Source organism: Oncorhynchus mykiss, chromosome 3 (assembly GCF_057628025.1).
Source record: "Oncorhynchus mykiss isolate SJ-2025 chromosome 3, ASM5762802v1, whole genome shotgun sequence".
Classification (NCBI taxonomy): domain Eukaryota; kingdom Metazoa; phylum Chordata; class Actinopteri; order Salmoniformes; family Salmonidae; genus Oncorhynchus; species Oncorhynchus mykiss.
The window spans coordinates 11885001-12003297 of record NC_143024.1 but is presented as its reverse complement, the minus strand read 5'-3'; the positions used below and the strand labels follow the sequence as shown (position 1 = coordinate 12003297).

The 118297-nt window shown below is 44.8% G+C and overlaps 7 protein-coding genes across 15 annotated transcripts in view; all 7 read right to left on the bottom strand.

Moving 5' to 3' along the window:
* Nucleotides 1-925: 925 nt before the first annotated feature.
* Nucleotides 926-28366, bottom strand: stk31 (serine/threonine kinase 31). Its single transcript, XM_090220836.1, has 26 exons — nt 28229-28366; nt 27976-28023; nt 27826-27878; nt 27556-27654; nt 27393-27461; nt 23929-24087; nt 23604-23726; nt 23300-23511; nt 23047-23197; nt 22822-22947; nt 17521-17636; nt 17155-17311; nt 16812-16937; nt 16370-16552; nt 15917-16039; nt 15421-15540; nt 14209-14340; nt 8187-8288; nt 7358-7438; nt 6978-7103; nt 6474-6605; nt 5876-5962; nt 4000-4149; nt 2587-2718; nt 2193-2267; nt 926-2017 (listed from the first exon to the last, which is right to left on the bottom strand). The coding sequence occupies exons 2-26, from the start codon at nt 27992-27994 to the stop codon at nt 1916-1918; spliced, it is 2955 nt and encodes a 984-aa protein (XP_090076962.1). The 5' UTR covers nt 27995-28023; nt 28229-28366; the 3' UTR covers nt 926-1915.
* Nucleotides 28367-29420: 1054 nt separating this feature from the next.
* LOC110512304 (mitochondrial assembly of ribosomal large subunit protein 1) lies at nt 29421-32184 on the bottom strand. Its single transcript, XM_036936531.2, has 4 exons — nt 31738-32184; nt 31060-31238; nt 30714-30795; nt 29421-30064 (listed from the first exon to the last, which is right to left on the bottom strand). The coding sequence occupies exons 1-4, from the start codon at nt 32045-32047 to the stop codon at nt 29910-29912; spliced, it is 726 nt and encodes a 241-aa protein (XP_036792426.2). The 5' UTR covers nt 32048-32184; the 3' UTR covers nt 29421-29909.
* Nucleotides 32185-32464: 280 nt separating this feature from the next.
* Nucleotides 32465-41053, bottom strand: LOC149984358 (sphingomyelin phosphodiesterase 5-like). The gene is made up of 7 exons (XM_090230538.1): nt 40686-41053; nt 38540-39827; nt 37931-38102; nt 36363-36494; nt 34877-34940; nt 33710-33869; nt 32465-33199 (listed from the first exon to the last, which is right to left on the bottom strand). The coding sequence occupies exons 2-7, from the start codon at nt 39716-39718 to the stop codon at nt 33089-33091; spliced, it is 1818 nt and encodes a 605-aa protein (XP_090086664.1). The 5' UTR covers nt 39719-39827; nt 40686-41053; the 3' UTR covers nt 32465-33088.
* A 7380-nt stretch (nt 41054-48433) lies between these two features.
* Nucleotides 48434-53455, bottom strand: LOC118937417 (speriolin-like protein). The gene is made up of 5 exons (XM_090220823.1): nt 53185-53455; nt 52118-52318; nt 51586-51710; nt 50284-50489; nt 48434-48730 (listed from the first exon to the last, which is right to left on the bottom strand). The coding sequence occupies exons 1-5, from the start codon at nt 53348-53350 to the stop codon at nt 48604-48606; spliced, it is 825 nt and encodes a 274-aa protein (XP_090076949.1). The 5' UTR covers nt 53351-53455; the 3' UTR covers nt 48434-48603.
* A 395-nt stretch (nt 53456-53850) lies between these two features.
* Nucleotides 53851-66227, bottom strand: LOC149984357 (protein lifeguard 1-like). Of its 3 annotated transcripts, XM_090220813.1 has the most exons (8): nt 65683-66223; nt 63814-63986; nt 58569-59075; nt 58014-58129; nt 56897-57097; nt 56460-56588; nt 54993-55136; nt 53851-54502 (listed from the first exon to the last, which is right to left on the bottom strand). In XM_090220813.1, the coding sequence occupies exons 3-8, from the start codon at nt 58999-59001 to the stop codon at nt 54353-54355; spliced, it is 1173 nt and encodes a 390-aa protein (XP_090076939.1). In that variant the 5' UTR covers nt 59002-59075; nt 63814-63986; nt 65683-66223; the 3' UTR covers nt 53851-54352. The 3 variants fall into 3 exon arrangements, with proteins under 3 accessions (XP_090076939.1, XP_090076935.1, XP_090076941.1); XM_090220809.1 differs by lacking the exon at nt 63814-63986 and having other exon boundaries at nt 65683-66227; XM_090220815.1 differs by lacking the exon at nt 63814-63986 and having other exon boundaries at nt 65783-65943.
* Nucleotides 66228-72601: 6374 nt separating this feature from the next.
* LOC110506087 (RNA-binding protein 24-B) lies at nt 72602-87050 on the bottom strand. Of its 5 annotated transcripts, none has more exons than XM_036936433.2 (5): nt 86265-87050; nt 83670-83859; nt 83267-83321; nt 82682-82693; nt 72602-75480 (listed from the first exon to the last, which is right to left on the bottom strand). In XM_036936433.2, the coding sequence occupies exons 1-5, from the start codon at nt 86436-86438 to the stop codon at nt 75123-75125; spliced, it is 789 nt and encodes a 262-aa protein (XP_036792328.1). In that variant the 5' UTR covers nt 86439-87050; the 3' UTR covers nt 72602-75122. The 5 variants fall into 5 exon arrangements, 4 of the variants coding, with proteins under 4 accessions (XP_036792328.1, XP_036792343.1, XP_036792336.1 ...); XM_036936448.2 differs by having other exon boundaries at nt 83736-83859; XR_016491981.1 differs by having other exon boundaries at nt 74269-75480; nt 82563-82693.
* A 16150-nt stretch (nt 87051-103200) lies between these two features.
* Nucleotides 103201-118297, bottom strand: part of LOC149984356 (kinesin-like protein KIF13A) — a 170347-nt gene continuing 155250 nt past the window's right edge. Inside the window, exons 32-41 of one of the 3 annotated variants that reach the window (XM_090220756.1) lie at nt 118021-118197; nt 115870-115962; nt 111823-111975; nt 111521-111598; nt 110404-110454; nt 109065-109161; nt 108644-108810; nt 107128-107319; nt 104602-105838; nt 103201-104308 (exon numbers count right to left, since the gene is read on the bottom strand). In XM_090220756.1, the coding sequence (XP_090076882.1) occupies nt 104172-104308; nt 104602-105838; nt 107128-107319; nt 108644-108810; nt 109065-109161; nt 110404-110454; nt 111521-111598; nt 111823-111975; nt 115870-115962; nt 118021-118197 (2382 nt within the window). In that variant the 3' untranslated portion in view covers nt 103201-104171. Of the gene's footprint in view, nt 104309-104601; nt 105839-107127; nt 107320-108643; nt 108811-109064; nt 109162-110403; nt 110455-111520; nt 111599-111822; nt 111976-115869; nt 115963-116984; nt 117209-118020; nt 118198-118297 lie in introns of those variants that run through there. The other 2 variants (XM_090220758.1, XM_090220765.1) reach the window with 2 other exon arrangements.

The window sequence follows — 118297 nt, the reverse complement described above, 5'->3', positions numbered from 1 at the left end:
ACAATATGTCCCAGTGGTTCTGGTGTATGAGAATTTATTTCTGTTAGTTTAAAACACTAAAAGGGGACGAGAAGTGTATTTTAAAACAGGCAGACAAGTCCTAACAGTTAAAAGTGGTGTTTACCTGAACTGTCTGTTCATCTTCCTCCATCAGCCCTTCCTATTACAAAGTGAAGTTTATTAGAACGAAGCATCTTTCAGGGGGATAGTGCCTCTTCCAAACACTGAATCACAACAACGTCCTGAGACTCCAACATAAACCATCAGGGCAGCAGGTAGCCTAGCGGTTAAGAGCATTGGGCCAGTAACCCGAAAGATCGCTGGATTTCGAATCTCTAAGCAGACTAGGTGAAGAATCTGTCGATGTACCCTTGAGCAAGGGACTTAATCCTAATTGCTCTGGATAAGAGCATCTGCTAAACTGTAACAGCCATTACTTGGGACAAGTTCAAAGTTGACCATATGTAAAATAGCGACTTCTACCACATAAGATTCAAACAGCCACCCACTAGGCAAAAGGGAATCAAATTATAGTTAGGTAAGGTTTTGTAAAGAACCACTCCCAATGGACAGCCATTATTTCTCATGAATAATTTATCAATTTCAAGGCAAGTCTCCTCAAAGGATAGACCACCACCAGTCCTGAAGGAAAAGAAGACCTCTGGATAAATCTCTCACAAGCCCTAATGCAGACAGGTCATTCTCCAACCAGTGACACCACTCTTACAGATCCTCCCCAAATTGATGAGCCATTAACTGTCATGGAAAACCCTCCCAGACAGGCAGAAGATGGGAAGCAGTAGTCCTCTCTCATGGAAGCCTGATGTTCCACATCAGAACAACAAAGATTAAGGAAGTCATCCCCAGATAAGGACAAGCCCATATACACATCTGGCTCCATATGTAATGAGGCATTGAAGCAAAACATCTTTAGTATTTTTACTCCAGCAGTTTGGATATGAAATTAAATGATGAGGATATGAAATTAAATGATGAGGATATGAAATTAAATGATGAGAATGAGACAAAAATACAATATGAACATCGTGTTTTTACAGATGGAAAATAAACAACAAAAAAAGCCCAACTTCTAATGAATCTCTCCAAATCAAAGGACATTTAGAGAGTGCAAAACCATCAACCCGCAGTTCTGTAAAATAGGGGCACGTAGGGGGCACAAAAATCTGACCATAGTTTTCAACCAGTGAAGGGTGAGAAAACATGTAATGATAACAATTTTCTCAGGGGAGCGTTTTCCAAGGGATTTTCAGAGATTTTACAGTCGATTGATGCTGACAACATCCCGATCAGGCAAGTCAGGAGACAGTCAGCAACAGAGCACAGAACTAGTGTTAAAGAGTACACAGCAGCAAAAACTCTAACTTCTTAGAACCGAAAGCATTGTGCTGGTGGTGGTTCCCTTTGAGTTCTAAATGAGATCAGGTCCATACAGATCAGGTCCATACAGACCAGGTCCATACAGACCAGGTCCATACAGACCAGGTCCATACAGACCAGGTCCATACAGACCAGGTCCATACAGACCAGGTCCATACAGATCAGGTCCATACAGATCAGGTCCATCTCAGAACGTGTCTTTTATTTCCTCTAGAAAGTGACAACTGCAAGACAGGGTACTCCAACATCACCTAGTTACTGAACAGAACATTTAAAAACGGAAAATAATATACAGCTAAACAACATGATACTGTGCTTTTACATCAGCAGACTGACAAATATATTGTGCTTTTATATTGGGAGATCAACAAAACATTGTAGTATTGAAGTAGTCTGGGTACTGGTAAAGCATATTTGGTATGTCACGGAGTGGAATGTTAGCTAAACAGACGTTACCCAAGCTAGTATTAAAGTAAAACTGTCAACCAAACTATCCCAGTATGTACCAGTTGCCTGGTTACTGGTCAGACAGGAAGTAGTCATCAGCCAGGGTCTCAGCAGCAGTCAGTCTTCCAACACACACCAGCAGCTTAGACAGCAGGGCTTGAAGTTTGTCCTCCTGGACAAGAGGACACACAACATCCTTTAAGCACTTTGTGATTGTCTATCAATGGAAAGTGTGTTAAAAATGACATGTTTTATTCTCCTAATTAAAACTGACCTGTACTTTGGGAGCAAAAATAAAATGCATTCTAAATGAATTGAAACATGAAAAGGCCACCAGGGTTACTGACCAGTTTCACTCCGCTGATATCCAGGGCCAGTCTGCTGCCACTATCCAGATCCCCGTTGAACCCTGGGGCATGCAGCTGCAGACAGAGTTGTTGATGCCAAAAAATAAATGGTATGGACCCAACTGCTTACGGAGAGCTTCTTTTCAACAAGTCTATTGTTCACATCTCCTCGAGTCTCTCCGGATGAATATTCAATGTTATCAGTAACTTCTGCTAATGATTTCTCCTGTATGACATGTCAGAGTTCCCCTGAAACCCCTTAAAATATATATCAATTCCTGCTGTATTCCACTCTGTCCCAAAGCTGCTTGACCACGAGCTATAGAGCCATCCATCTTGTGTTATACAGAGACCTGGGCTGATCTACAGAGAGGGCAACATGAAGGCGTTTTACCCAGAACAGCAGGCAGCCGTAGGAGTACATGTCACAGGCTGGAGTAGGAGGTGTGCCTTGTGTCTGACGGAGCTCTGGGGCAACCAGGCTGATAGAGCCGGCCACCATCCCACTGTCCACTGCCCTCTGTACCTGGAACCGACATGGTACGTACAACCATGAAACAACCATACGTAGCGCTCATTCAGACACGTGTAAAAGAAACCAAGGTACATGAGATAGTGTATTTAAAATGGAGGGGGAAAACAGTTGTTTCTGTTTGATGAGAGAGATGTGGTAAATTAGGGTTGTGCGTCCATTCATGCTTTTTGTATGTTATTTTTTATACCAATGATCAGGCCACACCCGGCCATAATTACAGACACCTGTGTGTGTCCTTTGACACTATAGAAACTAGTCACCCCGCAGTGTCTGTCATTATACCCTGATGAAGACAGTTGTCTGTTGAAACGTTGGTTATTAAATTATTACATCTGAGCTCCTAGTGTGCAATTTTCCTTTAATTTGAAGTGTTCTACTCCGCTAGCCAGCACCTCTCCTAAACAGGTGTTCTACTCCGCTTAGCCAGCACCTCTCCTAAACAGGTGTTCTACTCCTCTAGCCAGCACCTCTCCTAAACAGGTGTTCTACTCCTCTATCCAGCACCTCTCCTAAACAGGTGTTCTACTCCGCTTAGCCAGCACCTCTCCTAAACAGGTGTTCTACTCCTCTAGCCAGCACCTCTCCTAAACAGGTGTTCTACTCCTCTAGCCAGCACCTCTTCTAAACAGGTGTTCTACTCCTCTAGCCAGCACCTCTCCTAAACAGGTGTTCTACTCCTCTAGCCAGCACCTCTCCTAAACAGGTGTTCTACTCCGCTTAGCCAGCACCTCTCCTAAACAGGTGTTCTACTCCTCTAGCCAGCACCTCTCCTAAACAGGTGTTCTACTCCTCTAGCCAGCACCTCTCCTAAACAGGTGTTCTACTCCTCTAGCCAGCACCTCTCCTAAACAGGTGTTCTACTCCTCTAGCCAGCACCTCTCCTAAACAGGTGTTCTACTCCACTAGCCAGCACCTCTCCTAAACAGGTGTTCTACTCCGCTTAGCCAGCACCTCTCCTAAACAGGTGTTCTACTCCTCTAGCCAGCACCTCTCCTAAACAGGTGTTCTACTCCTCTAGCCAGCACCTCTCCTAAACAGGTGTTCTACTCCTCTAGCCAGCACCTCTCCTAAACAGGTGTTCTACTCCACTAGCCAGCACCTCTCCTAAACAGGTGTTCTACTCCACTAGCCAGCACCTCTCCTAAACAGGTGTTCTACTCCTCTAGCCAGCACCTCTCCTAAACAGGTGTTCTACTCCCCTAGCCAGCACCTCTCCTAAACAGGTGTGCGTTTCTTTAGCCTCCACGTTAGGATGGAGGAAAGGCTACTCACAGGAGTCTTTATGAAGTCGTAGTCTCCCACCATGCCTTGGTGTCGGTGGAGGACGAAGACGTTGTTGGGGTTGAGGGAGGCATGGGTGACACCTGCAGCGTGGAGGGCCTGGAGGCCCCTGGCCACGCCTCTCATCACCTTCACAGTCTCCTGATGGGAGAGACAGGACAGTAGGTCAATGTGTTATACAGCCAGTCTCCTGATGGGAGAGACAGGACAGTAGGTCAATGTGTTACACTACCAGTCTCCTGATGGGAGAGACAGGACAGTAGGTCAATGTGTTACACTACCAGTCTCCTGATGGGAGAGACAGGACAGTAGGTCAATGTGTTATACAGCCAGTCTCCTGATGGGAGAGACAGGACAGTAGGTCAATGTGTTATACTACCAGTCTCCTGATGGGAGAGACAGGACAGTAGGTCAATGTGTTATACAGCCAGTCTCCTGATGGGAGAGACAGGACAGTAGGTCAATGTGTTACACTACCAGTCCCCTGATGGGAGAGACAGGACAGTAAGTCAATGTGTTATACTACCAGTCTCCTGATGGGAGAGACAGGACAGTAGGTCAATGTGTTATACACAGTCTCCTGATGGGAGAGACAGGACAGTAGGTCAATGTGTTATACTACCAGTCTCCTGATGAGAGAGACAGGACAGTAGGTCAATGTGTTATACAGCCAGTCTCCTGATGGGAGAGACAGGACAGTAGGTCAATGTGTTATACTACCAGTCTCCTGATGGGAGAGACAGGACAGTAGGTCAATGTGTTATACTACCAGTCTCCTGATGGGAGAGACAGGACAGTAGGTCAATGTGTTATACTACCAGTCTCCTGATGGGAGAGACAGGACAGTAGGTCAATGTGTTATACTACCAGTCTCCTGATGGGAGAGACAGGACAGTAGGTCAATGTGTTATACTACCAGTCTCCTGATGGGAGAGACAGGACAGTAGGTCAATGTGTTATACTACCAGTCTCCTGATGGGAGAGACAGGACAGTAGGTCAATGTGTTACACTACCAGTCTCCTGATGGGAGAGACAGGACAGTAGGTCAATATGTTATACTACCAGTCTCCTGATGGGAGAGACAGGACAGTAGGTCAATATGTTATACTACCAGTCTCCTGATGGGAGAGACAGGACAGTAGGTCAATATGTTATACTACCAGTCTCCTGATGGGAGAGACAGGACAGTAGGTCAATATGTTATACTACCAGTCTCCTGATGGGAGAGACAGGACAGTAGGTCAATATGTTATACTACCAGTCTCCTGATGGGAGAGACAGGACAGTAGGTCAATATGTTATACTACCAGTCTCCTGATGGGAGAGACAGGACAGTAGGTCAATATGTTATACTACCAGTCTCCTGATGGGAGAGACAGGACAGTAGGTCAATATGTTATACTACCAGTCTCCTGATGGGAGAGACAGGACAGTAGGTCAATGTGTTACACTACCAGTCTCCTGATGGGAGAGACAGGACAGTAGGTCAATATGTTATACTACCAGTCTCCTGATGGGAGAGACAGGACAGTAGGTCAATGTGTTACACTACCAGTCTCCTGATGGGAGAGACAGGACAGTAGGTCAATGTGTTACACTACCAGTCTCCTGATGGGAGAGACAGGACAGTAGGTCAATATGTTATACTACCAGTCTCCTGATGGGAGAGACAGGACAGTAGGTCAATGTGTTATACTACTACAAAACAAGGGCATGTGAATAAGGTTCCAAAACTGCCCGATTTCCCAGAAAACTATGTTGGAAGAAGGGGAATCCTCCAACTGAAATTTCTGGAAACCTGGGAATTTTGGGAGAGTTTTGTAACTCTAAACGTGAAATATGAGGAAGGTAGTTGAGAGAACTCACTGAGGTTGTTAGGGGTTTGGCAGCCTGAACAGCCCAGAGACTTCCATTGGGGAAGTATGGCACCATCACATAGGCAAGAGGGTCTGACTGGAAGAGAAGGGTTCATAGTGACATCATGACAAATGCAGAACACGACCTCTCTAAAATGTTCTGCCTGGTCAATCAGACATCTGAAGTGGTTGTACAACATTCACTACGATGTAGCCTCCACAGACTTCAGGGCTTTCATACTTCCCACGCTTAGGGGAGCAGAGCTGTTGTGAAGGAAGTGTGTGTGTTTACACAGGACGTTACGCCCCCACCTACTGTCAACCAATCATGTCAACGCAGAGCTAAACAGAGCCCTCTGCATTGTTACAAAATTTGGGAGGCTCACGGCGATGCGGTACAGAGCTCGACTTGGCCTCTGCACGCCTCATCAGGAGGCTCCGCAATTACATCACACCCTCCATACGAAGCCTCCGACCGCATTTTCAGATCATGCATAAACATGTCTTTAAGTCAAGTTCCTCAAATCATGAAACATGTGGCTTGTAAGACAGGAAGACATATGAAGCTTAGTGACTGGGTCGAGACAGGGAAGCTGAGTGAGCAGTACCTTGCCAAAGAACAGTGCCAGAAGAGGGAGTATTCCAGTGTCAGTCTGACTCTCCCGCTGAGTCCTGGTTCTGTGAAACTGGGTGGTTCTCTCTAACACTCTGGCCTCTGCCTCCTCATTCACAGTGTAACTCTGACAGGGAAACCAGACACAAACCACCAATAAGGATAACAGCTAAACCTCTGTCTAAAGACCGGGGTGTTTCAGTTGGCACTAAACCAGATCAAAACGTCTTTAAACAGGAACAGTAATACCTGAACATGTTCAAAAAGAACAATCATTCTGTTTCAAAATGTTTGCTCACATTTGGGCCTGACAGCCTTACAGGTTAAAAACATTGTGTAAATGTGGAACTCTAACTCCCATATGGCACCCTATTCCATATATAGTGCACTACTTTTAACCAGAGCGCTATGGGGGCCCTAGTCAAAAGTAGTGCACTATATAGAGAATAGGGTGCTATTTGGGACGTAGACCTAAAAAGGTGTGTGAAAAGGGGGTTACCTTGAGTATGACCCTCTGTCCCTGGAACTCAGTACAGACCAGAGGCCTGCGTCCACTCAGCTCCTTCATGGGCTCAGCGTCAAACATGTCCCTGTCCAGACTCTTCACCACCAGACCTCCAGAGCTCTGCACACACACACACACACACACACACACACGGTTGTGGTCATCATACTAACATCTGTGAAATACGTAGGTGCTGCTAATAATACATACATGATGAGAACATGGTAATTAGGAACACAGTGAAATAATACTGGACACATTCACAGATCTCCACTAGGAGACAGAACTGCAGCACAATGTGACCATGTCCTGGTTTCCATATGGTCTTGTACAGAGGTATAGTTGGATCAGTCAGGACTCAGGTTGTCTCTCACCATGTGGCTGTGGATGTCTGCCTCAGGGTAGAGCAGGGGGAGCTCAGGACAGCAGCCTTCAGCCAGAGCACTGAGCTTCATCTACAACACAAACATGACACAGCTATTAGGGAGGGGTGTGATGAGTGGAACTTACACATTGTGGAAGTGTTCCTGGACTTAGTTGGAACACAGAATTACAATGACAGAACATTTGACAGAACATATGACAGAATTAGAATGACAGAACATATGACAGAATTACAATGACAGAACATATGACAGAACATATGACAGAACATATGACAGAACATATGACAGAATTAGAATGATAGAACATATGACAGAATTAGAATGACAGAATTAGAATGACAGAACATATGACAGAACATATGACAGAATTAGAATGATAGAACATATGACCTAATTAGAATGACAGAACAGATGACAGAATTAGAATGACAGAACATATGACAGAATTAGAATGACAGAATTAGAATGACAGAATTAGAATGACAGAACAGATGACAGAATTAGAATGACAGAACATATGACAGAATTAGAATGACAGAATTAGAATGACAGAACAGATGACAGAATTAGAATGACAGAACATGACAGAATTAGAATGACAGAACATATGACAGAATTAGAATGACAGAATTAGAATGACAGAATTAGAATGACAGAATTAGAATGACAGAACATATGACAGAATTAGAATGACAGAACATATGACAGAATTAGAATGACAGCACATATGACAGAATTAGAATGACAGAATTAGAATGACAGAACATATAAATGACAGAATTAGAATGACAGAATGATGTTGGAACATGTAACATACATATTCTTTTCTTTCTTGACCGATTTCATGGAAAAGAGTGTTTCTGGTCTCAGCAATCTCTTCCTTCTTCTTCAGAATCTCCGTTAGGTCAAAGTCTTCAGCCTGACAGGAGAAACCATTAATAAACCTCCCTTTGCTATATTACCACTCTAATCACTACTGCATTCACAGGAAATCATTCTGCCATTATACCTATACAAATTGAGCAAATGAGCTGGGTATCCTCCGCAGACAAGCCAGCTGTTCTGGGACTGTGTTCCAGACGGCATCCTATAGGCTTGGCTGGTATACCGTATACCAGGGGATTTGGAAATGGCCAAAGATTGGTTTTTCAATACCGTTTGTAAAATATTTTGGGGAAGTTTTTCAATACAGAACTATTCTCCATGTCTCCACTTTCGTCATCTACAGCATGTTCAGCCATAGTATTAGTGCAGAGCAGGCCGGTCAGTCTGTGCTTTTGTACATATTTTAGTGATAGGATGATGTTAATACTGGAAGTTGAAGTGTTTCAATACATCTTTATATTTGTGGCTACTTAAGTAAAACCTGCAGTCAACTTGTGCAATTCGTTAGGAGAGGAAGATGATCGCATTGATCATTTCACCTGTCACATTATGAAGCTCACCGTAGTTCCCCAGAACAGTTGAGACAGTCACATTATGAAGCTCACCGTAGTTCCCCAGAACAGTTGAGACAGTCACATTATGAAGCTCACCGTAGTTCCCCAGAACAGTTGAGACAGTCACATTATGAAGCTCACCGTAGTTCCCCAGAACAGTTGAGACAGTCACATTATGAAGCTCACCGTAGTTCCCCAGAACAGTTGAGACAGTCACATTATGAAGCTCACCGTAGTTCCCCAGAACAGTTGAGACAGTCACATTATGAAGCTCACCGTAGTTCCCCAGAACAGTTGAGACAGTCACATTATGGAGCTCACCGTAGTTCCCCAGAACAGTTGAGACAGTCACATTATGAAGCTCACCGTAGTTCCCCAGAACAGTTGAGACAGTCACATTATGAAGCTCACCGTAGTTCCCCAGAACAGTTGAGCCTGTCACATTATGAAGCTCACCGTAGTTCCCCAGAACAGTTGAGACAGTCACATTATGAAGCTCACCGTAGTTCCCCAGAACAGTTGAGACAGTCACATTATGGAGCTCACCGTAGTTCCCCAGAACAGTTGAGACGGTCACATTATGAAGCTCACCGTAGTTCCCCAGAACAGTTGAGACAGTCACATTATGGAGCTCACCGTAGTTCCCCAGAACAGTTGAGACGGTCACATTATGAAGCTCACCGTAGTTCCCCAGAACAGTTGAGACAGTCACATTATGGAGCTCACCGTAGTTCCCCAGAACAGTTGAGACAGTCACATTATGAAGCTCACCGTAGTTCCCCAGAACAGTTGAGACAGTCACATTATGAAGCTCACCGTAGTTCCCCAGAACAGTTGAGACAGTCACATTACATTATGAAGCTCACCGTAGTTCCCCAGAACAGTTGAGCCTGTCACATTATGAAGCTCACCGTAGTTCCCCAGAACAGTTGAGCCTGTCACATTATGAAGCTCACCGTAGTTCCCCAGAACAGTTGAGACAGTCACATTATGAAGCTCACTGTAGTTCCCCAGAACAGTTGAGCCTGTCACATTATGAAGCTCACCGTAGTTTCCCAGAACAGTTGAGCCTGTCACATTATGAAGCTCACCGTAGTTCCCCAGAACAGTTGAGACAGTCACATTATGAAGCTCACCGTAGTTCCCCAGAACAGTTGAGACAGTCACATTATGAAGCTCACCGTAGTTCCCCAGAACAGTTGAGCCAGTCACATTATGAAGCTCACCGTAGTTCCCCAGAACAGTTGAGCCAGTCACATTATGAAGCTCACCGTAGTTCCCCAGAACAGTTGAGACAGTCACATTATGAAGCTCACCGTAGTTCCCCAGAACAGTTGAGCCTGTCACATTATGAAGCTCACCGTAGTTCCCCAGAACAGTTGAGCCAGTCACATTATGAAGCTCACCGTAGTTCCCCAGAACAGTTGAGACAGTCACATTATGAAGCTCACCGTAGTTCCCCAGAACAGTTGAGACAGTCACGTGTTTGTTTGTAAATGGCACAACAGGAGAAAACGGGAGCAGGTGAGTCCAGCTGTGTGTTGACATGAACCTGTTTTATATTGAAAGTCTTTGTTTGTTTTGCTTCAATAGTGATCAGGAGCATGCAACTAGTTTTCCTTCACAGAATACATTAGTACAACACCTTCATCAGACACTACATTAGTACAACACCTTCATCAGACACTACATTAGTAAAACACCTTCATCAGACACTACATTAGTAAAACACCTTCATCAGACACTACATTAGTACAACACCTTCAGACAATACATTAGTAAAACACCTTCATCAGACACTACATTAGTACAACACCTTCATCAGACACTACATTAGTACAACACCTTCATCAGACACTACATTAGTACAACACCTTCATCACACTACATTAGTACAACACCTTCATCAGACACTACATTAGTACAACACCTTCATCAGATACTACATTAGTACAACACCTTCATCAGACACTACATTAGTACAACACTTTCATCAGACACTACATTAGTACAACACCTTCATCAGACACTACATTAGTACAACACCTTCATCAGACACTACATTAGTACAACACCTTCATCAGACACTACATTAGTACAACACCTTCATCAGACACTACATTAGTACAACACCTTCATCAGACACTACATTAGTACAACACCTTCATCAGACACTACATTAGTACAACACCTTCATCAGACACTACATTAGTACAACACCTTCATCAGACACTACATTAGTACAACACCTTCATCAGACACTACATTAGTACAACACATTCATCAGACACTACATTAGTACAACACCTTCAGACACTACATTAGTACAACACCTTCATCAGACACTACATTAGTACAACACCTTCAGACACTACATTAGTACAACACATTCATCAGACACTACATTAGTACAACACCATCAGACACTACATTAGTACAACACCTTCAGACACTACATTAGTACAACACATTCAGACACTACATTAGTACAACACCTTCAGACACTACATTAGTACAACACCTTCATCAGACACTACATTAGTACAACACCATCAGACACTACATTAGTACAACACATTCATCAGACACTACATTAGTACAACACCTTCATCAGACACTACATTAGTACAACACATTCATCAGACAATAGCGTAATTTACAACAGAAGTGTAACACTATTTGGCTGGCAGACACACAAGTAAATGAGCTTTCAATGAAAAAGCTGATGGAGAACAGTAGCTACACATCAGTCAGAGTGCTGTCTGCTGATAGAATGATGGAGAACAGTAGCTACACATCAGTCAGAGTGCTGTCTGCTGATAGAATGATGGAGAACAGTAGCTACACATCAGTCAGTGCTGTCTGCTGATAGAATGATGGAGAACAGTAGCTACACATCAGTCAGTGCTGTCTGCTGATAGAATGATGGAGAACAGTAGCTCCACATCAGTCAGAGTGCTGTCTGCTGATAGAATGATGGAGAACAGTAGCTCCACATCAGTCAGAGTGCTGTCTGCTGATAGAATGATGGAGAACAGTAGCTACACATCAGTGAGAGTGCTGTCTGCTGATAGAATGATGGAGAACAGTAGCTCCACATCAGTCAGAGTGCTGTCTGCTGATAGAATGATGGAGAACAGTAGCTACACATCAGTCAGTGCTGTCTGCTGATAGAATGATGGAGAACAGTAGCTACACATCAGTCAGTGCTGTCTGCTGATAGAATGATGGAGAACAGTAGCTCCACATCAGTCAGAGTGCTGTCTGCTGATAGAATGATGGAGAACAGTAGCTACACATCAGTCAGTGCTGTCTGCTGATAGAATGATGGAGAACAGTAGCTCCACATCAGTCAGTGCTGTCTGCTGATAGAATGATGGAGAACAGTAGCTACACATCAGTCAGTGCTGTCTGCTGATAGAATGATGGAGAACAGTAGTGCTGTCTGCTGATAGAATGATGGAGAACAGTAGTGCGGTCTGCTGATAGAATGATGGAGAACAGTAGCTACACATCAGTCAGAGCGCTGTCTGCTGATAGAATGATGGAGAACAGTAGCTACACATCAGTCAGTGCTGTCTGCTGATAGAATGATGGAGAACAGTAGCTACACATCAGTCAGAGTGCTGTCTGCTGATAGAATGATGGAGAACAGTAGCTACACATCAGTCAGAGTGCTGTCTGCTGATAGAATGATGGAGAACAGTAGTGCTGTCTGCTGATAGAATGATGGAGAACAGTAGCTCCACATCAGTCAGTGCTGTCTGCTGATAGAATGATGGAGAACAGTAGCTCCACATCAGTCAGAGTGCTGTCTGCTGATAGAATGATGGAGAACAGTAGCTACATATCAGTCAGAGCGCTGTCTGCTGATAGAATGATGGAGAACAGTAGCTCCACATCAGTCAGAGTGCTGTCTGCTGATAGAATGATGGAGAACAGTAGCTACACATCAGTCAGTGCTGTCTGCTGATAGAATGATGGAGAACAGTAGCTACACATCAGTCAGAGTGCTGTCTGCTGATAGAATGATGGAGAACAGTAGCTCCACATCAGTCAGAGCGCTGTCTGCTGATAGAATGATGGAGAACAGTAGCTCCACATCAGTCAGAGTGCTGTCTGCTGATAGAATGATGGAGAACAGTAGCTACACATCAGTCAGTGCTGTCTGCTGATAGAATGATGGAGAACAGTAGCTACACATCAGTCTGTCTGCTGATAGAATGATGGAGAACAGTAGCTACACATCAGTCAGAGTGCTGTCTGCTGATAGAATGATGGAGAACAGTAGCTACACATCAGTCAGAGTGCTGTCTGCTGATAGAATGATGGAGAACAGTAGCTACACATCAGTCAGAGTGCTGTCTGCTGATAGAATGATGGAGAACAGTAGCTACACATCAGTCAGTGCTGTCTGCTGATAGAATGATGGAGAACAGTAGCTACACATCAGTCATAGTGCTGTCTGCTGATAGAATGATGGAGAACAGTAGCTACACATCAGTCAGAGTGCTGTCTGCTGATAGAATGATGGAGAACAGTAGCTACACATCAGTCAGAGTGCTGTCTGCTGATAGAATGATGGAGAACAGTAGCTACACATCAGTCAGTGCTGTCTGCTGATAGAATGATGGAGAACAGTAGTGCGGTCTGCTGATAGAATGATGGAGAACAGTAGCTACACATCAGTCAGAGTGCTGTCTGCTGATAGAATGATGGAGAACAGTAGCTACACATCAGTCAGAGTGCTGTCTGCTGATAGAATGATGGAGAACAGTAGCTCCACATCAGTCAGAGTGCTGTCTGCTGATAGAATGATGGAGAACAGTAGCTACACATCAGTCAGAGTGCTGTCTGCTGATAGAATGATGGAGAACAGTAGCTACACATCAGTCAGAGTGCTGTCTGCTGATAGAATGATGGAGAACAGTAGCTACACATCAGTCAGAGTGCTGTCTGCTGATAGAATGATGGAGAACAGTAGCTACACATCAGTCAGAGTGCTGTCTGCTGATAGAATGCCCGTTCCTGAATTCTCATCCGAGTGGAGAAGAGCAACTGAAGAACGAAATGAGTTTAATGCCGAACAGAAATTACAATAAGAAGCATTTTATATCTGCATTTACAAGACGCAGCAAGATATTTCTTATGAGATTTAAATGTATTTCCCTGTGTGAAAAGCATAGAATTCTGCATTAGGTTGACCCTTAAATTGAACTAGCTAGTTATCTAAGTAAATGGCTGAATTAATAAGGAAATGGGAAACATATCGTGTTCGCTTTCTGCCCTGTTTGACAAGTCAAAGCCCTTTGTATGAATGATCTGTACAACTAACACTGCAGCCTGATTTATGAGCCACGGTCAAAAGTAGGACACTAAATAGACTTCCTTGTCTCTCACCTCCTCCAGACTGGCCTCCTCCACCTGTCTCCACCTCAGCTGAGCCCTCAGGCTGCGGATACGTTTCTTCACAGAGAACAGAGAGTCTGGAGTCGGGCTAGTATTCTGCCACTGTAGCATCTCACCCTTAAACTGAATAGAACACAAACAGAATGCAACACAAACGGAATAGAACGCAAACGGAATAGAACGCAAACGGAATAGAACGCAAACGGAATAGAACGCAAACGGAATAGAACGCAAACGGAATAGAACACAAACTGAATAGAACACAAACTGAATAGAACACAAACTGAATAGAACACAAACTGAATAGATCACAAACTGAATAGAACACAAACGGAATAGAACACAAACGGAATAGAACACAAACGGAATAGAACACAAACTGAATAGAACACAAACTGAATAGAACACAAACTGAATAGAACGCAAACTGAATAGAACGCAAACTGAATAGAACACAAACTGAATGCAACACAAACGGAATAGAACGCAAACGGAATAGAACGCAAACGGAATAGAACGCAAACGGAATAGAACGCAAACGGAATAGAACGCAAACGGAATAGAACACAAACTGAATAGAACACAAACAGAATGCAACACAAACTGAATGCAACACAAACGGAATAGAACGCAAACGGAATAGAACGCAAACGGAATAGAACGCAAACGGAATAGAACGCAAACGGAATAGAACACAAACTGAATAGAACACAAACTGAATAGAACACAAACTGAATAGAACACAAACTGAATAGATCACAAACTGAATAGAACACAAACGGAATAGAACACAAACGGAATAGAACACAAACGGAATAGAACACAAACTGAATAGAACACAAACTGAATAGAACACAAACTGAATAGAACGCAAACTGAATAGAACGCAAACTGAATAGAACACAAACTGAATAGAACATCCTTGATAAAGGAGAAAACATCAGTTTGAGAGATAAGAGCACATCTCCAGACTGCTAGTGTTCTGACACAGCAGAAAGAGAAGCTATATGGTTAAAGACAAACAGCAATATCTACTCAGATTAGGGTCGCAGCATGAAGGGAAACTTTTAGGTTTTCTAGAAATCTTGGTTGGATGATTCCGGATTTCCTGCATATTCCCTCACAATTATGGGAATCTTCCAACCTTGATTTCTGGAAAATCTGGTAAGTAACCACTTTAAATATCGAAAACAACTCTCTCACCTTGGTGTTGAGCAGATATTTCTCCATAATGTCACTCAGCAGACTCTGCTCACTCTGAATGTGCTGCATGACTTTGTGGAAAGCGTTGGACACTGCCTTGGTCTCATGGTTGTTCTGCTCCTGTTGAGTAAACAAACAAGTCAACAACAAACAAACAGAGTAAAAAAACACGACGATGAGGTAATGCTGTGTTCAAAATAACAGAGAAATCTCAGACTTCAGTGTGTTTAAGACCACTGGGAACTCGGAGGGGGAGGGGGGCGTGCTAGTAGTTTTGAACGGTCATCCAACTCAGAATTCCAAGTCAGGAAACTCATCTTTCTAAAGCTCCAACTTTCCGCCCTGAAGATCCCTGACGTCATGTTTCCTAGTTGTCTTCAAAGCACCATAATACTCACTGACATGTAGCTGGACAGGTGAAATATGGGCCCTGGTCAAAAGTAGTGAACTATATAAAAAGGGAATAGGGTGCCATTTGGGACGCACGCAAACTCACCCCGACTGACAGGGGAGAGTCCAGCTCCTTGGCCACGTTGTTCTCTGCCTGCTTCAGCAGCTCATTCACTCCGTCCACGATGTCATTCACTCCCACCACTGTGTTAGCTGACAGGCAGAAAAACTGAAGGGACATTGTAGGATTAGGATTTCCCAGACAAGCCCAATGCTTAACTAAAAAAACCTTTTGAACATGAACATGTTTCTTAGTCCACGAGGCTTAATCTGTGTCCGGGAAACCGGCCCGCCAATACCCAGGAAGACCGCTGGAGAAGAATTACATGTCAAATCATGTTCCGTGGGCAAATCTTCAATCCCTTTAGTAAAGAGAACAGTTGTTTCCCCTTCCCACCCTTCACACAAAAGCTTGGGAGAAATAAACCCAGACTCTCTTTTTAAAAGTTTCTTCATCCTCAGTTCACCCAAACCAAAACGGTACCGGGTCATTCTGTACCTTGCCAACGTTCTCCGACCAGGTACACAGGGCCTGGAGGGCCTTGTCCGTCCCATCTCTGACAGAGCTGGTGAGCTGACTCCTCTGAGTCCTCCACTGGCAGTACTGCTCAAAGGCCTGCTCTCCAACATCACCCTCCATAGAGGCTGGACCAAACACTGCAGTCAGGGAGGAGCTCACCTCCTGTAACACAAGGGAACAACAGCTTGATCATAGCACGCGTCCCAAATAATACCCTATATAGAGCACTATGTAGGGAATAGGGTGCTATTTGTGCCACATCCTTAGGTGTTGATGCATCAGAGCACGTTCAGCTGATAGCCTTGATATAACCCCATTCCTGTAAAGTCATCTAGAAATAACAAACCCACTTCACATATTTGGAATGTTGAATGAAAAAAATATATTGAGATGACAGAATCCTAGTTTTCATTTTCAGTACCTCCAGTTTGTCCATGCGTTGTCTGACTGGCAAACACTCAGCCTCCTGAAGGAAGGACTCTACAGTGGCAGTCAGAACACCTCGCACCTTATTCCGGTTGTCTATCAGATCCCCAAGCTGCTCCTTCTGCAAAATGGACGCCAAAACATGGTCATTTCACTGATGAGAAACTGTATTCTGATCTGATGAGACACGTGTCTTTGTGTCCCAAATGGCAAACTATTCCCGATTTAGTGCACTACTTTCAACCAGACCACTATGGGCCCTGGTCTAAAGTAGTGCACTAAATAGGGAATAGGGTGCCATTTTGGATGCACACATTAATAGTAGGATGCAGACTGACCGTCTGACAGGCCTTGAGTTTCTCCTGAGCCAGGCTGTAATCTCTCCATGCCGACTCCAGCTTCTCCATGGCAACCGGGGCAGAGATGCTGTTGTTTATGACAATGTTGATAGACTCCGTAAGCCTGTCGCTATCCGTGTTACCTGGGTTTCTCTCTCTGTCCAGTAGAAATAAAACCACGATAATGCAAATCAATAGAAAGAGTTACTCAATGGGAAATGTTGAATTGTAAAAAAAAATAAAAAAATAAATTAAAAACAGGGGGGGGGGGGGTCAGAAAATGGTACCTCATTACCATATAGTGCACTACTTTCGACCAGAGTGCACTATATAGGGCGCTATTTGCCACCCAGACCATCACAGTACCTTAATCCTCTCAGAGAATCGACTCTCTCAGCCAGTCGACAGAACCGTTCAGCCACCGCTGAGTCCAGGAGCTTATCCACTTGCTTCTCCTTCTTCTTTAACTGTCCCCTCATAGCCTAAACACAGGGAGAAGCATTCAAAACACCAAAGACAGAGACACAGTAGCACAAATCAAATCGTATGTCACATGCTTTGGAAACAACAGCTGTAGATTGACAGTAGAATGCTTACTTTTCCAACAATAGAGTGTTAGATTTTTTTTTTTTATCTAAAAAAAAAAAAAAGTCAATGGTGACACGAGGAATACATGAGGACATTAGCCACATTATCTACCTTCACGTTCCTTCAGTCTTTCATAACATTCATTCTAACTATAACCCAGGGCCCGGCTTCCCGATAGCGTTGGAATTTAGGTTTACAAGTGTTTTAATTACTCATCTTTCCTGCAACAGCCGAAGATGTAACATGCGTTCCCCAAAACACCACGCAGAAAGAGCGTTCGCTAAGTGCGTTGGGAAACGCGTTGATACTGAAAGAAAAGGCAGCGCTGCTCTCGGCCCACTGGGCAAAATCTGGTTGAATCAACATCGTTTCCATGCCATTTCAACCCCAAAAATCTATGTGATGAAGTTAAATCAAAGTGGGAAACTGATTGAATTTGCAAAAACTCATCAATGTAAGGGCATTTTAGTGTTTTTTTCACCCAACTTTTATTAACCTAAATCCAATGACATGGTGACATTTGTCGTGGATTTCACGTTGAATTCACGGTTAGTTGACAACTCAACCAAATGCAAATCAAACTAGACTTTTAACTGACGTCTCTGCCCAGTGGGTGATCAGCTTTTCTCCATTCAAATCTGACCTTAACATTAGAATTATTCTACAATACTGACGACAGATCAGCTCCTAGATATATTATCAGCTAATGGCTGCAAGTATTGGAGGCGGCTTATTCCATAATGCACTCATTCATTGGCACACGTTGTTACACATGAAATATACTGAGGCAAAAATTGACAGACCGTGTAGCCTACAAACATTTTAAATAATGCAGTCATCTAGGTTCTCATTTTAAGCATATTTTTATATTTTTCTTGTTCAATTGTAAAGACCGAGGCAGACGAAAACAAAGTGAGTTTTGAAGTGCAACTTTACTAAAGATGGTTTGGGGAAACAGCTGGGATATTTAGCAATGTTCCTAGGAAGGTTCTATCGATGAACTTAGCATTAAGATGCTTTTGGGAAACCAGACCCAGGTCTATCCCCTTAAAACCTCATACCTGCACTACCATGTCCCTTCCACACTTACGACCCTGCCAAAAAAAAAAAAACATTGTTGAGGACAAAGCCAAACATTTGCATTATACACTGAACAAAAATATAAACGCAACATGTAAAGTGTTGGTCCCAAAAAGCTTATTTTTCTCAGATTTTGTGCACAAATGTGTTTACATCGCTGTTAGTCAGCATTTCTACTTTGCCAAAATAATCCATCCAACTGACAGGTGTGTACCTGACAGTGTATTAAACAGCATGATCATTATACAGGTGCACCTTGTGCTGGGGACAATAAAAAGCCACTCTAAAATGTGCAGTTTTGTCACACAACACAATGCCACCGTTGTCTCAAGTTTTGGGGGAGTGTGTAATTGGCATGCTGACTGCAGGAATGTCCACCAGAGCTGTTGCCAGAGAATTGAATGTTAATTCCTCTACCATAAGCTGCCTGCAACATAGTTTTAGAGAATTTGCAGTACGTCCAGCCACCCTCAAAACCACAAACCTTGTGTAACCCAGCCAGCCCAGGACCTCCACATCCAACTTCTTCATTTGATGAAACTGTGGGTTTGCACAACCGAAGAATTTCTCAGGGAAGCTCATCTGCGTGCTCGTCGTCCTCACCAGACTTGACCTGACCAGTTTGGTGTCGTAACCGACTTCAGTGGGTAAATACTCACCTTTGATGGCAACTGGCATGCTGGAGAAGTGTGCTCTTCACAAATGAATGTCCCATTACTTCCATTGCCTCATACTTGCCAGACATGTTACCAATTGAGCATGTGTGGGATGCTCTGGATCGACGTGTACGACAGCGTGTTCCAGTTCCCTCCAATATCCAGCAACTCCGCACAGCCATTAATGAGTGGGACAACATTCCACAGGCCAATCAACAGCCTGATCAACTCTATGCGAAGGAGATGTGTCACTCTGCATGAGGCAAATGGTGGTCACTCCAGATACTGACTGATTCTCTGATTCATCACGCCCCTACTTTTTTTTTTTTAACCTTTTCTGTTACCAACAGATGCATATCTGTATTTCCAGTCATGTGAAATCCTTAGATTAGGTGTGGTGAGGGTTGAATGTGCTGTGGTGAGGGTTGAATGTGCTGTGGTGAGGGTTGAATGTGCTGTGGTGAGGGTTGAATGTAGACTCGTTAATGTGCTGTGGTGAGGGTTGAATGTAGACTCGTTAATGTGCTGTGGTGAGGGTTGAATGTAGACTTGTTAATGTGATGTGGTGAGGGTTGAATGTAGACTCGTTAATGTGCTGTGGTGAGGGTTGAATGTGCTGTGGTGAGGGTTGAATGTGCTGTGGTGAGGATTGAATGTAGACTCGTTAATGTGATGTGGTGAGGGTTGAATGTAGACTCGTTAATGTGCTGTGGTGAGGGTTGAATGTGCTGTGGTGAGGGTTGAATGTAGACTCGTTAATGTGCTGTGGTGAGGGTTGAATGTAGACTTGTTAATGTGATGTGGTGAGGGTTGAATGTAGACTCGTTAATGTGCTGTGGTGAGGGTTGAATGTGCTGTGGTGAGGGTTGAATGTGCTGTGGTGAGGATTGAATGTAGACTCGTTAATGTGATGTGGTGAGGGTTGAATGTAGACTCGTTAATGTGCTGTGGTGAGGGTTGAATGTGCTGTGGTGAGGGTTGAATGTAGACTCGTTAATGTGCTGTGGTGAGGGTTGAATGTAGACTTGTTAATGTGATGTGGTGAGGGTTGAATGTAGACTCGTTAATGTGCTGTGGTGAGGGTTGAATGTGCTGTGGTGAGGGTTGAATGTGCTGTGGTGAGGGTTGAATGTAGACTCGTTAATGTGATGTGGTGAGGGTTGAATGTAGACTCGTTAATGTGCTGTGGTGAGGGTTGAATGTGCTGTGGTGAGGCTTGAATGTAGACTCGTTAATGTGCTGTGGTGAGGGTTGAATGTGCTGTGGTGAGGGTTGAATGTGCTGTGGTGAGGGTTGAATGTAGACTCGTTAATGTGCTGTGGTGAGGGTTGAATGTGCTGTGGTGAGGATTGAATGTGCTGTGGTGAGGGTTGAATGTGCTGTGGTGAGGGTTGAATGTAGACTCGTTAATGTGCTGTGGTGAGGGTTGAATGTGCTGTGGTGAGGGTTGAATGTGCTGTGGTGAGGGTTGAATGTAGACTCGTTAATGTGCTGTGGTGAGAGTTGAATGTAGACTCGTTAATGTGCTGTGGTGAGGGTTGAATGTGCTGTGGTGAGGATTGAATGTAGACTCGTTAATATGCTGTGGTGAGGGTTGAATGTAGACTCGTTAATGTGCTGTGGTGAGGGTTGAATGTGCTGTGGTGAGGGTTGAATGTAGACTCGTTAATGTGCTGTGGTGAGGGTTGAATGTGCTGTGGTGAGGGTTGAATGTAGACTCGTTAATGTGCTGTGGTGAGGGTTGAATGTGGACTCGTTAATGTGCTGTGGTGAGGGTTGAATGTAGACTCGTTAATGTGCTGTGGTGAGGGTTGAATGTGCTGTGGTGAGGGTTGAATGTGCTGTGGTGAGGGTTGAATGTAGACTCGTTAATGTGCTGTGGTGAGGGTTGAATGTAGACTTGTTAATGTGATGTGGTGAGGGTTGAATGTAGACTCGTTAATGTGCTGTGGTGAGGGTTGAATGTGCTGTGGTGAGGGTTGAATGTGCTGTGGTGAGGATTGAATGTAGACTCGTTAATGTGATGTGGTGAGGGTTGAATGTAGACTCGTTAATGTGCTGTGGTGAGGGTTGAATGTGCTGTGGTGAGGGTTGAATGTAGACTCGTTAATGTGCTGTGGTGAGGGTTGAATGTGCTGTGGTGAGGATTGAATGTAGACTCGTTAATGTGCTGTGGTGAGGGTTGAATGTGCTGTGGTGAGGGTTGAATGTGCTGTGGTGAGGGTTGAATGTAGACTCGTTAATGTGCTGTGGTGAGGGTTGAATGTGCTGTGGTGAGGATTGAATGTGCTGTGGTGAGGATTGAATGTGCTGTGGTGAGGGTTGAATGTAGACTTGTTAATGTGCTGTGGTGAGGGTTGAATGTGCTGTGGTGAGGGTTGAATGTGCTGTGGTGAGGGTTGAATGTAGACTCGTTAATGTGATGTGGTGAGGGTTGAATGTAGACTCGTTAATGTGCTGTGGTGAGGGTTGAATGTGCTGTGGTGAGGATTGAATGTAGACTCGTTAATGTGCTGTGGTGAGGGTTGAATGTGCTGTGGTGAGGGTTGAATGTGCTGTGGTGAGGGTTGAATGTAGACTCGTTAATGTGCTGTGGTGAGGGTTGAATGTGCTGTGGTGAGGATTGAATGTGCTGTGGTGAGGATTGAATGTGCTGTGGTGAGGGTTGAATGTAGACTTGTTAATGTGCTGTGGTGAGGGTTGAATGTGCTGTGGTGAGGGTTGAATGTGCTGTGGTGAGGGTTGAATGTAGACTCGTTAATGTGCTGTGGTGAGAGTTGAATGTAGACTCGTTAATGTGCTGTGGTGAGGGTTGAATGTGCTGTGGTGAGGGTTGAATGTAGACTCGTTAATGTGCTGTGGTGAGGGTTGAATGTGCTGTGGTGAGGGTTGAATGTAGACTCGTTAATGTGCTGTGGTGAGGGTTGAATGTGCTGTGGTGAGGGTTGAATGTAGACTCGTTAATGTGCTGTGGTGAGGGTTGAATGTGGACTCGTTAATGTGCTGTGGTGAGGGTTGAATGTAGACTTGTTAATGTGCTGTGGTGAGAATTGAATGTAGACTAGTTAATGTGCTGTGGTGAGGGTTGAATGTGCTGTGGTGAGGGTTGAATGTAGACTCGTTAATGTGCTGTGGTGAGGGTTGAATGTAGACTCGTTAATGTGCTGTGGTGAGGGTTGAATGTGCTGTGGGTTGAATGGTTGATGTGCTGAGGATTTAATGTTGACTTGTTAATGTGCTGTGGTGAGAATTGTATGTTGACTTCTTAATGCTATGTGTTCATGAGCAGGTGCTCAGGGACAAATGACTAGTAGAAATCTGCTCCATACGACACCAGTCTCACCTGCACTTCCTGTTTGGCAACTTGCAGGTGTTTCTCCAGCTGCTCTGTTTGGTTCTGGAGTGTGTTCCTCTCCACCTTCCATCTCTCTGCCTCTTCAGCATAATTAGCAGTCTCCTCTTTCAACTTCTGAAATGACAACACAAGACGATACTCATACATAACTAATGTCCTGGAAAGCTTGCTGTGTGAGTGTGTCAGTGTGTCTCTCCACTCTGTTTGTTCAACCTGGAGCTCTGAGAGGCTGTCTCTCAGCTGGTCCTCCCTGCGCTGGGTCTCTCGTTCTGCCTTCAGCCTCTGGTTCTCCTCCACCAGCTCCTGGTCCATCTTCTTCTTCATTAGGTTGGCAGCATGCTGGGCTGTGGCCTTGCTCTTCTCCCTGAGCAGGAGTTAAAACACACAGGCTGACAGAAAACACAGTCCTAGACAGACGGGTGTCTTACTTCATTATCCCAGAGGAACAAACAGACAGGTATCTTACTTAATTGAAAGGGGACTCTGGTCGGGGAAAGCAGGCCGTAGTTTGGGCATGCAGACTGTAGAGCCAGGCATGTCCCCATCCCCCTGGGGGCCAGGCCAATCCAACACCCGCTGAGGCCACGGGCAATGGGACTCCTGCAGGGCCCGCACAGACATGGGGCCCTCACGGTTACTCCCCGGGAGGGTGAACTTGGCAAACTTCATCTTCAAAACCTAAGAGAGCATTTTATTGTCAGTTTTCAAGATGTGCCTTGAGTCATAAAAACTCCTTACAGGACATAACAGACAGAGGTTTGTTTGAGGACCTCTTCACCGATGTCCAGGTTTCCCTGAAAGGCCTGGACCAGGACGGTCCCGTCCAAGCAGACAGACTTCTTCTGGATGCGGACCTTCTTCCCATAGATCAGATTCTGAAGGAAGGCCTTTCCCTAAAGTGCAAAACAAGACAATGCACATTTTGTTAGCAGAAGGACTCTACTGAAAATACATCACAATGTGTCAACCCATTCACACATATATGACACCAAATACTAAACACGAACCCTTAAGATAAGAATCCTATTTTACGAGGGAGACCTGCCATATTTCCACATAGACATTAATGACAGCACATGGAGAGGAACTGAGTACCTGCAGGAAATGTGCTGAGTCTTGGTCAGTGGACACATTGAAGCCCTGGAACTTGTACTTCTTGGCCAGACAAGGTGCCTGTAGATCCCCTGGCAGCTCCACCAGAGCTGACCGACTGACTAACTCTGTGTTCCCATAGTCAATGTAGGACACGTGAAACTGGACACAAGGTGGAGATTGGAATGTCAGTCTGCATCCCAAATGACATCCTATTCCCTATATAGTGCACTACTTTTGACCAGGGCCTATAGGGATAAGTAGTGCACTATAGGGAATAGGGTGCCATTTGGAAACAATGTTTCTTTTAAAGACAAGTTGGATACATAATCAGTCAGCACCACAGCCAGCCTCCTCACGCCAGTCAGCACCACAGCCAGCCTCCTCACGCCAGTCAGCACCACAGCCAGCCTCCTCACGCCAGTCATCACAACAGCCAGCCTCCTCACGCCAGTCAGCACCACAGCCAGCCTCCTCAGGTCAGTCAGCACCACAGCCAGCCTCCTCACGCCAGTCAGCACCAGATCCAGCCTCCTCACGCCAGTCAGCACCACAGCCAGCCTCCTCACGCCAGTCAGCACAACAGCCAGCCTCCTCACGTCAGTCAGCACCACAGCCTCCTCACGTCAGTCATCACCACCACAGCCTCCTCACGTCAGTCATCACCACAGCCAGCCTCCTCACACCAGTCATCCCCACAGCCTCCTCACGTCAGTCATCACCACAGCCTCCTCAGGTCAGTCAGCACCACAGCCAGCCTCCTCACGCCAGTCAGCACCAGAGCCAGCCTCCTCACGCCAGTCAGCACAACAGCCAGCCTCCTCACGCCAGTCAGCACAACAGCCAGCCTCCTCACGTCAGTCAGCACCACAGCCTCCTCGCGTCAGTCATCACCACAGCCAGCCTCCTCACGTCAGTCATCCCCACAACATCCTCACGTCAGTCATCACCACAGCCTCCTCACGTCAGTCATCACCACAGCCTCCTCACGTCACTCATCACCACAGCCTCCTCACGTCAGTCATCACCACAGCCTCCTCACGTCAGTCATCACCACAGCCTCCTCACGTCAGTCATCACCACCACAGCCTCCTCACGTCAGTCATCACCACAGCCAGCCTCCTCACACCAGTCATCCCCACAGCCTCCTCACGTCAGTCATCACCACAGCCTCCTCAGGTCAGTCAGCACCACAGCCAGCCTCCTCACGCCAGTCAGCACCAGAGCCAGCCTCCTCACGCCAGTCAGCACAACAGCCAGCCTCCTCACGTCAGTCAGCACCACAGCCTCCTCGCGTCAGTCATCACCACAGCCAGCCTCCTCACGTCAGTCATCCCCACAACATCCTCACGTCAGTCATCACCACAGCCTCCTCACGTCAGTCATCACCACAGCCTCCTCACGTCACTCATCACCACAGCCTCCTCACGTCAGTCATCACCACAGCCTCCTCACGTCAGTCATCACCACAGCCTCCTCACGTCAGTCATCACCACAGCCTCCTCACGTCAGCCATCACCACAGCCTCCTCACGTCAGCCATCACCACAGCCTCCTCAAGTCAGCCATCACCACAGCCTCCTCAAGTCAGCCATCACCACAGCCTCCTCAAGTCAGCCATCACCACAGCCTCCTCAAGTCAGCCATCACCACAGCCTCCTCAGGTCAGTCAGCACCACAGCCTCCTCAGGTCAGTCAGCACCACAGCCAGCCTCCTCACGCCAGTCAGCACCACAGCCAGCCTCCTCACGCCAGTCAGCACAACAGCCAGCCTCCTCACGTCAGTCAGCACCACAGCCTCCTCGCGTCAGTCATCACCACAGCCAGCCTCCTCACGTCAGTCATCCCCACAACATCCTCACGTCAGTCATCACCACAGCCTCCTCACGTCAGTCATCACCACAGCCTCCTCACGTCAGTCATCACCACAGCCTCCTCACGTCACTCATCACCACAGCCTCCTCACGTCAGTCATCACCACAGCCTCCTCACGTCAGTCATCACCACAGCCTCCTCACGTCAGTCATCACCACAGCCTCCTCACGTCAGCCATCACCACAGCCTCCTCAAGTCAGCCATCACCACAGCCTCCTCAAGTCAGCCATCACCACAGCCTCCTCAAGTCAGCCATCACCACAGCCTCCTCAAGTCAGCCATCACCACAGCCTCCTCAAGTCAGCCATCACCACAGCCTCCTCAAGTCAGGCATCACCACAGCCTCCTCAAGTCAGGCATCACCACAGCCTCCTCAAGTCAGTCATCACCACAGCCTCCTCAGGTCAGTCATCACCACAGCCTCCTCACGTCAGTCATTACCACAGCCTCCTCACGTCAGTCATCACCACAGCCTCCTCACGTCAGTCATCACCACAGCCTCCTCACGTCAGTCATCACCACAGCCTCCTCACGTCAGTCATCACCACAGCCAGCCTCCTGTCAGTCATCACCACAGCCTCCTCACACCGGTCATCACCACAGCCTCCTCACACCGGTCATCACCACAACCTCCTCACACCGGTCATCACCACAGCCTCCTCACGCCAGTCATCACCACAGCCTCCTCACACCAGTCATCACCACAGCCTCCTCACACCAGTCATCACCACAGCCTCCTCACACTAGTCATCACCACAGCCTCCTCACACCAGTCATCACCACAGCCTCCTCACACCAGTCATCACCACAGCCTCCTCACACCAGTCATCACCACAGCCTCCTCACACCAGTCATCACCACAGCCTCCTCACACCAGTCATCACCACAGCCTCCTCACACCAGTCATCACCACAGCCTCCTCACACCAGTCATCACCACAGCCTCCTCACACCAGTCATCACCACAGCCTCCTCACACCAGTCATCACCACAGCCTCCTCACACCAGTCATCACCACAGCCTCCTCACACCAGTCATCACCACAGCCTCCTCACGTCAGTTAGCACTACATCATCCCGAGATAAACTAAACAACAGCCTGCAGTGTTATGTCCCAGGGGGGGTTTACACACCAGCTGCAATTCCAAATCTGTCTAAATCTATTACATGTCTAACCACTTAACTTCCATACCAGGATCTCATCAGCACAGCCTCAGATCATACCAGGATCTCATCAGCACAGCCTCAGATCATGCTTGTGTCAGAATGACATCAGCACAGCCTCAGATCATGCTTGTGTCAGAATGACATCAGCACAGCCTCAGATCATGCTCGTGTCAGAATGACATCAGCACAGCCTCAGATCATGCTTGTGTCAGAATGACATCACCACAGCCTCAGATCATGCTTGTGTCAGAATGAAGATATGAACCACAATGATACATTGATAAGCACCCTCACATCACCCTCACGCTTTTCCAGACTGCGAGATGGTCAGCGTGTCCCAAATTACCCATAGGGCTCTGGTCAAAAGTAGTGCACTTTATAGAGAATATGGTGCCATGTGGGTAGTATCCAGACACTCATCGACTCACATTATCAGTCTGCTGCAGGACCTTGCACCTGTACCAACAGCTGTCCTCAGAGAAGACTGCCCCATAAATCTAGATGCAAACACAAGATAGATGCAGTATGAATCCAATGATAATGGTTTCTCTCTTCTCCATCACTCCAAGTCTAGGTTCTACCTTTCTTTACCTTCTGAGGATTGGGACTTCCAAGTACCCTTGGGGCTGTTGGGCATTTGTCTGCCAAGGCTTTTCTTATGTTTTCAATGGCTTGATCGTCCTTGACATTCTACAACACATAACAAACAAACAGAATGGGAGTTTACTGTGTACATGTTTGGGTTACATTTCTTTGGTGTTCTTGTGTAAATCAAACGGATCAATCAACAGGTGAAATGTTCAACCAAAGTTCAAACGTTAATTAATTCAATAGTGGTATGTGCTACGTGTAGTTAACTACCTGCGCCCAAAACGTGATGGCGTCCAAAACGTGTGTTACACCAACAAGCTCCACTAAAATGAAATTAAACCAGTATTAATACGCGAAGGATATTTTTCATAATTAAGTGGATAGTTATAGAAATATTTAGACGACAGAAAGAATACTCACTATTCTCACCGTCCATCATTCATTGGTCTATGTTTATAGGTTGATTGGCTGTGATGTAAAATACACAACATGATAATGCGCTAGAATGCATGGCTACGGCTCCCTGGCTAGGCCAACGTGAAATCTATCCATTTATAAATTCAAGTTTTGGGAGAAATAATTTGTTCTAAAAAACAGATGTTGTCCATGAAGTTACCGTGGAAACAGACAAACATATATTTTTAATTACAGTAGGTCAACCTAATAATCTCACCTGTTTGGATCTTGATATGAGTCTTCTGTAAACGAAAGAAATGTATACACTTGACCTCATGCTGAGGTCAAGCGGTTCATGGAAAAACCGGCCCCCGAAGACACATTTTTTTCTGTGATACTCTACAGTGGGTCTCTTAGCAGGTGTAAATAATGTGTAGTACATATTAAAGCAATAAGGCACGAGGGGTGTGGTCTATTGCCAATATACCACGGCCAAGGGCTGTTCTTAAACCTGACGCAACGCAGAGTGCCTGGATACAGCCCGTAGCCGTGGTATAGTAGCCATATACAACAAACTCCCGAGGTGCCTTATTGCTATTATAAACTGGTTACCAACGTAATTAGAGCAGTAAAAACACATGTTTTGTCATACCCATGGTATAGGGTCTGATATACCACGGCTGTCAGCCAATCTGGATTCAGGGCTCAAACAACCCAGTTTATAATAGTTGAATATTGAATACATCATACTGTGTAAATAAAGGTACGTTTGTTATTCAACATGATAGTTGTTTTTTGTGGTGTAAAGTACTTAAGTAAAAATACTTGAAAGTACTACTTAAGTTGTTTTTTAGGGGGGTATCTTTACTTTACTAATGATAATTTTGACAACTTTTACCTCCCTACATTCCTAAAGAAAATGTACTTTTTACTCCATACATTTTCCATGACACCCAAAAGTACTCATTACGTTTTGAATGCTTAGCAGGACAGGAAAAGTGTCTAATTCTCACACTTATCAAGAGAACATCCCTGGTCATCCCTACTGCCTCTGATCTGGAGGACTCACTAAACACATGCTTCGTTTGTAAATAATGTCTGAGTGTTGGACCAAGCCCCTGGCTTTCCGTAAATTAAAACAAGAAAATGCTTTATATAAGAAATGTAATTATTTATATTTGTACTCAAGTAGTATTTTACTGGGTGACTAACTTTTATTTGAGTAATTTTTTCTTACGGTATCCTTACTCTTACAAGTTTGAAAATTGGGTACTTTTTCCATTACTGATGGAAACTTAAGTTACAAGAAGCTGCACAAGACCATATTTTGTTTAGCTTAATACACCGACTATAGCCAACAAACAACTGTTCTGTTGTTTATATACCAACTCTGCACCAGATGTCACTGTTACCATCTACTGAATGTAATAATGTGTGGCTAGGCAGGAGTCATCATGAACAACACAATATCTTATGAAAAGGATTTTATTAAATTAATTCTTTAATAAAATTCAGTCTTCTGATGCCCAAACAACCATTGTCACTGAATCCCCCTCCCCATCGCATCAATACATCTCAAAACACACAAAAACACCCTAAACCCCTAGCTACATTCCAGTGCAAACACTAACAACCATGATTGTAAGACACTTCTTGTGTCATCTAGTCTGCATAGCAGACTGGTTTATAATGGTAACAAAGATCAAAGCTTAGAGGACAACTTCAATTTACAGGCTGAATTCAACCAGTAATGGCAGTTTTCAACATTTGGAATCAGCCCCAAATGGTACACTGCTTTTCTCTACATAGTGCACTACTTTTGACCAGGACCCATAGGACTCCGGTCAAAAGTAGTGCACTATAAAGGGAATAGGGTGCCATTTAGGAAGCAGACTCCAGAAGTGTCTCTTCTTTTCAATAAATAACACTCCAGTTTCAACAGTTCTTTAATTGTTGAGTCACTTGGTGACATCGGCTCCATATATGAAGTCCTCTGGGAGCGTCTCAACAGGGATGGAGCTCAACTGTTCATCAAGAGAACGTAGTGTCCACAGCTTCTCCAGTTCATACACCTCTCTGGTCTCTGGTAGCATGAAGTGGACCACCATCCTTCCTACAGGGAGGAAAGGAGAGAGAGAGAAGGGAGAGAGAGAGAGGGGAGACAGAGAGAGAAGGGAGACAGAGAGAGAAGGGAGACAGAGAGAGAGAGAGAGAAGGGGGACAGAGAGAGAGGGGAGAGAGAAGGGGGACAGAGAGAGAGGGGAGAGAGAAGGGGGACAGAGAGGAGACAGAGACAGAGAGAGAGAAGGGAGAGAGAGAGAGAGGGGAGAGAGAAGGGGGACAGAGAGAGGAGACAGAGACAGAGACGACAGCAATGGGATTAGCAAGTAAGAAATGTACATTTTCACCTTATTACCCACGTGTATAGCTTCCATCCCTCTCCTCACCCCTACCTGGGCTCTGCACACAGACAACAACAGTCACCCACGAAGCATCGTTACCCATTGCGCCACAGAAGCCACGGCCCTTGCAGAGCAAGGGAAACAACTACTTCAAGGCCTCAGAGCGAGTGACGTCACCGATTGAAACGCTATTAGCGCGCACCACCGCTAACTAGCTAGCCATTTCACATCGGTTACACACATATCCTGAGAAAATATATCAGTGTAATATTTCTAGAGACCATCAGTGTGTTGTTTCGGTAAATGATTCTAATCGTCATGCACTATAATCCACAGCCAGGAGCAGATCATCAAACATACCAAAGTCAATGCACATCCAGTCTTCTGCATCCTTTCCCTCAATCTTGGCATGTGGGTCCCGGTCTTTCTTCATATATTTGTACTGACAAAATATAACATGTATTACAACACAGTGGTGCCAAATGTACATGGCGTTTTCTGCACAGCTTTGACCAGCAGCACCATTATTCACATGTTCCATTAATACAGTTGCAAAATTTCAGTAACTCGTCCGGAAATTCCCAGGTTTCCTGCTTATCCCTTCGGATTCTGTGATTCTTCCTACTAGGATTTCTGGAAAACCTGGTAATTTGGGGAATGTTACCGGAATTTTGCAAACCTACAATTGATCCAATAAAGGAATTACCACTTTAATGGCGTAGAGGGCCATGGCACGGAGGTGTCTTGAGGAGGAGCCGCTGACAACGATGAAGTAGTCTGTGTACTTGATGTCCTCAGGCACCTTGATGACACAGATGTCTGCTGCATTCTCCTGGCGGAGCAGGGACACCAACACGTCGAGGTTAAAGTCCTCCTGTGGGTTTCCTACAGCAAGGGGAGAGGGAGGATCATCACACTAAACAGTCCTTCAGTATGTTCATTCGTAATACACTAGCCTGGGTGTATTGTATCAGTAACAAAGTAAAGGAAGTTTCGTTTAAAATGTTACATAGAATCTATCCTGTGAAACATGTTTTGGAAGGATTCAAGCTAAATATTGACTATAACTGATTTCTGTGGAATGGAAAAGGAGATGCATTTGTGCATTTATTTTTTGCCGGTATTTATAGTAGAATGTTTTGGAGGTGAGTAAACTCCGACAGTTATCCCTATATGAAGCTTTATAATTGGTCTACAGAAAAGTGTCATGCACAAGCCTGTAATTTCGAAAAAAATACGTAACGAATTTTAACACGAAGAGGCAGGTATGGCGCTTAGCTAGATCAGATAGTGTGACTTTGTAATTGAATTGGGTGCCTTGTAACCATGTAACGTTACTCACACTACTAACGTTAGCTAGCTAGTTGATTTTAGTTCTACTTACTTTGGCTTGAGTCACTCTGCATCTCATATTCATCTTGTTGTGCCAGAAGCTTGCCAGGGGTGTCCGACTTTAAAACATTCTCTTCAGCATGTAAATCGGCGTAATATCGTCTAATACCGTTGTAAAATGCAGAGAGATGTGGATGCAATTGCTGAGAGGCAAGAAATGTATAACGTCGATACAAGAATGTTGTGCTGCGTCGCGCTTTTGAAATTAAACACGCACCTCTAACCACACCAGTATACCCTAGAAGAACATTATGTGAAAGTATCTGAGAGACAAATTGCCTAGAACAATGTAGTACATACATGATTTAGCTATCGTGTCATTGCCATTAAAACGCAAGTAATTTTGGTTTGTTTTTCAAAGGGCTGTCTAGAAAGAGGAAGTGTTTCTGATTCCAGGACTCTGATTGGTTGAGGTGGTTTCTTCGCTGTTTACTCCTCCTGGATGCGCTTTACCGCCGCCTAATGTACAGGAGTAAGACTTTGTGAAGAAGCGAAACAAATAATATTGCGCTCGTTTCAGCTATAAAACATATTTAAATCGCTCTCTAAAGCCATACAATCAACTTCTTGTAAAGGTTTCAGAATGCATCCATATTTATCAAACTGTGTTACTGTTTTTGGTTTAATCTGTTTCACCTCCCCATCCACACAGCAAATATTCTTCAAATATGTTTTTACCACCCTTGTAATCAGTAAGAGACTCAAACATTTGGTGCATTTCAGTGAGATCGTTTATTTTCCACAGGCATCATCGTGAAATCAGAGTGAAAAAATATAAAATATTTTCAGTACCAACAACTTACCAAAAGTAAGATTGACTGTATAAAAGTGAGTTACCAATGCCCCTGACCTGAAAAGGCCCACATATTACACATATGAGTCATGTCATTATTCAGCTTAGATTTGGTCTCTGTATGCAGCACGAGCAAATCAATATCGTTTTTAATCCAGCAGCCACCAGACAATGGTATTGTCCAAAACTGTACCGTATTCCCCATAGGGCTCTGACAAATGTAGTGCACTATATAGGGAGTCATTTGGGATGCCTTACCATCTCTAGATAGGGAATAGGGTGCCATTTGGGATGCCCATTCCATCTATCTGACTGAGGATACAGGCCAGCTCACCCGCAACATAACCCCTTGGCATTTTTCATTGGTCTGTTTACTTTGTAATTGTTGTACCCGTGTGGTGTGTGTGGTGCATAGTAGATGCCTGCATCCCAAATGGCACCAATAGGACTTTGGTCAAAAGTAGTGCACTATATAGGGAATAGTGTGCCATTTGGAATGAAGTACATATCTTTCCCTTCTCCCCAAATGGATTCAGGCTTGGGTTGTCACTCATTCGGACTGGGCAGTGTCTGAGTCCAGGAACACATTGAGCCTCAGGCCCACTGGAATGTGGTCGGTGAGGCCAGCAAGCTGGGTCACAAAGGTGAACTCCTCAATTTCCTATAGGAGAGAAAGAAAAGGATGCAATAACACCAGAATTAATAATAGACCCACACGCTGTTGTGACGCATGCAGCCAGCCAGCCAGACCCACGCTGTTGTGACGCCTGCAGCCAGCCAGCCAGACCCACGCTGTTGTGACGCCTGCAGCCAGCCAGCCAGACCCACGCTGTTGTGACGCCTGCAGCCAGCCAGCCAGACCCACGCTGTTGTGACGCCTGCAGCCAGCCAGCCAGACCCACACGCTGTTGTGACGCCTGCAGCCAGCCAGCCAGACCCACGCTGTTGTGACGCCTGCAGCCAGCCAGCCAGACACACACTGTTGTCTTTCCTAGAACACATCCTCGTGGTGTTCCAAGCAATCATTTCAATAACACAGGTGGAGGTCAGGAGTGTGGAGAGGAGAACATGAAGGAAGTGGACTCTTCTATACAGCTGAATGAGATGGCAGGTATCTGATAGCTAGCTCATGCTAGCGAACCAGAGAGGGGAAAAGTATGGAAACACCTACAGTTCGGCAGTGCTTGGAGATGGAGCTCTCTCTGTAGAGGATGTAGTCGATGCGGCGCCCCACCCAAGGCTGACCCAACTCAGGGTAGACCATGGGACAGCCTTCCAGGGCCACAGGAGAGGAGATGTACTGTTTCCTCAACTCCTCTCTCTCCAGGGTCCTAGAGACAGGGAAGGGATCAGGGGAACGTAGGACATGTCCCAAATGACACCTTATTCCATATCAAATCAGATTTTATTGGTCACATACGCGTGTTTAGCAGATGTTATTGCGGGTGTAGCGAAATGCTTGTGTTTCTAGCTCCAACAGTGCAGTAATATCTAACATACACAAAGTAAAGGAATTAAAAATATATATAGTTGGACGAGCAATGTCAGAGCGGCAGACTAAGATACAGTAGAATAGGATAGAATACAGTATATAAAAAAATATGTAAACATTATTAAAGTGGCTAGTGGTTTCAATGATTAAAGTGACTAGTGGTTTCAATGATTAAAGTGGCTAGTGGTTTCAATGATTAAAGTGGCTAGTGGTTTCAATGATTAAAGTGGCCAGTGGTTTCAATGATTAAAGTGGCCAGTGGTTTCAATGATTAAAGTGGCCAGTGGTTTCAATGATTAAAGTGACTAGTGGTTTCAATGATTAAAGTGGCTAGTGGTTTCAATGATTAAAGTGGCTAGTGGTTTCAATGATTAAAGTGGCTAGTGGTTTCAATGATTAAAGTGACTAGTGGTTTCAATGATTAAAGTGGCCAGTGGTTTCAATGATTAAAGTGGCCAGTGGTTTCAATGATTAAAGTGGCCAGTGGTTTCAATGATTAAAGTGGCCAGTGGTTTCAATGATTAAAGTGGCCAGTGGTTTCAATGATTAAAGTGGCCAGTGGTTTCAATGATTAAAGTGACTAGTGGTTTCAATGATTAAAGTGGCCAGTGGTTTCAATGATTAAAGTGACTAGTGGTTTCAATGATTAAAGTGGCCAGTGGTTTCAATGATTAAAGTGGCCAGTGGTTTCAATGATTAAAGTGGCCAGTGGTTTCAATGATTAAAGTGGCCAGTGGTTTCAATGATTAAAGTGGCCAGTGGTTTCAATGTGTTGTAGTGCACTACGTTGTTTTGACCAGGGCCCATTGACTACATCCAGTGAATGCAGTCTGAGAGATAGCATACCTTTGAAGATTCTCTGGGGTCCTTACATCCTCATGATACAGAGTAGGCTGTTCCAGCAAAGTGCCTGAACGATATAACATAAGAAAAAGTTCTCAATTTCTCAATGTGCCTTGTTAAAAAAAAAAATCAAATAAACTCCTTACAAGACATAAAACAACAGACAATATAGTTAAACATGGGCTGGGGCCTGTAGAGGAGACTGACTATACAAGAGGTTCAAAACATTATTCATGTCACAATATAGTTAAACATGGGCTGGGGCCTGTACAGGAGACTGACTATACAAGAGGTTCAACACATTATTCATGTCACAATATAGTTAAACATGGAGCTGGGGCCTGTACAGGAGACTGACTATACAAGAGGTTCAACACATTATTCATGTCACAATATAGTTAAACATGGGCTGGGGCCTGTACAGGAGACTGACTATACAAGAGGTTCAACACATTATTCATGTCACAATATAGTTAAACATGGAGCTGGGGCCTGTACACGAGACTGACTATACAAGAGGTTCAACACATTATTCATGTCACAATATAGTTAAACATGGGCTGGGGCCTGTACAGGAGACTGACTATACAAGAGGTTCAACACATTATTCATGTCACAATATAGTTAAACATGGGCTGGGGCCTGTACAGGAGACTGACTATACAAGAGGTTCAAAACATTATTCATGTCACAATATGGGCTGGGGCCTGTACAGGAGACTGACTATACAAGAGGTTCAACACATTATTCATGTCACAATATAGTTAAACATGGAGCTGGGGCCTGTACAGGAGACTGACTATACAAGAGGTTCAACACATTATTCATGTCACAATATAGTTAAACATGGGCTGGGGCCTGTACAGGAGACTGACTATACAAGAGGTTCAACACATTATTCATGTCACAATATAGTTAAACATGGAGCTGGGGCCTGTACAGGAGACTGACTATACAAGAGGTTCAACACATTATTCATGTCACAATATAGTTAAACATGGGCTGGGGCCTGTACAGGAGACTGACTATACAAGAGGTTCAACACATTATTCATGTCACAATATAGTTAAACATGGAGCTGGGGCCTGTACACGAGACTGACTATACAAGAGGTTCAACACATTATTCATGTCACAATATAGTTAAACATGGGCTGGGGCCTGTACAGGAGACTGACTATACAAGAGGTTCAACACATTATTCATGTCACAATATAGTTAAACATGGGCTGGGGCCTGTACAGGAGACTGACTATACAAGAGGTTCAAAACATTATTCATGTCACATAAATGTGCACAAGACATCAACAAATGTTTGATTGTTCCTAATGACTTGTAGGCCTGTCTGTCGGCTATGTATCCCAAATGGCACCCAATTTCTAAATAGTACACTACTTACCTATGGGCCCTGGTCAAATGTAGTACCACTGTATAGGGAATAGGATGCCATTTGGGGAGCAGTATAAAGATAGTGCAACAGTCCAACTCACCAATGACCCAGGGCTTCTCCTGGCCCGGCCCGGCCCTGCAGGGGTCTCTGTACTCCTCAAACAGACTGTGCTTCTGTTCTAGACTGTCATCTGACCAAGGACAAACACGCAGAAACATGGAACAATGTGGAGCTGACATCAAGCCTTGTCATTGCACGACATCAAGCCCACACAGATACCCATTTATAGAAGACAAACTGCATGCAGAGCCAATGTACTATTTCTAAGGAAGTTGCTGTGGAACTAGGACCAGGAGGGATGTGGAACTCAACTCAATAAGGGTGAACAGTTGAAGAGAAAATCCATCTCCGGAGACGAGCTAACTACAGTCCTCTCTCACACACTTCCACGCTCTAATGAAGGTTCTAGACTCATGCAGGGCCATGACAACACCAGTAAGAGGAACAGGTTTAGTTCCTGCCTAGCAACAGAGACGGATTGTTTTTATCTCAGTCATAAAAGGAGGTGACTCCTAGTCAGAAGGTATATAGATATGTACTTGTATGTTGTGCTTGCAGCGGAGGCACCCAGTGGGTTGAATAAACGTGGCTTGAGCTTTTCTCTAGTCCGTCCGTTTGAGTTTTTACTCTGTCTGTTCAGAACCTAAACACAACACTATCATAAAACAAACGCAATCTGTGCACATATACACACACACACCAACAATATATACTAAGAGAGATATGTACAGCAGTAGACACTGTATATTACAGTGAGCTATGTCAGGATTCCAGTATATAAATGTGTGGTGTGCATAAACAGTGTAGATAAAACAACATGAGCTGGTGTACACCCAGAATAATAGTTTGTGTGGAGGTGCTGACTAACGACAAATAAATGATAAAACAACATGAGCTGGTGTACACCCAGAATAATAGTTTGTGTGGAGGTGCTGACTAACGACAAATAAATGATAAAACAACATGAGCTGGTGCACAGTCAGAATAATAGTTTGTGTGGAGGTGCTGACTAACGACGAATAAATGATAAAACAACATGAGCTGGTGCACAGCCAGAATAATAGTTTGTGTGGAGGTGCTGACTAACGACAAATAAATGATAAAACAACATGAGCTGGTGCACACCCAGAATAATAGTTTGTGTGGAGGTGCTGACTAACGACAAATAAATGATAAAACAACATGAGCTGGTGCACACCCAGAATAATAGTTTGTGTGGAGGTGCTGACTAACGACAAATAAATGATAAAACAACATGAGCTGGTGTACAGCCAGAATAATAGTTTGTGTGGAGGTGCTGACTAACGACAAATAAATGATAAAACAACATGAGCTGGTGCACACCCAGAATAATAGTTTGTGTGGAGGTGCTGACTAACGACAAATAAATGATAAAACAACATGAGCTGGTGTACAGCCAGAATAATAGTTTGTGTGGAGGTGCTGACTAACAACAAATAAATGATAAAACTATCAAAAGAAAGAAAGTGACACTCCCTGTATAATCTCCCAGCAATTTAATGGGTATTTACCAACGTTTCAGCATCACTGTGCCTTCCTCAGGGTGCATTAACAGTGTAACTACAATGCAATGTACAGTAGTAGCTCAATTACAATGAGCTATGTGAGAAGTTGTGCTGTAAATAGAGAAGAGGAGGCCATTTTGGATTAAGTTTAAAAAAATAATGAATGAAGATGACTTGCCTTCAGGTGCATGGAGGTGTGTGCAGTTAAAATATCCAACCAGCTTCTTCTCTTTCTGATTCTGGCCAACTAGCACCTGGGAACACCCACAAACCATTACTTCACCTACTGGGTATGAACTGTGTTCTTGTTGATGATGTTATTGTTTAACCCATGGTAAAATGGAGCGGCCGTTATCATTACAATAACTGACAACAGTAACTCAATACAGTAGGAGCGTTAATGGCAACCAGATGACACTACATTTACCAGACACTCTTCTCCAGAGAGACTTACAGTCAGTGCTTTCAACTAAAGTTAAGAAAAAACAACCACATATCAGTTATTTTAAGCAGAAAAAACCCAAAGTGCAGGCGAGAGGTGAGAAAGACAAGAGCTATAATGACAGTGAGTGGCATAGAATTACAAATTAGAACTGTATTTCTCCTTAATCTAATCAAAATGGCTGCCAATATCAGCCTATTGACTTCATCCTCTCTAGTAGTGTAATAGGATCTCTGTGGTGACTGGTACCTTGGCAGAGAGCAGGCCTTTAGCAGCCAGGGCATCCTCCCCCCGGGCGTTAGGGAAGCAGTGGTACTGGGCCTCCAGCACTGGGTAACGGCTGGCCAGGAACAGGCCGCTGTTGAAGAACTTAAAGGAGGAGCAGCTGCCGGGAGGCTGGCAGGCGTACACCCCTACATCATACAGTATGTGGTTGAACAGGGGCCCCAGGGTGTTGGTCAGCTTCACAGCTGCCCTCTTATCAAACACCTCCTCCAGACACAGGATGTCCACGTTGGCCGGGAAGAGAGAAGACACCTCCCAGGGCACGTCGTCTGGTCCAGCCTGACCGCGCTGGGCGACCCCCTGAGTGCGTAGGGCCCGCGGAGGGTTCCTGTGGCCCTTCCGGTCCTGCTGGTTGGAGTTGTGGTTGGTGTTGATGACGGGGGCGGGAGAATGGGAAGACTCCTCAGTGTCGTCACAGGGCACGTACACCACATAGTTTGAGTCACTGGGTTTGGGGGGTGTCGTTGTTGGGACCGCTCCGTCAGCTTGGTCCTCGTCTGAATGAGCCTGGGGTGGTGGCTGGCAGGCTGGGTCTGTAGCGCCGTATGAGGCAGGGTTGGTGGTGGAGGGGCCGGGGAGCAGGCTACTGGAGGGGCTGAGGGTGCCACAGCTACTGGGAGAGTCCACGAAGATGCGGATGTGTGGCCGGTTCACGCCCTGCACGATGCTCCGGCCGATGGCGGTGGCACGGCGCTGCGTGTGCCCCAGGTTGTTGAAGCGTGCGATGCCGTCCGGCAATAGGCACAGGTTGGCAGTAGCAAAACCAAAAGTGGCCTTGTTGGCCCCTGCCTCAAAGCCCAGGTTCCTCTCCCCCTCCTCAGCTGGTGCTGGCCTCGACAGGGGCTCGTGGTGGTAGGAGAAGGGCCTTCGGGCAGCCTGGAGGGGAGCCCAAAACAGGAACCCCAGGAATGCCAGGGGAGCCGTGAACAGGAAGAGGGCGAGGAAGAGGATGAAGCCGAAGAACACCTTGAGAGGGTGGAGGTAACACTCCTGCTCGTGCCGCTGGGTGCGTTCCAGGCTGGTGGACATGCAGACGGCAATGAGGCGGTCCAGGAACCAGAAGCAGGGCAGGATGAGACCCCAGCTCACTGCATGGAGGCCCTCCACAAAGCTGTTGGGGAATGGGGACTCCCGCAGAGACATGCCTCCCTCCTTCAGTCACCTCTGGACACAAATAGGGAGAGCAGGCATCAGGGCTCCCAGCTGCTCACCTCACTCTGGTTATTCACCATCTGACAGACTCTGCAATCTACTGGAAGTAAACGTAGAAGACAACACACAGACAGGACATGTAGAGGGTGTTTTCAGACCTTTCCTGGTTTGACTAGTGAGGTAAATCAATAGTGCTTGAAGTTGCATGGTTGTCAGGGAAACCAGAATCAACCCAATGGGGCTGGGCGACAGCTGGTGCGTCATATTACACGGGATCAATTGGATTAGAAAGGCAGATTACATTGGTTTACTGGGCTGCGCGCACATGAAGGGCTGGGTTGGTGGATAGACAGACAGGCATTGTTGGAAAGGAGGGCAAGAGGAGGAGAATATACGGGTATTTTACCCAAACTACTGTTAATCCAGACGTCACCATCTGCACGAATTCACTAATCGCTATAGCGACAGATGTGTAGTGTGTAAAACTAGTGGTCGATGCAATGTTCAAAATAGTCCACAAAAAGTCTCGACACATTCCGACAATGACGCCCGTCCTGAGTGCCAGCATTTCTGCTGACACCGTCATGCCAACCAACATCGGTCATGAATGAATGTGATATCGATTGTGTCTCAAGTTCGTTGTGTGTGCTTGTTACTTTGAAATGATCGACTCGCCCCAAATGCTGTTCTCTGACGTGGCGTGGTTAGCTAGCTAGCCAGCTAACGTTAACTTGGAGTACTAACGTTACCTGGCTAATTCAACCAGTTTGAAAATGTTCACTAATTTGGGCTAGGTAGCAGGTGCTCACATGCACAATGTATCATTCATGAACAAGACAATTTTGTCTTACACATTTACATAGCCACACGTTCGTGGACTAATGTTAGCTACTAGCTAGCTAAAAGTAGGTTATCTGGTTAGCAAACGTTAACATGAGCTATGCACCTTTATTCTTACCTGTCTGTATAGAAGAGTCCACTTCCTTCATAAAATGTGAATTTATCCGTCTAAATACATGTAAGCATGGCTACTGCTAAGTTGGCCTCATCATGCTGTGGATATTTTTCATTCAATATTCCTGTATAAAACAGAAGACAAGGATTCCAGCGACCAGTGTAAGACTTGTCCCGCGCGGGGAGCAGCCAACTCCAGTCTAGACAGTTTGCGCGTGCATGCCGCTTATTTCCCACCGTGTGCGTGCTCGTCTGAAATGGCAACCGAGTTGAACATATTTCCTTATACGAACAGTATAAGGGTTTATAGGTATATGGGGTTATTAAACGCGGATTCGCGCTTATAAACCCAGGTTCGTTACGATATTGAAAGGCAACAATTTCAAAGACTTTACTGAGTTACTGTTCATATTCGAAAATCAGTCAATTGAAATGAATAAATTAGGAGACTGTACCTACCTTTGAAATGTGGTTACGGAATTTAGGGAATGTAATACAGATGGAGAAGATTCGATACAATACCTCCAATAGAAGTTCAATGTTTTACAAAATATGTCAGCCGATACTGGATAAATGGTCTTGTCCCGCTTCATAACTGGGTTGACGATCTGCTGCTATACTCTGTGCTGTACTCCACTCAATATTTATGTACCACCTAATAGGATTTTGTTTTATTTTGTGTACGTGTGGGTTAAGTTTTGTTTTGTCCTCTAAATTGGCCATCCCATTCAACGGTACAATGAATGTCATTGTTAGTATTGCTGTCTTTTTTATTAGATTTTTTATTGTAAAATAATAAACATATTCTTTAAAAAAAAAAAATAATAATAAATTAGGCCCAAATGTATGGATTTCACATGACTGGACAGGGTGCAGCTATGGGTGGGCCTTGGAGGGAATAGGCCCACCCCTTGGCAGCCAGGCCCACCCACTGGGGAGCAAATCCCAGCCAATCAGAATGAGTTTTTCCCCACAAAATGGCTTTACGACAGACAGAAATACTCCTCAGCACCCACCACCCAGACGATCCTGCAGGTGAAGAAGCTGGATGTGGATGGGCCGGCGTGGTTACGCATAGTCTGCGGTTGTGAGGCCGGTTGGATGTACTGGCAAATAATGTAAAATTACATTTGAGGCAGCTTATGGCAGAGAAATGAACTATAATTTCTCTGGCAACAGCTCTGGTGATTCATTCCTGCAGGTCACCATGTCTCAAAACTGGAGACATCTATGGCATTGTGTTGTGTGATAAAACTGCTCATTTTAAAGTGGCCTTTTATTGTCCCCAGCACAAGGTGGATCTGTGTTTTATTTATTTATTTATTTTACCTTTATTTAACCAGGTAGGCAAGTTGAGAACAAGTTCTCATTTACAATTGCGACCTGGCCAAGATAAAGCAAAGCAGTTCGACAGATACAACAACACAGAGTTACACATGGAGTAAAACAAACATACAGTCAATAATAAAGTATAAACAAGTCTATATACAATGTGAGCAAATGAGGTGAGAAGGGAGGTAAAGGCAAAAAAAGGCCTTGGTGGCAAGGTAAATACAATATAGCAAGTAAAACACTGGAATGGTAGTTTTGCAATGGAAGAATGTGCAAAGTAGAAATAAAAATAATGGGGTGCAAAGGAGCAAAATAAATAAATAAATTAAATACAGTTGGGAAAGAGGTAGTTGATAGGGCTAAATTATATGTGGGCTATGTGTCATGTATTGTCATGTTGTGTCCTGTTCCTGTTCTTTCTCTTCACCCTGTCTCCCTCTGCTGGTCGTATTAGGTTACCTTTTCTTCCCCTCTTTCCCCCAGCTGTTCCTTGTCTTCTCTAACTACCTCGTTCACTCCTTTTCCCACCTGTTCCCTTTTTCCCTCTGATTAGGTCCCTATATCTCTCTCTGTTTCTGCTTCTGTCTTTGTCGGATTCTCGTTTGTGTTACTCATGCCTGAACCAGACTATCGTCGTGTTTGCTGCAACCTTGTCCTGTCCTGTCGGAATCTGCCTGTGCATCTAACCTTGTCCTGTCCTGTCGGAATCTGCCTGTCCATCTGAGCCTACGTGTGTTTCGTCATTAAAGAAACTATGTTTTGTTAATTCGCTTTTGGGTCCTGATTCACGCACCTGACAGAAGAATCCGACCAAGAATGGACCCAGCGACTTCGGATCCTCTCCACTCAGCCGTCGAGATCCAGGGAGCGATGCTAGGCAGACACGAGCAGGAATTGTCTGCTGCTCGACATGCCGTTGAGACCCTGGCCACCCAAGTCTCCAACCTCACAGAACAGGTTCACCATCTCCGCCTCGATCCACCGGCCACTTCCAGGGCTTTCGAATCTCCGGAGCCCAGAATCAATAACCCGCCGTGTTACTCTGGGGAGCCCACTGAATGCCGCTCGTTCCTCACCCAGTGTGATATTGTGTTTTCTCTCCAGCCCAACACGTACTCCAGGAGCACTGCTCGTATCGCCTACGTCATATCTCTCCTTACTGGACGGGCTCGTGAGTGGGGCACGGCAATCTGGGAGGCAAGGGCTGAGTGTACTAACCAGTATCAGGACTTTAAGGAGGAGATGATACGGGTTTTTGATCGATCTGTTTTTGGGGAGGAGGCTTCCAGGGTCCTGTCTTCCCTATGTCAAGGTAATCGATCCATAACAGACTACTCTATTGAGTTTCGCACTCTTGCTGCCTCCAGTGGCTGGAACGAGCCGGCTTTGCTCGCTCGTTTTCTGGAGGGTCTCCGCGCAGAGGTAAAGGATGAGATTCTCTCCCGGGAGGTTCCTTCCAGCATGGATTCCTTGATTGAACTCGCTATTCGCATTGAGCGACGGGTTGATCTTCGTCACCGAGCTCGTGGAAAGGAGCTTGCGTTCTCCGTTGCCCCCCTCTCCGCATCACTACCATCTTCCTCTGCCGGCTCGGGTGCTGAGCCTATGCAGCTGGGAGGTATCCGCATCTCGACTAAAGAGAGGGAACGGAGAATCACCAACCGCCTCTGTCTCTATTGCGGTTCCGCTGGTCATTTTGTCACTTCATGTCCAGTAAAAGCCAGAGCTCATCAGTAAGCGGAGGGCTACTGGTGAGCGCTACTACTCCTGTCTCTCCTTCAAGATCCTGCACTACCTTGTCGGTCCATCTACGCTGGACCGGTTCGTCAGCTTCCTGCAGTGCCTTGATAGACTCTGGGGCGGAGGGCTGTTTTATGGACGAGACCTGGGCTCGGGAACATGACATTCCTCTCAGACAGTTAAGGGAGCCCACAGCCTTGTTCGCCTTGGATGGTAGTCCTCTCCCCAGGATTCAGCGTGAGACGCTACCTTTAACCCTCACTGTCTCTGGTAATCATAGCGAAACCATTTCTTTTTTAATTTTTCGTTCACCTTTTACACCTGTTGTTTTGGGCCATCCCTGGCTAGTTTGTCATAATCCTTCTATTAATTGGTCTAGTAATTCTATCCTCTCCTGGAACGTCTCTTGTCATGTGAAATGTTTAATGTCTGCTATCCCTCCTGTTTCCTCTGTCTCTTCTTCACAGGAGGAGCCTGGTGATTTGACAGGGGTGCCGGAGGAATATCACGATCTGCGCACGGTGTTCAGTCGGTCCAGGGCCACCTCTCTTCCTCCACACCGGTCGTATGATTGTAGTATTGATCTCCTTCCGGGAACCACTCCCCCCCGGGGTAGACTATACTCTCTGTCGGCTCCCGAACGTAAGGCTCTCGAAGATTATTTGTCTGTAGCTCTTGCCGCCGGTACCATAGTCCCCTCCTCCTCTCCCGCCGGAGCGGGGTTTTTTTTTGTTAAGAAGAAGGACGGGTCCCTGCGCCCCTGCATAGATTATCGAGGGCTGAATGACATAACAGTGAAGAATCGTTATCCGCTTCCTCTTATGTCTTCAGCCTTCGAGATCCTGCAGGGAGCCAGGTTTTTCACTAAGTTGGACCTTCGTAACGCTTACCATCTCGTGCGCATCAGGGAGGGGGACGAGTGGAAGACGGCGTTTAACACTCCGTTAGGGCACTTTGAATACCGGGTTCTTCCTTTCGGCCTCGCTAACGCTCCAGCTGTCTTTCAGGCATTAGTCAATGATGTCCTGAGAGACATGCTGAACATCTTTGTTTTCGTTTACCTTGACGATATCCTGATTTTTTCACCGTCACTCCAGATTCATGTTCAGCACGTTCGACGTGTCCTCCAGCGCCTTTTAGAGAATTGTCTTTTTGTGAAGGCTGAGAAGTGCACTTTTCATGCCTCCTCCGTCACATTTCTCGGTTCTGTTATTTCCGCTGAAGGCATTAAGATGGATCCCGCTAAGGTCCAAGCTGTCATTGATTGGCCCGTCCCTAAGACACGCGTCGAGCTGCAGCGCTTTCTCGGCTTCGCGAACTTCTATCGTCGTTTCATCCGTAATTTCGGTCAGGTGGCAGCTCCTCTCACAGCCCTTACTTCTGTCAAGACGTGCTTTAAGTGGTCCGTTTCCGCCCAGGGAGCTTTTGATCTCCTCAAGAATCGTTTTACATCCGCACCTATCCTTGTTACACCTGACGTCTCTAGACAGTTCGTTGTCGAGGTTGACGCGTCAGAGGTGGGCGTGGGAGCCATTCTTTCTCAGCGCTCCCTCTCTGACGACAAGGTCCACCCTTGCGCGTATTTTTCTCATCGCCTGTCGCCGTCGGAACGTAACTATGATGTGGGAAACCGCGAACTGCTCGCCATCCGCTTAGCCCTAGGCGAATGGCGACAGTGGTTGGAGGGGGCGACCGTTCCTTTTGTCGTTTGGACTGACCATAGGAACCTTGAGTACATCCGTTCTGCCAAACGACTTAATGCACGTCAGGCGCGCTGGGCGCTGTTTTTTGCTCGTTTCGAGTTCGTGATTTCTTATCGTCCGGGCTCTAAGAACACCAAGCCTGATGCTTTATCTCGTCTCTTCAGTTCTTCAGTAGCCTCCACTGACCCCGAGGGGATTCTCCCTGAGGGGCGTGTTGTCGGGTTGACTGTCTGGGGAATTGAGAGGCAGGTAAAGCAAGCACTCACTCACACTCCGTCGCCGCGCGCTTGTCCTAGGAACCTTCTTTTCGTTCCCGTTCCTACTCGTCTGGCCGTTCTTCAGTGGGCTCACTCTGCCAAGTTAGCCGGCCACCCTGGCGTTCGGGGTACGCTTGCTTCCATTCGCCAGCGTTTTTGGTGGCCCACCCGGGAGCATGACACGCGTCGTTTTGTGGCTGCTTGTTCGGTCTGCGCGCAGACTAAGTCCGGTAACTCCCCTCCTGCCGGCCGTCTCAGGCCGCTTCCCATTCCCTCTCGACCATGGTCTCACATCGCCTTAGATTTTGTCACCGGACTGCCTTCGTCAGCGGGGAAGACTGTTATTCTTACGGTTGTCGATAGGTTCTCTAAGGCGGCTCATTTTATTCCCCTTGCTAAGCTTCCTTCTGCTAAAGAGACGGCACAAATCATCATCGAGAATGTTTTCAGAATTCATGGCCTTCCGTCAGACGTCGTTTCGGACAGAGGTCCGCAATTCACGTCTCAATTTTGGAGGGAGTTTTGCCGTTTGATTGGGGCTTCCGTCAGTCTCTCTTCCGGCTTTCACCCCCAGTCTAACGGTCAAGCAGAACGGGCCAATCAGACTATTGGTCGCATCTTACGCAGTCTTTCTTTTCGCAACCCTGCGTCTTGGTCAGAACAGCTCCCCTGGGCAGAATACGCCCACAACTCGCTTCCTTCGTCTGCGACCGGGCTGTCTCCTTTTCAGAGTAGCCTCGGGTACCAGCCTCCGCTGTTCTCATCTCAGTTCGCCGAGTCCAGCGTCCCCTCCGCTCAGGCTTTTGTCCAACGTTGTGAGCGCACCTGGAAGAGGGTCAGGTCTGCACTTTGCCGTTATAGGGCGCAGACTGTGAGAGCTGCTAATAAGCGTAGAACTAAGAGTCCTAGATATTGTCGCGGTCAGAGAGTTTGGCTCTCCACTCAGAACCTTCCCCTTAAGACAGCTTCTCGCAAGTTGACCCCGCGGTTCATTGGTCCGTTCCGTATTTCTCGGATCATTAATCCTGTCGCAGTGCGACTTCTTCTTCCGCGATATCTTCGTCGCGTCCACCCGGTCTTCCATGTCTCCTGTGTTAAGCCCGTTCTTCGCGCCCCCGCTCGTCTTCCCCCCCCCCCCATCCTTGTCGAGGGCGCACCTATCTACAGGGTCCGTAAGATTTTGGACATGCGTCCTCGGGGCCGTGGTCACCAGTACCTAGTGGATTGGGAGGGGTACGGTCCTGAGGAGAGGAGTTGGGTTCCCTCTCGGGACGTGCTGGACCGTTCGCTGATCGATGATTTCCTCCGTTGCCGCCAGGTTTCCTCCTCGAGTGCGCCAGGAGGCGCTCGGTGAGTGGGGGGGTACTGTCATGTATTGTCATGTTGTGTCCTGTTCCTGTTCTTTCTCTTCACCCTGTCTCCCTCTGCTGGTCGTATTAGGTTACCTTTTCTTCCCCTCTTTCCCCCAGCTGTTCCTTGTCTTCTCTAACTACCTCGTTCACTCCTTTTCCCACCTGTTCCCTTTTTCCCTCTGATTAGGTCCCTATATCTCTCTCTGTTTCTGCTTCTGTCTTTGTCGGATTCTCGTTTGTGTTACTCATGCCTGAACCAGACTATCGTCGTGTTTGCTGCAACCTTGTCCTGTCCTGTCGGAATCTGCCTGTGCATCTAACCTTGTCCTGTCCTGTCGGAATCTGCCTGTCCATCTGAGCCTACGTGTGTTTCGTCATTAAAGAAACTGTTTTGTTAATTCGCTTTTGGGTCCTGATTCACGCACCTGACACTATGTACAGGTGCAGTAATCTGTGAGCTGCTCTGACAGTTGGTGCTTAAAGCTAGTGAGGGAGATAAGTGTTTCCAGTTTCAGAGATTTTTGTAGTTCGTTCCAGTCATTGGCAGCAGAGAACTGGAAAGAGAGGCGGCCAAAGAAAGAATTGGTTTTGGGGGTGACTAGAGAGATATACTGTGTAATGATCATGCGGTTTAATCAGCTTCTTGATATGGCACACCTGTCAGGTGGCTGGATTATCTTGGCAAAGGATAAATGCTCACTAACAGGGATGTAAACTAAATTTGTGCACAAAATTTGAGAGAAATAAGCTTTTTGTGTGTATGGCAAATGTCTGGGATTTTTTATTTCAGCTCATGAACCATGGGACAAAAATTTTACATGTTGTTAAAACTTTGTTCAGTGTAATTGAAAATGAGTCGTGTATACATTACTTAAACAGACTGCTATGGAAATATAATGTCAGGTAACTCACAAAGCCAGCCTCAGTGCAACCAACCAACAAACCAAGTGAACGGAAAATATGAATTAAAAAAAGGCTAAACTAGGAAATTGTCCAATGCAGGAGATGCAGAGCTGTCCTGTCTGTGGAGGGTGTGTGAAGAGATGCAGAGCTGTGTGTGAAGAGATGCAGAGCTGTCCTGTCTGCGGAGGGTGTGTGAAGAGATGCAGAGCTGTGTGTGAAGAGATGCAGAGCTGTCCTGTCTGCGGAGGGTGTGTGAAGAGATGCAGAGCTGTGTGTGAAGAGATGCAGAGCTGTGTGTGAAGAGATGCAGAGCTGTCCTGTCTGCGGAGGGTGTGTGAAGAGATGCAGAGCTGTGTGTGAAGAGATGCAGAGCTGTCCTGTCTGCGGAGGGTGTGTGAAGTTTGTATGAGAGAGCGCTTGTCTCCAAAGCAATAAAAGCTTAGACATGTTAAGAGTTGGGTTTGAGTCATTTGTTTATAGTGTAAAACCTTGACTCTCCACAGACGACTGCTCTGCTGTGGAGGGAGGTGGTATCAGTGGCCGTCCCAGTCTAGCTCTGGTCCTAAGCGTTTATAAAAGACTCAGAATCAGCAAGCTGCACGTGACACCCTGGACCAGAGCTGTTCCCAGCCCGTCTACCAGAGGAAGAGGGGCTTGCCGTCCTGCCTGGCCATGAAAGAGAGGCAACTGAACAGCAGCAGGAGATCCTTCAGCAGTTTGGAGGGGGCTGCGTTGATAACTACTCTCCTGAGGAAGTCCGGGCTGTTGAGATTAGACTGTTGTTTATTGTCCTACAAGAGGAAAATCCTACTACAGCTCACACATTACATACACAAACCACACACTACATACACAAACCACACATTACATACACAAACCACACATTACATACACAAACCACACATTACAAACACAAACCACACATTACAAACACAAACCACACATTACATACACAAACCACACACTACATACACAAACATTATAAACACAAACCACACATTACATACACAAACCACACATTACATACACAAACATTATAAACACAAACCACACACTACATACACAAACATTATAAACACAAACCACACATTACATACACAAACCACACATTACAAACACAAACCACACATTACAAACACAAACCACACATTACAAACACAAACCACACATTACATACACAAACCACACATTACATACACAAACCACACATTACAAACACAAACCACACATTACAAACACAAACCACACATTACAAACACAAACCACACATTACATACACAAACATTATAAACACAAACCACACATTACATACACAAACCACACATTACATACACAAACCACACATTACATACACAAACCACACATTACATACACAAACCACACACTACATACACAAACATTATAAACACAAACCACACATTACATACACAAACCACACATTACATACACAAACATTATAAACACAAACCACACACTACATACACAAACATTATAAACACAAACCACACATTACATACACAAACATTATAAACACAAACCACACATTACAAACACAAACCACACATTACAAACACAAACCACACATTACATACACAAACCACACATTACAAACACAAACCACACATTACATACACAAACCACACATTACAAACACAAACCACACATTACATACACAAACCACACATTACATACACAAACCACACATTACAAACACAAACCACACATTACAAACACAAACCACACATTACATACACAAACCACACATTACAAACACAAACCACACATTACATACACAAACCACACATTACATACACAAACCACACATTACAAACACAAACCACACATTACATACACAAACCACACATTACAAACACAAACCACACATTACATACACAAACCACACATTACATACACAAACCACACATTACATACACAAACCACACATTACATACACAAACATTATAAACACAAACCACACACTACATACACAAACATTATAAACACAAACCACACATTACATACACAAACCACACATTACATACACAAACCACACATTACATAAACCACATTGTAACATGGCAGCAAACAAACAACAGTAAACAGCCCCCCCCCCCCCACACCTGCACATATAGGAGGAAGCTTCATAGAATTGTTAATGATTCATGGTGATAAACCCCCCCCCCCCCGGGATGAAACTCCTCCTGAAGCGTGCAGTGCAGCCTTTACAGTAATTGTCTGACACCTCCAACCTGATGGCAGGGAAGCTGAGCTGACATCACAGCCGAGCTGGTACCCTGAAGGGACTACATCACCACCTGTTGTATCCCAGCTCCCGGGCGCTGTATGAGTCGGCCCTCTGCTTCAGGATGCCGTAGGTGTTGATGATGAACTCTGTGAAGGGGGGGTGGAGAGTCATACTATAGCCCAGCTGCTTCAGCTTGGCCATCAGCTCAGTGTAGCGCTGGGACAGCTGGAGCCTGTAGCCCTCGTCCACCTTCCCCGTCAGAGGGTGTGTGGACACCTGAGGAAAAGGGGGAGGGTCAAGCCTTTAGTTTGAATGAAACACAGATTGTGAGTCTCATATGGCACCCTATTTCCAATAGAGTGCACTACTTTAGACCAGAGCCCATATAGGGTTCCATTTGGAATAGGGTGCCATTTGGGACAGACACGCAGTCAAAAGTAGTGCACTATATAGTTCAGAGGGTTCCATTTGGGACGCAGAACAGTCTCATGGGAGTGGGGGATTAGCCTGTAGAGTTTCTAATCCAGTTATACTGTAGATGTCATTATCCAACTCTCTCTTACACATTTGTTTAGAACAGATTTGGAATGAACTTCTTAGGAAATGGAAAACCATTTTGACCTGGGAATAAACCGGTTCGGGAGGCTTTGATTTCCATCTGTGTGTGAATGATTGAAATATCTACATGGCACACAACCACACCCTGTTGTTCAACTAGTCTATTATCCCTTAGCTGACAGAAGGAAGGAATAATGTTGTTCAACTAGTCTATTATCCCTTAGCTGACAGAGGGAAGGAATAATGTTGTTCAACTAGTCTATTATCCCTTAGCTGACAGAGGGAAGGAATAATGTTGTTCAACTAGTCTATTATCCCTTAGCTGACAGAGGGAAGGAATAATGTTGTTCAACTAGTCTATTATCCCTTAGCTGACAGAGGGAAGGAATAATGTTGTTCAACTAGTCTATTATCCCTTAGCTGACAGAGGGAAGGAATAATGTTGTTCAACTAGTCTATTATCCCTTAGCTGACAGAGGGAAGGAATAATGTTGTTCAACTAGTCTATTATCCCTTAGCTGACAGAGGGAAGGAATAATGTTGTTCAACTAGTCTATTATCCCTTAGCTGACAGAGGGAAGGAATAATGTTGTTCAACTAGTCTATTATCCCTTAGCTGACAGAGGGAAGGAATAATGTTGTTCAACTAGTCTATTATCCCTTAGCTGACAGAAGGAAAGAATAATGTTGTTCAACTTTCTTATTATTCAAAAACTGGAATGTCTGCCTTTTGTACAAAGGACAACACACACGCACGCACGCGCACACACACACACACACACACACACACACACACACACACACACACACACACCTGAATGATCTTGTCTCGTATATTGAGCACAGTGAACCCATAGAGTCTGTTCTGGCACTGGAACACATAGGACAGGATCCTTCGATCCAGCTGGAAGGCTATCTCCCCCAACAACCGCTCTGGATCTGAATCAATAAACACCATTACAGAACCAATCTCTGAATCTACATGGATTACTTCAATAGACCTCATTACACCAACATCAACATTCATCCACAGCTAGTTTAACAAAATGTTCCTATTCTAAACAACATCCCAGAAGGCATCCTGTTTCCTATATTGCGCACTATTATTGACCAGAGCCCTATAGGCCCTACTCAAAAGTTATGCACTATATAGGAAATAGGGTGCAATTTGGGACCTATACAATATACAATAGTTTTGAATACATATTTTTCTATGCTCTTCTGCTATTGCAATATTGTCATAATCAGCTCAGTTGATACAGAATGGTGATTCAATTTCTGACTAACATTTTTCTCTTAAGGATCATGTCACAACATTGTAATGAGCAAACGACCATTTCACACACCTTTCACCTTCTGAGACATGACGTAAGAACAGCTTGCAGTCTCTTCATGTTCTCGTGGGTCTGTGCACATGCAGCTCTTGGTGTAGGACTCCAGGTTAACCGGGGAAGACGTTCTGTGAGGATGTTTGTCCGATTGATGCAGCTCATGTTTGAATCTGTCCTCGTCCACGATGTCTTGCCACTGAATAGTTGTGTTCCTGCCTGTGGAAATTCACACCAGAGTCAATTCTAAATGCAAAAAGGGTGACAAATGGAGACAAAAAGACACCAGGCAAAAATAATAAGCCAATATATATGCTCTCCCCATCCTCCCTCTGCTGATCTCACTCAAGCCATGGGTTGCTGAGACCTCGCATGCATCAACCAATGGCTGCGTGTGAGGTCATCGACTGACAGATTGCTATAACATATGATTTGGTTAGTCGATAGGTAAAATATCCATCCAGGCGTTTTAAGATCTGGCAACGCCTAAACAATGGAACCATGAACGTTCTCAACCTTCAATCTCTTGTCCTTAGATCAACTCATGAACTTAATGTTGTTTTTAAATAGTTTTTGTTGTTGTTTGTTGTTGCTTTACATCACTATGAGATTTCTTTATGTAATGAATAGAGCTATATACATTTATTAAATGATAGTCATTTAGCAGATGCTCTTATCCAGAGCGCCTTACAGGGTGAAGTGCCTTTCTCAGGGGCACAGACATATGTTTCATCTAGTCAGCTCAGGGATTCGAACCAGCATCCTTTTGGTTAGTGGCCCAAAGCTCTTAACCACTAGGCTATCTGCCACCCTTAATATTATATGTCCAATATTTTAGCTGGTGCTTTGCTAGGACCTGCATGGCAGTACTGATATGCAGGGTTAGGATTAATTACATTTAATTTCACGCCGTATAGTGTAAATCCAATTCCAATGTTTCCGTTTTTCCAACCCTGCTTATTAATTCTAACGGTCCGGACGTGTCACATGTCTTGGACGTCCTCTAGTGACAAAGAGCGGCACACGCACCACCATCACCCACATAGATGGAGATTGCAATGCGTAAACCATACTTGAACAGTTACCTGTCGATTCCCTGAGAGTATCGCTGGTTAGAGCGGAGGTTTGCAGTTTGGACTTCAGGTCAAAGTTTTCCTTCATCAAACCAAGCCTTATTTTGAGATTGTCATTCTCGTACCGCAGTTTCTCATTCTCCAAGCGCAATGACGCACCGCCCCCCTCTGTATCCATAACCACCCAGAAACACTTCTCCGACTCCAAGCGCCTACTTCAGGCGTTCAGACAATTGAGACACAACCCGCAAGTTTGTGGACCCTTTCCGCCTGTCTTATAAATCAAATCCTCAAATGAAATAGGTTATAAATAGCATCATAATAGGGTGTCAAAACGTTCGATTTAACTTGACACCGGTGTCATAATTACACATCGAACATAATTATAGAATCTCCTTTATGATGTCTAAACAGATTGGCTATACGTCATTCTTGATGCTCAACATTTGCATTGCATCAGGGGAAATCATTTCTCACACCATTTCTATCCCGACTGAAAAGCTGAAAACTAGGCACAAATGTCTGGAAAAATATAATTAACAAACTGACATTCATGCTTTTGGCTTAGAAAAAAAATTATCATATCACAAAGTGCATAATCATGATTCATACACTATTAGAAACAATTTAACAGCATCCAGTAACCATCAGCACTGATAAAAAAGAAAAAAGAAGAGATCACAATTCAGTTTTAATTGAATAAATATCAACAAATACAGCTGCAAAGACTCACAAACATCAGAAATATCACAAAACAAATTGAATTCAAATATGATTAATTATTCACACTACACAATTTAAACCAGTCTGGATTGTGGTAAAAATGAGCACAATGAACATGAGGGAGTACTATCAAGCAGGGTTACTTGCTATGCTGACAAGAGGAACTGATGATGCACCACCCAATTTAGAAATGTCACCTTGTGCATTCTACTATTACAACTTTCAAGAGTAAGTTCAACGCCGGACTGAGTTCGCTAGGGGGGGGGCACAGTTTGGGAACCACTGCTCTAAAAGCACAGAGGGAACCACGTTTAGAACGACAGGCGACAGCAGTGTTCACCTGAGACATAGGCACGTAAAACAACGTGTAGCAGGTGTTGTACTAGATATGGGAACAGATTGGTAACTCCTGTAAAAAGACTCCTTCATCCTTCAATGGTTCCTTTAGAGGAATATCTCAGTTCCGTGCTCTTCCAACGATAGACAGGATGTAGAGGAAGATGTTGATGATGTCAGTGTACAGGGAGAGAGCAGCAAAAACATAGTCCTCTGGACTCAGGGCATTCTCCTTGTTGCCAAGCAGCAGCTGAGTGTCCACAGCCAAGAACTGGAATCAATCACATTCAAAACAATGATCATTCTATTATCACAATTACAATTAGCATTCTACTCATTCTATTATCACAATTACAATTAGCATTCTACTCATTCTATTATCACAATTACAATTAGCATTCTACTCATTCTATTTAGCAAGACATGTGCAGTGAGATACGGTCTTGATTTGGTCTGACAACACATGCAAAATGATGACTAAGTCTGTGTACAAAATGGCCCCCTGTTCCCTATATGTTGCATTATTTTGACCAGGGCCCATCAATCAAAGCACTTGCATGAATACTTAAATCGTTGCCCTACTACCACCGCCAGTATAGTTTCTACAGGAAGAGACACCACCTATGATAATCAAGATCATTACCAAAGAAAGAGATTTTAGTATCCATCCCTAATAGCACCCTTCCCTAAATAGTGCACTACGATGGTCAAAAGTAGTGCACTATAAAGAAAATAGGGTGGCATTTGTGACAAGAACTTACGCATGTGAAGAGTAGAGCGCCCAGCGAGGCATAGACCAGTTCCAGGATCTTGTTGCGGATGAAGATGCAGAGGAAGCCGAAGAGGAACAGGACAATCAGACAGACCAACAGCACACCGTGACAGGAAGTGAAGTCATACTTGGTCTGTATGGGGTCGGAGGTTGGGTCAGGAAGAATGACAAAGGGACATATTAGTGATTAGCCAATGAGGTGAATCTCATTTACTGTCAAACAATAATAACATCACTAGCCTCACTAAACAGGGACAGTACCATCACTAGCCTCACTAAACAGGGACAGTACCTTCACTAGCCTCACTAAACAGGGACAGTACCATCACTAGCCTCACTAAACAGGGACAGTACCTTCACTAGCCTCACTAAACAGGGACAGTACCTTCACTAGCCTCACTAAACAGGGACAGTACCATCACTAGCCTCACTAAACAGGGACAGTACCATCACTAGCCTCACTAAACAGGGACAGTACCATCACTAGCCTCACTGAACAGGGACAGTACCATCACTAGCCTCACTAAACAGGGACAGTACCTTCACTAGCCTCACTAAACAGGGACAGTACCATCACTAGCCTCACTAAACAGGGACAGTACCTTCACTAGCCTCACTAAACAGGGACAGTACCATCACTAGCCTCACTAAACAGGGACAGTACCTTCACTAGCCTCACTAAACAGGGACAGTACCTTCACTAGCCTCACTAAACAGGGACAGTACCATCACTAGCCTCACTAAACAGGGACAGTAACATCACTAGCCTCACTGAACAGGGACAGTACCATCACTAGCCTCACCGAACAGGGCCAGAATCTATGATGGCAGGGTCAGGGTCAATTCCAGTTCAATTCCTGTTACATTTGATTCCATAGAAATGCTGTTGAAAGGTACACTCAGCGATATGACGTAGGTGCACAAAGTAAACAGTATAATTCATACATTTCCCCAACTAAGAGCGTCGAAGAGTGAGGCTCAACTCCCCCTCTGTTTTGGTCCCGTACCTACCACGCTCTAACAGTGTGAAGTGAACCCATACCCATGCACAGATACTGTGTGTGACTGTGGGAGCGAAGTCTTGCCTCTCGCTCATGGCAATGTCATTTTTCTGAGTCTACCTTTAATTCTGTCACTGACTGGAATACACTGTCAACCCTGATAACCCTATGACATGTTGAACTGAGAGAAGAGATAGAGAGAGAGAGCGAGATAGAGATAGAGAGAGATAGAGAGAGATAGAGAGAGATAGAGAGAGATAGAGAGAGATAGATAGAGAGAGATAGAGATAGAGGGAGGGAGGGAGGGAGAGATGGATAGAGAGAGATAGAGGGAGAGATAGAGAGAGAGAGAGATATAGGGAGAGAGACAGAGGGAGGGAGAGAGGGAGAGAGAGAGAGAGAGAGAGAGAGATAGATAGAGGGAGAGAGAGACAGAGAGAGAGATGGATACAGACCTGGAGAGAGAAGATAACCACGGTGAAGCAGACAACAGCAGTGATGCCCACGGCCATGATGACTGAGTCAGTGTCGTAGAAACTAGCTATCATCCCCACCATGTAGGACATTGCCAGGGTCAGGATGGACTGGAAACACCAGAGGCAAGGAGAGTCATACAACCTCTTTTACAACTTCAACAATACTTATGCAACTTTCTATGTAGAAGTGCACATTTCAACGCACACTTATAGTGAATAAGACATCATTTTTCTTCTTCAATTAGATAAATGTACAGAACCGGCCCATAAAGTATAGCTACGCATACTATTCATCATTAAGCATGCTTTTAGTCCAGGTAAAGGCTTAATCTGAGTTTAGAAAACAGGCCCATAAAGTATATCATTATAGAATGGTAATAAGGGCCATTGAAATGAGACAGGTCTTATTAACTTACGAGTGCAATCAGGTTCCATGGATGTTTACGACGAAACTCTCCACAGCAGCTGATGGTGATGAGAGAGACGAAGAAGATGCCATAGGACACCCAGTAGGTCCACGTGTTGGCCCTGACGAACACTTTGATTTCCTCCACAAAGGTGAAGACAGCCACGAAGGAGAATGTTACCATCAGCTGGACGGTCAACACCATGAAGACCTTTAGGTGGACAAGGAGACAGAGACTATTAGATACAGGATATATACACTACTAGAATTCCAACTACGTGGACTCTGGGGATTGTTCTTTAAAAAACGGTTTGAAGACATTTTGTCTGATTATTATGATGGCTATACAGATGCATGTACAACCATTATATCTGATTATTATGATGGCTATACAGATGCATGTACAACCATTATATCTGATTATTATGATGGCTTTACAGATGCATGTACAACCATTACATCTGATTATTATGATGGCTATACAGATGCATGTACAACCATTATATCTGATTATTATGATGGCTATACAGATGCATGTACAACCATTATATCTGATTATTATGATGGCTATACAGATGCATGTACAACCATTATATCTGATTATTATGATGGCTATACAGATGCATGTACAACCATTATATCTGATTATTATGATGGCTATACAGATGCATGTACAACCATTATATCTGATTATTATGATGGCTATACAGATGCATGTACAACCATTTTGTCTGATTATTATGATGGCTATACAGATGCATGTACAACCATTATATCTGATTATTATGATGGCTATACAGATGCATGTACAACCATTATATCTGATTATTATGATGGCTATACAGATGCATGTACAACCATTATATCTGATTATTATGATGGCTATACAGATGCATGTACAACCATTATATCTGATTATTATGATGGCTATACAGATGCATGTACAACCATTATATCTGATTATTATGATGGCTATACAGATGCATGTACAACCATTTTGTCTGATTATTATGATGGCTATACAGATGCATGTACAGCCATTTTATCTTAAGTTAATATTTTATCTTTAGTTGAAGTTTGCTTGAGGTCCTGATTTGGAGCCTCTTGCCGTCCAGGCTGTCCCTTACTTTTCGGATGAAGGCTCGTCTTATGGTCTTGTCGTCCAGTCCAGAGCCAAGAGAGAAGGAACTATTGTCACTAAAGGCTGGGGGTTGATCATCGCTGTGGTAACCAGTGTTTGGGTCTGGGAGAAAAGACAGACTCAATGCAATGCACATCAGACTACAAACACTTCCAATGACCCTTTCTATCTATCAATGAATGATAACACACATCAGACCACAAACACTTCCAATGTCCCTTTCTATCTATCAATGAATGATAACACACATCAGACTACAAACACTTCCAATGCCCCTTTCTATCTATCAATGAATGATAACATACATCAGACCACAAACACTTCTAATGCCCCTTTCTATCTATCAATGAATGATAACATACATCAGACCACAAACACTTCCAATGCCCCTTTCTATCTATTAATGAATAGTTTTTGCTTCGTACTAAAAGTGCTCCATCTTGAAAACGTCACTGCTGTCATGCATCATTTTGTGGACTAATGAACAAAATACTAAAAGATAGTTTGAGTGAACTATCCCTTTAACACTTGAAGTACTCACCATGATTTGGGTTGTCAAAGCCCTGACCGTAGGCCCCAGGCATGGGAGCGTAAGGTGCAGTGCCATATCCTGGGTTCCCCTGACCCTGGGAGTACATGGGCTGACCAAATGCCCCAGGCGTGGGGAAGGGCATCCCCCCTGGAGAAGTTCCTGGCCCCCCAAATGGGTTCGACATTCCCTGCGTGTTGGGTAAGGTCATCCCATATCCTGGGTTCCCCTGACCCTGGGAGTACATGGGCTGACCAAATGCCCCAGGCGTGGGGAAGGGCATCCCCCCTGGAGCAGGCCCTGGCCCCCCAAATGGGTTCGACATTCCCTGCGTGTTGGGTAAGGTCATCCCATATCCTGGTGGGCTTGGCTGCCCAAAGCCTACATTTGGGGGCTGGATGCCCCCCTCCAATGAAGAATAGATATTCCTGTCAGGTTGGGACATCACTAGGTCTGTTCCTCTCACTGGGACAGGGGTTCAAGAAGTGTTGATCTGGTCTGGACTGTAGAAACAGGGCACTAGAGACAGAGACACACGATGACGAATGACAAAGGTTACTTTTGACATTTTAGTCATTTAGCAGAAGCTCTTATCCAGAGCAATTTACAGGAGCAATTAGGGTTAAGTGCCTTGCTCAAGGGCACATCGATTTTTCACCTAGTCAGGTGGGTGGTTAGGATCCTAGTAGGTATCGCAGTAGGTTAGGATGGTAAAGGTTTTAAGAGTACATCATCTAATCTAAAAAGGGGTTTTAAAAGGAGACCAAAGTCCATCCTGGTATCCCTAGGGGATACCTGCCCCAGTATCTGTGCATTAGAGATGTCGACAATGAGTATGATGGTTCTCCTCTCTAACGCCCAGGAAGCTCATATTCAAACTCCCATTAGACAGCTCTGCAAGCATTATGTCAAGATATGTTCCTTACTCACCAAATATCATAATGTACTCCCGTTATGGCCGGTCTGTACTTCAAAAAAGGTAGAAATAAAAATTTACAAGCAAAGGAAAATAAATGCATATTCGGCACTCACACCGCCACAAACAGAAAGTACACAACATCGGCACTCACACCGCCACAAACAGAAAGTACACAACATCTCAATACATTGGAGGTGCTGAAAATGACCTGTTTTTGGTTGCTTGTATTTAGACCTTTCTGGAAGTACATACAGGCCGTAACGGCAGGAAATGAACACAGCTGCTGAGCTAAACTCCCTATTTGGTAAACTCGCTTGCAGAGCTGCCTAATGGGAGTTTGAATCAGTTTAGAGGCATCTCTAATGCACAGATACTGGAGCAGGGAACACTCTATCCACCCTGTAATAACTGTGCATCACGAGGGAGGGAGGGAAGGAAGGAGGGAGGGAGGGAGGGAGGGAGGGAGGGAGGGAGGGAGGGAGGAAGGGAGGGAGGGAGGGAGGGAGGGAGGGAGGGAGGGAGGGAGGGAGGGAGGGAGGGAGGGAGGGAAGGAGGGAGGGAGGGAGGGAGGGAGCCATGATTCAGCAAACTATCTAGATTAGAACAATGATAAGCAAACAGCAGTGTGCTATTCATTACAATGTAAGAGCTCAAAATAATATAACCAAAAATAACCTGTGACTGTTGATCCGTAACTAAAAATGAACTATGGTTACGGGAAGCGAGTGGGGCAGTGGTACAACTTTAAGGTGTCCCTCCCCGTCCCGCTCTTATCTAGACTGTTCACAAGAACTGTCCAACAGTGTGTGATTGCGGCCTGCAATTTGGGGGCATTCCTGCATGTGAACGCCATCCCCTCGAGCATTCCATTGGTTCCTGCATGTGAACGCCCTCCCCTCGAGCATTCCATTGGTTCCTGTATAAACGCCCCCCCCCTCGAGCATTCCATTGGTTCCTGCATAAACGCCCCCCCCCCCCCCCCTCGAGCATTCCATTGGTTCCTGCATATACGCCCCCCCCCCTCGAGCATTCCATTGGTTCCTGCATAAACTCCCCCCCCTCAAGCATTCCATTGGTTCCTGCATAAACACCCCCCCCCCCCCCTCGAGCATTCCATTGGTTCCTGCATATACGCCCCCCCCTCGAGCATTCCATTGGTTCCTGCATATACACCCCCCCCTCGAGCATGCCATTGGTTCCTGTATAAACCCCCCCCCCTCGAGCATGCCATCTTAATTATTGTGTGACACTTGATATTCTGGATTTCCCCTGATTGATTGTCAATGCGATTCCAATGTGGGTCAAAAGAGTCAGAGTCAGAGTTTTTCAGGGGCCAAGGGCACTGTCTGCCGGTATCAAATAATGTGATAACTAACCCAAGACAGATCAGAGCCTGTCGTTTCCAAATGAACCATAGTGGGCAGAACAGGCAAGGAGGTGTGCAGAGCCAAGAGCCACTTCTGGCCACAGGGCTTCCTCTCAGTGAAGGTAAACACCAACCGGATGCTTCATATCTATACATCCTGTCAACTATCTGATTTATTGTTCCATCCATGGTTGCCATGTTTGACATTTTCCTGCAAATTGGGCTACTTTGAAAACGATGTGAAAATGTATTGGTCGCGGGTGGAGGGTTTTTGGGATACTTCTAAATCGCATTGCGGCCGCCATGGCATATCTCTTATACAAATATATTTCACTGTGACCTGCTGCCGCAGACTATCAGGCAGTGAGAAGGCTGTGAGTGAGTGAGTGAGTTGAGTGAGTTGAGTGAGTGAGTGAGTTGAGTGAGTTGAGTGAGTTGAGTGAGTTGAGTGAGTTGAGTGAGTGAGTGAGTTGAGTGAGTTGAGTGAGTTGAGTGAGTTGAGTGAGTGAGTGAGTTGAGTGAGTTGAGTGAGTTGAGTGAGTGAGTGAGTGAGTGAGTGAGTGAGTTGAGTGAGTTGAGTGAGTGAGTGAGTGAGTGAGTGAGTGAGTGAGTGAGTGAGTGAGTGAGTGAGTGAGAGGACCGGAGGGGTGTGTGTACGTGGAGAGCGCTGGTTGAGAGTGTGTGTACGTGGAGAGCGCTGGTTGAGAGTGTGTGTACGTGGAGAGCGCTGGTTGAGAGTGTGTGTACGTGGAGAGCACTGGTTGAGAGTGTGTGTACGTGGAGAGCGCTGGTTGAGAGAGTCCGGCAGCAGAGACACGGAGACGGAGCAGCACACAAGCACGTCGTGACAACTTTTTACCAAGTCTATTTAGACTGGTCATTATGGAGGCACCCTTTTCCCATAAATCATTAAACACACTAGAACTGATATAACGGCGACAAAGCATTGGAAAATGACTTTAGGCACACGAGAGCTCTTTAGATACATCTGCTCAGAGGTGGTTTAAAATAAACTGCATTCTAATGTCACCTTTCTTATGGATAACCATATCAAGCGAAGGGTTTCTACTCTTGCTCAGTTCTTGAAATAACAAGTCAATCTCAAAAATAGGCCATTCATAATAACAGTTTGTAGTCTTCACATCCGGCACATAATAACTGCACAATTGCCAGAAAATTGCCTAACATTCATTTGTAGAAGATAATCCAAGTGTTTCTAGCACAGAGATTGAGATCCAATACTCATCACTCAAACTCTCCTGTTGGATTTATCTATATAGTTATCCACATGCGCAAACGGGATATATTTAAGAAATAAGGCACAAGGGGGTGTGGTATATGGACAATATACCACGGCTAAGGGCTGTTCTTATGCATGACGCAACGCGGAGTGCCTGGATACAGCCCGTAGCCGTGGTATATTGGCCATATATCACAAAACCCAGAGGCTATTATAAACTGGTTATTATAAACTATTATAAACTGGTTATTATAAACTATTATAAACTGGTTATTATAAACTATTATAAACTGGTTATTATAAACTATTATAAACTAGTTACCAGTTTAAACTGGTTATTATAAACTATTATAAACTAGTTACCAGTATAAACTGGTTATTATAAACTATTATAAACTGGTTCCCAACGTAATTAGAGCAGTAAAAATAAATGTTTTGTCATACCCATGGTATACAGTCTGATATACCACGGCTGTCAGCCAATCAGCATTCAAGGCTCAAACCACCCAGGTTATATTTACAATTATTAACTGGGTGGTTTGAGCCCTGAATAGTGATTGGTCGAAAGCCATGGTATATCAGACGTGTACCACGGGAATGACAAAAACGTTTTACTGTTCTAATTATGTTGGTAACCAGTTTATAATAGCATTAAGGCATGTCAGGGGGTTTGTGGTATAAGGCCAATATACCACTGCTAAAGGCTGTGTCCTAAGTACAGTCCATATACCACACCTCATCGTGCCTTATTGCTTAAGCATAGCATCTGTGCAGGTGCATCCATCTGTGCAGGTGCATCCATCTGTGCAGGTTTTCATGGGTCATTGGTCGATACATTTGAGTTAGATCTAGCAACCCTGGTTCCATCTGCGCAGGTTTTCATGGGTCATTGGTCTTTACATTTGAGCTAGATCTGGCAACCCTGGTTCAATCTGTGCAGGTTTTCATGTGTCATTGGTCTTTACATTTGAGCTAGATCTGGCAAACCTGGTACCATCTGTGCAGGTAACGTTATCCTAGTTAGCTGGATAACGGCTTCGCCGCTTTCACCAAATTGTGCCGAAAAATGGTAAATTACTGGGAGCTTCATTGTCTGTTCACAATGCACATTAGTAACATCAGCTGTTAAAAATACATTTTAAAAAACAAACAGAATCTGTGGCATTATTTAGGATTCTGAATACAGAACATTATATTGTACTAAATAAAACAATTTATTTGAACTGAGCAGAAAGTGTGGTTTCACTTTTTTTCCCCTTCTAAATTGTGTTCCTTCAACTGGTTTCGACTTCAGATCCCTCACGTCCCTGAATGTTCCATACGCTACCTGCTAAACTACCAGTCAGGTGAAACTTTTTGTCCAAATCCTGACTATATTTGTAAGTGCTGTGTCCAGGTCAGTGTTTGAAAGCAGCGACCACGGCCAAATCAGTGGGATCTCTCATTTTGCAACACATGGTGTGGAAAAGCACATGATCAAAATAAGCTTCTGACGTCATTGATGATAGTGACACATGCTTTCGCACACTGCTCCGAAGTTAGCTGCTTAGCGATTTCAACGCATGGCTCGGAGCTCCGGTATCATTACGAGCTACGGGTGTCGCCCCCACCTGATGTGTACCGGAGTCCTAGCTATCGTTAGCTAGCTACCTATCCCGCCTGATGTGTACCGGAGTCCTAGGTAGCTAGCTAGAACCCAGTGTCCTTCGGCTTCGCTAACGCCTGCCCTCACCGTTGTTAACAGCACTGCGGGAAAACAGTCCCGGTCAGGCGGGATGAAGGACACTGTCACTCTTTGTCTCTGCTACCCGCCTCTTTTGTGGGGTTTATCAACGTTTGGCATCCAACGTTATGGTGCGTTACTGTTAACTACTGTACTGGAGCGCCCGCCTCTGTACCGGAGTCCTAGTTAAAAAAATAAAATAAAAACATTAGAAGTACACTACATTACCAAGAGTATGTGGACACCTGCTCGTCTGACATCTCATTCCAAAAATCATGGGCATTAATATGGAGTTGGTCCCCCATTGCGGCTATAACAGCCTCCACTCTTCTGTGAAGGCTTTCCACTAAATGTTGGAACATTGCTGCAGGGTTTTGCTTCCATTCAGCCACAAGAGCATTAGTGAGGTCCGGGACTGATGTTGGGCGATTAGGCCTGGCTCGCAGTTGGCGTTCCAATTCATCCTAAAGGTGTTCGATGGGGTTGAGGTCAGGGCTCTGCGGGCCTATCAAGTTCTTCCACAACGATCGACAAAAACCTTTTTGTATGGACCTCACTTTTATGCACTTGGGCATTGTCATGCTGAAACAGGAAAGGGCCTTCCCCAAACTGTTGCCACGAAGTTGGAAGCACAGACTTGTCTAGAATGTCATTGTATGCTGTAGAGTTAATATTTCCCTTCACTGGAGCTAAGGGGCCTAGCCCGAACCATGAAAAACTGACCCAGACCATTATTCCTCCTCCACCAAACTTTACACTTGGCACTATGCATTCGGGCAAGTAACGTTCTCCTGGCATCCACCAAACCAGATCCACCTGGCATCCACCAGATTTGTCCGTAGGACTGGCAAATGGTGAAGTGTGATTCATCACCCCAGAAAATGCATTTCCAATTGTAGCGAGCTTTACACCACTCCAGCTGACGCTTGACATTGCGCATGTTTATCTTAGGTTTGGCTGCTCGGCCATAAAAACCTATTTCATGAAACTCCTGACGAACAGTTCTTGTGCTAATGTTGTTTCCAGAGGCAGTTTGGAACTCGTTAGTGAGTGTTGCAACTGAGGACAGAGATGTTATACACGCTGCGACTTGGCGGTCCCATTCTGTGGTCTTTATGTCCTACCACTTCACGGCTCAGCCGTTGTTGCTCCTAGATGTTTCCACTTCACAATAACAGCACTTACAGTTGACCAGGGCAGAAATGTGATGAACTGACTTGTTGGAAAGGTGGCATCCTATGACAGTGCCATGTTGAAAGTAACTGAACTGTTCAGTAAGGCCTTTCTATGGGGGCGGCAGGTAGCCTAGTGGTTAGAGCGGTGGGCCAGTAACCGAAAGTTTGCTGACAAGGTACAAATCTGTAGTTCTTCTCCTGAACAAGACAGTTAACCCACTGTTCCCCGGTAGGCCGTCATAGTAAATTAGAATTTGTTCTTAACTGACTTGCCTAGTTAAATTTAAAAAATCTACTGCCAATGTTTGTCTATGAAGATTGCATGGCTGTGCGCTTGATTGTATACACCCGTCAGCAATGTTTGTGACTGAAAAAAACGAATCCACTCATTTGAAGAGGTGTCCACATACTTTTGTATATTATATTAAGAGAGATGTGCAGATGCAGGAACGCCCCTAATTGGGGGCCGCAATTGCATCCTTCTACCAATAATAACTTTCACTGGCAAGATTTCATTGTTACAAGATTCATGAGCTCAGATCTAGGATCAGTTTAGTCGACTAAACTACGGCTGTGGATAACTATTACTGCGCCATACACAAACGTTGTTTTATGGAAGTGGAAAACTATAACAGGCTGTACAAAATATATATATATTTATATATAAAATCCCACTGCAACAAACAACTCAGTATCATATTACCGGTATTCTCCGTCGATGAAGTTTGACAGTTTTCCGTAAGCGTTTTCCAAGTTGCTCCCAGTTTGAAAGATAGTCACCTGAACAGCTAGAAGAAACTTACTTTCCTTTTCGGTAGGCGATATTTGTTCCGCTAAGTCCTGCGTTACATATTTCAGTCCAAAAGGTCATGCGCGCCCCTTGTGAGGTACGTCATTTCTCGAATGAACTGTGTCACGCTGTTTCAGCCCTGCTGCCATCAGATGGCGCGATTATTCCTTACGTGGCAATTACAAAAGACGTGAGGAATAATAGCGCCATCTGGCGGCAGCGGGGCTCGACCACATGTCAACATAGGGCCAATGATGAGTAAATATTATAACTTGATCGTTAAAGGTCCAATACGGCCGTTTTTCTATATTAAATCATCTATCCCCAACAATTAAGTACCTAACTGTGATTGTTTTCTATTGAAATTGTCAAAAAGAAACAAAGATAGCTTCTTAGCGAAGAGAAATTCCTCAAACAACAATTTTTGCTTGGACTGTCTAGGAGTGGTCTGAGTGGGTAGGAGAAAACTGAAAACGATCCGTTATTGGCAGAGAGGTTTGGAACTCTCTTTCCTATTGGTCAACAAATGTATCACGTCAACAAATGTACCACGTGGTGATGTCAGCAGGCAGACCAAAACTCCATCCCACAACAACAGGCTGAAATTTCAGGCGGTCTTTTCAAACAGCTCTTGCACTAAAAGAGCATTATCATAATTTTCACAATTTCACAGTATTATTCCAACCTGGAAATAAAATACAGGGAAATCATGTTTTTGACTGCACTGGGCCTTTAACAAAAAGTACTTTCAATAATAGCTTTTTTGTTTATTTATGAGGATGAATAAATTAGTGCCCAGTTAATTATTATTATTATTATTTTAAAGTAAAAGTCAGCCTAGCCCAAAAATCCACTAGATGTCAGCATGTCACATCTGAACACACACACACACACACACACACACACACACACACACACACACACACACACACACACACACACACACACACACACACGGACCTCAGCTCTCTCCCCTACAACTCTGTTCAATCATCTACAACTCTGTCCAGTCTTGGCATCAGGGTGCAGGCTTAATTGCTTTAGCCCAGTATTAACACAACTAATTCAATGAACTGACCACAAGCTCAGCATTTAGTTGAATTGAAGGACACCGAACAAGTCTAACTCTTTCTCACATGGATCAGAATGGAGAAATGAAGACATTTTCAAGGGTCTTGTTTACAAAACACGAGAGGGCTTTTGTTGTTCATCCTTCCCATTGAGTATGGTAGAGGCCTCTAGTGGACAAAAAACAGTTTCAGCATGGGCAGCACCATTGAGGGCTTCCAGCATGCTTCCACCATTTTAAAGTAGTAAAGTAGTCAACTAGATGGGTATTCTTATGGGTTGTAGCCTAAATGGCGCTGCCCATGCTGTCAAAGACACTACTATGGCACAGATATAAAGAGGACTCCTCTATCTATCTTTATGCTCCTTCCACTGAGGAGGGCCTGTAGGCCACCACCTGTCCCCTCTGTGCCTGCACACACTCAGACACTGAGGAGGGCCTGTAGGCCACCACCTGTCCCCCCTGTGCCTGCACACACTCAGACACTGAGGCCTGACAGGTGACTTTCTGCAGCTGCCTAATAGGGTTCAGCTGTTGTAAAAATGGGGACAAGCGTGACCAACTCACGGCCTCACAAAATGTGACTCCATGAAAATGAACAATAATGTATTGTATTGTAACTGTTAAATGCAGACAGAACATTATATAGCATGTCCTCTATTCCAGTGAAACTGTCAGACTAATGGTAAAGCTGACATGGCCATCAGTGGCCTTAACTTTATTCCCACATTGAAGTTCCTATGTGCCTGGAATTCAAAAGGATTCTAAACAAGGTGGAAACAGGGGAAAGAGGAGTTCCCAGGATCCTCTCTGTCGGTCTGATTGGTCAAGTCGCAGGTTTTGCAGCTTCATTTGTTCCTGCCTGGTTGCTCTCCACACACACGCACGCACGCACACACACACACACACACACACACACACACACACACACACACACACACACACACACACACACACACACACACACACACACACACACACACACACACACACACACACACACACACACACACACACACACACACACAGCTAACCTTTACTGACCACAGCAGGGAATGTCATGTAGGAACCAATCAACCATCTCATAGGATTCAAAACCATGAATGAAGTCAAAGCCCCATTAGAAAGGGTTTCTGTATCCAGTATAGTGAACTTCATTATGTAGATGAGTGTTAATAGAATTGAAGCGTGGATGTTTATCATCAGGATCTGGTAAAGATATATATATATATACAGTAAATATTTTACATTGGTCAACTGATATGTTTTGATGAAATACTCAGTAGAGAGTTGTAGCTGTCAGAGAGACTTGTGGCTGCAAGTTGGCAGACCAAGGACCCTTCTAGGAAGGGTTGAGAGATCAGACTACATCCCAAGTGGCACCCTATTCCCTATGTAGTGCACTAGTTTTAACCAGGTACCAATATAGGGATTACTGTATGCAGGGTGCCATTTGGGATGCATTCATCAGGGGATAGAGTTCACCTACTTACCATTCTAAGAACATAGCAGGTTCATGTTTCAGAGGTGATCTACATTATTAACAAGAGAGGGGGATAATGTAATCAGCAAGATTCAGAATCTCTCAAGAGAGGGGGATAATGTAATCAACAAGCCTCAGAATCTCTCAAGAGAGGGGGATAATGTAATCAACAAGCCTCAGAATATCTCAAGAGAGGGGGATAATGTAATCAGCAAGACTCAGAATCTCTCCAGTTTGAGAGTTAATGTTTAGACTAGAGGACACCAACCAAGATTTCTTATTCTTCAGATTATCAAGTGAAGTAATAATACAAGTTGTCTAGTTCAGCTTCCTCTTCCTGGTTTTAGTTTGTTTTGATTTGTCAGGCCAATCATATATCACCTAAACAGCAGTGTCATGAACAGCATGGGAATGTAGCACCATGGACAGCAACCCAACTGGCAAACTGAGACATTCAAATTCCACATAGAAAATAACTAGACACGGACTCACCTGAATTCATTTGAGTCACATTTAGAATTGAGTCTTAGAATACATTTTGAAGAGAAACATTTTGGAGGAGACTTCAGTCCACCGTTGTTCAGACCTGACACACGTAGCCAGAGATGGTCTGACGGTTAAGAGTGGAGTGGTGTCTCTTACAGTTGGAACATTCTTTGGAAGTGAATGTATTTTCCCACCTGTCCCCATCTTCAGCTGTCCAAACTCTATAACGTTGTCTGCTTCCTAAATGACACCCTATACAGTGCACTACTTTGAACCAGGGCTCATAGGGTTCTGGTCTAAAATAGTACACTATATAGGGAATAGGGTGCCATTTGGGACGAAGCCTCTGACTGGATCAGTGCACGGCTGTTTCCCTCTAAAGAGTCTCTCACCCCGACTGTGTCCTTCACATGTAACTCCAATACGTTCCCCATGATAAGGCAAGGTTTCTTCTAGCCTACCCTGTACCTCCAATACGTTCCCCATGATAAGGCAAGGTTTCTTCTAGCCTACCCTGTACCTCCAATACGTTCCCCATGATAAGGCAAGGTTTCTTCTAGCCTACCCTGTACCTCCAATACGTTCCCCATGATAAGGCAAGGTTTCTTCTAGCCTACCCTGTACCTCCAATACGTTCCCCATGATAAGGCAAGGTTTCTTCTAGCCTACCCTGTACCTCCAATACGTTCCCCATGATAAGGCAAGGTTTCTTCTAGCCTACCCTGTACCTCCAATACGTTCCCCATGATAAGGCAAGGTTTCTTCTAGCCTACCCTGTACCTCCAATACGTTCCTTATGATAAGGCAAGGTTTCTTCTAGCCTACCCTGTACCTCCAATACATTCCCTATGATAAGGCAAGGTTTCTTCTAGCCTACCCTGTACCTCCAATACGTTCCTTATGATAAGGCAAGGTTTCTTCTAGCCTACCCTGTACCTCCAATACGTTCCCCACAATAAGGCAAGGTTTCTTCTAGCCTACCCTGTACCTCCAATACGTTCCTTATGATAAGGCAAGGTTTCTTCTAGCCTACCCTGTACCTCCAATACGTTCCCTATGATAAGGCAAGGTTTCTTCTAGCCTACCCTGTACCTCCAATACGTTCCTTATGATAAGGCAAGGTTTCTTCTAGCCTACCCTGTACCTCCAATACATTCCTTATGATAAGGCAAGGTTTCCTCTAGCCTACCCTGTACCTCCAATACGTTCCTTATGATAAGGCAAGGTTTCTTCTAGCCTACCCTGTACCTCCAATACGTTCCTTATGATAAGGCAAGGTTTCCTCTAGCCTACCCTGTACCTCCAATACGTTCCTTATGATAAGGCAAGGTTTCTTCTAGCCTACCCTGTACCTCCAATACGTTCCTTATGATAAGGCAAGGTTTCCTCTAGCCTACCCTGTACCTCCAATACGTTCCCCATGATAAGGCAAGGTTTCTTCTAGCCTACCCTGTACCTCCAATACGTTCCCTATGATAAGGCAAGGTTTCTTCTAGCCTACCCTGTACCTCCAATACGTTCCCTATGATAAGGCAAGGTTTCTGCTAGATAAGAGATCAGACTGATGAGGTGTTGATTGTGTTTGACAGAAAGATGTGCTCCAGCAGGTGATTGTGTTTGACAGAAAGATGTGCTCCAGCAGGTGATTGTGTTTGATAGAAAGATGTGCCCCAGCAGGTGATTGTGTTTGACAGAAAGATGTGCTCCAGCAGGTGATTGTGTTTGACAGAAAGATGTGCTCCAGCAGGGGATTGTGTTTGACAAAGATGTGCTCCAGCAGGGGATTGTGTTTGACAGAAAGATGTGCTCCAGCAGGTGATTGTGTTTGACAGAAAGATGTGCCCCAGCAGGTGATTGTGTTTGACAGAAAGATGTGCCCCAGCAGGGGATTGTGTTTGACAGAAAGATGTGCCCCAGCAGGGGATTGTGTTTGACAGAAAGATGTGCCCCAGCAGGGGATTGTGTTTGACAGAAAGATGTGCCCCAGCAGGGGATTGTGTTTGACAGAAAGATGTGCCCCAGCAGGTGATTGTGTTTGACAGAAAGATGTGCTCCAGCAGGGGATTGTGTTTGACAGAAAGATGTGCCCCAGCAGGGGATTGTGTTTGACAGAAAGATGTGCCCCAGCAGGTGAGACTCGGTGGATCTACTGTGAACTGCTTTCTGTCAGTCGTGTATTTATGTAAAAACTACAATACGAATAGAAGCAGCTAAAAGGCTGTTTATTTAATCTAATTAAATGAATGATTGTATTTGCAGAGCAACACATTTGAAAAGGCAAGATAAATAGAATATTGTACTGGAATCTCTGAGAGACTTGACAGTTTATGTCCAGAGACATTCAAAGTATTCTTCTTAAAAATATATAGAGTGTGTTAACATATTGATATATTATATATAACATGTGTTAACATATTGCATATATTATATATAACATATGTGTTAACATATTGATATATTATATATAACATGTGTGTTAACATATTGATATATTATATATAACGTGTTAACATATTCCATATATTATATATAACACGTGTGTTAACATATTGATATATTATATATAACATGTGTTAACATATTGATATATTATATATAACATGTGTTAACATATTGATATATTATATATAACATGTGTGTTAACATATTGATATATTATATATAACATGTGTTAACATATTGCATATATTATATATAACATGTGTTAACACATTCCTTGGTATGAAGCAGTTCAAGTATAAAAAGTTCCCAACATTGTAAAACAGTCAATCTCACAAAGTTAATAAGAAAATCACAGCTATGGAAATAACATTTTAAAAACGGTGTTTTTTTTAGGATAGAAAGTATTATAATGTCTATCTAATAGTTTACGCTGTAACATTTCTCCTTCGTTGTACGAACAAATTAGAAAGAGAAATATATCTACAAAGTAACAAGAAAATAGGTTGAATAGATAAAGAAAAGGTTTACTTCATGCCGTTATATCTAGTTTTTTATAAAAGTCCTAATTATCATTGTAGCTGTAGTACATACCTGACAATAACAATGTGAACAGCTCAGGAGAACATACCTCTAATATAACATGAACACATTATTTATTCAATACAGTCCTACTCCCTGACTAACTAAAGGGTGCAAATCTGTCTTTTCTCATTAAAAGCTACGTAAATACTTTCCAAATACCAATATTTTAAGGCACATTAGGAAAAACATTCTAGAATATAAAAAGTCCACATTCCGCTGTGTGTGTGTGTGTGTGTGTGTGTGTGTGTGTGTGTGTGTGTGTGTGTGTGTGTGTGTGTGTGTGTGTGTGTGTGTGTGTGTGTGGTAGCTGGTGCTCCAACAATGAACATAGAGAGAGGAGCAGCTTCTATAGACAGGACAAGCTTCAGCTTTGGGCCAGTAGCTGTTCTCTTCTGTCCTGCCCTCACTGGATCTGATCTGACCCCCATAGGAAGCTGTTCTCTTCTGTCCTGCCCTCACTGGATCTGATCTGACCCCCATAGGAAGCTGTTCTCTTCTGTCCTGCCCTCACTGGATCTGATCTGACCCCCATGGGAACACAGGACAGACAGCTAACACTCCTCTACGCCACTGTTTTGCATAGGTACAAACATTATTATAGTAACATTATTATATACAGTTGAAGTCGGAAGTTTACATACACCTTAGCCAAATACATTTAAACTCAGAATTCCTGACATTTAATCCAAGTAAAATGTCCCTGTCTTAGGTTAGTTAGGATCACCACTTTATTTTAAGAATGTGAAATGTCAGAAAAATAGCAGAGAGAATGATTTATTTCAGCTTTTATTTCTTTCATCATATTCCCAGTGGGTCAGAAGTTTACATACACTCAATTAGTATTTGGTAGCATTGCCTTTAAATTGTTTAACTTGGGTCAAACATTTCTGGCAGCCTTCCACAAGCTTCCCACAATAAATTGGGTGAATTTTGGCCCATTCCTCCTGACAGAGCTGGTTAACTAAGTCAGGTTTGTAAGCCTCCTTGCTCGCACACGCTTCTGCCAACAAATTTTCTATGGGATTGAGGTCAAGGCTTTGTGATGGCCACTCCAATACCTTGACTTTGTTGTCATTAAGTAATTTTGCCACAACTTTGGAAGTATGCTTGGGGTCATTGTCTATTTGGAAGACCCATTTGCGACCAAGCTTTCATTTCCTGACTGATGTCTTGATATGTTGCTTCAATATATCCACATCATTTTCCTTCCTCATGATGCCATTTATTTTGTGAAGTGCACCAGTCCCTCCTGCAGCAAAGCACCCCCACAACATGATGCTGCCACCTCCGTGCTTCACGGTTGGGATGGTGTTCTTCGGCTTGCAAGCCTCCCCCTTTTTCCTCCAAACATAACGATGGTCATTATGACCAAACAGTTCTATAGTTGTTTCATCAGACCAGAGGACATTTCTCCAAAAAGTACAATCTTTGTCCCCATGTGCAGTTGCAAACCGTAGTCTGGCTTTTTTTATGGCAGTTTTGGAGCAGTGGCTTCTTCCTTGCTGAACGGACTTTCAGGTTATGTTGATAAAGGACTCGTTTTACTGTGGATATAGATACTTTTGTACTTGTTTCCTACAGCATCTTCACAAGGTCCTTTGCTGTTGTTCTGGGATTGATTTACACTTCTCGCACCAAAGTACGTTCATCTCTAGGAGACAGAACACGTCTCCTTCCTGAGCGGTATGATGCTACGTGGTCCCATGGTGTTTATACTTGCGTACTATTGTTTGTACAGATGAACGTGGTACCTTCAGGCGTTTGGAAATTGCTCCCAAGGATGAACCAGACTTGTGGAGGTCTACAATTTTTTTTCTGAGGGCTTGGCTGATTTCTTTGGATTTTCCCATGATGTCAAGCAAATAGGCACTGGGTTTGAAGGTAGGCCTTGAAATACATCCACAGGTACACCTCCAATTGACTCAAATGATGTCAATTAGCCTATCAGAAGCTTCTAAAGCCATGACATAATTTTCTGGAATTTTCCAGGCACAGTCAACTTAGTGTATGTAAACTTCTGACCCACTGGAATTGTTATACAGTGAATTATAAGTGAAATAATCTGTCTGTAAACAATTGTTGGAAAAATGACTTGTGTCTTGCACAAAGTAACTGTCCTAACCGACTTGCCAAAACTATAGTTTGTTAACAAGAAATTTGTGGAGTTGTTAAAAAACTAGTTTTAATGACTCCAACCTAAGTGTATGTAAACTTCTGACTTCAACTGTATATATATATATATATATATATATATATATATTTGTAGAAGACATATTTCACTAAATATATTTTACAAGTTCAAATTGCATAGTTCAAAATGTAGGTTTAAAAGTATTAAAAGGTGAAAAGTGACCAAAAGTGTTTTTGGTTTGACCATCTACATTGTTTAAGAAATTTGAGGGAAAAATACCTGATTAGACTTCAGTGCACTTGTGAAAGTTGTACAAAATCACACATTTAATTTACTACACATTAAATATGCTTAAAATTATTAACTTAAACGTAAAGGTTGGTTATGAGGTCATATCTTAAATAATAATTCTAGATATTTGTCCTGATGAATAAATATTAAATATTTCTGATATAATGACAACAACAAAAAACAATAATTTAGTGATGACAACACTGATGATATTTGAATAATGAAGTAACTATTCTCTTCAGTTTTGAGATGATTCTCTTCAGTTATGAGACGATTCTATTCAGTTATGAGATGATTCTCTTCAGTTATGAGATGATTCTATTCAGTTATGAGATGATTCTCTTCAGTTATGAGACGATTCTAATCAGTTATGGGATGATTCTATTCAGTTATGAGATGATTCTCTTCAGTTATGAGACGATTCTCTTCAGTTATGAGACGATTCTATTCAGTTATGAGATGATTCTCTTCAGTTATGAGATGATTCTATTCAGTTATGAGATGATTCTCTTCAGTTATGAGACGATTCTCTTCAGTTATGAGACGATTCTAATCAGTTATGGGATGATTCTATTCAGTTATGAGACGATTCTATTCAGTTATGAGATGATTCTCTTCAGTTATGAGACAATTCTATTCAGTTATGAGATGATTCTCTTCAGGCTCTTTTGGTAGCAGCGCTGCATGTTCTAAAGCCAAGGATTGACGACCACCACTCCACTCCACTCTTCATCCCTCCCCCCTCCTCACACTCTCCCCCCACCTCTCCCCTTGTAGTGTCCTGGGGGTGAGTATGACCTCCTCCCTCCTCTCTATAGCCTCCCCCTCTTCTGTTATCCAGGCTCAGTAATAGTAGTAGTTGTGGTCAGTTACTGCATGCGGTCTGCCTGAAGCTGTTGAGGCTGGTACTGGGCGAAGGCTGCAGCTGCTGCGGCTGCTCCCGGGGTGGCTGCGGCTGCTAGGGGCTGCTGGACCGCATACCCATACCCTGCTGCAGCCATGTAGCCCGCAGGGGCCGGGGAGGCTGCGTACGGGTAATGCTCGTAGGCAGCGGCGGCCGCGGCGCTGGCGGCTGCGGCTGAGTACTGGGCGTAGGCCGCTCCGGTGTAGTCGAGGTACGGGGAGGAGGCGGCGGAGGCCGTGGCGGCGGGTGACTGCATGCTGTGAGGGATGACCATGGTGCTTGGCTGCATAAAGGCCTGGGGGTAGACATAGTGGGCTGGGATCCTGTAGAACACAGATGTCAAAGGTCAGAGGACAGACAGAGCCACTCGGCAATCTGGGACACACACTGAAACCCAGCCCAGGAACACAGGAAAGCAGGCGTCACAAAGACAAAACAACGTCAACCCAGTCCTCATTTCATTAACACAGCAACACCACCCAATGGAACCCTGGGTAAAAAAGAGAAGGTTTCAAGCCAAAATGAAAGCAGAACAGCTCTGTCTGAAGCTCAGGAATCATCATGAAACCAGAGCAGCTCTGTCTGAAGCTCAGGAATCATCATGAAACCAGAACAGCTCTGTCTGAAGCTCAGGAATCATCATGAAACCAGACAGCTCTGTCTGAAGCTCAGGAATCATCATGAAACCAGAGCAGCTCTGCCTGAAGCTCAGGAATCATCATGAAACCAGAGCAGCTCTGTCTGAAGCTCAGGAATCATCATGAAACCAGAACAGCTCTGTCTGAAGCTCAGGAATCATCATGAAACCAGACAGCTCTGTCTGAAGCTCAGGAATCATCATGAAACCAGAGCAGCTCTGTCTGAAGCTCGGGAATCACCATGAAACTAGAGCAGCTCTGTCTGAAGCTCAGGAATCATCATGAAACCAGAGCAGCTCTGTCTGAAGCTCAGGAATCATCATGAAACCAGAGCAGCTCTGTCTGAAGCTCAGGAATCATCATGAAACCAGAGCAGCTCTGTCTGAAGCTCAGGAATCATCATGAAACCAGAGCAGCTCTGTCTGAAGCTCAGGAATCATCATGAAACCAGAGCAGCTCTGTCTGAAGCTCAGGAATCATCATGAAACCAGAGCAGCTCTGTCTGAAGCTCAGGAATCATCATGAAACCAGAGCAGCTCTGTCTGAAGCTCAGGAATCATGAAACCAGACAGCTCTGTCTGAAGCTCAGGAATCATCATGAAACCAGAGCAGCTCTGTCTGAAGCTCAGGAATCATCATGAAACCAGAGCAGCTCTGTCTGAAGCTCAGGAATCATCATGAAACCAGAGCAGCTCTGTCTGAAGCTCAGGAATCATCATGAAACCAGAGCAGCTCTGTCTGAAGCTCAGGAATCATCATGAAACCAGAGCAGCTCTGTCTGAAGCTCAGGAATCATCATGAAACCAGACAGCTCTGTCTGAAGCTCAGGAATCATCATCCTTTAATTAGGCATTAGAGATGATATACCGGCCAGCCCTCTGTGTCTGAACGAGGGTTCTCTCACAATGCCAGCTGATCGCACAGCACCACAACACATCAAGAAAGAACTGCAACTCAACTTATCCCAGTCAACATACAATCAGTCCCAACACCACACACCACATGCCCACACACGTGAAGTCCTCAAACGCAGATAAAAAGTCAACTAAAATGAAAGAGAAGCCTCACAGAAGAAAATGAAAATGTGTCAGAGAGACAGACAGATTATGTATGAAGGTTCACACTTCAACATCTTCTATTATTCAATTCCATACTTTAGTTTTCTAATATTATTATTATAAATATTTTTCAAAAATGCCTCTGTCCTGCTATGAGTACTACTGAATAGAGCTTCGATTAGTGCTATTGTGTGAGTACCCTTGATGAGTAAAATGTTTGACAATCAATCCTATAGTGAGTAGTGGTGTACATGAATTTATAATGAATCCAGGTGTCTTGTTTAACTCCAGACCCTATGGTTGAGTAAATATAAATATGTTTATTATTGGAAGAGCAAGATGGGGAGAGAGAGAGAGAGAGACAGAGGGAGAGACTGAGGGAGAGAGAGACAGAGAGACAGAGAGAGAGAGAGACAGAGAGAGAGAGAAAGAGAGGGACAGAGAGAGAGAGAGGGATAGAGAGACAGAGAGAGACAGAGAGACAGAGGGAGAGAGAGGGGGAGAGAGACAGAGAGAGAGAGACAGAGGCAGACAGAGAGAGGCATATGGAGAGAGAGAGAAACAGAGAGAGACAGAGAGAGAGACAGCTGGAGAGAGAGAAACAGAGAGGCAGAGAGAGAGAGACAGAGAGAGAGAGAGAGAGAGGCAGAGAGAGAGAGACAGAGAGAGAGAGAGAGAGAGAGAGAGGCAGAGAGAGAGAGAGAGGCAGAGAGAGAGAGAGAGACAGAGAGAGGCAGAGAGAGAGAGAGAGACAGAGAGAGGCAGAGAGAGAGAGAGAGAGAGAGAGACAGAGAGAGACAGAGAGAGACAGAGAGAGACAGAGAGAGTATAAATGGAGTGATCCAAGCCCGTGTATCCGGGCAGATTTGGCTCTATTTCCACCCTGAGCGTCAGTCACCTCCAGCAAACAGAGACCAGGTGTTAAAACTGTCCTAAGATGCGCCATGTCATACACACACACACACACACACACACACGCACACACACACACACGCATACTCACGCACATGCACACGCACACACACACACATACACGCATACTCACGCACATGCACACGCACACACACACACATACACATACACACTCAGGCACACACACACACACACACACACACACACACACACACACACACACACACACCCGGGAGAGTGACAGTAGAGGCTGGAGGCTATTTTTTTCTCCTCTTGTCATCACTAACGGACAAGCTGAGCCTCTCTCTCCTACAGCAGCACATGGCATGACCTCGGTCAACTCTGGAGGATAACTATTCCCTTCCTCTGTCTTCTCTGTCTTCTCTCTCCTCCTCTGTCTTCTCTCTCTTCTCTCTCTCCTACAGCAGCACATGGCATGACCTCGGTCAACTCTGGAGGATAACTATTCCCTTCCTCTGTCTTCTCTGTCTTCTCTCTCCTCCTCTGTCTTCTCTCTCTTCTCTCTCTCCTACAGCAGCACATGGCATGACCTCGGTCAACTCTGGAGGATAACTATTCCCTTCCTCTGTCTTCTCTGTCTTCTCTCTCCTCCTCTGTCTTCTCTCTCTTCTCTCTCTCCTACAGCAGCACATGGCATGACCTCGGTCAACTCTGGAGGATAAATATTCCCTTCCTCTGTCTTAGTGACCTCATGACTTACTATTCCCTTCCTCTGTCTCAGTGACCTCATGACTTACTATTCCCTTCCTCTGTCTCCCTGACCTCATGACTTACTATTCCCTTCCTCTGTCTCAGTGACCTCATGACTTACTATTCCCTTCCTCTGTCTTAGTGACCTCATGACTTACTATTCCCCTCCTCTGTCTCAGTGACCTCATGACTTACTATTCCCTTCCTCTGTCTCAGTGACCTCATGACTTACTATTCCCCTCCTCTGTCTCAGTGACCTCATGACTTACTATTCCCTTCCTCTGTCTCAGTGACCTCATGACTTACTATTCCCTTCCTCTGTCTCAGTGACCTCATGACTTACTATTCCCTTCCTCTGTCTCAGTGACCTCATGACTTACTATTCCCTTCCTCTGTCTCACTGACCTCATGACTTACTATTCCCTTCATCTGTCTCACTGACCTCATGACTTACTATTCCCCTCCTCTGTCTCAGTGACCTCATGACTTACTATTCACTTCCTCTGTCTCACTGACCTCATGACTTACTATTCCCTTCCTCTGTCTCAGTGACCTCATGACTTACTATTCCCTTCCTCTGTCTCAGTGACCTCATGACTTACTATTCCCTTCCTCTGTCTCAGTGACCTCATGACTTACTATTCCCTTCATCTGTCTCAGTGACCTCATGACTTACTATTCCCCTCCTCTGTCTCAGTGACCTCATGACTTACTATTCCCCTCCTCTGTCTCACTGACCTCATGACTTACTATTCCCCTCCTCTGTCTCAGTGACCTCATGACTTACTATTCCCCTCCTCTGTCTCAGTGACCTCATGACTTACTATTCCCTTCCTCTGTCTCACTGACCTCATGACTTACTATTCCCTTTCTGTCTCACTGACCTCATGACTTACTATTCCCTTCCTCTGTCTCAGTGACCTCATGACTTACTATTCCCTTCCTCTGTCTCAGTGACCTCATGACTTACTATTCCCCTCCTCTGTCTCAGTGACCTCATGACTTACTATTCCCCTCCTCTGTCTCACTGACCTCATGACTTACTATTCCCTTCCTCTGTCTCAGTGACCTCATGACTTACTATTCCCTCCCTCTGTCTCAGTGACCTCATGACTTACTATTCCCTTCCTCTGTCTCAGTGACCTCATGACTTACTATTCCCTTCCTCTGTCTCCCTGACCTCATGACTTACTATTCCCTTCCTCTGTCTCCCTGACCTCATGACTTACTATTCCCTTCCTCTGTCTCACTGACCTCATGACTTACTATTCCCTTCCTCTGTCTCACTGACCTCATGACTTACTATTCCCTTCCTCTGTCTTAGTGACCTCATGACTTACTATTCCCTTCCTCTGTCTCACTGACCTCATGACTTACTATTCCCTTCCTCTGTCTCACTGACCTCATGACTTACTATTCCCTTCCTCTGTCTTAGTGACCTCATGACTTACTATTCCCTTCCTCTGTCTTAGTGACCTCATGACTTACTATTCCCTTCCTCTGTCTCAGTGACCTCATGACTTACTATTCCCTTCCTCTGTCTCAGTGACCTCATGACTTACTATTCCCTTCCTCTGTCTCAGTGACCTCATGACTTACTATTCCCTTCCTCTGTCTCAGTGACCTCATTACTTACTATTCCCCTCCTCTGTCTCAGTGACCTCATGACTTACTATTCCCTTCCTCTGTCTCAGTGACCTCATGACTTACTATTCCCTTCCTCTGTCTCAGTGACCTCATGACTTACTATTCCCTTCCTCTGTCTCAGTGACCTCATGACTTACTAGTCCACCTGTCTGTCTCTCTATGACTGTAACAGAGTCAACCTGTCTGTCTCTCTATGACTGTAACATAGTCCACCTGTCTGTCTCTCTATGACTGTAACAGAGTCCATCTGTCTGTCTCTATGGCTGTAACAGAGTCAACCTGTCTATCTCTCTATGACTGTAACAGAGTCCACCTGTCTGTCTCTCTATGACTATAACAGAGTCAACCTGTCTGTCTCTCTATGACTGTAACAGAGTCCATATGCCTGTCTCTATGACTGTAACAGAGTCCACCTGTCTGTCAAACAGAATTATAGATGAGACACAGAGGACAGACAGAGTTGTAGAAGACACAGAGGACAGGCAGAGTTGTAGAAGACATGCAGAGATGTAGAAGACACAGAGGACAGGCAGTTGTAGAAGACACAGAGGACATAGAGAGCTCCTACTCCTACTGCTGAAACTGGTCCGATCGACATTAACCTTTCCTCTGGTTGGAGGACGACAGAGCAGGCGGCCATTTTGTGTTGAAAGTTCAGGGCTAAATAAAGGTGCTTTGTAAATCACTGAGACACATGGGTAATCCCCTAGAACAGAAGCACACAGGCCCCCCGGCCCCTGGGCACATGTCTCAGGCAGCCCACCTGTTGTCCGCCGGTGAGCGAGTGATCGAGCCAGCGAAGGCCCTGTCTATGACATCCATTATTTAGGGCCCCGCCGAGCGACTCTCATTTTCCAGCGGAATTTGAGAAGCCGTGTAGAACACTGTGAACAGCTGCTGCCTGACCAGTAGTCTACCACTCTGCAAACAACTTATCTGAGATCAGTTTACACTCCATGTTTACTGGCTGTATGAATGCCTTTTAAATATGCTGTATGCTTTACATGGTAAAGGTTAGAACTTCTGTATCCTACTTGGATATCTTGGTTAGTATTCATCTATGTTCCACACTACAATCTACTTACATTTGGTATTTGCTGTCAGTTTACACTCAGTGAGAACTAGAATCAGACCTTTGGTATTAAAACAAATGAGATATTGGGTCACCAATGAGCGACAACAGAGTGGATCAGGATGTCTGTTTGAATAAACGAGTTCCTTTTGGAAGTGCGGGTGTTCTCAGTCATCTCAGTTCCCTGTATTGTTCCAGTAGAGGGGCTCCATTACAAATCCATCCACACCATAAACACACTGTCTCGTGTGTCCCAAGGTACTGGCATTATTTTCAATGAACTCTGCAACTCTTCCAATTGGGTCTTCCAGTTGGATTCCAAAACATTGACAACAAATACATGTTGACATAATAAAATAACTCAAATAGTTTCATGCTGAAACCCTCATATTAAACACCAATGATATTCACTAAGTTGATGGTTTTGTATTTAGGATAATGTTTGACAGCTTTGTCATTGTATTTAGGATAATGTTTGACAGCTTTGTCATTGTATTTAGGATAATGTTTGACAGCTTTATCATTCTATTTTCTGTTTTAAAATCATCTTATTAAATGATTTCATATATTTTACTTGTGATAAGGCCGGAGAGAGGACCAGAGATAATTAGACACCTTTGATAACCTGAAGTACCCAAACGGGCCACTAGATGTCTTTTGACAGATTACATAAAATCCTTGAAAGATACCAATATAAATTTTGGAAAGTTTACAGTAATATATACCCTGCCTTTGCAACCTTAGTTCTAGCCATCAACATATCTTTCACTGAGTTGGTTCCTGGTCTACGTCATGAGCAGGAGGGAAAGAGATAGAAGAAGATGATGTGAGCTACAGGAGGAAGCAATGGGTTAATTTGAGAAAGAAAACAGAAACCACAACATCATGAGTAGAGAAAACCAAAGGTAGGAAAGGATCTCCAACATGCAAGCCAAGAGTTGTTTTGTTGTGCGGGGGGATTTGGAAGGTCCTAGACAAGTCACGTAGCAACACTGGTGATCAACCCCATCAACAACAAAACATATGACAACGTTGTTAACTAAGAAACGGGGGAGGGGGAGGGGGGGACACAGGCTACAGCACAATCAATCGTTAAAAATCAAGTTAAAAAAACAGATCAGAATCAACACCCCGTGACAAAGTTAAATCTGAAATATCCAAACTCTTAGAGTCTGCAGGAACATCCCTCAACCACCACTCCTGAACCCCCCCCCCCCCCCCCCCCCCCCACCACCCCCGTAAGGGAAGCACGCAGTTCAGCTGAAAACCACTTCATACTGAAACAAAGGCACGCACACCAATCTATGGACTATGGAAAACCGCAACAGAAAGATGACAATAAAACCAACTTCCATGCATCTAATCACCATTTGAGCTTGTTTGTGTGTGTCAGAGTATACTGGTAAGACGTTAGTGATCTGCCCAATGCAGACTCAGCTATTCATCCTCAAACCATCATGTCCCTCCATCAGATACAGTTTCTTACCCGTAAGCCAGCCTGTCAGATCAGAGAGAGATAGACATTGACAACTGGTGACATCACGTTTAGAATCAGAATTAGATTCACGCTTTAGAATCTAAGAATGGCACGCAGAGATGCACACCACACAAGACACAGTCCCGCCTCCACACTCAAAAGAGAATGAATGGGCGGGGATACAGTCACACCACTCTAGAGAAAGAAAACGTTACATTTTACAATCCAAGCTATTTTTTAAAAGATGAAAATCACTAGATACTGCGGGTAAGAATAGAAACGGGCACGTAGATCATTCAAAATGATCAGCTGTGAACAAAACAGGTGGTGTAACAGATATTCTACAACTAGTTTAGGGTTGAAAAATTCCGGTAACTTTCCCAATGTCCCAATCTTCTAACTGGGATTTCTGGAACATCCTGGGAAAGTTACGGTAATTCTACAACCTTACACTAGTTGAACATTTTCTATCCTGTAAAAGATGTTAATAAAAATGAAATACATGTTATTGTCACATACAGATGCAGTGAAATATGTTGTTTTAATATGACACATGTCCAACAAGACAAGGAGTATCACTATGTCATAACGTACCCATAAGGCCTCTGGATGAACGCTGGATGGATTTGAGGAACACCAAATGAGAAACCTGGAATAGGAACAAGTTGTTTTTAACTCTACCGTTATGTGTTCAATCTGAAGCTTGAACTATATACACATATTATAAATGTGATCAGTGCTTCCAATGTAACTGCTCAAGTACTTATAGATCAGGTAGATGGTAGGAAAAAAAACACACATTTTAAACATTTGGTGTCTGTAAAAATAACCTATCTTCATTCACGCTAGCTTCACTGTCTGTCTGTCCCCCCCACTACAGTACAATTTGTCTAAATCCCATGTTACACATCTACCATTCTACACACCGTGTGTTAACATACTGTAAGCAGGTGGTTAGTTTGCTCGTTTTAGCAGCTCGTCATTGTTTGTACGCCACCTTGGTCGTCCAAGCTGTGAAATAAACGTGTGGCGCAGCCCTCCGCCAGCGCGTCCATCCCCTCACCTGGCTGCATGACCCTGGGCTTGGCCCCCAGGTAGGCCAGGTTCACATTGGCTTTCCGGCCGTCGATGATGGGGTTTGGGTCCTTGCAGGCTCGGTCCGCAGACGCCCGGTCTGCCATCGTCACCTGAGAGATGGAAAGGGAAGAATACAGAATAAATACAGTGCCTTGCGAAAGTATTCGGCCCCCTTGAACTTTGCGACCTTTTGCCACATTTCAGGCTTCAAACATAAAGATATAAAACTTTATTTTTTTGTGAAGAATCAACAACAAGTGGGACACAATCATGAAGTGGAACGACATTTATTGGATATTTCAAACTTTTTTAACAAAATTATTCAGCCCCCTTAAGTTAATACTTTGTAGCGCCACCTTTTGCTGCGATTACAGCTGTAAGTCGCTTGGGGTATGTCTCTATCAGTTTTGCACATCGAGAGACTGAAATTTTTTCCCATTCCTCCTTGCAAAACAGCTCGAGCTCAGTGAGGTTGGATGGAGAGCATTTGTGAACAGCAGTTTTCAGTTCTTTCCACAGATTCTCGATTGGATTCAGGTCTGGACTTTGACTTGGCCATTCTAACACCTGGATATGTTTATTTTTGAACCATTCCATTGTAGATTTTGCTTTAAGTTTTGGATCATTGTCTTGTTGGAAGACAAATCTCCGTCCCAGTCTCAGGTCTTTTGCAGACTCCATCAGGTTTTCTTCCAGAATGGTCCTGTATTTGGCTCCATCCATCTTCCCATCAATTTTAACCATCTTCCCTGTCCCTGCTGAAGAAAAGCAGGCCCAAACCATGATGCTGCCACCACCATGTTTGACAGTGGGGATGGTGTGTTCAGGGTGATGAGCTGTGTTGCTTTTACGCCAAACATAACGTTTTGCATTGTTGCCAAAAAGTTCAATTTTGGTTTCATCTGACCAGAGCACCTTCTTCCACATGTTTGGTGTGTCCCCCAGGTGGCTTGTGGCAAACTTTAAACAACACTTTTTATGGATATCTTTAAGAAATGGCTTTCTTCTTGCCACTCTTCCATAAAGATCAGATTTGTGCAATATACGACTGATTGTTGTCCTATGGACAGAGTCTCCCACCTCAGCTGTAGATCTCTGCAGTTCATCCAGAGTGATCATGGGCCTCTTGGCTGCATCTCTGATCAGTCTTCTCCTTGTATGAGCTGAAAGTTTAGAGGGACGGCCAGGTCTTGGTAGATTTGCAGTGGTCTGATACTCCTTCCATTTCAATATTATCGCTTGCACAGTGCTCCTTGGGATGTTTAAAGCTTGGGAAATCTTTTTGTATCCAAATCCGGCTTTAAACTTCTTCACAACAGTATCTCGGACCTGCCTGGTGTGTTCCTTGTTCTTCATGATGCTCTCTGCGCTTTTAACGGACCTCTGAGACTATCACAGTGCAGGTGCATTTATACAGAGACTTGATTACACACAGGTGGATTGTATTTTTCATCATTAGTCATTTAGGTCAACATTGGATCATTCAGAGATCCTCACTGAACTTCTGGAGAGAGTTTGCTGCACTGAAAGTAAAGGGGCTGAATAATTTTGCACGCCCAATTTTTCAGTTTTTGATTTGTTAAAAAAGTTTGAAATATCCAATAAATGTCGTTCCACTTCATGATTGTGTCCCACTTGTTGTTGATTCTTCACAAAAAAATACAGTTTTATATCTTTATGTTTGAAGCCTGAAATGTGGCAAAAGGTCGCAAAGTTCAAGGGGGCCGAATACTTTCGCAAGGCACTGTACATGTTTCCGTTGTCTGAATTGATCAGATGTTCACTCAGTGGGGAGGCTGGCTAAAGCTGGTCATTGAACTACAATTCATTTAAAAGTATTGATCACGTCTCAATAAGAAAAGCACAAGGGTATTACAATCAGAATAAGGAAAAGTGTAGAAAAATGCAGAACAGAACGGTGAGCCCAAGACACCACGCCTGAGCTTCAGCTGAATACTTAGCAGAACAGAACGGTGAGCCCAAGACACCACGCCTGAGCTTCAGCTGATACTTAGCAGAACAGAACGGTGAGCCCAAGACACCACGCCTGAGCTTCAGCAGAATACTTAGCAGAACAGAACGGTGAGCCCAAGACACCACGCCTGAGCTTCAGCTGATACTTAGCAGAACAGAACGGTGAGCCCAAGACACCACGCCTGAGCTTCAGCTGAATACTTAGCAGAACAGAACGGTGAGCCCAAGACACCACGCCTGAGCTTCAGCTGAATTCTTTGCAGAACAGAACGGTGAGCCCATTCCGGAACTGCAATTCATTGACCGTTCATAAATGGGCTACAAAATTGTGTGAATCAATAAGTAACATCAGACGCATTATGGATAGGCGAATGACAGCCTTTTTCATTCAAGACATATGGTGTCTTGAATGAAAACATGGTGCTGGATACATTTAAGATTCTACCCATAATGTCTGCATTTAACAATATGACAAACTAATTACGCAATCGATCGATCAATCAATCACAATGACATTCAAATGTACATCTATAATACTTACGAATCCATAACCTCTGGATTTGCCCGTCTGTCTGTCCGTTATAACAACAGCCTCGTCGATATCACCGAACACTTCGAAGTATTTCCTGAGACTGGAGTCCGTGGTGTGATATGGAAGACCTCCTACAAATATCTTTGTGTAGGTTGTGTCCTTCTGAGACGAGTGCATCATCATTTTTGCGGTAAACAGTAGGCAACAATGTTTTATAGAGAATGTTTTTGCAATCTCACAGAGATCAGTCAGCTCTGCGAAAGCACAGGTTATTTAGAACGATAAATTTAAGATAGGTTTCGTTGGAACTGAACAGACACTTGTTTCACGCGGATTTCCAATCGTTCCCAACTTCAGTTCAGTTTGACACTGCTTAACTTAGGAGAGGGATACCACTGCTGTCTAAGTCCGCTTCGCCCAGCTGTCACGTCAAGGGGGCTGGGCCGTGAACACGCTCTCTCCTGGGCCCTCCCACTGTGGCATACGGGGTCACAGGCACCGACCAAACATGAACAGACCTCGATCATAGGATCGCGATACATTAGCTCATTTCAATACAGAACCCAAAATAACAACACGTCTGTCTGACATTGCTTTGGACTATTCCCACGTGTAAAACATTACTGTACTGTATTTGAAAAAAACGTTCATTTATTGATACCCCACTTGACATTTACTGTAAATCTATGAAATAATCTCCTCCAATCTAAAACACTATGTAATGAATCTGAGCTCAGGGTCCTCTAATAGTTGAGTGTCAGATATCTGCATGTTGTTGATGTTGATCCACACATGGTAGCTCTGCATGATGGTGAAGTAACAGATACCACTTGGCTTGACCCTGACACACAAAACACACCTGTTGCGTCACACCACGTTATGGGGTCAACATGGACAGCTGACTGACCCACAACAAGGCACTAGTCTCTCATGGCTCCAAATCAACCCTTCTCCCTACGCCCTAGCCCATACTCCCTAGTCTCTCACGGCTCCAAATCAATCTACTCCCTAGTCTCTCACTGGCTCCAAATCAACCCTACTCCCTACTTCCTAGCCACTAGTCTCTCACCAGCTCCAAGTCAACCCTACTTCCTAGCCACTAGTCTCTCACCAGCTCCAAGTCAACCCTACACCCTAGCCACTAGTCTCTCACCAGCTCCAAGTCAACCCTACTTCCTAGCCACTAGTCTCTCACCAGCTCCAAGTCAACCCTACACCCTAGCCACTAGTCTCTCACCAGCTCCAAGTCAACCCTACTTCCTAGCCACTAGTCTCTCACCAGCTCCAAGTCAACCCTACACCCTAGCCAATAGTCTCTCACCAGCTCCAAATCAACCCCACGCCCTAGCCCCTACTCCCTATCCCCTACTCCCTAGGCACTAGTCTTTAAAACACACAGGTGTAAATCTGAAATGACTGGTATAGGTAAAAGCAATATGCCAAAATTCCACCATCATGTTGGTGAAGCTATTACCATATTGCTTAAACCTATCAGGCATTTTCAAATCCACATGAGTTACTATCAGAGTATGTGAGCGGAGTGGCGCTGGAGTGGGGCGAGGAGCGTACCCAATTTAACTGGAGTGCTGAGCGAATTTCGTCTTTCTCTCCCGCTCCAATAGCGCTCACTTCACCAGCTCAGGGCAGGCCCCGCCCAGCATGCATTGGTGGTCTTCTTGTGTGCTGCTATATCCCCTTTCTTTAGCTTCTGTCATTGAGTTCGCTAAAGAAACTGATAAAACACACAGGTGCAAAACCAAGGTGACGTACAGAGGGACTGTGGTGATATAATGTCCCGAAAGCCTGATGGTGTACTTACTACGTGCACATGCTAAAAGAAAGGAATGAGATGGGTAGCTAATTAAGTGTGTCATTGTAGCATAGTATCTATAAACAAAACATCTGAGCTCTTAAACGTTTCCTTCATTTTTGTTCTATTATCTATACAATAGGCCATCATTGATTTTGGACCAATAGGCCTGGCATATTCCAAATTTCAAGGAGCTTTCCGTTTTGATTGGGTTATTTTGCCTATAAACCTTTAGGCCTATACCTATAAATACATTTTAAAAACTCTGCATCCCTGCCCAGCCTGGCAAGCGTGGCCAAATGGTGTTTAGCATCCCCAGTGGCTCTGAAAGCGCGGAGAGGATGTTCTCCGCTGCTGGTCTGCTCTTCGGTCCAAACTGGTGTTTCTAAAAATTGATTCAAAGGCTGTGGCTAATGGCTTTTAATGCATTTTTCGTTTAATTTGTATTTAATTCTAAGTAAGTCACAGCCTATATGCGCAATTTATAGACTGTAATAATTTAATACAACCAAATGTTGTTTAAGTGCTGAGCTCTTAATGTTCCCTGACTCTCTACCAGCCTAGTGTCGCTTCACAATGTCTTTCTTTGTAGGCAATAGGCTTGAAATAATTGAAATAATATAGCCTAAATAATTAATTGTTGTTCCTTCTTAGGCTCCCTGTCAGGCTCCTGACCTATTTACAACCTATTTACAGTGTTTATACTGTATGCTGTTTACTATAACATTTTGAAATGATTAGCGCTTCTTACATTCACCCTTTCATGTTTATTCAAATACGTTTCATTCAAATCATCTGCTTTTCAATACTTCAAAACCAAATGGTAGGTCCAGGTAATTACAAATAGATGGGTGTTGGTTAAAAGGTGATTTTAATCAATGGAGCTAATTTGGAGCGGCAGTTTTGACTTTCCCCTGTGAATGCAGAGCGGTTGGAGACGATGTGTAGCGCTGGAGCGGCATCACTCCAAGAGCGATTTCCGACCGCTCAAATACTCTGGTTACTATGGACTAGTGCAATGGTAGGGAACCCTGTTCCTGTAGTGCAGCAGGTCATGTAGGATTTTGTTCCAACTAGGCACCACACATCACACCTGACCAACTGAGCTAATTGATCAGTTCAATGATTGCCTAAATTCAACAAACCTGGTCTTTCAGGTTAGTTAAATTAAAAAAACATTAAGCTCCTGCTGCCCCCCAGGACCAGGGTTGTCTTCCCCTGGACCAGAAGGTGGGGTCAATTTGGAATTGGAGCAACAGAGAAGCAGCTGAAGAATTGGTCTGAAACGCTCTCTTTGGAGTGACCAGACAGCCAGCCAGGCGGCCAGCCAACCATACACTATTGTGACAAGGTGCTGGATCTGAGGCTGTGGCTAAGGCAGGCAGGATCCCCTTACAAAACCAAGCCACAGACGGAGTCCCTGTAAATCTAGCAGTCAAAAGCAGCTATCCAGACAGCAGTGTCCCCAGGATGTATCCCAAATGGCACCCTATTCTTGTGGCCAAGTTGTGCACTATATAGGGAATAGGTTGCCACTTGGGGCAAAGTCCTCTTCATGTAGAGCTGAGCTCACAAAAAAACACCTGTGTTGACAACTCAGTCTGTCATCCATAGGTCTATGTACTGCTGTCACACAGGACAGTGTCTGTCACAGGATAGTGGCTGTCACAGGAGGGTCTTTCACATGATAGTGTCTGTCACAGGATAGTGTCTTTCACAGGATAGTGTCTGCCACAGGATAAGGATAGTGTCTTTCACAGGATAGTGTCTTTCACAGAATAGTGTCTGTCACAGGATAGTGTCTTTCACAGGATAGTGTCTTTTACAGGATAGTGTCTTTCACAGGATAGTGTCTTTTACAGGATAGTGTCTTTCACAGGATAGTGTCTGTCACAGGATATTGTCTGTCACATGATAGTGTCTGTCAGGATAGTGTCTGTCAGGATAGTGTCTGTCACATGATAAGGATAGTGTCTGCCACAGGATAAGGATAGTGTCTGTCACAGGATAGTGTCTGTCACATGATAGTGTCTGTCAGGATAGTGTCTGTCACAGGATAAGGATAGTGTCTGTCACAGGATAGTGTCTGTCACAGGATACGGATAGTGTCTGTCACAGGATAAGGATAGTGTCTGCCACATGATAAGGATAGTGTCTGTCACAAGATAGTGTCTGTCATAGGATAAGGATAGTGTCTGCCACAGGATAAGGATAGTCTGTCTGTCACAGGATAGTGTCTGTCACATGATAGTGTCTGTCAGGATAGTGTCTGTCACAGGATACGGATAGTGTCTGTCACAGGATAAGGATAGTGTCTGCCACATGATAAGGATGGTGTCTGTCACAGGATAAGGATAGTGTCTGTCACAGGATAGTGTTTGTCACAGGATAAGGATAGTGTCTGCCACAGGATAAGGATAGTGTCTGCCACAGGATAGTGTCTGTCACAGGATAGTGTCTGTCAGGATAGTGTCTGTCACAGGATAAGGATAGTGTCTGTCACAGGATAGTGTCTGTCACAGGATAAGGATAGTGTCTGTCACAGGATAGTGTCTGTCACAGGATAAGGATAGTGTCTGTCACAGGATAGTGTCTGTCACAGGATAGTGTCTGTCAGGATAGTGTCTGTCACAGGATAAGGATAGTGTCTGTCACAGGATCGTGTCTGTCACATGATAAGGATAATGTCTGTCACAGGATAGTGTCTGTCCGGAAGAGGCTGTTTTGATCCCCACCTGTTTAGCTAAAAAATATATTTTTTAAAATATTTTTTGTTATCGTTGCCTATTTTGCATGTTATTTTGGCATTAATACACGTAACATGAAACCGCATACAAACATTGTCTCTTTTTTGCTTTCTTGAGTAAAGCAGCTCCAAAATGCAGGTGTTTCAACCTAGTTCAGTGCTTTCTGTGGTGGTGGAAAATACAGAGCGGAGGGTTTGGTGTCTGACGTGATTGGCTCAGTGTTCTGTCACTCCTGGGAATACTTGGTCACGTCAAAATCTATAGGGAAAGCTTGAAAATTCAAGCCTCTTGGGTGCTGCCATAGAGTTACATTAGAAGTGCCCATCCAAGAAGACTCAATTGGCCACAGATAAAATTACGTCACATCACATTATATCTACCATAGCTTTGATTAGACTGATCATGTCAACATCATACTTTCAAAATCTTTGCTAGCAAGCTAGACAAGGAGTCATCATCATGAATCAAGTCGACAATCTACTGGCAAATCCTTTTCAATCCTTGTCATATGAAGAGAAATTATAGATAAAACGTATCGGTGCTCATCGGCCATTGGACATAAACATTACACAACAAGTTGGAAATGTCAAATTCAACAATGAGTGGTTTGAAAGGAATCGGTGGCTGACTGCAAGCGCTGCAAAGCAATAACTAGCCTGCTATTCAGTGGAGAGGGTGTGTGGTCCAAGTCTGGATTTAAGGGTCTCTTTTCCAAGCTTAAAATGTTAAACATTCACATGCAACACCATGGGCCAGAAAATATTGAACACATTGGCCAAGCCTTCAATTCAGCACGACTTCTGCCGCATTGAAAACAACTGGGAACTCAGAACTGGGAAATCTCAGACTTCAGTGAGTTCAACACAACTAGGAACTCAGAACTGGGAAATCTCAGACTTCAGTGAGTTCAACACAACTGGGAACTCAGAACTGGGAAATCTCAGACTTCAGTGAGTTCAACACAACTGGGAACTCAGAACTGGGAAATCTCAGACTTCAGTGAGTTCAACACAACTGGGAACTCAGAACTGGGAAATCTCAGACTTCAGTGAGTTCAACACAACTGGGAACTCAGAACTGGGAAATCTCAGACTTCAGTGTGTTCAACACAACTGGGAACTCAGAACTGGGAAATCTCAGACTTCAGTGAGTTCAACACAACTAGGAACTCAGAACTGGGAAATCTCAGACTTCAGTGAGTTCAACACAACTGGGAACTCAGAACTGGGAAATCTCAGACTTCAGTGAGTTCAACACAACTGGGAACTCAGAACTGGGAAATCTCAGACTTCAGTGAGTTCAACACAACTGGGAACTCAGAACTGGGAAATCTCAGACTTCAGTGAGTTCAACACAACTGGGAACTCAGAACTGGGAAATCTCAGACTTCAGTGTGTTCAACACAACTGGGAACTCAGAACTGGGAAATCTCAGACTTCAGTGAGTTCAACACAACTGGGAACTCAGAACTGGGAAATCTCAGACTACAGTGAGTTCAACACAACTGGGAACTCAGAACTGGGAAATCTCAGACTTCAGTGAGTTCAACACAACTGGGAACTCAGAACTGGGAAATCTCAGACTTCAGTGAGTTCAACACAACTGGGAACTCAGAACTGGGAAATCTCAGACTTCAGTGTGTTCAACACAACTGGGAACTCAGAACTGGGAAATCTCAGACTTCAGTGAGTTCAACACAACTGGGAACTCAGAACTGGGAAATCTCAGACTCAGTGAGTTCAACACAACTGGGAACTCAGAACTGGGAAATCTCAGACTTCAGTGAGTTCAACACAACTGGGAACTCAGAACTGGGAAATCTCAGACTTCAGTGAGTTCAACACAACTGGGAACTCAGAACTGGGAAATCTCAGACTTCAGTGTGTTCAACACAACTGGGAACTCAGAACTGGGAAATCTCAGACTTCAGTGTGTTCAACACAACTGGGAACTCAGAACTGGGAAATCTCAGACTTCAGTGTGTTCAACACAACTGGGAACTCAGAACTGGGAAATCTCAGACTTCAGTGTGTTCAACACAACTGGGAACTCAGAACTGGGAAATCTCAGACTTCAGTGTGTTCAACACAACTGGGAACTCAGAACTGGGAAATCTCAGACTTCAGTGAGTTCAACACAACTGGGAACTCAGAACTGGGAAATCTCAGACTACAGTGAGTTCAACACAACTGGGAACTCAGAACTGGGAAATCTCAGACTTCAGTGAGTTCAACACAACTGGGAACTCAGAACTGGGAAATCTCAGACTTCAGTGAGTTCAACACAACTAGGAACTCAGAACTGGGAAATCTCAGACTTCAGTGAGTTCAACACAACTGGGAACTCAGAACTGGGAAATCTCAGACTTCAGTGAGTTCAACACAACTGGGAACTCAGAACTGGGAAATCTCAGACTTCAGTGAGTTCAACACAACTGGAAACTCAGAACTGGGAAATCTCAGACTTCAGTGAGTTCAACACAACTGGGAACTCAGAACTGGGAAATCTCAGACTTCAGTGAGTTCAACACAACTGGGAACTCAGAACTGGGAAATCTCAGACTTCAGTGAGTTCAACACACCTGGAAACTCAGAACTGGGAAATCTCAGACTTCAGTGAGTTCAACACAACTGGGAACTCAGAACTGGGAAATCTCAGACTACAGTGAGTTCAACACAAGTGGGAACTCAGAACTGGGAAATCTCAGACTTCAGTGAGTTCAACACAACTGGGAACTCAGAACTGGGAAATCTCAGACTTCAGTGAGTTCAACACAACTAGGAACTCAGAACTGGGAAATCTCAGACTTCAGTGAGTTCAACACAACTGGGAACTCAGAACTGGGAAATCTCAGACTTCAGTGAGTTCAACACAACTGGGAACTCAGAACTGGGAAATCTCAGACTTCAGTGAGTTCAACACAACTGGAAACTCAGAACTGGGAAATCTCAGACTTCAGTGAGTTCAACACAACTGGGAACTCAGAACTGGGAAATCTCAGACTTCAGTGAGTTCAACACAACTGGGAACTCAGAACTGGGAAATCTCAGACTTCAGTGAGTTCAACACAACTGGAAACTCAGAACTGGGAAATCTCAGACTTCAGTGAGTTCAACACAACTGGGAACTCAGAACTGGGAAATCTCAGACTTCAGTGTGTTCAACACAACTGGGAACTCAGAACTGGGAAATCTCAGACTTCAGTGAGTTCAACACAACTGGGAACTCAGAACTGGGAAATCTCAGACTTCAGTGAGTTCAACACAACTGGGAACTCAGAACTGGGAAATCTCAGACTTCAGTGAGTTCAACACAACTGGGAACTCAGAACTGGGAAATCTCAGACTTCAGTGAGTTCAACACAACTGGGAACTCAGAACTGGGAAATCTCAGACTTCAGTGAGTTCAACACAACTGGGAACTCAGAACTGGGAAATCTCAGACTTCAGTGAGTTCAACACAACTGGAAACTCAGAACTGGGAAATCTCAGACTTCAGTGAGTTCAACACAACTGGGAACTCAGAACTGGGAAATCTCAGACTTCAGTGAGTTCAACACAACTGGGAACTCAGAACTGGGAAATCTCAGACTTCAGTGAGTTCAACACAACTGGAAACTCAGAACTGGGAAATCTCAGACTTCAGTGAGTTCAACACAACTGGGAACTCAGAACTGGGAAATCTCAGACTTCAGTGTGTTCAACACAACTGGGAACTCAGAACTGGGAAATCTCAGACTTCAGTGAGTTCAACACAACTGGGAACTCAGAACTGGGAAATCTCAGACTTCAGTGAGTTCAACACAACTGGGAACTCAGAACTGGGAAATCTCAGACTTCAGTGAGTTCAACACAACTGGGAACTCAGAACTGGGAAATCTCAGACTTCAGTGAGTTCAACACAACTGGGAACTCAGAACTGGGAAATCTCAGACTACAGTGAGTTCAACACAACTGGGAACTCTGAAAAAAACGAGCTCCGACTGGGAAAATACGTTTTGAGCGGTTATCCAACTCGGAATACCAAGCCGGGAACTCGGGCCTCTTTCTAGAGTTACGAGCAGAAGATCACTGACTTCATGACTCTACCTTGTTTTTTTTGTTGAGTCCCCAGTTGTCTTGACAGCACCATAAATCCAGAGAATAGCAGACTTTGATGAAAAAGTTTGATGAGAAAATTTACCCACAAGGACCACCTTCTGTTCAAGTGAGCACGGCACAACAAGGTGAGTCCAAAAATGTCTTGTATACTGCTGCATAAATGATGTAATATGCCAGGGTGTCACGACTTCCGCCGAAGTCGGCTCCCCTCCTTGTTCGTTCGGCGGTCGACGTCACCGGTCTTCTAACCATCGCCGCTCCATTTTTCATTGTTCCATTTGTTTTGTCTTGTTCCCCGCACACCTGGTTTTACAACCCCTAATCAACTGCATATCTTCCTCTGTTTCCCCCCATGTCTTTGTGTGGTTAATTGTTAAACATTTTTGCTTATTTGTGATTTTGTCGCACTTTGCACTTTTGCCTTTGGATGGAGGTTTGTTGGACACTGTTGCGTCCGCCTGTTGTTTGCTTCTGACGAATAAAGTGTGCGCCTGATCACAACTCTCTGCCCTCCTGCACCTGACTTCCACACCAGTAGATCACAACTCTCTGCTCTCCTGCACCTGACTTCTACACCAGTAGATCACAACTCTCTGCTCTCCTGCACCTGACTTCAACACCAGTAGATCACAACTCTCAGTTCTCCTGCACCTGACTCCTACATCAGTAGATCACAACTCTCTGCTCTCCTGCAACTGACTTCTACACCAGTAGATCACAACTCTCTGCTCTCCTGCACCTGACTTCAACACCAGTAGATTACAACTCTCTGCTCTCCTGCACCTGACTTCCACACCAGTAGATCACAACTCTCTGCTCTTCTGCACCTGACTTCAACACCAGTAGATCACAACTTTCTGTTCTCCTGCACCTGACTCCTACACCAATAGATCACAACTCTCTGCTCTCCTGCACCTGACTTCTACACCAGTAGATCACAACTCTCTGCTCTCCTGCACCTGACTTCTACACCAGTAGATCACAACTCTCTGCTCTCCTGCACCTGACTTCTACACCAGTAGATCACAACTCTCTGCTCTCCTGCACCTGACTTCAACACCAGTAGATCACAACTCTCTGTTCTCCTGCACCTGACTCCTATACCAGTAGATCACAACTCTCTGCTCTCCTGCACCTGACTTCTACACCAGTAGATCACAACTCTCTGCTCTCCTGCACCTGACTTCTACACCAGTAGATCACAACTCTCTGCCCTCCTGCACCTGACCTCTACACCAGTAGATCACAACTCTCTGCTCTCCTGCACCTGACTTCTACACCAGTAGATCACAACTCTCTGCCCTCCTGCACCTGACCTCTACACCAGTAGATCACAACTCTCTGTTCTCCTGCACCTGACTTCTACACCAGTAGATCACAACTCTCTGCTCTCCTGCACCTGACTTCTACACCAGTAGATCACAACTCTCTGCTCTCCTGCACCTGACTTCAACACCAGTAGATCACAACTCTCTGTTCTCCTGCACCTGACTCCTACACCAGTAGATCACAACTCTCTGCTCTCCTGCACCTGACTTCTACACCAGTAGATCACAACTCTCTGCTCTCCTGCACCTGACTTCCACACCAGTAGATCACAACTCTCTGCTCTCCTGCACCTGACTTCAACACCAGTAGATCACAACTCTCTGCTCTCCTGCACCTGACTTCAACACCAGTAGATCACAACTCTCTGTTCTCATGCACCTGACTCCTACATCAGTAGATCACAACTCTCTGCTCTCCTGCACCTGACTTCTACACCAGTAGATCACAACTCTCTGCTCTCCTGCACCTGACTTCAACACCAGTAGATTACAACTCTCTGCTCTCCTGCACCTGACTTCCACACCAGTAGATCACAACTCTCTGCTCTCCTGCACCTGACTTCAACACCAGTAGATCACAACTCTCTGTTCTCCTGCACCTGACTCCTACACCAATAGATCACAACTCTCTGCTCTCCTGCACCTGACTTCTACACCAGTAGATCACAACTCTCTGCTCTCCTGCACCTGACTTCTACACCAGTAGATCACAACTCTCTGCTCTCCTGCACCTGACTTCTACACCAGTAGATCACAACTCTCTGCTCTCCTGCACCTGACTTCAACACCAGTAGATCACAACTCTCTGTTCTCCTGCACCTGACTCCTACACCAGTAGATCACAACTCTCTGCTCTCCTGCACCTGACTTCTACACCAGTAGATCACAACTCTCTGCTCTCCTGCACCTGACTTCTACACCAGTAGATCACAACTCTCTGCCCTCCTGCACCTGACCTCTACACCAGTAGATCACAACTCTCTGCTCTCCTGCACCTGACTTCTACACCAGTAGATCACAACTCTCTGCCCACCTGCACCTGACCTCTACACCAGTAGATCACAACTCTCTGCTCTCCTGCACCTGACTTCAAGCACAAGCATTTCGCTACACTCGCATTAACATCTGCTAACCATGTGTATGTGACAAATAAAAATGGATTTGTTCTGAATTCTGTCGCTGTACATTTCAAAAGTGATAAACAGTTATATTGACTACGTCTGTCCTAGCTCTCTCACTAATGTCTTAATCAAAATTACAGATTGCCTCTTATCTGCTCGTCATCCCCTTATGCCATAGTTTGTACATCTCAATTGTCAGTAGAAACCACATTTGTTTAAACAAGTCAGCCATATCAGCTATGTTTTATAAAAAGGGCAGTAAATGAGGCTGAATGAACTGTTTCGCTGCCAGATGAAGCTCCCCTGATAACCAGGTGTAGCAGTGGTAAGGATTCACTCCATGGTGTAGAAAAGAAAGCTCTGCTGTTGGGACAGCTTTATGGAGGCCCTAACAGTTTGTTCCTGCTATAGTGCAATTCATGTATTGTTTAGTGTTGTGTTGTGTAGTGGCTTTGCTGGCATGCACCCCACTTTTGTTTTGGGATTTTGCCCCACCAAGATTTACATGCTAAAATCGCCACTGCTGACCGGCAACCTCTAACTCAGTCTCTTCTCTGGGTCACTGTGGAGAGCACTACCTCTAACTCAGTCTCTTCTCTGGGTCACTGTGGAGAGAACTACCTCTAACTCAGTCTCTTCTCTGGGTCACTGTGGAGAGAACTACCTCTAACTCAGTCTCTTCTCTGGGTCACTATGGAGAGCACTACCTCTAACTCAGTCTCTTCTCTGGGTCACTGTGGAGAGCACTACCTCTAACTCAGTCTCTTCTCTGGGTCACTGTAGAGAGCACTACCTCTAACTCAGTCTCTTCTCTGGGTCACTGTGGAGAGAACTACCTCTAACTCAGTCTCTTCTTTGGGTCACTGTGGAGAGAACTACCTCTAACTCAGTCTCTTCTCTGGGTCACTGTGGAGAGCACTACCTCTAACTCAGTCTCTTCTCTAGGTCACTGTGGAGAGAACTACCTCTAACTCAGTCTCTTCTCTGGGTCACTGTGGAGAGCACTACCTCTAACTCAAGTCTCTTCTCTGGGTCACTGTGGAGAGCACTACCTCTAACTCAGTCTCTTCTCTGGGTCACTGTGGAGAGCACTACCTCTAACTCAAGTCTCTTCTCTGGGTCACTGTGGAGAGCACTACCTCTAACTCAGTCTCTTCTCTGGGTCACCGTGGAGAGCACTACCTCTAACTCAGACGGTTAACTAGCACCACCTAGTGAAACCACTCTTAAAACACAACCTTTGAAAATAATATTGCACCAATGACACAGCATTTCCACTATGAAGCATACAGTAATATACTCAACACAAATATAAACACAACATGCAACAACTTCACAGATTTTACAGAGTTACAGTTCATATGAGGAAATCAGTCAATTTCAATACATTCATTAGGCCCTTAAATATGGATTTCATATGACTGGGCAGGGGAGCAGCCATGGGGGGCCTGGAAGGGCATAGGAGCACTGAGTTGGGAGCCAGGCCAAGCTAATCAGAATTAGTTTTCCCCCACAAAAGGGCATTATTACAGACAGAAATACTCCTCTGGTATTCAGACAAAAGCACAGGTGAAGAAGCAGGATGTGGAGGTCCTGGGCTGGCGTGGTTACACGTGGTCTGAGGTGAAGAAGCCGGATGTGGAGGTCCTGGGTTGGCGTGGTTACACGTGGTCTGAGGTGAAGAAGCCGGATGTGGAGGTCCTGGGTTGGCGTGGTTACACGTGGTCTGAGGTGAAGAAGCCGGATGTGGAGGTCCTGGGTTGGCGTGGTTACACGTGGTCTGAGGTGAAGAAGCAGGATGTGGAGGTCCTGGGTTGGCGTGGTTACACGTGGTCTGAGGTGAAGAAGCCGGATGTGGAGGTCCTGGGCTGGCGTGGTTACACGTGGTCTGAGGTGAAGAAGCAGGATGTGGAGGTCCTGGGCTGGCGTGGTTACACGTGGTCTGAGGTGAAGAAGCAGGATGTGGAGGTCCTGGGCTGGCGTGGTTACACGTGGTCTGAGGTGAAGAAGCCGGATGTGGAGGTCCTGGGTTGGCGTGGTTACACGTGGTCTGAGGTTGTGAGGCCAGTTGGACGTAATACTCTAAAATGACATTGGAGACGGCTTATGGTAGAGAAATTAACATTAAATTGTCTGGCAACAGCAACATTCCTGCAGTCAGCATGCCAAATGCACACTCCCTCAAAACTTGAAACATCTGTAGCATTGTGTTGTTTGACAAACTGCACAAGGTGCACCTGTGTACTGATCATGTTGTTTAATCAGATTCTTGATATGCCACACCTGTCAGGTGGATGGATTACCTTGGCAAAGTAGAACTGCTCACTAACAGGGATGTAAACTAATTTGTGCCCAAAATTGGAGAGAAATAAGCTTTTTGTGCGTATGGAAAATGTCTGTGATGTTTTATTTCAGCTCATGAAACATGGGACCAACACTTTACACGTTGCGTTTATATTTTTGTTCCGTATAATTATTCCTACTCGACACCTTGAATTACACTCAAACACTTCAATGAGGCTGTATTCAGGAAGAAATAGTTGCACGAGTCTCAATAAATACCTGCATTGACTCAAATGATTGAATGCAAATAAGAGGCGACACACACACACACAAGTGTTTAGATTGTAAACGTTCTGTATTCTAGAACATCTTTGTACCAATTAAAACAGTTTGTTGAGATACATTATAAATACAATTCTTCTGTACATTATAATATTGCAAATAATACTATGTTCAAATACATTTATATGTACAACTCCTCATTAGGGAGAGCAGCTTTGATCTTGTCTTTAAAGTAAGGTATTGGGTTTCTTTTCTTATTTACTTAAAATTACAGCATTTTAAAATTCTATTTCTCTCCACCACAGTTAGCCACAACTAGCTCTGGTCCAGGGCGTTAGCGAGGAATGCACTAACCCCCTGGACCAGAGCTAGCCACATCCACAGCTCCAATAAAATACAACATGTCAGAGACATGGTTCATCATTCAGGTTATAAAACTATTTGACATCATCTCTCCCCTCCCATTTCCTCATAGTGTCCATCCCCTGTTCATACACCTCTCCCTGTAAAATAAACTAAATTCATTTGTTGACATGAGTATCTCTAAAAAAATACTTAAATGTTACTCATTAGTCAAATTAACATAGAAAATGCTGTCAGAGCAAATCACTGTAGGTAGGGTTCATCATTAGTCATTCAACCTAACAGTAACAGTCCAGGGGATTGGTGGAGGGCATTCAACCTAACAGTAACAGTCCAGGGGATTGGAGGAGGGCATTCAACCTAACAGTAACAGTCCAGGGGATTGGAGGAGGGCATTCAACCTAACAGTAACAGTCCAGGGGATTGGAGGAGGGCATTCAACCTAACAGTAACAGTCCAGGGGATTGGTGGAGGGCATTCAACCTAACAGTAACAGTCCAGGGGATTGGAGGAGGGCATTCAACCTAACAGTAACAGTCCAGGGGATTGGAGGAGGGCATTCAACCTAACAGTAACAGTCCAGGGGATTGGAGGAGGGCATTCAACCTAACAGTAACAGTCCAGGGGATTGGAGGAGGGCATTCAACCTAACAGTTCCAGTCCAGGGGATTGGAGGAGGGCATTCAACCTAACAGTAACAGGCCAAGGTATTGGTGGAGGGCATTGTAAATGCCTGTGAGCTTCAGGTCATCATGCATCAGGCCAGCCAGCCTTCAGTCAGGCCCAGTCTAGCCTCAGTTTCCACCCCCTTGAGAGGGACAATGCATTATAGTACACACTGAGTATACAAAACACTAAGAACACCTTACTAATATTGAGTTGCACCTCCTTTTGCCCTCAGAACAGCCTAAATTCTCAGGGCATGAACTCTACAAGGAGTTGAAAGCGTTCCACAGGGATGCTGGCCCATGTTGACTCTACAAGGAGTTGAACGCGTTCCACAGGGATGCTGGCCCATGTTGACTTGACAAGGAGTTGAAAGCGTTCCACAGGGATGCTGGCCCATGTTGACTCTACAAGGAGTTGATAGCGTTCCACAGGGATGCTGGCCCATGTTGACTCGACAAGGAGTTGAAAGCGTTCCACAGGGATGCTGGCCCATGTTGACTCTACAAGGAGTTGAAAGCGTTCCACAGGGATGCTGGCCCATGTTGACTCGACAAGGAGTTGAAAGCGTTCCACAGGGATGCTGGCCCATGTTGACTCTACAAGGAGTTGAAAGCGTTCCACAGGGATGCTGGCCCATGTTGACTCTACAAGGAGTTGAAAGCGTTCCACAGTGATGCTGGCCCATGTTGACTCTACAAGGAGTTGAAAGCGTTCCACAGGGATGCTGGCCCATGTTGACTCCAATGCTTCCCACAGTTGTGTCCAGTTGGCTGGATGTCCTTCGGGTGGTGGAAAATACTTGATTGACACAGGAAACTGTTGCGTGTGGAAAAACTCAGCAGCGTTGCAGTTCTTGACACAAACCGGTACCCCTGGCACCTACTACCAACCCCCGTTCAAAGGCACTTAAATCTTTTGTCTTGCTCGTTCACCCTCTGAATGGCCCTCACACACAATCCATGTCTCAGGGCCTAAAAATCCTTCTTTAACCTGTCTCCTCCCCTTCATCTACAAGTGGATTCAACAAGTGACATGAAGAAGGGACTGCTGTCACCTGGATTCACCTGGTCAGTCTGTCTCATGGAAAGAGCAGTGTTCTTAATGTTTTGTAAACTCAGTGAAGTGATCCTCACAACCGGGATCATATTCATTAGCGTACATACACCATAGCAAAACGTTCTGCAACGGAAAAGGTTTTGCAAAACAAAAACAGAGAGTTTCTTATTGGACAAGTCCATGTACTCCTTCCCCTTTTCAGTCTGTTTTCTTCCATTTTGTGCCTAGTGAATACGACCCAGAGGAAGCCAAGTCGCTTAATTCAGATAGTTGACACAGCATAGATCCAACATGGACACCTCAGTTTCCATCCCCTTGAGAGGCACAATGTAGGACAGTGGAGAAACTGAGAAACACGCACAGATAAGGATACGTTTCCTTTGTCCTGAATGGAAGACAGAAGTCTTGTGTGAGGAACTCTGCGAGGGTTGATCCACTCCAGTGCAAGAAGCATGATTCAGTCAGTCAGCAATGGCAACAGTCCCAATAGTTTCAGTGGGGGGGGGGGACAATCTGTCATTCCACAGTGTTACAGTACACCACCAACAACAACAACAACAGGCTAATGATGAAGCCTACATGGGCAACATAGCAACCACAGTCATACATCTTCAAATTCATGAAATCATGTTCAATTCATGATTTGTTTGCAGATGGCCCAAAAGTTCATGAGGACTCGTGGCCTAGGCACTATGTTTACTTTGACACACATATCATATGTACACACACACACACACACACACACACACACACACACACACACACACACACACACACACACACACACACACACACACACACACACACACACACACACACACACACACACACACACACACACACACACACACACACACACACACACACACACACACACACACACCAGTTAAAACAGCAGATATGAAACCTTAGTTCTTTGGTAACCCCTGACGACATATCACAGTGACTTGGATAACCAATCCGGATATCAGTGAGTTATCAACACTAGTACATTCTGGATCCACACACCCCAGATGACAACTTTCTGTCACCTCTACAGGAAGATCTGGTGTTTGCACAGGAATATGAGCTGCTGAGCTGATTCAATGATACCACCGTCAGATAAACACGTGTGGGTCATGTCTATCCATCTACACGCTCTCTAGCTAAAATAACGCAGCAGAAAACTTGGATGTGTGCGTTTGACTTTCAGTGAACAACGATATTGAACGATGATATGCCTTCATAAAACGCATGGGACAGATATGTTAAAGGGAAAGCAGACGTTCATACCGACAGACAGAACACATGATCGGAAGTCTAGTGGAACAGAGGGAGGGTGAGAATGAGAGAAGAAGAGCTGGTTTTGGGGCTCAGCTGTTGAGCGCTGACAGCTGCCCCTGGTCTAGTAGGAACTGTTCTGGATCTGGCCCTGGTCTAGTAGGAACTATTCTGGATCTGGCCCTGATCTAGTAGAAACTGTTCTAGATCTGGCCCTGGTCTAGTAGGAACTGTTCTAGATCTGGGCCTGGTCTAGTAGGAACTGTTCTGGATCTGGCCCTGGTCTAGTAGGAACTGTTCTGGATCTGGCCCTGGTCTAGTAGGAACTGTTCTGGATCTGGCCCTGATCTAGTAGGAACTGTTCTAGATCTGGGCCTGGTCTAGTAGGAACTGTTCTGGATCTGGGCCTGGTCTAGTAGGAACTGTTCTGGATCTGGCCCTGGTCTAGTAGGAACTGTTCTGGATCTGGCCCTGGTCTAGTAGGAACTGTTCTAGATCTGGGCCTGGTCTAGTAGGAACTGTTCTGGATCTGGCCCTGATCTAGTAGAAACTGTTCTGGATCTGGCCCTGATCTAGTAGGAACTGTTCTAGATCTGGGCCTGGTCTAGTAGGAACTGTTCTAGATCTGGGCCTGGTCTAGTAGGAACTGTTCTGGATCTGGCCCTGGTCTAGTAGAAACTGTTCTGGATCTGGGCCTGGTCTTGTAGAAACTGCTCTGGATCTGGGTACCCCCTTTAGATGATAGTCCTGGGTGGAAAGTTCCTTTCCCCAAATTCCCAGGTTTTCCAGAAATGCTGGTTTGAGGATTCTGGAGTTCCTTCTTATTCCCTCCTGATTCTGGGAATATTCCAACCGTGATTCCTGGAAAGACTGGGAATTTGGGGAGTTTAGTGAATTTTATCGGACCAGAGGCTGGGGGTCTGTGGTGTCCATGGAGGGGGGTCCTCTAGTGAGACAGGAGGGCTTGACGAACACCCCGTGGCCTGGAGGACAGCGGAAGTAAACCCTCCCCTGGACTGTCCCGTTGTGCTTGCCTGGACAGTGGAGACAGAGGGGATATTCAGGAGTCATGTGACCATTCACCATACATCTCAAACACATGACAGGTTCCTCACAGGTCCAGTTAAGGTCAGTTAAGTATTGCCAGAGCACCAGCACTCTAAGAGAATGTCCCAAATGACAGTCTCACCCTATATAGTGCACTACTTTTGACCAGCACACTATGGATGCACCCTACATAGGGCACTACAGTAGATAAGGAACTGGGAGGCATCCCAGTACATCATTATTACACAGAACATCATTTGATAACTAAACAGCCACTCACCCACAGCCAGGTCCAGCTGCACCCCGACCCAGATCCCCTTGGCGAACTCCACCCCGCCGACGTAGTGCACCGTGCCGCTCCTCTTCCCCACCCAGACCTGCTCCCCGGGAGCCATCCAGTCAGGCAGCTGGGCCACCGGAGAACCAGAGCCCTCGTCTCCGCTGCAGGAGTCCCCAGAGGCCTCAGTGCTGCTGGGGTTGGGGCTAGGGCAGCATGGGCTGGGACAGGGGCTCCCTGGAGGTAGGTCTCCCTGGATTGGCTCCTGGATCTGGGGCTCTCCTCCTGCTAGCTGGCCTGGCGGGCTGGAGGGTGGTGGGCGTGGCACGGCTACGCTGCCGATACACTGTTTGCCGTTGTGGAGGTGTGAGTGGGGCTGAGGGAGCCGGGCGTTACCGGGGTGAGATGTATGTTGTTGTTGTTGTGTGTTGATGACGACCAGGTCTTTGTCAGAGGTCTGGTGCCTGCTGCCAGAGCCCCCTTTCTCCTCCTCCGCTGGGACAGGGGATATGTGTGGTGCATCCCCAGACTGGAAGTGTCCCAGCTCACCCAGATCCTCCATGCCGTCGTCGGCCCCCTTGAAGTCTGTAAACTCTTGGCTGACGCTGAGGACACACCTGCGGGGCTGCGGGGAGGGTGGCTGCTCTGAGCAGTTAGGAATACTGACAGGGGAGGAGGGGGAGGGTGGCTGCTCTGAGCAGTTAGGAATACTGACAGGGGAGGAGGGGGAGGTGGTGGGGAGGGGCTGGGAGGGGACGCCGGGGGGACACGCAGGGGTTTGGGTGTCACCCCACGGCGAGACACTTCTGGTCTGGACACAGCCTCGGGCCGTGCTGGTGCAGTGGAAGGAGGGGGACTCGTGGGGGTGGAGGTTGTGGGTTTCCCGGTCAGGGTCATTTCTGTCTTGACCCACTGCGGAGGCGCTGAGCTGGTCGGAGCTGTCGCTGGCCCCGAATGGCACGTCAGAGAGCGTGGCGTCTGAGGCACTGTGGGAGAAGTAACCGCTGGTGCAGCTGCTGGCGGTGGGGCTCCGGGGAGCCCCCTCTCTTTCCCCCCCTCCACCACGTCCCCGAACCCCCCTCAGCTCTCCCCTGCCCCCCGTCCCCCCCTCCTGGCTCTCCAGGGCAGCGTTGTACACCTCAAAGTTGGCAAAGTCCTCTGGGATGTAGGACTGGAAGCTGTGGAAGTCCTGAGGGCCCAGACCCAAACTCAGGGCCATGTCTGTCTCCTCCTCAGAGTCCTGGAATAGACACCACACAGAGACAGACATCACACAGAGACAGACATCACACAGAGACAGACATCACACAGAGACAGACATCACACAGAGACAGACACCACACAGAGACAGACATCACACAGAGACAGACATCACACAGAGACAGACACCACACAGAGACAGACACCACACAGAGACAGACACCACACAGAGACAGACATCACACAGAGACAGACATCACACAGAGACAGACACCACACAGAGACAGACACCACACAGAGACAGACATCACACAGAGACAGACAGACACCACACAGAGACAGACAGACATCACACAGAGACAGACATCACACAGAGACAGACACCACACAGAGACAGACATCACACAGAGACAGACATCACACAGAGACAGACACCACACAGAGACAGACATCACACAGAGACAGACATCACACAGAGACAGACAGACACCACACAGAGACAGACAGACATCACACAGAGACAGACAGACATCACACAGAGACAGACATCACACAGAGACAGACAGACACCACACAGAGACAGACAGGGACACAGGATAGACACCACACAGAGACAGACACCACACAGAAACAGACAGACACCACACAGAGACAGACAGACATCACACAGAGACAGACAGGGACACAGGATAGACATCACACAGGAACAGCCAGACAGACACAGGACAGACACCACACAGGGACAGACAGACATCACACAGGGACAGACAGGGACACAGGATAGACACCACACAGGGACAGACAGGGACACAGGGACAGACAGGGACACAGGACAGACATTACACAGGGACAGACAGGGACACAGGACAGAACGCACCAGAGACAATGTCAGCTACTGTTTCTTTCTGCAGGGGAGCCTATCAGGGGAGCCTATCAGGGGAGCCTATCGGTGGAGCCTATCGGTGGAGCCTATCGGTGGAGGCTGGTGGGGGGGTTGAATGGAATCAAGTGTTTGATATGTTTGATACCATTCAATGTTTTCCATTCCAGCTGTTACAAAGAGCCGTCTTCTGATTGACTGTGTCACCAGCCACCACTGGAGCCTACCACCTACTACATGATATTAAAATGCATTGAGGACAGCGACTGTAACCATGGATGGACTGGTGGTTGGTTGAGAGGATGTTGGAAAAAACATGAGCTGATGACATCATGCACTTCATGCCGTATTCACTTCAAGGCACCATGGTATTTGTGTGTGTGTGTGTGTGTGTGTGTGTGTGTGTGTGTGTGTGTGCGTGCGTGCGTGCGTGTGTGTGTGTGACTTACAGCGGTGTGTGGCAGTGTGAGGCTGAGCTTCCTGCTGGTGCAGGTACTGAGGGTGAGGGTGGAGTGGGTGAGGGTGGCGGTGGAGGGGCTGCGGTGGCCCTCGCTGCCCGCTCTGGGCCTGCGCCAGGGGGCTTGGCCGTGGCAGGGAGGGGGGAGCAGCACAGAGCTGTCCACACATGAAGAGCGCATGCTCTGCAGATGGGAGTCACACAGGAGGCATGCATGGAGCAGGTGAGTTAACATACATACATGCACAGTCCATAGGGTGTAGAGTTAGTTAGTTAGTGGAACTGGTGATACAGACATGCAGGCCACATTGAATGGAAAACCATGTGTATTAGATGGACATGGTTGGCATCCTAAATGTCATGCTAGTTCAGTGCAGCTAGATGTAGAGCATGGAGCTCCCCATTCACACAATAGATGTAGAGCATGGAGCTCCCCATTCACACAATAGATGTAGAGCATGGAGCTCCCCATTCACACAATAGATGTAGAGCATGGAGCTCCCCATTCACACAATAGATGTAGAGCATGGAGCTCCCCATTCACACAATAGATGTAGAGCATGGAGCTCCCCATTCACACAATAGATGTAGAGCATGGAGCTCCCCATTCACACAGTAGATCTAGAGCATGGAGCTCCCCATTCACACAATAGATGTAGAGCATGGAGCTCCCCATTCACACAATAGATGTAGAGCATGGAGCTCCCCATTCACACAATAGATGTAGAGCATGGAGCTCCCCATTCACACAATAGATGTAGAGCATGGAGCTCCCCATTCACACAATAGATGTAGAGCATGGAGCTCCCCATTCACACAATAGATGTAGAGCATGGAGCTCCCCATTCACACAATAGATGTAGAGCATGGAGCTCCCCATTCACACAATAGATGTAGAGCATGGAGCTCCCCATTCACACAATAGATAAACATATGTGAGCAGATCACATTCAGCCAGAACAATCAGCAGTCATCAGACAGGTTTAGTAGAATTAGTAGCTGTTGATTGTAGTAAATATCTGCCTGTGTTTACTGGATTCACTTAGAATGTCCTGTCTTCAATGACTACTACTGACGTACTGTCATACTGTCACAGTGCAGACAAGGAGGGATGTCACTGGACTTAGAATGTCCTGTCTTCAATGACTACTACTGGCGTACTGTCATACTGTCACATTGCAGACAAGGAGGGATGTCACTGGACTTGGGAACCATGGGAACGGCAGGGGAAGAAAAAGGAGATGAAGAAGCAAAACACAGGAAAGGAAATAAGGAAAGCCAGAAAGAAAGAGAGGAGAGATAAAAGGGGCCAGAGATGACTAGAGAGAGAAAGAGAGAGAGAGAGAGAGAGAGAGAGAGAGAGAGAGAGAGAGAGAGAGCGAGAGAGATAGAGGGATGGATAAAGAAAGAGAGGAGAGATGAAATAAACGGGGCCAGAGATGACTAGAGAGAGAGAGAGAGGGATGGATGGATGGATAAAGACAGAGAGGGATGGTTGTGGCCCATACCTCCTGTCCCAGTAGTGGTCGTGCCTCCAGGACTCTCTTGGTCTTGCTCTCCTCTCTGACCGGCAGCAGAGACTTGAGGAACTTGGGCGTCTGGGGAGAGAGGGCCTTGAACGGGCTGGAGTTGAAGAAGGTGGGGCTCTCTGGTACCAGACCTGAGGGGGAACGCACTAGTAAAAACAAACATCATAGCTCTTTAAATTCTACATTTAGAATGATTTTTAGTCCTATACTATTCTTAATCTGTCTGGGAAACCAGCCAATGACTTCCTATTACAGTCCTCATACGGAGGGAGAGCCTGGAGGTTTTCCTGACTGAGAAACACTCATGGCCCTCAATATGATCTAAAACAAGAGTTTCCTGGTCAGGCCTCCTGGTCTCAACTATAGCTGGAGTTGATGCTGTTGATTTCTGGTTGTTTACCGTGATTCTCTGTCTTGTTTCTGAGTGGCGTCCCACACAGAGAACCACCGTCCTGGGGAGTGCAGTCAGAGACATCCTGATGAAGGTCACAATGGTCCTGGAGGACCAGACAGACAGGTTAGAGTCACAATGGTCCTGGAGGACCAGACAGACAGACAGGTTAGTCACAATGGTCCTGGAGGACCAGACAGACAGGTTAGAGTCACAATGGTCCTGGAGGACCAGACAGACAGACAAGTTAGAGTCACAATGGTCCTGGAGGACCAGACAGACAGGTTAGAGTCACAATGGTCCTGGAGGACCAGACAGACAGACAAGTTAGAGTCACAATGGTCCTGGAGGACCAGACAGACAGGTTAGAGTCACAATGGTCCTGGAGGACCAGACAGACAGACAAGTTAGAGTCACAATGGTCCTGGAGGACCAGACAGACAGGTTAGAGTCACAATGGTCCTGGAGGACCAGACAGACAGACAAGTTAAGAGTCACAATGGTCCTGGAGGACCAGACAGACAGACAGGTTAGAGTCACAATGGTCCTGGAGGAGGACCAGACAGACAGACAGGTTAGAGTCACAATGGTCCTGGAGGACCAGACAGACAGACAGGTTAGAGTCACAATGGTCCTGGAGGACCAGACAGACAGACAGGTTAGAGTCACAATGGTCCTGGAGGACCAGACAGACAGACAGGTTAGAGTCACAATGGTCCTGGAGGAGGACCAGACAGACAGACAGGTTAGAGTCACAATGGTCCTGGAGGACCAGACAGACAGGTTAGAGTCACAATGGTCCTGGAGGACCAGACAGACAGACAGGTTAGAGTCACAATGGTCCTGGAGGAGGACCAGACCAGACCAGACAGACAGACAGACAGACAGTTATAGTCACAATGACCCTGGAGGAGGACCAGACAGTACAGTATTATACCTTCCAGTCTACATCCTCCCAGCCAATCAGGTCTGTTCATAATAATGAACCATCCTACTGTACTGTACCGTCCAGTCTACATCCTCCCAGCCAATCAGGTCTGTGTTATAATAATGAACCATCCTACTGTACTGTACTGTACCTTCCAGTCTACATCCTCCCAGCCAATCAGGTCTGTTCATAATAATGAACCATCCTACTGTACTGTACCTTCCAGTCTACATCCTCCCAGCCAATCAGGTCTGTTTATAATAATGAACCATCCTACTGTACCTTCCAGTCTACATCCTCCCAGCCAATCAGGTCTGTTTTATAATAACGAACCATCCTACTGTACTGTACCGTCCAGTCTACATCCTCCCAGCCAATCAGGTCTGTGTTATAATAATGAACCATCCTACTGTACTGTACCTTCCAGTCTACATCCTCCCAGCCAATCAGGTCTGTTTTGCTGCAGGAAGTCTAGAAAACAACAGCAAGCGATCACTAACTCTCACTGACACACACACATTTCTGTCTTACATGCTGTACGTTGGGGGTGCTGGTGTGTGTGTGTGTGTGTCTTACATGCTGTACATTGGGGGTACTGGTGTGTGTGTGTGTGTGTGTGTGTGTCTCTTACATGCTGTACGTTGGGGGTGCTGGTGTGTGTGTGTTTATGTGTGTGTGTGTCTCTTAAATGCTGTACGTTGGGGGTGCTGGTGTGTGTGTGTGTGTGTGTGTGTGTCTTACATGCTGTACGTTGGGGGTGCTGGTGTGTGTGTGTGTCTCTTACATGCTGTACGTTGGGGGTGCTGGTGTGTGTGTGTGTGTGTGTCTCTTACATGCTGTACGTTGGGGTGTGTGTGTTTATGTGTGTGTGTGTTTATGTGTGTGTGTGTCTCTTAAATGCTGTACGCTGGGGGTGCTGGTGTGTGTGTGTGTGTGTGTGTGTGTCTTACATGCTGTACGTTGGGGGTGCTGGTGTGTGTGTGTGTCTCTTACATGCTGTACGTTGGGGGTGCTGGTGTGTGTGTGTGTGTGTGTCTCTTACATGCTGTACGTTGGGGGTGCTGGTGTGTGTGTGTGTCTCTTACATGCTGTACGTTGGGGGTGCTGGTGTGTGTGTGTGTGTGTGTGTATGTCTCTTACATGCTGTACGTTGGGGGTACTGGTGTGTGTGTGTGTGTGTGTATGTCTCTTACATGCTGTACGTTGGGGGTACTGGTGTGTGTGTGTGTGTGTGTGTGTATGTCTCTTACATGCTGTACGTTGGGGGTGCTGGTGTGTGTGTGTGTGTGTCTCTTACATGCTGTACGTTGGGGGTGCTGGTGTGTGTGTGTGTGTGTGTGTGTGTGTCTCTTACATGCTGTACGTTGGGGGTACTGGTGTGTGTGTGTGTGTGTGTGTGTGTGTGTGTGTGTGTGTATGTCTCTTACATGCTGTACGTTGGGGGTACTGGTGTGTGTGTGTGTATGTCTCCTACATGCTGTACGTTGGGGGTACTGGTGTGTGTGTGTGTGTGTGTGTGTGTGTGTATGTCTCTTACATGCTGTACGTTGGGGGTGCTGAAGCTCCTTCTGATGTTTCTCCCTTTAACAGACAGAGCTTCCTTCACCGTCACCGCCTGATGACATCAATCAAAAAAACTTTATTGTCCCCAGAGAGAAATGTGGTTGGCAGTGATCCATCTAGAAACCTCCGTTACACAAACCACACAGGATTCACACACATCTAAACTCATCATTTACCATGTGTAACAGCAAGAGGCAGTACGATTCAACAGCGTGAAGTGTGTGTGTGTGTGTGTGTGTGTGTAGTGTGTGAATTGTGTGTGTGTGTGTGAAGTACCTGTCTGAGTCTCTCCAGGCTCAGTATATTCTCCACCTCCAGAAGTCCTCTGGTGTATTGCTCTATGTAGGTCTGTCCATCCTGACTCTCCTCACCGTCTCCCCTCGCTGCCATCAGGGCCAGAGTCTCTCTCTCCTCAGGCTCCTCAGACGCCTGGACACACCATTATAATACAACATTATCATATTACAATACAACATTATCGTATTACAATAAAACACAACATTATCGTATTACATTACACCATTATCATATTACAACACCACATTATAATATTACATTACAACACAACATTATCATATTACATTACAACACAACATTATCATATTACATTACAACATTATCATATTACATTACAACACAACATTATCATATTACAATACAACATTATCATATTGCATTACACCACAGCATTATCATATTACACGACAGCATTATCACATTACATTACAGCACACCATTATCATATTACAATACGACATTATCATATTACAACACAACATTATCATATTACAATACAACATTATCATATTACATTACAACACAACATTATCATATTACAATACAACACATGATCATATTACATTACAACACAACATTATCGTATTACATTACAACACAACATTATCATATTACAATACAACGGATTATCATATTACATTACACCACGATCATATTACAATACAACACATGATCATATTACATTACAACACAACATTATCATATTACAATACAACACATTATCATATCACATTACAACACGATCATATTACAATACAACACATTATCATATTACATTACAGCACGATCATATTACAATACAACTCATTATCATATTACAATACAACACATTATCGCATCACATTACGATCATATTACAAAACAACACATTATCATATTACATTACAACATTATCATATTACAATCCACACATTATCATATTACATTACAACACGATCATATTACAACACAACATTATCGTATTACATTACAATACAACATTATCATATTACAATCCAACACATTGGCATATTACATCACAACACAACATGATCATATTACAACACACCATTATCATATTACAACACAGCATTACCATATTACATTACATCATTATTGTATTACAACACGCCATTATCGTATCACATTACAACACACCATTATCATATTACAACACAACAATATCATATTGCAACACAACATTATCGTATTAAATTACACCACAACATTATCATTTTACAATACAACACATTATCATATTGCATTACAACACAATATTATTACACTACAATACAGCCTTATCATATTACATTACAACACAACATTATCATATTACAATACAACACAACATTATCATATTACATTACAACACAACATTATCATATTACAATACAACACAACATTATCATATTACAATACAACACAACATTATCATATTACAATACAACACAACACTATCATATTACAATACAACACAATATTATTGTACTACAATACAACACAACATTATTACACTACAATACAACCTTATCATATTACATTACAACACAACATTATCATATTACAATACAACACAATATTATTATACTACAATAAAACACAATATTATTACACTACAATACAACATTATTATATTATATTACAACACAACATTATTATATTACAACATACAACATATTACAACATGTTATTTTCTACTTCCTGCATTTAGCAATGTTATTTTCTACTCCCTGTATATAGTCATGTTATTTTCTACTTCCTGTAAATAGCCATGTTATTTTCTACTTCAGGAATTTAGCCATGTTATTTTCTACTTCCTGTATTTAGCCATGTTATTTTCTACTTCCTGCATTTAGCCATGCTATTTTCTACTCCCTGCATATAGCCATACTTTTTTCTATTTCCTGTATATATCCATGTTATTTTCTACTTCCTGTAAATAGCCATGTTATTTTCTACTTCGGGTATTTAGCCATGTTATTTTCTACTTCCTGTATTTAGCCATGTTATTTTCTACTCCCTGCATATAGCCATGCTTTTTTCTACTTCCTGTATATATCCATGTTATTTTCTACTTCCTGTAAATTGCCATGTTATTTTCTACTTCGGGTATTTAGCCATGTTATTTTCTACTTCCTGTATTTAGCCATGTTATTTTCTACTTCCTGCATTTAGCCATGCTATTTTCTACTCCCTGCATATATCCATGTTTTTTTCTACTTCCTGTATATATCCATGTTATTTTCTACTTCCTGTATATAGATAGCCATGTTATTTTCTACTTCCTGTATATAGATAGCCATGTTATTTTCGACTTCCTGTATATATAAAGCCATGTTATTTTCTACTTCCTGTATATAGATAGCCATGTTATTTCTACTTCCTGTATATAGATAGCCATGTTATTTCTACTTCCTGTATATAGATAGCCATGTTATTTTCTACTTCCTGTATATAGATAGCCATGTTATTTTGTACTTCCTGTATATAGCCATGTTATTTTCTACTCCCTGTATTTAGATAGCCATGTTATTTTCTACTTCCTGTATATAGACAGCCATGTTATTTCTACTTCCTGTATATAGATAGCCATGTTATTTTCTACTTCCTGTATATAGATAGCCATGTTATTTTGTACTTCCTGTATATAGCCATGTTATTTTCTACTCCCTGTATTTAGATTGCCATGTTATTTTCTACTTCCTGTATATAGATAGCCATGTTATTTTCTACTTCCTGTATATAGATAGCCATGTTATTCTGTACTTCCTGCATGTATATAGCCATGTTATTCTGTACTTCCTGTATATAGATAGCCATGTTATTCTGTACTTCCTGTATGTATATAGCCATGTTATTCTGTACTTCCTGTATGTATATAGCCATGTTATTCTGTACTTCCTGTATGTATATAGCCATGCTATTCTGTACTTCCTGTATGTATATAGCCATGTTATTCTGTACTTCCTGTATGTATATAGCCATGTTATTCTGTACTTCCTGTATGTAGACAGCCATGTTATTTTCGACTTCCTGTATATAGATAGCCATGTTATTTTCTACTTCCTGTATGTAGATAGCCATGTTATGTTCTACTTCCTGTATGTAGATAGCCATGTTATTTTCTACTTCCTGTATGTAGATAGCCATGTTGTTTTCTACTTCCTGTATGTATATAGCCATGTTATTTTCTACTTCCTGTATGTATATAGCCATGTTATTCTGTACTTCCTGTATGTATATAGCCATGTTATTCTGTACTTCCTGTATATAGATAGCCATGTTATTTTCTACTTCCTGTATATAGATAGCCATGTTATTTTCTACTTCCTGTATATAGATAGCCATGTTATTTTCTACTTCCTGTATATAGATAGCCATGTTATTTTCTACTTCCTGTATATAGATAGCCATGTTATTTTCTACTCCCTGTATATAGATAGCCATGTTATTTTCTACTCCCTGTATATAGATAGCCATGTTATTTTCTACTCCCTGTATATAACCATGTTATTTTCTACTCCCTGTATATAACCATGTTATTTTCTACTCCCTGTATATAGATAGCCATGTTATTTTCTACTTCCTGTATATAGATAGCCATGTTATTCTGTACTTCTTGTTTGTATATATCCATGTTATTCTGTACTTCCTGTATGTATATAGCCATGTTATTTGTACTTGTTATTTTTATTTGTTATTCACTGTCACAATATTTTATTTTATGTTTAACTGCATTGTTGGAAAATGACCCGTAAGGAAGCGTCTCAACGTCAGTCTACACCTGTTGTCTACCAAGCATGTGACACATAACCTTTGATTTGATATAAAAGAGGTGAGAAGGGGGACTCCCTCACTCCTTAAGAAAATGAATGAACAATACTTTTATTGTACCATTTTCTCTGGATACCAAAAATGAAATAAAAAATAGTTTCTAACTTTATGTGGATACTAGTCCCCTTGCAGATGGTTCAGACTAGTTATTGTTGGTATACTATATTTAACACAGTGACACTGACATCACACAGGAACAGTGAATCTGTTTACCTTTGGTATATTTGACAGAATCTCATAGGTGACTCCACAGGAGTACAGTGTGTTCTTCAAGGACATCCTTCTCTTCAGACTCTGGGTGAAGCTCTACGACAGAGAAAAACAACATGGTGGATCAGTACTGAGTACAGTGTGTTCTTCAAGGACATCCTTCTCTTCAGACTCTGGGTGAAGCTCTACGACAGAGAAAAACAACATGGTGGATCAGTACTGAGTACAGTGTGTTCTTCACGGACATCCTTCTCTTCAGACTCTGGGTGAAGCTCTACGACAGAGAAAAACAACATGGTGGATCAGTACTGAGTACAGTGTGTTCTTCAAGGACATCCTTCTCTTCAGACTCTGGGTGAAGCTCTACGACAGAGAAAAACAACATGGTGGATCAGTACTGAGTACAGTGTGTTCTTCAAGGACATCCTTCTCTTCAGACTCTGGGTGAAGCTCTACGACAGAGAAAAACAACATGCTGGATCAGTACTGAGTACAGTGTGTTCTTCAAGGACATCCTTCTCTTCAGACTCTGGGTGAAGCTCTACGACAGAGAAAAACAACATGGTGGATCAGTACTGAGTACAGTGTGTTCTTCAAGGACATCCTTCTCTTCAGACTCTGGGTGAAGCTCTACGACAGAGAAAAACAACATGCTGGATCAGTACTGAGTACAGTGTGTTCTTCAAGGACATCCTTCTCTTCAGACTCTGGGTGAAGCTCTACGACAGAGAAAAACAACATGGTGGATCAGTACTGAGTACAGTGTGTTCTTCAAGGACATCCTTCTCTTCAGACTCTGGGTGAAGCTCTACGACAGAGAAAAACAACATGCTGGATCAGTACTGAGTACAGTGTGTTCTTCAAGGACATCCTTCTCTTCAGACTCTGGGTGAAGCTCTACGACAGAGAAAAACAACATGGTGGATCAGTACTGAGTACAGTGTGTTCTTCACGGACATCCTTCTCTTCAGACTCTGGGTGAAGCTCTACGACAGAGAAAAACAACATGGTGGATCAGTACTGAGTACAGTGTGTTCTTCAAGGACATCCTTCTCTTCAGACTCTGGGTGAAGCTCTACGACAGAGAAAAACAACATGGTGGATCAGTACTGAGTACAGTGTGTTCTTCACGGACATCCTTCTCTTCAGACTCTGGGTGAAGCTCTACGACAGAGAAAAACAACATGGTGGATCAGTACTGAGTACAGTGTGTTCTTCAAGGACATCCTTCTCTTCAGACTCTGGGTGAAGCTCTACGACAGAGAAAAACAACATGGTGGATCAGTACTGAGTACAGTGTGTTCTTCAAGGACATCCTTCTCTTCAGACTCTGGGTGAAGCTCTACGGCAGAGAAAAACAACATGGCAGACAGAGAGCGTTACAGGGCAGGATGCCCGGACAGAGGTGAAACCCAGTCCTAGCATGCCTGTTAGTCCAGGACTAGGCTTAATCTGGGTCGGGGAAACCGGGATTTAATGTTTCTCTAATCTAATTATGTGCTGTCAGTCATGTCAGTAGTCACCAGGCCGGTCAGTGCTGTTTGTTGTAGATGTTGACAGATGTTTGTCTGTCTGTCAGTCTGTGTGTGTGTCTGTCAGTCTGTGTGTGTGTGTGTGTCTGTCAGTCTGTGTGTGTGTGTGTGTCTGTCAGTCTGTGTGTGTGTGTCAGTCAGTCTGTGTGTGTGTGTGTGTCTGTGTGTGTGTCTGTCAGTCTGTGTGTGTGTCTGTCAGTCTGTGTGTGTGTCTGTCAGTCTGTGTGTGTGTGTCTGTCAGTCTGTGTGTGCGTTTCTGTCAGTCTGTATGTGTGTGTGTGTCTGTCTGTCAGTCTGTGTGTGTGTGTGTGTGTGTGTCTGTCAGTCTGTGTGTGTGTGTGTGTCTGTGTGTGTGTCTGTCACTGTGTGTGTGTGTGTGTGTGTGTCTGTCAGTGTGTGTGTGTGTCTGTCAGTCTGTGTGTGTGTGTGTGTCTGTCTGTCAGTCTGTGTGTGTGTGTGTCTGTCAGTCTGTGTGTGTGTGTGTGTGTGTGCGTGTGTGTGTGTGTGTGTGTCTGTCACTGTGTGTGTGTGTATGTGTGTGTGTGTCTGTCAGTGTGTGTGTGTGTCTGTCAGTCTGTGTGTGTGTGTGTGTGTGTGTGTCTCCAGTCCAGGCAGTGCAGACCTGTTTGTTGTAGATGTTGACAGAGATCCTCTTGCGCAGCACCAGTTCCATGGAGACAGGATGGCTGAGCTGCACCGTGGCTTTAATGATCACGTAGATACGCTCGTTGGGTGACGTCACGCGGTTCAGGTGCACAGAGTCGTGGATGGATGAGTCCCAGGAGCACAGCGCTGACACCTGGTGGCAGGAGGACAGATGACAGGAGGTATTTACATGCTACACTGCACGGTGCAAAACACAACTATTATTCTCAGGGTTGCAAAATTCCGGGTAAATT

Bases quoted from the DNA above. Each gene is read 5' to 3' on its own strand.
- LOC110512304 (XM_036936531.2), bottom strand. From the start codon at position 32,047: ATGTATGTACTACATTGTTCTAGGCAATTTGTCTCTCAGATACTTTCA. The intron at 31,239-31,737 runs GTAAGTAGAACT...CCCTTGCTGTAG, and splicing joins GCAGAGTGACTCAAGCCAAA to GAAACCCACAGGAGGACTTT. The intron at 30,796-31,059 runs GTAATTCCTTTA...ATATTTTGTCAG, and splicing joins CCCTCTACGCCATTAAAGTG to TACAAATATATGAAGAAAGA.
- LOC149984357 (XM_090220809.1), bottom strand. From the start codon at position 59,001: ATGTCCCAACCTGACAGGAATATCTATTCTTCATTGGAGGGGGGCATC. The intron at 58,130-58,568 runs GTGAGTACTTCA...CTTTTCTCCCAG, and splicing joins CTTTGACAACCCAAATCATG to ACCCAAACACTGGTTACCAC. The intron at 57,098-58,013 runs GTAAGGGACAGC...GTCCACCTAAAG, and splicing joins GACGAGCCTTCATCCGAAAA to GTCTTCATGGTGTTGACCGT.
- LOC110506087 (XM_036936433.2), bottom strand. From the start codon at position 86,438: ATGATGATGCACTCGTCTCAGAAGGACACAACCTACACAAAGATATTT. The intron at 83,860-86,264 runs GTAAGTATTATA...TCCATCTCTCAG, and splicing joins AATCCAGAGGTTATGGATTC to GTGACGATGGCAGACCGGGC. The intron at 83,322-83,669 runs GTGGCGTACAAA...TTCCTATTCCAG, and splicing joins TCACAGCTTGGACGACCAAG to GTTTCTCATTTGGTGTTCCT.
- stk31 (XM_090220836.1), bottom strand. The intron at 23,512-23,603 runs GTCCTCAAACAA...ATGCTCTCTTAG, and splicing joins ACCTGGACATCGGTGAAGAG to GTTTTGAAGATGAAGTTTGC. The intron at 2,018-2,192 runs GTCAGTAACCCT...CCTCTTGTCCAG, and splicing joins ATATCAGCGGAGTGAAACTG to GAGGACAAACTTCAAGCCCT.
- LOC149984358 (XM_090230538.1), bottom strand. From the start codon at position 39,718: ATGTCTCTGCGGGAGTCCCCATTCCCCAACAGCTTTGTGGAGGGCCTC. The intron at 38,103-38,539 runs GTACCAGTCACC...GGGTGTTCCCAG, and splicing joins AAGGCCTGCTCTCTGCCAAG to GTGCTAGTTGGCCAGAATCA. The intron at 33,870-34,876 runs GTATGCTATCTC...CCCTGTCTCTAG, and splicing joins ACCCCAGAGAATCTTCAAAG to GACCCTGGAGAGAGAGGAGT.
- LOC118937417 (XM_090220823.1), bottom strand. From the start codon at position 53,350: ATGGATACAGAGGGGGGCGGTGCGTCATTGCGCTTGGAGAATGAGAAA. The intron at 51,711-52,117 runs GTGTGTGAAATG...TTATTGATTCAG, and splicing joins CATGTCTCAGAAGGTGAAAG to ATCCAGAGCGGTTGTTGGGG. The intron at 50,490-51,585 runs GTGTGTGTGTGT...CCTTTTCCTCAG, and splicing joins TACGAGACAAGATCATTCAG to GTGTCCACACACCCTCTGAC.